This window comes from Suncus etruscus, chromosome 17, assembly GCF_024139225.1.
Source record: "Suncus etruscus isolate mSunEtr1 chromosome 17, mSunEtr1.pri.cur, whole genome shotgun sequence".
Lineage (NCBI taxonomy): Eukaryota > Metazoa > Chordata > Mammalia > Eulipotyphla > Soricidae > Suncus > Suncus etruscus.
In genome coordinates, this window is record NC_064864.1 from 60,210,630 (window position 1) to 60,354,808 (window position 144,179).

The window sequence follows — 144,179 nt, forward strand, 5'->3', positions numbered from 1 at the left end:
ATGCTTATAAAGCAAGTGTTCTCCAAGAAGACTTCTTGGAACAGATGGGGCTTAAATTGGGAGCAGGAGGATGGATGACATTTGGAAAGACAAGCTGGAGAGCAGCTTGAGCAAAGGAAAAAAAAATGGGAGTTTGAAGTGAGCAAAAGAGTGAAATCACTGCACATAAAGATCATGAAAATGACCACTGACATGTTTTATAACAGAAAGTATACCAAGAACAAAGCATAAACCCAGTCTTATAAGTTGAGCTGTTTGATTTGTGTCTATTTAATTGAAGGGAAAATAAGGGTCACTGATGTAAAGAGATTTGCTCAAGGGTCACATAGCAATTAAGTTGTAAAACCAGGAACCAGACAGATAGTACAGGATTGACACTTGCCTTGCATGTAGTCAACCTCAGTTCTCTCCCTAGTATAGCATATGGTCCCCCAAGTACCATTAGTGTGACCCCTAAGCACCACTGAATGTGACCCCAGTTTGCTCTATACACCACCCCCCTGAAGTTGTAGAACCTAGGGACAAAGTCCCTGCTCTTAATTATGTGGGAGAAATGTTAGAAATTTGTGATGGAGTGGAAGGTTGAAAGCCAGGTAGCGGCTGTTGTCACAGGAACTGTCAGTCTATGCCAGTCCAGTTTTCCTTATAATATGTTAAACTATCTTGGGGCCAGAGAGATAGCACAGGCGTTAAGGCTCTTGCCTACACTGGTTGATCCCTGATCTTGTCATACACCTGTAAAATTACTTTACTTTTTTTTTTTCACTTTTTTTTTTGGGGGGGTCACACCCGGCGGTGCTCGGGGGTTACTCCTGTCTGCTCAGAAATAGCTCCTGGCAGGCACGGGGGACCATATGGGACACCAGGATTCGAACCAACCACCTTTGGTCCTGGAATCGGCTGCTTGCAAGGCAAACCTGCTGTGCTATCTATCTCTCCAGGCCCTTTTTTTTTTTTTTTTTTTTACATTTTCTGAGCTAATTAGCAAAAGTACTCTTAATTGTATCAACCCTGACCTTTAGGTTATTTATGTTAAATTCTGGTTAACAAAAGTGTCTGGGAAGCAGCAGAAAAAAGGGTTGGCTGACTCTGTAAAAATCCAAGAAGCTGCTCAATAATCCCTGGACAATATGCACTTTTTCCCATGACTCGGTCTGGTTTCTTGTGCAAAACTTCAAGCTGAAATCCCACACCTGACATCACATCAGCACCTAGAGGAGTGATTTCTGATCACAGAGAAGGGAGCACACTTCTCCCCCACAAAAGTTAAAGTTATTTTAAATATGTCCCTGTAATCCATGACACTGCATAGTCCCCTAGCACTAACAAGTGTCTCTCTCCCCTAAAAAAAAAACAATGGTAATTTCATCAACTCTTAAATCTTGCCTTAACCATTGGTGGAAATACATATGCAATTCACTCCATTTGGTCTTTGTTAAAAGGATATTTATCATATCAGTTCATTTTTGTCAATGTCAAGAGTTCATTTTTATTTTGTTCTACTCTGATGTCAACGTATCATCAAGATGGTTTCCAGGTTCTACTTTTCTTTCCTTTGGGAATTCTCTTTTCTTCCCCTTTTAAAATGAATATCAAATAACCCTTTTCACTTAATAATTTATCTACTATTCCCTGTTGAAAGAACAATCATGAGAGGCTGACTGGTCAATGAATGAGGAGATTTATTTCCTTAATTTGATCTAGAGGATGGCAATTATACAAAGAACTTTAAGAAAAAACATTTCCCTAATCAGGGAAGCAGGAGTCAAGGGCCTCAGTAATGTGGGGGAGTGGTAGAGTTCTAGAACCAAATCAGAGTCAACACACTAAAAACACTAAAACAATCAATCTTTAAAATATGCTGTCAAAGTGGCAGGTTGGGGGTTGGAGTGAGGGTTTAGAATGGAACCTAAGAACATTGGGAGAGGGAAGTTGACACTGGTGGTGGGATTGGTACTAGAACATTGTATGTCTAAAACTTAGCTATCATTGCATTGTAAGTCACAGTTCTTGAATATAATTTAAAAAACGTAAGTAAATCAAAGTTTTAATCAAGAAGACGCATTTCCCAAGGATTTTTTTTAAGAAAATGATAGTTTGGGGCTGGAGTGGTGGCACAGCGGTAGGGTGTTTGTCTTGCACGTGGCTGACCTAGGACAGACCATGGTTTGATTCCCTGGAGTTCCATATGGTCCCCCAAGCCAGGAGCAGTTTCTGAGCTCATAGTCAGGAGTAACCACTGAGTCACCAGGTGTGGCGCCCCCCAAAAAAGATGATGATAGTTTGTCAAGATCTTTGTTTTACAGTTTGATTTTTCGGCATTTCCAACATTTTAGCAGAAAGACCTACTCTAAAGATTATTGCCATTGTTGGAAGAATCCAGCCTATGTTTTGTCATCCACAATATCAGACTCAGCCTACTGCTTTCCAACTTCTTTGCATATAAGAGCCTCCCAGAGTGAAGTGACCAGTGTTCTTTTTAGGTACATTAATTTGGGGCCAGAGAGATAGCATGGAGGTAAGGCATTTGCCTTGTATGCAGAAGGTCATTGGTTCAAATCCCAGCATCCCATATGGTCCCCTGAGCCTGCCAGGAGCGATTTCTGAGCATAGAGCCAGGAGTAATACCTGAGCGTTGCTGGGTGTGACCCAAAAACCAAAAAAAAAAAAACAAAACAAAACAAAACAAAACAAAACAAAAAAACCCACTAATTTGGAGACATGATGACTGTTTCATGTGGTGCTGACTTTGGGGGACTCCCATCACTGAAGGCCAAGACAAAAGCCAGTCAAAACACAAACCTTTCAAATGGAAAAATCTGGGTCCCAAAACCCTTTATAGGAAGATTCTCATTTGGAAAAGAAGCAAATCTGCTTTTGCTAGCAAATCTTTAACAAGGTTTTGCAAATCTACTAACAATGGTGCATTCCCTCAGCACAGATGTGTGAACAGAAGATGCTGTGAGAAGGTGGGGCAGTCCTCTGTGCTGGATCGCCCAGCTTGGTGGAGCCTTCACCAGCAAACTCTGCCAAAATCTGCTCAGCTATGCAAAAGTACACTGGTACGAGAGGCATCAAAGTGACTTTGACCACTTGTGTCCACCTCCCTTATATGGAAAAGGACTTGATATTAAAATTCTTAGCCAAACTATGAATCCATTGTAAAATCACATGGACGATAATGTAGATAACACTTTCTTTGAAAATGAGTGGCAGGAGGAGAAGAATTATGTAGCATTTCCCCATATGTTCACTGCTTTTCATTTCGGGGCTTGAAATAAAACTCAACTTCATCATTGCCATAGGACTGAAATAACAATATGTCTGTGTGTTCAAGCCTTATGTTGGTTCTTACTCAGATTAACATTTGCCAAGAAAAATAGAAAGCTTTGGTTAAAAAACTCAAGCTCAGGGAGAGAGCTCAAAGGTTTCAAAGATCTGGAGTGCACACTTTTCAGGCTGAAAGTAGCCCAATATTTGGGGTCTTCCAGGCATTGCTAGAATCTGTGCCAGTAGTAACCCCTGAGCACAACTGGGTATGTACCCAAAACAAAAAGATAAAACCAACTCAAAAATGTAAGATGAATATTTCATTGCAATGCCAGATACCCTGAAGATATGAAGATGGATAAAATATAACCCTTTCTTTTATCACCATTTCTGGAATTGCAAGTAAGCATGGGACTGCATATGCTTGGTCTGAAGATTTGGAAGACACAAAGCAATAGCAAAGTCCAAGTCTTTTACTTATCTCCAATTTAATAAAACTTCTTGAGAGCCGGCAAAAGATTCATATAAAATAAGCTTTAATCTGGGAAAGTGTCCCTATTTTTAGTCTCAGTTACCTTCTATCCAGTATAAATCTATTTAAGAAAAGTCACTGATTAAAAAAATATTTTCAGACCTCTTATTGTACAAGTAGCGGAACCATAGTCCACAATAGATGCCCTCATGTTGCTAAAAAATCTTCTTCTCTAGCATAAAAATGGTAATGACTGATAGAAAATATGAATTGTTAGGAATATTTTTGCTGATTGACATCTAGACTGAAAATCAACCTTTCTTTCTTTTTTTTTTTTTTTTTTTTGGTTTTTGGGCCACACCCGGTAACGCTCAGGGGTTACTCCTGGCTATGTGCTCAGAAGTTGCTCCTGGCTTGGGGGACCATATGGGACACCGGGGGATCGAACCGTGGTCCGTCCAAGGCTAGCGCAGGCAAGGCAGGCACCTTACCTTTAGCGCCACCGCCCGGCCCCGAAAATCAACCTTTCTAAAGCATAGCCATTTTGATCGCTATTTAATTATGCTCCTATTTAAAATGGAATTGTACACGGGCTAAAAGTAAGCCTCATTGTGCTGCTAGAGAAATACATATACCTTAAATCTATCATCTAAAAACTTAAAGGCACATTCAGGAATGTACAGTTTGACATCTCAGGTTCTGTGGGATTATGACTCTTTTTTTTTTTTTTTTTTTGGGCCACACCCAGCAGTGCTCAGGGGTTACTCCTGGCTGTCTGCTCAGAAATAGCTCCTGGCAGGCACGGGGGACCATATGGGACACCAGGATTCGAACCAACCACCTTTGGTCCTGGATCTGCTGCTTGCAAGGCAAACACCGCTGTGCTATCTCTCCGGGCCCGGGGATTATGACTCTTGAGCTGCCTGTGCACTCCCAATCTTCCCCTTCCAATAAGTATCATCTCTTTCAGACAGAATTTATTTCTGTCCTGATAAATAGTGGCCCCACAGAGTATCCTGGCAGAGATCTTAATTATTTTTCACTTTATAATTTTTTTCCTCATTTCTGCAAAGACATTCATTAGGGTGGAATAGGGATTTTCTAGAAATGGCTTGTAGGTATAAAAACCTTAGGGGCAAAAAGTCAAGAAAATGGTGTTGGAGGATATGGGAGGCCCCTCTGGTGCTCAGGGGTTACTCCTGGCCCTACTCTTAGGGATTATTCCTAGAGGGCTCAGAGGACCATATAGGATGCTGGGAGTGAATCTGGATTCGTTGTATGAAAAGCAAATACCCTATCTGCTGTGCAATTGTTTTGATCCCAAGAAAAAAATCTATAGGTTTTCACTTAGCAAACAATAGAGAGATTGTACAGGGTGTTTGCTGTATAAACTGCTGAACCCATCACTCCATACAGTTCCTAGCCACTGAACACCACTGGGTCACTCATAGATGAGGTCTAACCCCATAGAAAAAAATACTAAAAAAGGACAATGCCACCAGAGGTGCAATGGTGGTTTCTCAAGTGTTAAAATGTTGGTAAATAGTACAGCATCTGGATTTGGTCTGGTTTGACCTTCATCATTTATTTTCTGCATGTCTTCCGATTTTTGTTTATTTGTTAAGGGGACCACACCCAGCAGTGGATAGGGATTACTCCTGGCTCTGTGTTCAGAAATCATTCCTGGTGCAGCAAGGATTGAACTTGGGTCAGTGAGCCACATGCAAGGCAAATGCACTACCCTGTTCTATCTCTCCAATTTCTCTGCACAGCTATAGACCAAAAACAAGTTTCCTAGTTCCCACCTCTTCCTGCTTTTGTTTGTTTGTTTGTTTTGGGTCACACCAGGCATCGCTCAGGGATTACTCCTGGTTCAGCACTCAGAAATTGCCCCTGGCAGCCTCAGGGGACCTTATGGGATGCCCGGATTTGAACCACCTATGTGCAAGGCAAATGCCCTACCACTGTGTTATCTCTCCAACCCCATCCTCCCCCTGTTTTAAATCTACAACTGGCTAGTCCCAAATAAACCCTTCTAAAAGGTTCAAAATTAGCCTTCTCTCCCAAATTTATGGTACTTCAATAAAATACACTAAAATCCTGTGAGTAATTCAAGCTGGTTTAAAATAAAGCCAGGTGGGAAAACTCATTTTAGTGATAACATTTTAATGCTGACACTAATCTCAGAAATTTGGGTTGGTTGTGTATTTTCATAATCAAGGGTACTGAAATATGCACAATGATTTTAACAGAAAATTTTAAATCACATTACACTACTTGCCCTAAAATGTTCTGAAGAGGGTTTTAATATTGTTACTGAAGGGGGAGTATCATATTATGACTTTTCTTTCCTTCAGTACTCAGTTCCTGTCCAGGGTAATCATTTCCATTGTCATAGTGGTCCCTTCTCTAACTGCACTCACCCCTCTTCATGGAAAAAACTTTCTACCATGGGTCAGTCCTCCTGGCCTTGTCTCTACTGCCTTGGGATACATATTATCAGAGACTAAAAGGGAGAGGGGAAGGGGAGAGAAAGGAGAAAGGAAGAGAGAAAGGAGACAGAGAAAGAGAGAGAGAAGGGAGAGAGAGAAAGATGTTTGTCATAGAGGCAGGCTGGGAGTGGGTGGCAATAGGAAAACAGGAGATTGGTGGCAGGAAATGTGCACTGGTGAAGGGGCAAGTTTTGAAACATATGACTGAAACTCAGTCATGAACAACTCTGTAACTGTGTTTTATGGCAATTCAATTTTAAAAATGTATTAATAAAAATAAAACAAAAACTTGATAAGTAAATGAATTATAGTGATATAAAGTAAATAATGACCTGAATAATCAGAATTAGAATTCTAATTGACCCTATTGGAAACTTCACAGAATAATCTTCTAATCCTCTAGATAAAATACAGGTGAAGAAACTGTGTGAGTTGTTTTCAAAGTATTTCCATGGTTTTAGAATTTATTTCTTCAACCATGAAGATAAATAATTGTACAATATTTTGAGAACTTGAATCAAGTTGAAATCAGGCAATAAAACAAAAAGCAACTGGTTTTACTATGCCTCTTTCACACTTGCTTCTTTTTGGTAAGGCTACATGTATTGGAACTCTACAGTTTAGTAAAAGTTTAGACTCATCTTGCTAAGAAATGGTGTTTATTCTAGTATATAAAAATATTTTTCAGGGCCAAAGAGATGGTACAGGGGTTAAGGCCCTTGCCTGGCATTCTTCTGACCACATTTGAATCTCTGTACCACATATGATTCAATGAGCCTCTCTGAGAGTCACTCCTGAGCACAAAGTCAAGATAATCCTGAGCCTCTGAGTACCTCTGAGTGTGACTTAAAATAATTTTTTAGAATAAATTATATTGAGACTAATAAAGTATAGTGATTTTCCCCATTCAACTGGAAAGATACTCCTTATCATGACTTTGAATTTTGTCAGAGTTCTTCAACTCTTTTTATCTAAGAAAAGGCCTAAGAGCCAGATATTAGATGAGTGTTTTGGTTTGGTTTTGATATTTTCCCCCTAGAAAGCTCACACAATGAAGCATAAAATAATACAGCAGTTTCAGTACCAGGGAGTTCAGTGGGGCCAGCGGCATCATTCAACGATGGAAAATCATTGGCAGTCAGGGTAGAGGAACACATTTCTCAAATATGTTTGGTCCCGAATTTCACTTCATGCACTGCTTATCTCCCAAGTACAGCCAAGAGTGATTTTGGCCCTGTCATTGAGCCCCTTCATATGTGGTCCACAACAACAAAACAGATTTGGACTTTCTGCCCCTAAAGATATGCAGCACCCCAGCAGGAAGGACAGTGTCTAGCATAATCACACATAATCACACACATAATCATTTTCCTTTAGGCTATTTGAAATGGAAAATCTATGGAATATCTCCTCTGAACACAGAATAAAACATTTACTCATTCTCATAGGTGTGCTTTGGATCAGTTTTGTTAAGTTGACTTCTATGACAAGTGACCTATGCCCACTAATTTGCAATTTGTGATACTAAATAGCATCTATCCAAAAAGTGGTATAAGCCCTTGAAAATATTCTTTTTTTCTTTTTGTTTGATTGTTATTTTTGGGCCACACCCAGCAAAATTTAGGGCTTACTCTTGGCTCTGCATTCAGGAATTGCTCCTGACAGGGTTCTGAGAAACCATATGGAGTGCTGGGTATAAACCCAGGGACAGCAAGGCAAGCATAATTCCAGCTGTACAATAGCTCCAGCCCCAAAGCTCTTAATTTTCTCATGCAAACATTGTTTTTTTCCTGATGAAACAAAAATTAAATCTCAAGTAAACTGCCTTTACAATCTGTCTGCTTAAAATAGTAAGAAAGCTTTTGATTCCTTAGTCTAATATGGAGCTCATGTGATATAGGAATGCTAAGTCTATATTATGCTGAATGAAATAAGTCAGAGGGAGAGAGAAATACAGAATAGTCTCACATCTATTTAAAAAAATTAAAAAAAAAGACAGTATAGTAATAAAACCCAGAGACAATAGAGAAGGAACAGCCCATTATATAAAGCTCACCACAAAGAATGGTAAGCACATTTAGAGTAATAACTACACAAACAACTACCATGACAATGATAGAGAGATAAATACAATGTCTGTCTCAAAGACAGGCAGGGGGTGGGGCAGGGACATCAGAGGCGGGAAATTTGCACTGGTGAATGGGGGTGTAGAATTACATTAATTTTGGAGTGCTGGATGGGGTTGGATGATGGTGAGATGGATGGAGGGTGAGGCCTTTCTCCTCCAGCTTTGACCACATGCCTGCAACTCCCTCCAGCCGGTGGGTCTGAGAGTTCAGGAAATCTGCAAGGAAATGATCCACAGACAGTCATGTTTCAGGAGACATCAGTTTTATTCAGGCCCTGGCCAACATGTGTGGCCTAGCATAACCTTTCAAGCCAGCTCCATTATAAACTCTGCATTCAACCTCTTTCAGTCATCTCCTCTCCTGCTGCTTCTTCCTTGCAGAATCTCTCTCCATCTCCCAATCCATCCTCTAAATTCTCTTCCTGCCCCTGAGGCAAACCTTTTGATACCTCCCAAAGACCCCTCTCAGAAATGGACAGGTGTTACTATCAGGTAAGGTTATGTAGAAGATGGGGGTGGGGTGACATGGGGGTGTGCATTTTATGGCTGAATCCCAATTACAAACATGTTTGTAACTGTGCTGCTTAAATAAATTATTAAAGGTAAAATAAAATGAAAATGAAAAAAGAAAAAAGAAATGCTAAGAACATTGGTAGGAAAGCCAGGCAGACTTCTTTCTGAATTACACATTTTTCAAAATCCATTTTGGTTTTAGTTTTTGTTTGTATCATAGGTTATTATATGAAATGTGATAATGTGATAAATATGAGCTATTTTAGGTTGGATTTCTATTAAGCCATGAGGAAACTCCAGAATGTTGGCAGAGAAAATAATTGATTTTAATTTTTCTTAATACATACAAATCATAGTGTTTTGAAATGTGATGGGGAAAAAAAGAAGTAGGAAGTAAACTGGAAAGCGGTTTAGATGACAAAATTTCCTGCATTTTTATGGTTATATTAACCAGCCAATTAACTAATGGAATTTGATTGATTAGTTCAGAAGGTTCTCAATCCTAGCTGAAACTTAGAATTCAGTTCTTTTGTGTGCTTTTCAAAAAGCATAAACTGCTCCCCAGACAAAAGTTGACAAGAATCTCTAGGGATGCAGTTTGGACATGAATATGCTTGGAAATCTCTAGTCTGATTCTAATAAGCATCCAGAGTTGATCGTCACAGGTACATGTTGCAGAGTTTGTTTTTTTTTTTTTCTTTTTGGATGCTTAAGGGTTACTCCTGGCTGTGCACTCAGAAATTGCTCCTGGCTTGGGGGACCATATGGGACGTTGGGGGATTGAACCATGTTCCATCCTATGTTAGCGCATGCAAGGCAAAGCCCTACCGCTTATGCCACCGTTCCGACGCCGAGAATATGGCTTTTGACTGGGAGGGTCACATTCAGCAGTGCTCACGGATCACCCCAGACAGGGTCTGGAAGACCAAAGGTGATACCAGGATTTGAACTAGGGTTTCGGTGGCCACAGCCACAAGCTAAGAAGCACCTTATCACCTGTACTATTTCTCCAGCCCACCACTGCCGCACAGAATTTGATACTAAAAACCTGCATAATCCTGTGTCCAAATTCTGGATGATGCCAATGTGTAACTACTACCAGTAGGGGGCAGTAGTGAAAAATTAAAACCAGGCTAGCTAGCAATCCTTGTTAAGAAGCCCAATGTCCATTAAGCATCAAAGGGACTTTTATAAGATAGGTTTTCTTGAACAGTATTTTTGGGGCTGGAGAGAGAATAGTGGGCAAGGTACCTGCTTTGCACATAGCCGATTAAGGTTTGATCCTCGGCACACTATATAGTCCTCCAAATCCTCCAGGTGTGCTACCTGAGTACTGCCAGTGTGGCTCCAAAACAAAATAGAACAAAAAGAAAAAATTATTCTACACTTTACATATTTGGGTATTTCTGGACCTTATATTTGGGTCTGATATTTGGAAGACAACACATTTAATCAAGTATATAAGAAAATATACTTGTCTGGAAAATAAGGGTAATGGGTTGGAAAAAGAAATCCCAAAATGTAAGCACTTCATTTATCAAGGAAATAATAACTTTGATTCTTCAAAATAAAAAGTTATCAGAAAAAATAAACCTGTCATCATTTGTCTATCTATCCACTTGTCTGTCTGTCTGTCTGTCTGTCTATCTATCTATCTATCTATCTATCTATCTATCCATTCATCTATCTATCATTCTATCTATTATCTATCCTTGTATCTATGCTTCTATGCATTATCATTTAGAAAAGAACCATAAAATTTATGTATTATTCATTTTTTAGATTTTGGGCCATGTGTAGCTGTGCTCAGAACTGGTTCCTGGCACCTCATGTGGTATCCCAAACTCTACCAAGATTGATCCCTGATTACAGAGCCAGGGAAGTGTCCTACCCACTGTACTACCTAATCCCAAGAGCCACCAATTAATTAGTTTATTTATTATTTTGTTTGGGTTCTAGTTGGGTGATGCTCAGTGGTTTCCCTTGGCTCTGCACTCAGAATTACTTCTAGAAGTGCCCAGGTAATTATATGAGATGCTAGGGATAGAACTAAGTTGGATATGTGCAACTCAAGTGCCTTGCCTGCTGTATTATCCTCTGACCCCAAGAATCATAGAGTTTTGAATAAAAAGTGGAAGAGTCTTAATGCTAATAATGTGATCTTGAGAATATTTATCTCTCTAAATCTCAGTTTTTCATTTATAAGGTGGGATTTAAATGGGGGGTACCAAAATATAACTGCTTAACATTTTTCAAGTATACATACACTCATTACTTTTTTAAAAGTTGGTTTTAGGGGATATTAAAATTTAAATTTAGGGCCGGAGAGCTAGCATGGAAGCAAGGTGTCTGCTTTGCATGCAGAAGGATGGTGGTTTGAATCCCGGCATCCCATATGATCCCCCGAGCCTGCCAGGAGCAATTTCTGATCATTGAGCCAGGAGTGACCCTTGAGCACTGCTGGGTGTGATCCAAAAACAAACAAAAAAATATAAGTTTAACTCTGTAGCAATCCTTTAACTGTGTGTAAGGGGGAAGGGTACACTTGAACAATCCATTTTTAATCCCCATCCCAATTTTTTGGTTTTTGAGCCACACAAGTGTTCAGAGCTTACTCCGGCTCTGAGCTAGGGACCCCTCTTGTTGGGCTTGGGAAACCATATGGGGTGTCAGAGATAGAACCCAGGTAGATTACATGCAAGACAAACATTGTGCCTAACGTTTATCTCTTCAGCCCACATCCGATTTTAAACCTAGGACCTCTACAAAGTCTTCTGCTATGGACTGTGGTCTAACAAAGATCCTAAGCATTACCAGCACTCGTGTGAGAATAGATACCCACATGTCTTCAGTGTTCCAATTGCCTATATGTACTTTATTTAAAAGAGGGGTGGTCTTTTAAGCACAAGCTAATAGTTAATCATTCAATTAAAAGTTATTTATATGTGACTAAAACACAGTTTCTTCTTAACAACCAGAAAGAAAGTTCTGTGTTTTAGGCTTGTGGAGAATTGCTGAGTTTTTAAATGTTTATTTTCTCATATCCTCTTGCCCCCAAAGATTTGTTAAAAATTTTGGCTGCAGCTTCTGACCTGTGTGACCTGGGGACCCCTGACCATAATCTCTTAAGGATGTGTCAAGGGTACAGGCTTTAGAGGAAAAAAAGCAACAATAAAATATAATTCTGGTTGGAATTTAATCTACAATATGGTGACTGGCCATTTCTAAGAGTATTGTTATTCATCTATGTAAATATCTTCAATTTGCAGATGGCTGTCCTGACTCCAACAAATTGCAAAAGACTCTGGATGATATCTGGTCTCCTGAGAACTAACAGTTTTGTTTACAAACCCTATTTAGTATTATTTTCTAGCATTTTAAGCAACCTCTGAGCCTCAGCAATCATTTGCTTGGGTGTTTCATATCAAATAGCCTTCATCAGATCAAACTTGCCTCAGGCTGTACAGTGTTGTCACCCCACCATCCCCCATAGCATTACAGTGTGTGATGGGAAGACACCAAGGCTGTTGTCTCTGCTCCTTCTCATTCTTTCTTTCAGAGCAGTCACTGGAAAATTCTGCATAATTCATAAAGGGCTGAAGTTCAGAACATCTATATAGAAAGAATTCAAAGGAAGTCAAAAGACTTGTACAAACTTAATCAGTAGCAAATCAAGAACTTTAATCTTGGTTGTGGAACACCCAAATGGTTTAGGTGAATAAATAAGAGGTTTTGAAAGGTCACAGAAGTCCCAATGGATCTGAAAGACTGCATCTGAACAACAGGTCCACTAGGATGGAAGAACCCTGAGTTATGTGTCAAGTTCATCTCAGGAAAGAAGTAATGGCATAGGGAACAAGTAGAGAGACAAACAAAGTAGGTTTTGCAAAAGAAATGGAAGGAATCTTCTATGTCTTACTATCACTTATCTTCAAGAACTTTCCTAGCTTGTCCAGACCAGGTTGAAACAAAAAAAATTGATTTACCAAATCTAAGTGTATTCAGGATTTCTGGACTTTGAAATACACCACTGGTTGGTCTGGTTGGAGTAAGTGAGATGAATGGAATTGAGGATTGGTAAAGAATGAAATTCTAGACAAGTACAAGGGAGATTATAGCTCATCATTGATTTCAGTCTGAGAAAGTCTGGTCTTTTGTTTGTACTTTCAGAATTTGGAGTCAGAACCACACTGAGCCATGTGCTTGGAAATTCAAGTGAGGCTTCTAAATGCAGATCATTCTCTTTCATTGAAGGAAGGACCCCATTTGCTCTATCTATAAAAACACTATTTCTTCATTCAAAGGGATAAAGAAAAAAAACTCTTTTACTGCTCTTTTACTCTTTTACTGCCAAATTCATACCTGGCTAGTGATGTCAAGACTTCCCAAGTCCTAAGAAGACCAGGCCCAAGAACAGTGGGACAGTTTTGTAAGTAAAGCCTAATGAAAGCTCCTGATTTCAGGCATCTGGAACTTGAAGTTCTCCAAGTTAAATATCCATCTTAGATATATTATGTGGTTCAAGACCAGTAATATCAGGTAGTAAAGACATTTAGGCAAAATGGCAATACTGTTCTTAGAATTAAAAACCTCGCACAAGTGTGCTGGCACCAGGTCCAGCTGAGAACAGCAGAACCGCTAAAATATTCTTGGAGGTCAAAGAAGGTTGTTTCTTCAACTTGGGAATAATGTTCTCTCTCAATAATCGGTTCTCAGGAGCCAAAAGTTACTTATACGAAAAGCCAAATTTCATACATAGATGCAGCATACATCTACAACCAGCATACAAAGAAACTCAGACCATAATGCTAAAATAAGATAAATGCAGATCAGAAGAAAAACTGGGAATTCTATTAAAGATTATAAAAGATTATAAAAATATTATAAAGGGGTGATTCTTCACTGAATGGATTTAATAGTAATGATCTCTGAGGCACCTGTCCTAGAATGAAGTCTTAACATTTTAGTTTAGTTTAGTTTAGTTTATTATTGGAAGGGGTGGTGGTGCTGGGGCTTGGACTTAGGGCTTTGTGCATACTGGAGCATAAGTCTACCACTGAACCTCCACAACCAATCCTAAATCAGTGCAAATGATCTGGAATTGAAATAGTCTAGTTTGAACATTATGCCAATTGTTTCCAGAGAATTGTTTTCTATTCAATTCATTATTCCATATAGAACGTCACTCAATGCACTAAAGTGGATTAGTGGCCACTAAAAAACTTACTCTGGCTACCAACAATGAGCTTTGTGTGTTGATAGAAGAAAGTTTATATGTAAAAGAAAGATTCTTATCTGGCAGTGCTTGGAGAACCATATGGTGCATGCACTCCAGGTTTTTGAGCTGCCAACTCTTCATCCTCACCAAAGAAATTCCTGTTTTTTTGGGCGGGGGCAAACCTAGTGGTGCAAGGGAAGTACTCCAACCTCTGCATTTGGGAGTGCTTGGATGTCTGTTTAGAGGCACATGTGGTGCTGGTTGCTGGGTATCAAACTATGTTTGGCCATATGAAAGGCAAGTGTTAAATTCTTAGTTCACTCCACTCACCCACCCAAGCACAAGCACTTATTGACTGCTTTTTTCTTAGAATTTTCTGTTCTTTACTCTAATGACGTTGAGGATTTTATTTTAAATGATCCTTTTTGGGGGTTGTTTTTTTTTAAATTTAGTTTTAAGTTTAATATATATAGAAATGTCTTTATTTTGTGCCTCTCTATGGAAAAGGCAGCTTCACAGATGGGTCATTAGAGGATGTAAATGTATGTGTCGGAGGATCGGGGGTGGTTGCTTTAGTTATTGCTTGTTTAGTTGTATTGGTCGGCTATTCTCAGGTACCAGTTATACCCCACATTTTCTCTATCATTCTTTGGTACTTAGATGGTCTCCTTTTGGCCCACCTCTTTGTCACTATGCCAGTCCTTATGTCCACCTCTGGAGGCTCTGGCATGCATGCAGAGAAGACCTAGTGGGAAGGTTGGCATTACAGTGATAAGCCAGTATTTTCTGTCTTTGAGTATAGCTCTCTGAGAAGTTATTTGCATTTCTGGATGCAGGACATATATACATATGTATATGTGTGTGACACAGTGTACTATAAACTCTGAGTTTATAGTATAGTGGGAAGTGAAATCCACGCAAGAACTCCCCCTGTGTATTTGCTAAGGGACGAACCAAAGGCCTTCAGTATTCAAAGGAAGGATTTGAAAAAGAATTTTAGGATTTCCCTCTTCTCCCTATTGCTTTCTTAAATTCTTCCACTACCAGCAGATGAGGTGTCTAACTCTTGGTCTTTAGGGACCTACTGAGCTGGTATCTTTTGGGATCTTTGACTATGTGTCATAGCAATGCAACAACTGTTTCCTCTTTCAATATTTGTACACACATATTTCTGTAATGTTTCAGGATGCTTGGAACATAGCAACACCCACATTCCTTGGCCGATGATTCAAGTGCTAAAAAAACTGTTATATTGGATTGGATTTTTTTTATAGGGAGAAAAACAGAGCTCCATGTTCTATGGTTTAAAGGAGTGATGCATGAATTCTTGTGTGGAGGCTCCTCTGGGGACCTTCCTGCCTAAAATACAAAAACAAAGCCTATAGATAGCAAATTATTTTTTCTGGATAGGCCTTATCACATCCATCACCAAAGTTCCAGGATGAAAAAAGTTCCACCACCAAAAGACCCCTCACACCCACCCACCCCTTTCCCTTTGATAATCCCCATAGTTGTCACTACATGTAGGAATTGGTTCTGCTTTTGTATTGCTAGTTTGCTGTGATTCTTTTTTTATAATGTTAATTGGGACCTTTGTTCATTCTGAGAGAGGCCTTCAGTTTTGTCTATGCTCAGAAAGGAGCCTAGCAGGAGTTCAAAAGTCCTGTGAGTGAACTGAACATTCTGCAGTAGAAAGTTCTAGGTGCCTGGGGAGAGATAAATCAAAGATTTTGTTTCAAACACTGATTCTTTTCCTCATCTCCTTACTCTTCTCTTCCTTCTTTCTCTTCCTATTTCCTTTTCTCTTTTCTTTTTTTCCCACCTGTTTCTTCTTTCTTTTCCCTGCCTCCCTTCTTCATTCTCTTCTCATCCTCCTCTTTATGATTTATCACTATATCGTTTTTCTCCTCTTATAATTCAATCTCTCTTTTCAGAGGCAGATATGAAATCTATGGGTAAGTATTTTTAGAAGATAGAATTAGTTAAGCACCACCTGCTAGCAGAACTCAAATGAGAGTCAGGATCAGAAAAGCAAAAAGTCTTTCCAGAGTCTTGGCATGGGTTCGGAGTCCTGGCATTTCCATTTTTACTTTCAAGATGACTTATGATAAGCAAGATTTGTAAAGCAGAGAGAAAGATCAGTAACAGACCATGGCTCAGTTCCATCCCATTCCAACAGCCTCCCCCCAGCTCCCATTGAAATAGTCCACAAAGAACCCCCCCCCATATAAAAAAAATAGTCCACAAAGTCTTTGTTCCAGCAAACTCAGTCATCTCATGTGGCTAAGATGCTGGGGGTGGTGGGTGGAGACCTCTGAGGGTTGGTTATCAAGCGAAGTCCCCAGAGTAACTCATAGCCTAGAAATGGAGCAGAGATTTTAAGTTGGGGAATGTGAGGGTAGTGAAACTAATTTAAGAGAGTGCTAACATGGATGAAGATTTTTACAAGCAAGATCTTTCATTCCTTTATCATGAAGTCAACCAGCTGCCCCATTAGACTTGATGCTGTAATCTAACAAGTAACATGGCAGTTGGTTAATAACATTCTCTCTCAGCAAGCCAGGAAATGAGGAAAATGTCTCCACAGACTACTTTGGGATAGAGAAAAATGCATATTATCATTATCATAACACTCAATGATTGGGATGGGAAAAGAGAGTTGCAAAAACCAGTGGATGTTTACAAGTGGGATTTGAATCTTGGCAGCTTCCTTCAATCCTCCTTACTGTCTCCAGAGCTAATCCTGAGAAAGGAAAGAGAATGGCTGCTTTTTCCTTCTTTTTCCCCAAAGTAGCCTTTCATTTTGCACACTACTAGGATCCAGATCTATCTTGCCTTATCTAATAGCAAATAAAATTTCTCCTCATGATGGCAGGAACAGTGACTTTCACAGAACTCACCACGCACCCTCTAATTGTCTGCCTAAGGATTTAAGAGATCTTGTCCACTTGGCAGATTTTACCATGTTTAACTGGAGCTGGAAAATCCTCTTCCTTTGGGTGGTGGCTACTCCAGTCAAAAGCCTTCCATCTAGGGAGCCATGCTGGGGAGCAAATGTGCTTTGGCCACTCATGCTCTTTGCCACAAAGTGATCAGAGCTGCCACCCAACACCTGATATTCCCCTACCTGGGCTGCTACAGCAGAGACCACCAGTCCACTGTGCCACAGGTTCTCTGCAGGCTGTCCCAAGTATGTGGTTGAATCTCAGGTCTCTCCTCCACTGCAGAATATTGACTCGCTGACTAGGGCCCATGTTTTCTGTTGGAATCAGTGGTATAGACCTGACAGCCAGAGGGGCTCAGTAAAGTGACTTCTGAAGGGATGTTTTGACAATAAAACCAGTGACCTGTGGTCAGAGACATTTTGCTTGCACACAGCATGTCCTGCCAGAAGAGAGAGCTTTCCCTAACAGTACACTATTAATAAATTGCCAAATCCTTTATTGCTTTCCAGAGTTATCATAAAGAAAAGCTCATAAAAGGCAAAATGGGAAAGATAATATTGAAAGATCTCATGTTAAAGATGCAGCAAGACCTGAGGCTAGTTCATTGTAATGTGAAAATATTAATATTATAGAACTATGAGGAAGAAAGGAAACAAAAAAGGAAGGTGGGAAGGAAGAAAAAGGGGAAAGATGGAATGATTAAGAATAGAAAGAAGAAAAGGGAAAAGCTATATTCAAGGAATAAACATGTGCAGAGAATATCCTTAGCCAAGGAGAAAAAAAAAACGCAATCCAAATGTTAATCAACATTAAAGACCAGAATGGCAGCATTATTTTTTAACTTATAAAATCCATAATCATTCTCTGAAGTGTGTGTGTGTGTGTGTGTGTGAGAGAGAGAGAGAGAGAGAGAGAGAGAGAGAGAGAGAGAGAGAGAGAGAGAGAGAGAGAGAGAGAGAGAGAGAGAGAGAGAAAAGAAAACATGGTAGCTTGAGGGGGAATCAACAGCAAAAGGAACCAAGTATCTGGAGGGCAGGTAGTGCAGGAGCCTCATTCAGATCCGGTACAATCAAGTCCCTGGCAGCACCTGCTGGGGCACTGCTTGCAAATGTGACCAAGTGGAAAAACCTGCCTGCTGCCAAGTTGCTCACTGGAACCCTGATAAGAAGGTGACAGTTTAGTCTCAGGTCCAAGTTCAGGGAGGCAGTGAGACAGAAAGAGAAAGAGGAGGGAGGCCAAGAAAATGGGAGCCAGCCTATTTCAGTGCTGTAGTTTCCATCACAGGGATGGTTGGGCCCCACCCAGTCACCCTGGATGGCTCATTACTCCCAAAGATCTTCCCTAACAATCCAGAGCCCCCTGGCTTTTCCAACTATTGGAGACTGGTGGTTTTTTCAGAATGAATCTTAAAAACTCTATTGGCAGCCTTTGTGACACCAGATTTCTCCCTCCTGCCTCTCTCATTGCTCCTTTTATTATTTTCCCCAGCAGCCAGCTGTCCTTTAATGTGAGAGCTACTTAGAGGCTCTATCATCTCTTACCACCAAACTCTGAACAGACTCAGTATCCCTCTGCTACTCACATTACCACCTTTACATGGGGGACTCTGAAACCTAAGGGATCCAAGACCTTGGCCCTGGAGGGTACCTAGTGGACTAAATGCCTGAAAGTGTGCAAGAACCTAGTCTCTCTAACCCAATAGGTGCCCTCCTGATTGCTCAGAAAAAATCCACCCTGTCTCCACATTGCCTGGCCACACTTCTAAACCCCAGCCTTAATTTCAATATCTTCTATAAATCACAGAGATTTTTGACAAGCAGCATATACCAGAAACTCTCCTTGTTGGATCTCAGTAAGAATAAATTTTGTTTTTTATTGAAAAAACATTAATAAAATCAAATTCAGGACAAAGTCAAGTAATAATCATTGGCATGCTTAAATCTAAAAGGAATCAACTATGGGTCATTCCCTACTTGGGGATCTTTGTCCTTCATCACTTTTTATGCAATTGATGCTTTAGTCAGAGAACCTGATGGTCCTATAATCAAGATACCCATTAGTTCTCTTCACAGTAATAGAAATTTATTTCTGTGCTTGATCACTCAGGAAAGAAATATTTCAAGTTTTTCTTTACATTATGACCAATGTCTGGCTGAGAGTCCGTGAGCAGAAGAGAAGGGACTCTACTTAGCCACAGGACAGTTCTAAGCAGGTAATAGATTTGCCTGTTCTCTCACACCTCCCTTCAGTCATAGGAGTCTATCACTTGGTTTCCCTTACCCATTTCATTAACCCTAACACAAGCATGTAAATGTGGCTGACTTTAGAATCAAGTCATGTTCTCAGGTACATTTTTTGTTTGTATAGCTGAGTTTGCCTCAAATTAGTAGCTTATTTTTTTCATTCATATCAATTTGGGGTGTTTTTTACTTGGCCAAACCCTATGGTCCTCAGGGGTTACTCTGTGCTCTGCTCTCAGAAATCACTCCTGGAAATCTTGGGAAACCATATGGGATGCTGGAGATTGAACCCATGTCAGCTGCATGCAAGGCAAACACTAGCCACTGCACTATCGCTTCAGCCTTCTTAAATCATTATTGACAAACATATTTACAAGCACATTCAATTTAGTCTAGATCCTCCATCATCTCATCCATCAAATTATCTATTTAGTGCACCATACCTTTTTCTGTCTCCCAGAAGTCTTCTGTTGAAATATCTTATTCACTGATAACTGAGCTTTTAGAAACCTGTTCCGTTTTAAAATATTGAGAAAGAGAAGAGGAAAAATAGGCATGATCACTCTGATTAAACTGAAGTTGCCTGAACATTATAGCTAAAGTCTTCTCTCCCTTGTGACAATTTCCCTTGGTAGTACACTTAAGAAATTAGACAGCCCTTTGACATTTTTGTGAGAGTGCAGTAGAAATTTGATGACTTCCTATTTATCTTTATCACCTTACATTCCCTGGCATGGGACTGAGTGCCAAAGAGGCAGTCTGAGCTGGCGAGCTTTTCATGGTCTTGTCTTCCTTATCCTTCACCTCTAGGTTGGATGTTGGCCTGCCACACCAGCCTATCTCCTCATTTTGGATTACATTTCTTACTTACTGTACATTCCACTGGCCCACCAAAGGCCAGGATGCCATTGGAGACTTTTCTATTTATTTCATGAATGACTTTTGTGGACACCAAATGTTTTCTGAATATATGGATTGTACCTATCCAATTTTTCTTCGTTAGGAAACTATGATTTACAATCAGTTTTGTCTTTGTTTTTTGTTTGTTTATTTGGACCCATACCCAGCAATGCTCAGTAATTACTTCTGTTTGGTGTTTGAAGGCACAAATTCTGGATGGTGCTCAAGGGACCTTGTGGTGCGAGAATGGAATAAGGTTTCTCACACACACAGCATGTACTCAGCCCATTAAACCATCTCACTGGGCCCATTTAATAAAATTTTAGATATAATCACTACTTAACTTTTATCTTTCCTATCACTGTTCCAAATGTTCCAGGGGCCGGAGAGATAGCATGGAGGTAAGGTGTTTGCCTTTCATGCAGAAGGTCATTGGTTCGAATTCCGGCACCCATATGGTCCCCAGAGCCTGCCAGGAACGATTTCTGAGCGTGGAGCCAGGAGTGGCCCCTGAGTGCTGCCGGGGGTGACCCAAAAACCAAAAACCAAAACAAAAAAAAAAAAAAAAAAAGAAAGAAAGAAATCCAAGCCCTTCATCTGTCCAGCACAGCCACTCTCTCAGGCATGGTTGTTGTCCTGTCAATGTCTCCTAGTGAATATAGTAAGTTATCCATTGGGAATTCAAATCCACTTCTCCAGCTCTATTTTAAAAATCTTAAGCTTTTCTCATGAGCATCTGGAACAAGTTAGCACTAATCACATCACCCACAGTCCCAAGCTAAAAGCAGACATACAGTAAAGAGCACTGCATGTTAGGTAGAACAGGGAAAATGGAACTAAAACCTTCTGTTTCCTCTTGTTCAGGGATTTCAAACAGGGACAAAAAAGAATTTTATGCTTCTCTGACTTATTTTTTGTCATAAACTTGATAGAAATATTAATTTCTATTCAGAGTGACGGTACAGCAGGTAGACTGCTTGCTTGCCTTGCATGCTGCCAACCTAAATTCAATCCTTGGCATTCATTATGGTCTCCCAAAACTCACCAGGAGTGAGTGATCCCTGAGCACTGGTGGTTGTGGCCCCCAAACAAAACCAACCAACCAAACAATAAGGCCAAGTTAATGCCTAGGAATGAATTACTAGAACACAGTCTAAAATAACTATGAAGTTTTTAGATAAATGGCCAAAGGCTAAAGCTTAGTTTATTAGATACTTAATTCACATGACATGTGGAATGAGTGAGGTATTTAAAACCCCTTGCTTTTATGATGTAATTTTACAAAACAAGAATACACTTAGGGTTAAAAGCTTTTCAAATAATTTGTTTCACTTTATGATTTGACTTTCAGAGAAGACCATAAATAGCATGCTGCAAGTTCAAATTTAAAAGCTGGTTAAAGATTTGCATTCATAGCTTCACATCAATATTGTGGGCTGTTTTTATAAATGGCAGTGCTTATTCAAGATCAGCCAGTTTAGCTCCCCTGATATTTAAAGCCCTCTTATCTCCAGCCTTCCTTCCTAACTCATAATTACCACCATGAATTTGCTTCCTTTCTACAAGCTGGAGTTGAATCTGTCTTACCTGCCTGGTGTACAACACTTCATGACACTTGGAGAACTGCTTTATTTTAAATTTATCCTTTTGTTGACTCAAATCATTCCTGTCAGAGCAAAATTGTAGTATGTCATTGTGAAGCATATCTTCTAGCAATGTGAAGCCAAAGTCTATAAATCAACTATTTTCCCTAAATAATACAGCTTGGCACACCCATTTGATGGAATGTTCCTCACAGTGTCTTCTTATAAGAGTTAGTAAAAAGATATTCAACATAATTAGTCATGACAGAAATAAAAATATAGATCACAATTAGATACATGCCACTCCTCCCAAGATGGCTGTATGCTAGATGGTGGGTAAGAAGCACCAGAGCTGAGGATACAGAAGGCTGATGGGACTGTAAACTGTGCAGCACTGGAGAAAATGCTTTGGTGTTATTCAAAATGCTTCAATAGACCTAGAACCTAGCAATTCTACCTCTAGGTACTTGTGAGAAGAAAAAAAAAAAAAAAAAGAACATGCTGTAGGTTTACTTGCAGTTTGGTTCCACTCAAAACAAAGATCATCCCTGGTTTCTTTGTGTCTGTTTGTTTACAACTTGGTTATAACCATAACTTATTTTACATGTCTCAAGCAAATCTGGGTGGGACTGGCTCAGGATAGGCTTCTGTCCTTACTCTCTCAATAAAAATTGGCAGGTAGCTCTCTCTTGCTCTCTCTATCTCCCTCTTTTTCTCTCCCCTCCATTTCTTTTTCTCCCCCCTTCACAGCTTGATGAGACAGATTGCTACTCGGCCATGTATATTTCACTCTCAGCCTTGTTTGGATTATTTCCTGCTACAACCCTTGCTCCAGACCCACTTTCCCTGGGTGGAAATACAGTTATTGGAGCCATTACAAAAATGCCCATACAAAAGCTGATACAAGTCTGAACACCATTATTCATAACAGCTAGTCAAATGCAAACAACCCATATTTACCTACAGGTGAAAAGGCATGATTGATGCCTGCTACATCATGAATAAAGACATTACAGTCTCAAAAGACCAGATACTATATTTTGTGATTGCAAAGTATGTAGAATATGTAAATTTATAAAAATAGGAGTTTGGAGACAAGGGATACAGATTATAGAGACAAAGGATAAGGTGCTATCTTGCATGTGATTGAAGATCAGCCAGTTTAGCTCCCCTGATATTTAAAGCCCTCCTATCTCCAGCCTTCCTTTCTAACTCATAATTTCCACCATCAATTTGCTTCCTTTTTGAAAGCTGCAGTTAAATCTATCTTACTTGCCTGGAATACAATGAATGCAATCAGAACCCTTCAAAGTAATATCTGAACACAGAGCCAGGAGTAAGCCCTGAACACTGCTAGGTGTGCTCCCCCCAATAAAAATAATAAATCCCAAATAAATTTAGAGACAGATTCATTGTTGCCTAGGATGTGGGGGGGGGTGGGGATGGGGAGGTAAGGACTGGGAAATAACTGCTAACGGGTATAGGATTTCTTATTGGGTGATAAAATCTAAAATTATCGTAGTGATGGCTGTACGTGGCTGTACAACCAATGATTAATACACTTAACAGTTAACTTTTTTAAAATATATATATGAACTCTTTTAATGTTTGGAAAAGGGAACACCTCTAAAATATACACTATCCAGTCTCCCAGAGTTTTCCATGCATCTAACATCAGTTATCCATGGTGATTACTTGTATATCAAAACATCATACATGGGGCTGGAGCAAGTAAGGTGTTTACTTTGCATGCTGCTGACTCTGGTTTGACTGGGATCCCATATGGTTCTCTGAGCCTGCCAGAAGTGATTTCTGAGCACTAAGCCAAGAGTAACACCTGAGCACCATCAGGGTGTCCCAACTGTTAACTTTTTGTTTGTGATGCTGGAGATTGAATCTGGTTCCCATGTCCTGAAATGCACTTTCAATGAGTGAATTACATAGTACAGGAACTAAATCTCGCTCAATAAAGCCAACAAACAAATAAAGAAACAACAACAAAAACAACAAGAAAAAAAACCTAAACATAAGACCCTGGCACTCTTTTCAGAGATTAAAAAAAATCTAATTAAATAAATGGGCTGATTTAGAAAAACAAAGACATTTGGTTTTTATCCTTTTTCCAGACACTGTTGCTTTAGTTCACTTACTATTTTATCTGCTTATCCATGTGATATGTAATCAGAGCTCTGAGCCTCACAGGAAGTCCACAACAGTTCTTTCAAACAAACTTTGTAAAAACAGTTTAATAACATTATCTAATAGTGCATTAGAGCCTTGTTTTGATGCCATTTTATGATCTTACACTCTTGTTTTTCATTTTGAAATAACGGAAGGGCTTATACAGATAATGAATTTGAATTTACCAAATCCTTTTGAGCAAAAAAAGAAAAAAGTATTCAGTAATTAACACACCCAAACAGAGCAAAGTAGCCTTCACAGATATTGTTAAACCCCAAAGTTAGATTGTAAAGATTTCAACTGCAAAATATAATCCAAACACATAAGAACAGCATGTACAAAAGAGTGACTTAAATTCTTTTTTGGGGGCAGGGGGTTGGCCCACACTCAGCGGTGCTCAAGGGTTACTCCTGGCTCTGCACTCAGAAGTCTTGGCATTCTCGGGGGACCATATAAGATGCTGGGATTTGAACTGGGTTCTGTCCTGTGTTGGCTGTGAGCAAGGCAAATGCCTTACCACTGTGCTATCACTTTGGCCCCTTAAATTAATTTTTTAAAGACCAGTTCGATCACTTGTGAATTGTTTGTCTACTGTTTTGTTTCTAAATCCACTTCACCAACTCATGAAGCTCCACCTACCCTATTAGATTTACTTAGTCCTTAGAGAAATGTGGAGTTCCTCTAAGCACTGTTCCCTAAAGTTTGAAATACTGTCCCCCAGAAGGCACTGAAAGATTGAGGTGAGGAGATAATAGTGTCAGGTACCAGAGTGTGGGAGTCTTAAGTGTTTGTTTTCTTAAGGTAGATTTCCAGAGGGGGCACTAATTATTTTTAACTTGAAAAGGGGGTGGTAGGCCAAATAAGGGAAACTTTCTCTTAGGCATGGTCCTTTTCTGAAATATTAATTCCTTACAAATTCCACAGGAGAACGTGTTTCTCAGGATTCAAGACTTGGTCCAGTTTTTTAGTCATACTACAATACATAAAGCACATGTGAATATATGTGAGTACAGGTATCTTTCTACCACCTACCCCACTACTACTTTATTCCCAATTTATAAAGGTATGATGACTTGCCTCAAATCTTAAAACCTTACAGGGTAAGGCACTTGACTTGCATACAACCAACCAACCCTCATTCCATCTCCAGAAGGTCCACATGTGGGTTCCAGAGCACCACTAGAGGTCACTCCTGAGTACACAGCCAGGAATAGCTCCTGAGTACTGCTGCAATAGCTCCCATGCCCTACCCGCAAAGTGTTCTCAAGAGTCTGAAGGTCCATAGAGTGGTTAGAGGACATGCCCGGCAAACACTAGACTCAGGTTTGATTTCCAGCATCATAGGTACCTGGAGCCTGGCTAGGGAAGCCAAGGGCATTGAACCATCAACTTGGCTAACTAAGAATTGCCAGTGGGGCCCAGGCTTCCTGAGCACAGCTGTGAGGAAGCCTACACCCCTTAAAAAAAAAAAGGGAAAAAATGTTCCCAACTACTTAGTATTCATGTCAGAGCTCTTTGACCTCTACCTCATTTGCCTCTGACCTGGGCACCAATGCAGACCAGCACTAAAAGGATAAATAATAAATGTTTAGACATCAGAATTTTCCTTTTAAAATCTCATTTCCCATCCCCAGTGCCAAAAGTAGTCTGGGACACTTAGCAGTCAACAAACAACATTGCTTTGTAAAATTGGAGTTACTGAAGAGAGGATTCTGAAATTAGTGAGAAACACACATGACAGTTCTGCACACACAGCAAAGCTCAACTTTCCAGTGGCTCCTGTTCTGAAGTGGACTTCAGCAACATGATTTTAACACAACCAAACAATTGTTGGGAGGAGCTTCCGTGTGTTTCTCTGTTCAGTGGTTCTTCTAGAATCAAATTACTTTCACCAGAGAAATCATGAAATATAATTTTGGAAGTCAAATTCTCAGATTCATTTGGATATATCCCATTAATTAGAACTGTCTCTTGACCAGAAATGGAAAAAGGTACAAATAAAGTGAGTAAAATGGAGATCCTACCTAAAAGACATTTATGGTACATGGGGCAAGGATATCAAGAGAATATGGGTTTGGTTGTATTATTGGGTACTAATTATCTCTGTGTTATTCCATGTGGAAGTTATTTAAATAGTATTTCTCAATCTTTTTCTGATTGTTCTTCTCTGATCTTATTTCTTTCTAGGGCTCTCCTCTGTATCGGTTGGCCTCAAGTCTTAATGTACCACATTACTGTGGTTTTTGCTTGTTGCCCTGATGGAAAAATTCTGGGGATCTACAGGGCCAAAATGGCCCCTAAAAGAGCAATTCAGGTTTAAATGCCTTCTTCAGGAACCTAAAAGACTCCAACAAAAATGCCAGAATGCATGTGGCCTACAGGTATGTAACTCAAGAATGGAACATAAATATTCATTGAAATCAGTTCTTCTGAAGGCTGGCTTCCTATTCAAATAGGTTGGAAAAGAGAGAATGTGTAATAAATGACTTGTACTTAAAAAACATTGGCAAGAAGTAGAAAAGATTTCCCTTTTATATCCAAGTCAAGAATACATGAGCCAGAATGACAGCTCAATGGGCTGAATGTAAGGTCAGGGTTCAATGCCTGGCACCCATGGGCCCCAAGTACCACCAGGGACAACCCTTGAGCACCATCAAGTGATCCTTAAATTTTGGGGGTGGGTGTCACACCCAGCCTACTCAGGGGTTACTTCTGGCTCTGCACTCAAAAATCACCCCGGCAGGCCTGGGGGACCATTTGGGATGGCTGGATTTGAACCACTGTCTGTCCTGAATTGGCTGTGTGCAAGACAAATGCCCTACCACTGTGTAATCTCTCCAGCCCCTGTCCTCAAATTTCTAAAAATCCAAAACAGAGTGAAGAGAATATGAAGTCAGTCTGTGAAGTCTTAAGCTATCTGGTAATTCAATGTAAAATAAAGAAACCCGAACTAGTTTTAAATAAACAATGAAGTCATACGTTTTCCCCAACTGGATTGGTTCTGCTTCTCCATCTTTACAGTTTGTTTAAGATGTTCAAGACCTCACCTTTATTTATTTTGGGTTAATGGCAAATTCCTTCATTTTGCTTTAAATTGAAACATTTTTACCTGCTAAAATATTAGGTATTGGACCTGCAAACATCATATGCAACTCTCAACAAAGCATAGCAAAGTTTGTTGGTAATTCTGATTTAATTATAAAACTATTTGGGATGGTCTCTAACTGAAGTTACTGCATATCATAGCAATGAAACCATTCCAAGCTGTCATAAGTGGTGGTACTTATGTGAAGATAAGAAAAAGGCAGAGACTTATTTTAAACAACATACCCAGATTTTCAAAGTAAGATATTCAAGGCCATAAAAATATATTCACTGATGATGGGACCAGAGCAATAGCGCAGTGGGGAGGGCATGCTTTGCATGTGGCTGCCCTGGGTTCGATCCATGGCATCCCATATAGTCTCCTGAGCCTGCCAGGAGTAATTTCTGAGCACAGAGCCAGAAGTAACCCTTGAGCATAATCAGGTATGGCCCAATCCCCCAAAGTATATTTACTAATGAAAATAATTTTTTAATTAACTTTCTTTAATCACCAAGCTTACAAAAATTTTCATACTTGGGTTTCACAGTGTGTTCTTTGGAGGACACTGGTGACAGAAAGTGATAATTGTTGAAATAAACTATTATTTGAATAAAAAAACTGACTCTAGAGGGGTCAGGATTAGGCAGAACCATCAGGGAAAGCAGTGATTCTGGGTGATGGAGGTAGCAGAATTGTTTTGGTAGGGTGAGGGCTAGGCTCATCCTCTTCTAGTGAGATGGCCAGCTTTCTGCTGTGTTGGCTGGTGTACCCATAGCTCAGTCTCATAACTGACCTTCTATGATTCCCTGCGAGGACACCAGTCTGACCACATTTCAGGTGGTTTGGGCACTGATATCATCAGGGCTTTTTGGAGTGAGTGCGGGCACCCTCCCCTGTACCTTCCTTCTTCCAGTAATCCTACCAGATGAGTACATGCCCCTAAAAGTCATAATACCAGTAATAGTGTTTTGAATTTGGACAACTTCATTTGTTTGATGCTGTCATCCCTAGAAGAACACAGTTTAACAGGATGAAAAGCTAACAAGAGCTTACTTCTGCCATTGTATTGACTTGATTGGAGATACAAAAATTTTCACAAATGTGCTTGCTATTTTTTTTCTTCTTTTTTGGGTCACACCCGGCAACGCTCAGGAGTTACTCTGGCTCTATACTCAGAAATCACTCCTGGCAGGCTTGGGGGACCATATGGGATGCTGGAATTTGAACCACCATCCTTCTGCATGCAAGGAAAATGCCTTACCTTAATGCTCTCTCTCTGGCCCCTCTTCTCTTCCATTTTCTTTTTCTATTTTTTCCAATAACTTTGCTTTCACTTATCTGGAAACAAATATATTATGATTATCTGCTACACTGAAAATACCTACAGGCATCAGGGATGTGGCTCACTGGTACGTTAGCAGGCACTAGGCATGTGTGCTCCTTTCAAGCTTAGGTAACACATCTGCATTTCTAGAATTTTTCAACTTAATAACTGATAAAGTTTAAAACACCAATCCCAAATGAGTTGAAATATTTAAAATGTGTAATGGTATTCAATAGAGCATAATTAAAACTAGGCTAATCATTACACCTGAAAAGTAGTTTTATTGGGGCCAGAGTTATAGTGCTGCAGGTAAAGCACTTGCCTTGTACATAGCCAATCTGGATTTGATCCCTGGCATACTATATGGTCCCCAAAGTATCCCTAGGAGTTACTCCTGAATGCAGAGCCTGGAGTAATCACTGAGCCCTGCCAGGTGTAGCCAAAAAAACAACAAAAAATTTTAAAGTCCTAAAGCTTTATTTAACTCCCCTAAATGTGAGCCCTGCCTTAACACAACAAATTCAAATTTATGAAAATTCTATTCTTCTGGTGATTCAAATTGTTATGACAAATAATTTGCCTAAAATATTAAGATATTCCCATGTTAATTTCATCATGAGAGTTAATACATATTACCTTCATTATACTATCTACTTTCTTATTCAAACCTACAAAATATTTTAAAATGCACAGATTCACAATTTTAATACTGGGTTAGTTTCTTGATCTATTACAGAGATCAAGAGTCATAAATAGAATAGCCTTACTTTAGGAAAAAAAAACACTGCAATCTACACTTTCAGTTATCTGATATCCTGAATCAACAATCTAAATAAAAATATTTCTGGAAAACTTTTTTCTATTTATTATTGGGCGAGAGTAGAGATTCTCTGAATACTTTTTGATTTGTTTTTGGGTCACACATTGTGATACCCAGTGCTGACTATGCACAGAGCCAGTCAGCACTGGGTATCACAGTGTGTGACCCACTGTACTCAGGGGTCAGTCCTGATGGTGCAGGGGAAGAAGGACCATATGAGATGCTGGGAACCTGATTAGCTGCAAGAAAAAACTGCATTAATCCCAGGATGATCTCTCTGGCCACTCTCTGAATCATATTTCTCAAAGTCAAATACTGAATTATTTTCATTGAAATAAAAAATATTCATGTATAAATACATAAATCTTTCCTAAAACTGAAAGAATGCACGGCAGCAAGTTAAAAACGGATTTTTATTTTAAGTGTACATATTATAAAATTTTGATTGCATGAAATTATTTCCCATGTAAAATTACTTGAAAAGATTCACAAGTACTTACATATATTTATATGATGCATTCCATCTCATTTAGTTAATACTATGGATACTTTTGGTCCTAGAGCTCTCTTTGTTTCCTCTCCTAACACTGAAAGGCAGAGCTTATGTGCCCTATGGGAGGACAAAGAAACTGTCTCTCCTTGGGGAGACCAGCTTGGTAGCGCTGTGACTACAGCCCTCAAATGTGAGTGAGAACCACCCAATGAGAACTTCCTGAGGATTTTTCTCTGTTACCTATCAACACAGGTTTAACTGCTAAAAAGCTATACCAATGTTACTTAATCATTTCTAAAGCCAATCAGGTGACATTAATATCCAGCTTCCAATTTCCATTCTTTGAAATATTTCTCCATGGTGCTCCTAGATTTGAAAGTGCCCACATTCACTGTTGGTATGATTTTCTTTGGCTGGAGCCACTGAACAAAACGCTTCATTTCCACGTAGCTGCTGTGCTCACTGTAAGGAATTCCTACAATCCAAGAGAAAAGGTATTGCCTATTAAATATCAAATTGACTTTTTTGAAAAAGGCACATGCCCAAAATAAAATTGCAAAGGAAAGCAACCTGGAAAATTTTTGACAGACTCCCTAGTGCTTTATTTCTCATGAGAAAAAAATGTTAATACCTTTTACAGTGAACAAAGACTAAAACCATTAAAATGATACAAAAGCTTTCTATTACTTTTCTATGTAGATACTTAATAACATGTATTTTAAAAGATTCTTATTTATAACTAGGTTTTATTCTTCTTAAAATAACTCTTCCCTATAAGCATCTGACATGCCTATGGATTTGAAAAACAATTCTAAATATGTTGAACTCATTTTTAGAAGCAGGAGACTCATTTTTAAAAGAGGAAAACAGAACTCCAGTCCTCAAATACTGGGCCATCAAAAGGAAGTGGAAGGAAAGAGGGGCCAGGGAAATAGTTCAAGAGATGGGCCACAGGATTTCTGGGTTGGAGGCATTCATGGTCCACCAAGTGAAAGTAACCCCTGAGGAAAGATCTGGGAGTAGCCTCTGAGCACTAGTCATTTTCTAAAACAAAACTGAGCAAACACAAAACAAAATCAAGAGCATTAAAATCCATTTATCTACTTGACTGCATATTAAGTACTGCAGGGAGAGGTTCTGTTCTGAGTAACCTAGGTTCTTTAGAGGTAGAAGACCAGGCACAAAATAAGGCAGATTCTAAAGCCTATGGCAAACCTCCTCCAGGAGAGAGAATGCCACCAAGTCTGCCACTCTTGCCATCACTGGTGACCCAAGGTCACCTTGCTTTCAAGTGCAGGGCTCAATGGAATATTCCACTTCCAGTTATAGGCCACATGACCCTTCACGAAGACCTCCAGTGTCCTTTGCAGGCCACTGATTCAACAAATGAAAGCCCTGAATAGCTGATGTCTATTCTGTGCCACTAGTCTCCTTTATATCACTTTACAAGGTACTAGAGATACAATTTCAGAACACTCACAGCAATTTGAAACTCTTGAATTGTTAAGGATTCTTTGTCACCTTTCTTGGATCTTAATTTTACAAAACTCTTTTCTCTTATTTTTTTAAAAGTAAAATAATTAGAAGCATGACAAGTAATCATTATACCATATATTGAAATGTTTCCTTTGGTCTGAGGAGTAACATCGGCTATACTAGTTAACTTATTAGAATGTGTCCATCCCGTAGGTCGAAAAGCCAAAATCTGATCATATTTGCCATTAAACTTCCTCAAATGATTCTGTAAGCCCTGTTAAATAAAAGCAGAATATTTACTTCATGTTTGGTGAAGACAGATTATATGAATACACAGAATGATTAAAGATCAGCATCGTCAGAGGGGATTTTCATTTGGAACACATTAGCCTGCAACTAACCTAGTGCTATGACTTCAAATCCATAGTTATACAAACTTATGTTCTGTCTTAAGGAAAGATGAGGCATCCAGGTAGATCCCCAGTACCCATTGTGGTCCCCCAAGCCCCACAGGAATGAACCCTGAACACAGAGCCAGAAGTAAACCCTGAGTACTGCTGGGTGTGCCCCCACAAAGGGGGCAGGAGTGATAGAACAGAGTGTAGGACACTTGCTTTGTATGGATCTGAACCAGGATCAATTCTTGGTATTTTGTATCACTCCTCAAGTACTGCCAGGGGTAATTCCTGAGTGCAGAGCCAGGAATAAACCCCAAAATCCTAAACTGCAGATGATTATATAATTTAATGAATGCAACTGTGTGTGTGTGTGTGTGTGTGTGTGTGTGTGTGTGTGTGTATACCTAAATCATTAGCAATGGCTATAAGGCAAAAAAGAGGTTTAAAATAATAAGACTACAAGTTATACATTTTTTTAATTGCAGCTTAATCAGTTGTGTACACACACACATACACACACACACACACACACACACACACACACAGAGTAAACATTCCCCTGGAAAAGTATTTGAGGGCTAAGTTCACTCTTGGTAAGTGACTCTACTACAACTACATTTCAAATGCAGGTAAAATGGGACTCCAGTTTATAATCATCATATTTCTGGTTCAACCTCAAAAGATCTAGTCTTAACAATTACCTTAAAATTAATTTGCATCATTGGGAGAAGGTGAACCAGGGAACTGTTCAGATCAGTTGTGATGAGAGAATTCATTTCTGGTATGTCGAGGCATTGTAATGTTTTGTATTTTTCTTGGGACATTCCCACCTTTGAACCTAAAACATCAGCAATGGCTATAAGGCAAAAAAGAGGTTTAAAATAGTAAGACTACAGGTTATACATATTTTTTTAATTGCAGCTTAATCAGTTGTTAAATAAGAATTTACCAAAGAGAAAGCATTTTTGACTCTTGTTATCTCAAAAAAGCTGAAAAACTCTGTGTGGATTGCATTTTGAAAAATAAAAATATTTTTAAAAGATAAAGGTCAGAAGATGTATTAAAGATGTATAGAATGGGGTGAAAGATCTGGAACTTAATTTGGAAGTATTGAACCCTTTTTGCTTCAGATCTTTGTTACTATTGCTTTGACATGGTCACATCTGTTGGTGCCGGTGTGAGCTCTACAGCTCTCCTGGATCTGGGTCACTTCCTATCTTTTTCTTAGGGTGGGGGTTTGGTTTGCTTTTGGAGCTACACCCTTTGGTGCTCAGGACTTACTCCCAGCTTTGTGCTCAGGGATCACTCCTTGCAGGGCCCCAGGGACCATATGGGATTCTGGGGGCTTGAACCTGGGTTGGCCTCATGCAAGGCAACTGCCTTCCCCACTGTGCTATCATTCTGGTGATCACATCTTATCTTTAAAGTTTGATAATATGTGACTATAGTGAGGAACAAATAGAAAAGTATTTTGCAAAACAGCAAAAAAACTATTTACAGGGCCTGAGAGATAGCATGGAGGTAAGGCCTTTGCCTTGCATGCAGAAGGTGTCGGTGGTTCAAATCCCAGCATCCCATATGGTCCCCTGAACCTGCCAGGAGCGATTTCTGAACATAGAGCCAGGAGTAAGCCCTGAGCGCTGCCGGATGTTGACCCAAAAACCAAAAAACAAAGCAAAACAAAACAAAAAAACCAGCAAAAAACTATTTAGATAAACTAAGTTTTAAAATTTTAACTATTCTTAAAAATAATCAGTTGGTGATTATTATCAAGAATGCAGTGATATGAGATGACCAGCCTTCAAATATTGTTAAAATATTGCTCTATAAACAAATGTAATTTTATTCTAAAATGATTTAATTATTAAAATATCTACCATAAACATCCTTCTCAAATGTCTCCATGAATTGAAGCCTTTCAAAATTTATGTGAGCCAAACTCTATGAAATCTCAATCCAATTTCAGAGGTAATAGTCAACCGTTTCAGGAAATAATTATCAAGTGTAAGAACAAAACCTGGGAGGGCTTTATGCAAGAAGAATCTGATCTTTATAAAATATGAATGTGAATTAGATCCAGCTACCACCTACCTAGGAAGACTTTCTCTTTTCCAATAGAGTAAGTGCCACAGACAACCAGCACCCGTGGGTTTAGAGTTACTGACTCAAAGGCAGTGTTGATGGCAAACTGGATAACCTCTTGCTGAGATGGAAAGGTGTACTCTGGGCTGCAGTAGCTGCCATGTGGAAATATGAAAAGAACAAACACATCATAGCATTAAGTCAGGATCTCTTAGGCAAAAACTTAGCAAAACTGCACACAATGGCAGACAGATATACAAATAGCACTGTTGTTATCTCCTGGGCTATGCTTATTATGTTCTTTGTTACCAGTTACTAGTGATTTCTGATAGAATTATGTTCTTTTCAATATACCTTTTCCATTCTATTGCTTTTATCACCTGAAGAAATAGACTATTTTTTTCTTAGGATCATATCTAGCCAGTCAGGTGGATTAGCTATAAAATAATGCTGCCACTTTGTATGAAAGTCATTATGAAAGAAAATACCATTGATGATTATTTTTGGAATAAAGAACTGGCTTGGTGGAGGGAGGTAGACATTGGTGGTAGGATTGGCTCGATTCATTATATGTCTGAAACACAACTATGAAGGACTTAGTAAATCAAAATGGTTCCAATAAAATAAAATTTAAAAAAAGAACTGGCTTAGTAAATTTTTTTTCTAAAAATAGTGATGAACAAGAATCTAGTAAAGTTGGGGCCAGAGAGATAGCATGGAGGTAAAGTGTTTGCCTTGCATGCAGAAGGTTGGTGGTTCAAATTCTGGCATCCCATATGGTCCCCCAAGCCTGCCAGGAGCGATTTCTGAGCGTAGAGCCAGGAGTAACCTCTGAGCGCTGCCGGGTGTGACCCAACCCCCTACCCCCCAAAATCTAGTAAAGTTGTTTTAAATGAAAAGCTAAAGCTGGGCCCGGAGAGATAGCACAGCGGCGTTTGCCTTGCAAGCAGCTGATCCAGGACCAAAGGTGGTTGGTTTGAATCCCGGTGTCCCATATGGTCCCCCGTGCCTGCCAGGAGCTATTTCTGAGCAGACAGCCAGGAGTAACCCCTGAGCACTGCCGGGTATGGCCCAAAAACAAACAAACAAACAAACAAACAAACAAACAAAAAGAAAAGCTAAAGCTAATCCATCTTTTCTCCCAAAAAGTTAATTATATATTTTAAAAATAGTAGTATAAGAAGGAAACAAAACCAATTTAATCTACTCAAATAAAAACGTGCAAAGAAAAATTGAAATAAACTATTTTAATTAAAAAGACCATTAAAGCCATTAAAATAGTCTTACTATTAATTATACATATATGAAACAAAAAACTAAGTAGATTTTACTAAAAATGCTGCAAGGTACAAACACTAAAAATACATTTCTCCCCAATTTTCAAAATTGTTTTTGATGGTTACCCAATAGAACAGAAAAAAACTTAGTTTTTTCTCCTATAAATCCACAGATATTCAGAACTGTATATAAAATAGATCTAAATAACAACAACTAATTAAACATTCTTAATTTATTAAAATTTAGGATTTAAAGTACCATAAAAAATTTGGCTATAGTGTTTGAACTGAATAAGATCATCTTTTGATAAAATATGCCAAACTGATTTCCTGAAACGGGCTGAAAAGTTAACAGGATCTCTGGAAATTCATTAAGTATTTTTTACATTTATAATTAAAAAATAAAGGCTTATACTATTGTATTTTTAGTATTGAGGAATTCAAGATTGTCACTTATAAATGGCTTTTCAAGAAAAGAACAGAGTAGGTTTAAGTACTAAGCATAGAAAACACTTTCATAATTGCACTTAATCGCTAAAAGAGTAACCTAAAATGGTGTCTTCCTAAACTCTGTCCCCCAACTTTTATTCCTTTCTTTCAATAACAAGAATTTTACATAAATCCTATTTTCAAAGGAAAATCACAACAAAGATCATTTTGAGTCAGTCAGTGAAGACCTGGGTTCCCAATTCTGTTCTTAAAATTCCTTCTTCTTTGACAGGAAATTCTTTGACAGCATCCAGATGGTCTAATCCCAGGTGATTTCTAACACACAGAAAAAATTCCTAACACCATGTGGAGAGGAAGTAAACAAACCAAGCCCTTCTTACTTACGTGGTATCTAAATAAAGTGTGTGGATTCTCTGGTCTGCAAGCAGAGAGCGTTCCATGGTGGGGTCAGCTCGGAAGTCACCCGTGTGCAAGATGACGTGGCCATTGGAAAGATGAAAAAGGATCATGACAGCACCTGGACAGCTGAACACACACAATTCAAGAGGGATTTTTGAAGGCATGGCGCCTTACAGGTTTAAAATATTGTGCTACACAACTGTAAAATACTGCTAATGATAGGACCCGTGAATACAACATTGAACCACCACAACCCACACCAGTGTGACCATCTTCCCTCCATCACTATCCCCAGATTCCCTTCCCCCCATCTTCTCCCATCCCACCAATAAACAAAACCTAGTTTAATTTAACATCAAGACATGGGATTATCTGACCACAAAGCTCAGTTCCAGAGGTGAGGTCTAACATGAGGACATTTATATCATTTAAGAGAGAAAAAAAAAAGTCAGCAGGGCTGGGGCTCACACTGGTCATGTTCCCAGGACAGGCCTCTCCTTAGGCCTAGCCCATGATTGGCTTTTGGGGGATCAGTTCTGAGTCATCCCACAGCTCCTGATAAGAGTATAAGGTGATGAGCTTGCAGGCAGTTACTAGAGTGAAAGTTTGTGTTACCAGTGTGATCTGTGGGGAAAGTCCTGGAGTTTGAGCCATGGAGGTCAGTCAGGTGGTGCTTCCTGTGCCAACAACTGACCCACAGTCAAAAACTGACACCAAAGCTCCATGGAGCAGTGCCCATGGGAACACTTCCCATGTGCTGCTGGGAGAATCTAGAATCTAGCACATCTCTGAAACACCACAAGCTGAGCAGGCCTGGACATTTGTCCCAGGGCTCTCCTTTTGCCATTGCCCCCAATTACCTCTGCCCTTTGCTGACTTGAATATATTCTTTTATTGAGATAATCTACCACACCATGAGGACCACAGCTTTTGTGGGTCTTCTAAGTCCTGCTAGAGAACCACTGCCTAAAGGTGGCCCTGGGTGACTGTTTGTTTACAACAGTTTGGTTTCACCCAAAACAAAGATTATCCCTGATTCCTTTGTTTGTTTACAATTTGGTTTTACCCCAAAGCAGAGATTGTCTTACATGTAAACCTGGGCAGGACTGACACTGACACAGGATAACCTGAACTATCTGCCCTTACTCTATTCTTACTCCCCAACCTGGGGTGGTCTCAATACTCAATAAAAAAAAAAATGACAGTTATGGGAAGCAACTAGCTCTTGATAAGAGGTAGACTGCCAGACTAGATGTATTTCACCCTCAGCCCAGGGTTGAAAATACAGTGTGTAAGGTGATTTTACAGGTAACGATGTGGCCACAGGGTTTGGAAACGATTGCCAGACACACAACGCATTTACTATGAATCTGAAAAAAGCCTGAGAGGCAAGTGCATTTGACATTTAAAACCTTTCCCTTAACTCCCTGCTTCAAACCTTTAAACCTCAATTGTTTTCCCAGGAAATTATATCAAAATTTCATCCTCCACAACCTCTTTCAGAAAAGGGGAAGGGAAAGAATACATGATGAGATCAACCTTTCATTGATTTGTTGATATCGAAATCCGACAAAAGCATTACAAAACACTCCAGAACAATACCCATCATGAAAACACACTAGATCTAGATGTTGTTCTGATAAGAAGGTTCTTTTTTTTTTTTTTTTTTTTGGGCCACACCCGGCGGTGCTCATGGGTTACTCCTGGCTGTCTGCTCAGAAATAGCTCCTGGCAGGCACAGGGGACCATATGGGACACCGGGATTCGAACCAACCACCTTTGGTCCTGGATCGGCTGCTTGCAAGGCAAACGCTGCTGTGCTATCTCTCCGGGCCCGATAAGAAGGTTCTTAAGTAACCATTCCCAGACATTTTTCTTCGAAATGTTTGTAATAGGCTTTTAGTAAAGTGACTTACTGATTAGCGTCAAGTAGAACAACACTGACACCATTCACTATACATTTTGTGTTCATTGGCAACGCATGGATATATTGTTCTTGCACATGAAGTTTGCTCTTCAACAAATTGCCAGTTATCTGAAAAGCAGAATGTGCTTATTGCTGACACAGAAACTAAAGGCTTCTACTGTATCTAGTTTAGAACCCAGGCAACTTAATGCCTCCCCAATTCTCTCACTTATATTTCTGCAAACCTTTCGGAACTTCCTGAACTGATGGTCACCATTCTACTTAAATACTGTCACTGGAACCTCACCTGAGATGTTCTTCACTCTAGCTTGACCAGCACATGCTAGAGTTCCCTAGCATGAACACCCTAATGACCAGCCTCTGTCATTTCTGCAAAAATCAGAAAAAAGATTCTGACAGAATCTATTGCCATTTCTCATCTTGTGGTGAGCAATTCTGAATTCTCTAGAGTCTAGAGTGGCCATGTCACCTGTGCCTCTTATACAAATGTTCCATCCACTGAAATGCTTTCCTCCTTTTTCTCTCTGCTTGCTTTCAGAATAAGGTAGATTGCATTTCCATTCGGGCCCAGCCAATAATTTACTCCAAACCTCAATTACTTCATTGACACAAAGAGGATTATACAAGAATGCTGTGAGAATGAAATGGAATTGTTGCCTTGATAGGGGTATATTTTTTTTATTTTTAGCACTTAATTCAAGATATCTCTTTCATGACATTTCCCCTGACTTTCTCCTAGACACAGCAAAACATTCCCTTCTCAATCTCCAGTATACAAGTATACCATCATGATGTTTTTTATTTATTTTTGTTTTTTGGGCCACACCTGGTGATGCTCAGGAGTTACTCCTGGCTATGCACTCAGAAATTGCTCCTGGCTTGGGGACCATTTGGGATGCCGGGGATCGAATCAAGGTCCATCCTGGGTCAGCCATGTGCAAGGCAAGTGCCCTACGTTGGGCTACAGCTCTGGCCCCAGTCACTGTGCTGCTATTGATGAAGATTTTCCCTTAAGTTTCTTAGCTCCTTGGAGTTAGGTATTCTGTTTCAAGTGTCTTTTAAGACACTGAATAAATATTTATTAGGAGAAACTTAGGTTCAGTACACTCAGAAGCAATTTCCACATAAAAAAGCCTTTCTCAAAAACCTATAGTAACTACTGACAGTGGCACATTTACTTTTAATTCCAAGTATCTGACCTCTTTTATCTTATCTAGCAGAACGACTGCTCTTACTATCACTGAAATTAAGTTTTCAAAACCAGTTGCTTAAAGTGTGTTCAGAATGTAGAGCCTAACTACTTACCTGGCTGCAATAAATTGGAAAGGTGAAGGTTCTGGACAAGCCAGCATAGTGGTCGGAATGGAAGTGTGTGAGGAAATAGGCCGTGCAGCCTTCAATCGGTCCATACTGAAATGCATCCACTGAAAAGCCAGTTCCTGCAAAGACAGTAACATCCTAGCTGCTTGAGCAACAGCCAACAAAGCATGGGGAAAAATCGGGACTCCCTCCCCTCATTTTCAACTTAACCCTATTTGTTGTTGTATTGTTTTTGGAGGGGCACATCAACTGTACCTGCCAGGGCTCGGAGAACAGAACACAATTTGTCAATTGGGAGTGAGGAAGAAAATAGTGTCACACCTCCAATGGGACAAAAATGGTTAAAGAATGGTTAAATCATTTAAATATTACTCCAGGTCTATAGCCTGCTAACAGGCCCCAATAGAATAGTAGATAAAAAGTTTGCAACATTTTGTATTTCATTGGAGAGCTAAAGGCAAGGATGTAGGCAAGGGAGGGAAACAAGCAAAATAAAGTATCTCAAAAAATTTCTAGAAAAGTAGTAAGGAGAGGGTGCTGAACAGTAGTAAGGGGAAGTTTGAAAATTATTTATGACAGAAAAACCCAAATGTGCCATTAGTAATATGCAACAAAGTAAGCAAAGGTTCACAACTTAAGAGTCTTATTAGCACAGAGAATTCTACTTCTAGGCCCACATAAAGTGCAAAATGTAAAAATAAAATTACTCAAAGCAAACTTAGTGTTATGATACATATATTATTCTCTACATGAATATTTTGAACAAGCCATAGAAAACCACTTAAAAACTTTGAAGTCAAGTGTATTTTGGCAGTGTTAGTCCTTTCATAAGAGTAAATGGCTTTTTTATATTAGATTCATTTCATAAGTATTTTCTTGAGAAATCATAACATAGAGCAAACCACTTACTATTTAATATGGGTAAAATATGGGGTATCCCAAGCCAAGTGTTACCCTGTGGTCCCAGAACCTGCCTAATCTTACTGGGAGTGGCCACGTCCTTTAGTCTGTGAACAAATATAAAAAATAAGGGCCTAAAAGACCTAATAGGAGTTGAGGCACCAGTCTTGCATGCGTCCCACCCTATATAAAGTCCACATCTAGTTCCTGACTCACCGGAGTGATCTCTGAGCCTGGCTGGTTGTGGCCCAAATACTGCACCCCCCTCAATTACTTGGCGTAGATTAGGACAAATGCAATCTGTGGTACTTTCCCTGTCTGAAGCTACTCAGTGCATTTCTTTAAAGTCATCAGAGAAAGCCTTTGATTAAAGTCCTACCTGCTTCCGGATTATGCTGCTCTTTACTAATCTGTCAGATTTGTAACCTACCTAACTAGTATAATGTCTTTCAGACAGAAATTTTAGTCAGTTTCCTGAATAAAATGAAGAAAAAATATAGGGAAAGGAAAACAAAAACAAAAAACAAACCCTGTACTACAGGTTAATAAGTATCATGAAGAGCATCATGAAGAGCAGAGGGAACCCAAATTTTTTGTGTATGAGCAACAGGGGTAATAGCTAATACAGTTTAAAAACTGGGCCCTGTTGATGTATTAATACTTCAACTTACCAGGTATTTTCTTATAGAAAGGACATGTCCTTTTTCTTAATTCTCCCGCATTATATGACTCTGGAGCTTTCATGTTTCTTCTCTGCATTCTGCCACCAGTTGATTTTATCAGGGCTTTGTCTTGGCTTAAATGGACAGCTTCCAACTCTGTCTCGTTCATTAGGTCTGTCTTCTGAGAATCTCTTCCTTGGACTGAATCTGATTTTTTCCGTCTCTTTCTTTGATGCTGTGACCTCTGACTAGGTAATTCCAGGCAACTTCCATTTAAAGTCTTTCCTTCAGATTCTACATCACTCAATGATTTTTCTGCTTTCCTCTTGTGTTGCTGAGATCCCTTTTTCCTAGGACTCACAACTGGGTTTGAGTTCTTCCCCTCAAAGACACTGTCCCCTGGCACTTGCTCTTCCTTTTTTTTGGGTGGTAACCCAAAATATACACCGATATCCATTTGCTTCATTGCCTTGGTAGATGAGTTGGTTACTGCCTTACACTTGGAACCAGAGTACACTGTTTGCAGAGACTTAGAGGCAGTAGGTGTGTTGGGAAATGTCTCTCTATTTAAGGCTGGGCCGTTCTTGCTCTGAACACTGTCTGGTGCCTTTCTGCAGGAACATGTTGAGGCTGTAGTATTATTCCTAACATTAAAGGGCTGACTTGGAATCTCCCTAACTCTGCTTTGGGTGAGAGGGAAAACTAGACCCCCTCCTCTCTGGCTATCAGATCCTTTTAACATTTCACCCTTAAGTAAGGGAAGAGAAAGCTGATTGTCGTCAGCTGATACTTCAGTTAGCTGTTTCTGTTTATTTGATTGAGATGACTGAAATTCTGGTTCAGCAAATTTTTCTTGAGTGTCTTGATAATAAGAACTAAGACCCTGAACTAAGGCCGCTGGTAATGACAGAAAATCCTCCTCCATATCTGCTGGATCATGACATGAAGAAAGACTCTCACTTTGGAAAAGTAGTGGAGAAGAGTCCCTGTGAGTGCTGTACTCAGGCAAGCCTTTACTGCATTCATTCTGAATGAACAAGCTATTCACTTCTGGATGGTTCTCCTCCTGGCTCAGTATTAAGGGACAAGGACAATTTTTAACCAAAGAAGAACGGTCATCTTCTCCTAGGCTGTCATCTTTAGAACTCTGCGTAAAAATCAGTTCCTGCTGGGAATCATCCACAACAGTGATCCCATCACTTTCCTCATCACTTAGAAGAGGTGAATAGGAGATTCCATCATTGCTCTCATCATTTTCTGGCAAAGACACATGTATTCGTTCTGAGCTGTGTTGGCTGTCTAATTCCTCAGCAAGAAACAAACTCTCTCCTCCTCCCAGTTTGTCATTATTAACATGTTCTGTAAGTGGTGGGACTTCTTGGGACGTTGTGTTGTTCATCAAAGTGGAAATCTCCGTGGAAGGCAGACCTTTTCTTAGGCATGCTGGGGCTACCTGTGAAGGAGTAGCTAGGAAATTTTTGAGATCTTCGGTTGGTTTCTGACACGGGGACCATTTTTCCTCGGGGCTACAAGGCAAGCCCGAGTCAGTCTGACTGAAAGTACCAGCAGCTGGGCGCCAGGGGCTGCCGGGAGGACTACGACTTGCTCTACTCTGAGCGAGCAGGAAATGAGTGTATCTCTTGTAATGAGAAGGAATTGTTGAGGTACATAGAAGACCATCTGGGCACTCTGAAAATGAAAGATATTCCAAATTGTTAGGGATTGAAAATGCAGACTATGCTCCACAATACTACCCAACTACCCATTTTAAATAATAAGTCAGACTGCAAAGGCATTAGTCCTACTTTGAAGCATTAAATAAATTAGTTTTGCAATCCCTTTTGCCCAACAAATGTAACATGGGAGGGGTGGGGTTGGTGAATGAGCTCAGTATGCATTTCTTGGATTTGTTATGAAACTTATTTTGAATTAATTTTTATTCATTGTGGCTCACAAACCTTTCCTAGTGGTTAATTTTTTTTTTGCGACCTTTACATTCAGTTACATGACTCCATGTGGCCCTTTGACCCCCTTGACTAGTCAACAGTTATAGGACTACCAAAGGTCAACATAAAATAAAGTCAACCAGTATAAGTTTGCAAAGTGTAATTATTATTTCTAACTCAATCCAATTTCTTTTCTTAAAAGAAAACTTTTAAAGATTAACAGAAGTCCCAAGTTTGATCCTCAGTAACAGCTAGTCAAAAATAACTTCATTTTCCCTCAAATGATTCTTACAAATATAAGTTCCTTTAAAATGCATATCTAGCTTGGAATATCCTTATTAAAAGCTAGGAACTGACACAATCAATTTCAGCAGCTGGTCAGTTTCAACAGCCAGACTATATAGAATCAAGACTGGTACTGCTGTCAAAAAAACTTTCTGTAATCATCTCAGTATATATTTTTGGAAGTTAACATCCCAACTTTTCAAAGAATGATTGCCCATCCCCACAAAAAAAGATTTACATTACAGAAATACTTTGCTTAAAACCACTTAAAACTGCTTAACAGAGTCTCTTATTGAATGGAGTTCAAGAGCCAGTCCAAATTCTGCTCAGTTCAGTCATCGGAAAACCAAAAGAAAAATCTCTCCGAGATGGATTCACCTAAAATAACATTTACCGTGAAATGCTCACAATGGGATTCCCAATGCGTTTTATTTCTTAAGCTACTTTAAAGCAGATCAATAGTATGTCAAGGGCATTCAGTTTCACACTGTTACAAGAGGCAAATGCACTTTTTAAAAAGTTAGTTTGCATCTTCATATATAGTATTTAAAAGAAGACCTGAGGATGAGGGAGATTGCTTTAAGGGCTGGTGGGCACCCTTTGCTTGCCAGGAAAACCTGAGTTTAATTCCTAGCACTTAAGATGCTCTGAACACAGCAGGAAGTAACCCGCCCCATCCCACCAGCATCACACTGGGAATCCTCTGAGCACCAGAGTGTACCTCTGGTGCCCCTAAAGCCCATCTAGGAATAACTTTGTAAATCATGGTGCTTTAATAAAATAACATTTAAAAATAAAGACTTAAATGGTTTGAAAAAACAAAATGAGAACCACATAGCAAAATGTCTTCTGAATTAAAGTTACCATGAAAAGCAAATATATATTTTTCTCCCATTTTTAAATTTTTCCTATGAAACTGTAGGGTCTACTTTTCTTTCTGTTGTTTGAAGCATGGTGATTTATGATCCTGTTAATGATAAGGTGTTGAATTAATTCATTTAATTGATACTTCAATAGGGTTTCAGATCAATGTGTATTTGTCACCTTACCTATTTCAGAGGTGGGTGGAGAATCCAAACACTCAAAAGTGTGCCATCGAGGAGTCTGACCTAGCAATGAGGAAAAGGGCATTTGGCAGTTGGGACAGTATCCGTCATAAACTGGACGACATTTTGGTAATCTCTGCTTGTTCCTGGGTGTACGAAGGCGTTTTCCTGGGGTGGTCACCTCATCCTGAGACTGTGGGATGCTGTCTTCACCACTACAGTTCTGACCAGAAGCTATTGAATTCTGACTAGCCGTTTTTTCCAGGCACATTTCGGGGACCACTAAAGTCTCTTGGACATCAACTCTGCTTTTTTTATTTCTCTTTCTTTTTGATTGGTTTGGCCCATCTCTTGTCTTTGTCACAGATTTTGGAATATTCCCAGAATAGTTGTTTGAGTGCACTGGTTTTGGTTTTCTTTTGGATTTATATTCCCAGAGGTCTTCCTCCAAAGTAGTGTCTTCCAACATGGCAAAATGACTTTTGTCATTTGAGATGCACCAATTGTCTTGAGTCCAGTTCTTGTTATAGTTTTTTTTAAGTGAATTATTTTGTTAAAAACAGACAGTAACCCCAAAGTGCCGCTAATAAGATGGGGTCAAAAGTCCTAGATATGACCATATTGGCAAACTACAAGTTCGATGCCTGAGAATACTTGCTGTTCCATTTAAACAACAAAATTAAGAGGACCCACCACAGGGGTAGCATTTGAGTTTTCCATTGTGACTGTTATCTCACTCAGCTGATCCTGGCCTTTTCCAGGATTTGGTTCATAAAAATATGAAACAGTTAATATTTTGAAAATCAAGTCCACTTAGGAAGTATGGGCTTAAAAGCTTAGTCTTTGAACAAACACTGAAAATCGGTTTATAAAGTGCATGTTAATTGGATAATTGTGCAAATAATTCACAAACCAGCAGTCCCTGGGCAACTGGCTGTTCAGGGGGTCCTTCCAAATACTAAAAGAAAACCTGTTAGTTCCACCATAATCAGAGGTTCGGGATTTGTAACAAACTTAACCACTTTTTGTCGTTGGCTTCTTCCTGGATATTCCACAACTTTAGTTTCTTGCATGAATCCAACCTCTTCCTCCAGCAGCAGTGAAGCAACTGCACGGTGAGCAAACACAATATAAATCATGGGAATTGGTGCTAGCACTGGCGCCACTAGGGGTCCTGTCTAGATGCACCCGGACTTCTCTTATCCAGCCCCCAAACCTACTTACTCTCTGATACCTGCCCCTGTCATTTCCCTACTGATTGTACCTTTGGAGGGGGGGGGGCTTAGAGGGGGCCTCAAATGGTTTCAGAGCAGGCACAGCAAGGGAGCAACTGGCACAACGTGGCCCCTGCCATCCCTCCCAATTAAAGCCTCGGTGCTCCTCACCCCTAGCACCCGCGCCCCGGCTGGCTCAGATGAGCAACATGCAGCTGCTTCTGTTCCCGGGACCAGTCCCCTGCACACCCCATCCCGCAGCCGAAACATTCGCGGCCGCACTTTCAGCACGCGGGGTGGTAGGGTGGGCCACGCCGCGCTGGCTCGGGACAGCCACAGGCCGAAACTCTGAGTATCCAAAGCTATTTTTGAGCACAACATCCCTTCCACTTTTTTTTCTTTTTACCTTCCTCTTCTTGGCGGGAACAGCTAGCTTCCTGCTCGCGCGCCCCACCTCCCCGAAACTAGCCTGTGTCGAATCTTGCGAGACGGTTGCACAGCGACACATGCCAAACAGCTGCAAACTCCACGCGTGCCGCGCGGATTTGGGGCATTCTTTTATTTTATTTTGTTTTTTTGCTTTTTGGTTCTCCAACCCGCCAAATTCGAAAGTCTTGGAATTTGGGGGATGTGTGTGTCTTGGAGACGAGGGTCCCTCTTGGACCTCCAGGAAGTCTGGAATCCAGAGAATTGCTTTTGAGCCTGTGGAATCTGCCGTCCCGAATGCCCAGGCTGGGTGGCGCGTGCGGAGTGCGGAGGGGCGGAGTGGCCGGGCCCGAGGGCTTAATTAGGCGCCGGCCTGGGCGCCCGGGCGGGACTCGGTTGGACCGTAGAGCGCGCGGGCTGCCCAAAGGGGTGTGTGTGTGTGTGTTTGCAGTGCAGGCGTCGCCGGCTGGAGCGCTGCAGCCGGGAGAGCCCGCCCAGGCAGGGCCGCGCTCGCCTCCCCGCAACCCCGTGTCCCAGCCCAGACGCTAAGGGTCAGGCCGGGCCGGGGACCATGGCGGCGCCCGGGCCGCGGAGCTGCAGCCTGGCGGGCCTGCTCCCCGCGCAAACCTCGCTGGAGTACGCGCTGCTCGACGCCGTCACGCAGGAGGAGAAGGACCGCCTGGTCTACCAGTACCTGCAGAAGGTGGACGGCTGGGAGCAGGACCTGGCCTTGCCCGAGTTTCCCGAAGGTGAGAGAGAGGGGCTGGCCGTGGGGTGGACCTTCCTGGGCACCTCCCCTTGCCTTGCCTTGCGTTCCCTTCCCTTCCTCTGCTGGCCTAATTGGGGCGCGCTGGCCTGGAGCAACATTCCGAGCCCTGCGGGGTGCGGTGCTTCGGTTCCTGGAATGTTTAGTGACCCATTTGACCGCGCACGCCCTGATCCTTTGGAGTGCGGGGAGCCCCGCAACCTGGTTGCGTGTTTGCATACACTGATCACTTCCTAGATGCTCCCCACGGTCCTCAGACACTTGAGGGAAAAGTCACTGTCACTTGGACTTCCCATTGGGTGCCCATTGGGGTGCCTTTTCTGGTTCCCTTTTTTAAGGCCAGGAGACTGAGTTTCCCCCAAAGGGTTGATTGAGTCCGTGTCCCCAGAGCCCCATTTTGGCCCGTGTCTAGCTCTGCCCCCCTCATCTCTCCATTCCAAGCCATAGGCCAGCCTGTCACTTGGAGATTCTTGATCCTTCTCCAGAGTTGGAACTCCGGGCGCTGTGATGGATTAGAGCACCAGGGAACTGATATTCCCAGTGCTGTTTGTGTCGTTTTGTGAAGCACAACTTGCTGTGATAAACGAGCCCACTTTGCCTTGTTTGGTTGAGACTGGTATCCTTCTGCCCCACGGTGTTGGTTGGCATAGCTCCTGGCGCAGGACATTGGAACCACGTGTATTAGTTGGATGTGGCCAGGCTCAGTGTCTCGAGGGAAGGTGTATCAGAACCTTGCCCCTGACATCAGAACCTGGTGTATCTTTCCAGCCTTTTGCTTCTCCTGACTTGAAAAGGGCTTTTTATCTCTTGTTGTTAATCCTGGGTGGCTTTTGCTATATTGTGGAATTCTTGCAAAAACAATTGGGTGCCTGAGTGAAAGAAACTAAGGACCAAAAAAAAAAAGGTGCTTGAATACTGAAGATATAAGAAACTACACTTACATTTTTAGAAACAAATTTACCAGCTTATGATATAGTGTACAGGGTTTCCTATTTTCTAATTCTATTTGTATTTACAGTGAATGTATTTTATCCCCGGGAGATTTTGAACTTAGTGACCTGTAGAAAGTAAAATAACTCAGTTTTAGTATTTGAGATACTCATATTTTCTGCTAGACCTGATTATTAATGGGGAGAGTGGGGTAAGGAGCAAAACCAAACATACTTGGGATTAAATCTGTTTTCCCATTGGTTAGCTGCATGGTTTTGAGTGAGTTACTTTCCAAACCTTACTTTTCTCAGTTATAAAAAGGAAACAGTATTTATCTTTTAGGGTTAGTATGTTGATATGCAACATTCTTAATAAATGAACTCATTAAGTATTATCAGTTTTTAAAATTGTAACCATAGGGACTGGAGTTATAGTCTAATGGGTAAGATGCTTACCTCTCGTGCAGCCTAACCAAGCTCTATCTTGGTATCCGATATATAGGAGTGATTCCTGAGTTCAGGAATAAGTCTTGAGCACCTCTGGCTGTGGCTCCCAAACCAATAAATACATAAATAAATAAAAGCCATATTATTACTTTAAAATTTACTTTTGTTCTTATTGAACCTGTTAGCACCTAGCACAGTAATTGATTTGTTATTGTGTTTTCTCTGTTAATTCCCCCACTACCCATCAAAGTCACTCTGGACTACTGAATATAAACTTAAACGACTGATTCAGACCTACTTCGCTATTACAAAATATGTGTAAAATAGTTTGAAGTTTAGGGGGAAACAAGGGAGGATACCAGGACCAAACAGATATATGATCACTAATAGTAAGCTAGACAAAGAGGGGATCATCTACTCTAGCAGCCTGGGGGGTGATGGTGGGGGATATGGATTGCAGAATGGGGATGGGGGGAGGACAAATTTGTTGATGGGTATTCCCCTGATTCAATGTTAATATGTACCTAAAATACTACTGTGAAAGATATGTAAGCCATTATGATCAACATAAAAATTAAAAAAATAGTTTGAAGTTTTATATGAGTGCTGGATTTGATGTAAAATTAACCCTTTACTTAAAATTAAAACTCCTTACTCAAAGCCCACTCATAACTTCATTAGGTTGAGTAATTGGCAAAAATCATTTTTAGGGTTTTTTCTTTTAGAATTTTGATTTATTTTGTGTAGCTTTAGTTGCAGTTTTTGCCATTTATTGTTATTTGTTCCAACCAAATTTGTTTTCAGTGTATATAAAGTAATTCCAAATAACTGCTTTAAGACATATTAGTTTTGTAACTGTAGTCACCTGTAAGCAACGAATTCAGTATCTTCATGGTGCTGTACTCCACGCCTCCCCTGCACTTTTACTGAGGAAATAGGACATTGAAGGGAGATCAGAGAACCCCAGAAAGTCAGAGAAAGGAATTATGCATCCCAAGTTGGGATGAGGCAGTAAGAAAAGAATGTGCTGAGGTGCCATACTTCTTTGTGCATCGTGCTAGCTAGGTGGAGGTCTGAGTTTGCTTTTTTGCATGTGGCAAAATTTTTTGATCATTTTGAAGTAGATTTACTAGTTGTTCTAATATTTCGTTTAAGACTATCTTTCCTGGAGTTGGAGAAATAGCATGACAGGAAAGGCACTTACTTGCCTTGCATGTGATTTACCCAGGTTTGATCCCCAGTACTACATAGTGTACTCTTGAGTGATTCCTGAGTACAGAGCCAGGGGTAAGTCTGTTTTTTTTTTTTTGTTTTTTTTTTTCAGGAGTAAGTCTTGAGCACTGCTGGGTGAAGTTCATCCAGAAAAAAGAAAATCTTTGTAATGCAATAGTTAAAATCATAAATTATGATCAAATTAATTATCGCGAAGGTACAGATGAATGAAATTCTCTTTATTATTTATTTTTGTTTTTTGGGCCACACCCAGTGGCACTCAGGGGTTACTCCTGGCTCTGAGCTTAGAAATCATTCCTGACAGGCATGGGGGTCCATATGGGATGCTGGGGATCAAATCCAGATTCTTTCTCCTGGTAGGGCCAACGCCCTAACTCTATCACTCCTGCCCGAGATTCTTTTTTTTTTTTTAAAGGGAACACTAATAATAATGTAGTTCCAGAAAATTAGCTATTTTGCTTAACTTTGCTGTTTAGTTCTTTATCCTTTGAAGTTGACTGAGGCATTTTTTAAATTTCTCGTTGCTCTTTTTTGTGTTTCATTTTGCCATAAAACCTACCCTTATTCAGTGGCCCCTGTACTGAATTGTGTACTTAATAATTTACATTTTCTTTTCTTTTATATTTTGTGTTACTTTATTTTTAATGTATTGCTTCATTTTGTATAATGTCATTTTATTTTTCTTTTGCTTGTAGTTTATTTGTGTGTGTATATATATAATTTGCCCATACCCAGCAGCACTCAGGAGTTACTCCTGGCTCTGTGCTCAGAATCACTCCTGACAGGCTTAGGGGACCATATAGGATGCTGGAGATTGAATCTGGTTTGGCTGTATACAAGGCAAACACCCTACCTGCTGTTCTATCGCTCCAGCCTGCATGTAGATTCTTGCCTGATTTCTGAAAGTTTGGTAAATTTTTCTTCCAATTTCAAAGACTTTTGCTTGGTTTTAGAGTTATTCTTTGCTCTGAGCTCAGAAATTATTCCTGTCAGGGTGCAAAGAACCATATGGGATGCCAGGGATTGAACCCAGGTAGGCCACATGCAAGGCAAGCACCTTTCTGCTCTGGCCCTAAGGAGTATGTCTTAAAAGATCACTTTTCTATTCTTTTCCTCCTGACCTCCTTAGAAATAATGATGGCCAGAGCTGGAGAGATAGCATGGAGGTAAGGCATTTGGCTTGCATGCAGAAGGTCGATGGTTAGAATCCTGGCATCCCATATGGTCCCCCGAGCCTGCCAGGAGCGATTTCTGAGCACAGAGCCAGGAGAAACCCCTGAGTGCTGCTGGGTGTGACACCGCCCCCCCCCCCAAAAAAAAAAGAAAGAAAGAATGATGGCCATATTTTATTAGAAAGTTTTAGATAAATTATTGTTTTTGTCTTTCCTTTAATTGTGAGCATATGTTTTGTACCAATTTCAGGTCTAGAATGGCTGAACACAGAAGAGCCCATTTCTGTCTACAAGGATTTATGTGGAAAAGTGGTCGTGCTCGACTTCTTCACATATTGCTGCATAAACTGTATTCACCTGTTGCCTGATCTCCATGCATTAGAGCAGACTTACTCTGATACAGGTATCTGTCTTTTCTTTGGTTTCCTAACTAACTGCTAATAAGGACAAAAGAAGTGCTCAGAACAAGACTGGCAAGACTTGAATGATTCTCAAATTTCTAATCTATGACTTAAAGACTCCATATACCTTTCATTGAGAAAGTAACTTTAATGCTGATGGTTTGGTTCCTTAAGAACCAACACTCCTGTGTTTCTGGATTTTGCTTTATTTTTGTTGTTTTGGGGTCACAGTTGGCTGTGCTCAGGATTAGCTCCTGGCTTTGTGCTCAGAAATTACTCTTGGCAGTTTTGAGGTTGAAAGGGGGGTCAGCTACATGCAAGGCAGCACTTTATCCACTATAGGATCTTTCCTACCCTCAAAACCAACATTTAGTTCTTCTCTGAGAATAAAGACACATATATTTTATAATCAACTGTTTGTTTCTGGGTTTGAGAGTCATACCCTGTGATGATCAGGGTTTACGCCTAATTCTGTGCTCCAGGATCATTGATCTTGGGGATGCTCTGAGGACCATATGTGGCGATGGGGATAGAACCAGTGGCTCACATGCAAATACTATTACCCTGTTCTCTCTCTCTCTCTCTCTCTCTCTCTCTCTCTCTCTCTCTCTCTCTCTCTCTCTCCCTCCCTCTCTCTCCCTCTCCCCCCCTCTCTCCTCTCTCTCCTTTATGATCAAATTGTTTTATGTGTTCCTGAAGTTAGTTACATTTGTTCATATTAACTACTGTATTTTCCGACGTATAAGACGACTTTTGAAACGAAAAAAAGTCAGCCAAAAATCGGGGTTGTCTTATACACCGAGTATATCCTGAAAAATGTTTCCATATGCCGCTAAATGAAAATCGTCTGGATATTGTCACGAAACGAATTTTCCAACTCCATCCTGCACCAACCACTGCAAGGCTGCTCAGACCGCCTCTCTAACTCAGCCAATCCAAGCAGGCTTTTATGCATGCAAATTATACAATGTTCTGTACCGGAATCTACACTGTAAAAAGCCTGCTCAGATTGGCCAGGGTCAGAGAGGAAGTCTATTACAGTATAACCTTTGAACCTTTGCTTGTTGTGATTGGCTCACTGTGGTACATACAGTTTCAGAACAGGAACATTCTGTCTTATACAGCAAATATAGGCCTAAACTTATGTTTTAACTGTAAAATTAGGGGGACATATTATACGCCCAGTTATCTTATACAGAAAATACGGTATGTCCCTACATGCAGGCCATTTTGTAAGGGCTAAGGAGATATGTGGTAAAGTCAAATTAAAAAAGCATATGAATACTTAACCTGGCAGGGGAGATACCATGATCATGAAGGTGGTTTTCCCAGGGTGAGGCTTATCCATTGCACTCCAGATGTGCTGACCCCTGCGATTTCCCCAAATGTGGGAAACTCGACTGCATAATTTGTGGTAGTGGGGGACTGTATTCGCGCTCTCCCCTGAAAAAGAAAAAAACAAAAGCATATGAAACCTGAGGAAAGTTTCGAGGAAAACATTCCTCGGAAAAGGAATTTGAAAAATTATCATTGTGGCTGAAAGAGGGGTGGGGTGATATAAGAAGGTGAGGAAGTGAGTCAGGGTGGGTCTCTTGAAAGTAACCTGTAGGGATGGATCTTCAAAAGAGTGAAAGGAAGGGATTTTAGGTTTGTGAGGGTTTTGGCCTTCATTGTAAAGGACTTTATATAAAATTCTTTATTTTGGTCTTTGGGCCATACACAGCGGTACTCCGGGGTTACTTCTGGCTCTTCCCTCAGAATTCGCTCCTGGCAGGCTCGGGGGACCATATGAAATGCCAGATATTGAACCTCAGTCCACCCAGGTTGACCCCATGCAGGCAAAAGCCCTACTGCTGTGTTATCGCTTTGACCAAAATTCTATTTTTTTTTTTTTTTTTTTTGGTTTTTGGGCCACACCCGTTTGACGCTCAGGGGTTACTCCTGGCTATTCGCTCAGAAATTGCCCCTGGCTTGGGGGGACCATATGGGACGCCGGGGGATCGAACTGTGGTCCTTCCTTGGCTAGCGCTTGCAAGGCAGACACCTTACCTCTAGCACCACCTTCCTGGCCCCAAAGCTACTTTTTTTTTGGGGGGGGGGCACACCGGGCGTTGCTCAGGGGTTACTCCTGGCTGTCTGCTCAGAAATAGCTCCTGGCAGGCACAGGGGACCATATGGGACACCGGGATTCGAACCAACCACCTTTGGTCCTGGATCGGCTGCTTGCAAGGCAAACGCCGCTGTGCTATCTCTCCGGGCCTGACCAAAATTCTTAATCTTTCTGACTTTTTTCCTTCCACTGAAAATAATGATATTTCAAGTCATTTTTTATTTTTTAATAGAAAGATGAAATAATATTTGTGTTTTAGGAAAACACTGCAGAGGGTCAGAGAAATAGTATAGTGAGTAGGGCCACATGCCATGGCTAATCTGGGATTGATCTCCAGTACCTGATAGGGCCCTCTTAGGCCACCAAGAGTATTCTCTCAGCACATTGCTAGGAGTAAGGTCTGAGCATTATCAAGGGTAAGTCAAGGAGCCAGAGTGGTGGTATAGCAGTAGGGCATTTGCCTTGCATGCAGCTGATCTAGGACAGACCGTGGTTCGATCCCCCCAGTGTCCCATATAGTTCCCCGAGCCAGGAGCAATTTCTCAGCGCACAGCCAGGAGTAGTAACCCCTGAGCATCACCAGTATGGCCTAAAAACCAGAAAACAAACAAAAGGTGACCCAAAAAACAAAGAGAAAAGAAAAAAGCAAAACAAAATACTACAGGGGTCAGAAAGATAGTACAGTGGGTAAGTTGCTTGCATGGGTATGATCCCCAGCTTCTTATACAGTTTCCTGAATACCATCAGGAGTGATTCCTGAGTGTACGGCCAGGAGTAACCCTTGAGCATTGCCCCAAAATAAAAAAAAGTAGGGATATGCACTACAGATTGGGTTAAGAATTCTGGAGTTAGGACCTGGTGGAGGATGGTTCAGTGGTTTGGAGCCTGGCCCTCAAACCACACTGCCAAACCAAGCATTCATGAAGTCTTGATTTTATTCTTGGACCAGACCACCCCTGCTCCCAGGTGACCTTGGTGCCCTCGACCTGAGACCTCAAAAGGGAAACATTTTTTAAATGAGAGTCCTAAATTTACCTATCTTAAAAGATGAAATTTTGGAAGAGATAGTATGCTATATACTATTTTGAGGAAATAGTAAAGCAGGTAGGGCACTTGCCTTTTATGCTGCTAAGCTTGGTTTGATGCCCACCATCCCTTATGGTCCCCAAACACTGCCAGGAACAAATCTGAGTGCAGAGCCAGGAGTAACCCTGAGCATCACCAGGTATGGTTCAAAAGTCAAAAAAACAAAACAAAACAAAACAAAAACCTAAAGATGAAATTTGGTTAATGTTATACCTTAAACTAATTTGTGATTTTTTTTTTTAAGAAAGACTCCTTTAATTGTTTACCATTTTACTGGCTGTGTTTTTAATAGTATATGTGACAGAAAAGAAAAACTATTATCACATTTAGATGTATTAGTGACAGGTAAAATGCTTTGTAAGTGGATTTCAGCATTGTAATTTCTAAGAAACATCACTCTCGGCAGTATGCCACTATTTGAAAATACTGGTAATTTTGAAATAATCAATTTTTTTTTTTTTTTTTTTTTTTTTTTTTTTTTTTTTTTTTTTTTTTTTTTGTTTTTGGGCCACACCCGTTTGACGCTCAGGGGTTACTCCTGGCTATGTGCTCAGAAATCGCCCCTGGCTTGGGGGGACCATATGGGACGCCGGGGGATCGAACCGCGGTCAATTTTTATGTTGCTTGGAAGATTCGTTCAAGTTATGTTCCCCACAGCAGGCATACCCAGGACTGTCACATATAAGTTCAATAAGCTGTCACTAAATTAATTTGCTTTCCCCATGCTCAGTGTCTTGTCTCCTTACTGTTTGACATGTTTCTGAACATACTTCCAGCAATGCAATTTGCATTCTTTAAGTGACTCTTGACAGCCTGTTTAAAATTCTGCGGAATATTCTGCTCCTTTTATCATTGAGTCTGAATTGTTCCCAAAGTGAGGAAGTGCATATTAATTAACTCAGAAACATCCTGGAAGAGACCCACTTTCAAACTCATTCTCTTTTCTCTGCTAAGCAAGTCTTAATGTCAGATTTGTAATGGTGATCAGTAATGTTCTCACATTCAGTAGCAAAAGGGAAATTTAAATGCCAGAGTCTAAAGCAAAAAGTAGCAAGATAATAGTAACAAATGATCTGATAGTCAAAAGTTTGAAAAGAAGGTGGCTGTGTTTGTAGTTTTTATTAATTCATTACATTATTACATTGTGTTCATTTATGTTGATTTAACAGCTATCTTAGTGAATGTTGTTGTTGTTTTTTGGTTTTTGGGCCACACCTGGTGACTATGTTCAGGGGTTACTCCAGACTATGCACTCAAAAATCGCTCCTGGCTTTGGAGACCATATGGGAATCGAATTGCAGTCCATCTTAGATTAGTGCATGGTCCATCCTAGATTAGTGCGTGCAAGGCAAAATGCCCTACCACTTGTTCCATTGCTCTGGCCCCGTGAATTCTTTTTTTCCCCCAGCTGTTATCTTTACCTCTTTTTGCTGTATGTATTCATGGTCTATTTTAATACTCAAATTTTAATTATTTTTAGTTTGGGGATCACATCTGACTATGCTCAGGGCTTCTTCCTGGCTCTGTGCTTAGGGACCACTCCTAATGGGGTTTGGGGGACTATGTGATGCCAAGGATCAGGCCTGGGCAACTGCATACAAAGTAAGCTTTCTGTTGGCAGTACTGTCACTTCTGGCCCATACTCAGATTTTTCTTTCTTTTTTCAAATACTGGTGATACCTGTTTGTTTATTTACTTATGGTTTTGGGGCTATACCCAGCTGCACTCAGGGGTTACACCCAGCTCTGCACTCAGAAATCGTGCCTGGCAGGCTGGGGACCATACGGGATGCCAGGAATTAAACCCGGGTCAGTCCTGGGTTGGCCACATGCAAGGCAAATACCCTACCAATGTGGTATCTCTCTGGCCCCCATACTCAGATTTTTCAAAACCACTTGTTTCAAAAGAAAACCTTCATTAGGAAAACTTGACATATTTTAAAGCTCAGTGAGATATATATTAATGCAAGTTTAAATGAGGCTTTTATCAATGCTCTAATACTACTGGGTTAATGCCAGGATTCCCATTATGTATGATATGCTAGTTTTCTGTTTCATACTTCATTCAAAATGATTGGAATGTAGTATCTCTAATTTATAGTGAAAATAAACAATTCAATGAGTTCTTGTGTAATTGTGCTTTGTGTGAGGGTTTCTAAAGCTCTCCCAGGGTTAGGAATTCATTAGGACTCAAGGGAGAGTTGTCTCAGGATTGGTATGTTCTAGCCAGGGAATACAGGGAAGCCAGAATCAGGCAGGGAGAGACAGCCCAGCTTCTTGGCTCCTACTACAGAAGCAGTTGGTCCACAGCTGCATCATTTCCCCAAAAGGAGGAGAGGTTACCGTCTACACATTTGAATTGGAGTCTTCCAGTTTCCTCATTAGACTCTATGGCCAAGGTTTTGATTGGGGGTATCTGCCTAGCATCAGCAGCCTGGAGCATCACATATGTGGTTTTAGGCAGGGCCCGGCCAGGCACCTCATCTTGTTCAGGAGGGCTGAATGCTGCTAAGTGTCAGGTTCTCCCTTCAAGTCCTCCAGGCACCTGGATCCTAGCACAGTGCTCAGACCTCTGTGTGAATAACTCCACTCCATGTGTTTTATATTTGTTTTGTCAGCATTCTCTGTGTTAGACTGTGTCTTTACTCAGTTTTTATAGCAAACTTGCATTGTGCTTACTGTGGATATGGAGTAGTGACAGTTCTTGAAATGAGAAGGGTTTCCAATTTGCTTCTGGTCTCCAGTTTACTGTTCAGTGATTTTGATCCTTTCATGTCTCTGCTGACCATAGTAAAAAAACCTGAAATTCTCCTAACTTCTTTTCCTTTTCCTAGCTGTCTTTGACTCCTAGCTGACTTCACTTGCTCAGTATCACTGTTCTTTTATAGGCCTGGGTGTGTTCCCTCTGCCCTGAATGACCTTCTCAGGCTTTTCTTGTCCAGAAATGTCATTCCTGACTTTCAGATCTCAAAATGTGTCAGGCTATAGTCTTTAGTAACATCCAAAGCACAAATATTTTCAGTCCTTTCATTTAGCCTGGGATCATATTCTATATTTATATGTAGAATTATAGTATACCAACACCTCACTAGTCTGGATTAGTGACAGAAATACTTGATCAGTTTGCAGAATTTTTTTTTTTAGTTTTTGTGTCACACCCAGCGGTGCTCAGGGTTTACTCCTGGCTGTCTGCTCAGAATAGCTCCTGGCAGGCACGGGGGATCATATGGGACACCGGGATTCGAACCAACCACCTTTGGTCCTGGATCGGCTGCTTGCAAGACAAATGCCGCTGTGCTATCTCTCCGAGCCCAGTTTGCAGAATTTTTAAAATTAGAATTTTCTTATCCTTGAGAGACTTTAGTTACTATTGTTAATCATCATTGTTTATACTCACTTTTCCCACCCAACTTTGGTTCTCAGATTTTACAAAATATTCCTGGGCCTGGAGATAGTACAGTGGTCCCCAGTTCTATCCTTCAGGACTATAAAATCCCCCAAGCATTGCCCAGTGTGTCTCTTGGGGTCCCCAGCACCTGCAGGTGTCACAGAGAGTCCACATCAGCACAGGACCAGAGCAGCAGGCCCCCCCCCCCCAGGCCTTTACATTGAGTAACTGGCAGGATTAGATCAAAATCCAGGTGGGATTCTCCCCCCACCCTGGCTCCTTTCTGCTGAGCACTGCTTAAGAGACCACCCTCCCTGCAAATATAATAAAGTATTTTCACTGGCCTGCTTTAAGCTTCTTTCCCTATGCAAATATTAATAGCTTGAACTAATCAGATCAACAAAACGTACTGATATAGTAATCATGGATGAAATGTGGGCCACGAGAAGAGGCAAGTTATTTATTACAGAAAGCTTGCAGGTGGTTTCCTGGCTTGGGTAATCATGATATCATATGTTGTATAAATATTAATCCAAAATGATTCATGATTTTACATATAATGGTGATACGGCCATTCCTTGACAAGAGTATAGGAAGGGCAGGTTTTCAGGGAAAGACCAGGCCAGGAGTCCAGTTTGGAAAACCTTTAAGACTTGCTATTAATGCTGTGATATATCAAGATATGAATCCTTAATGTGGCTGGCCTGCTGACCCTCTCTGGGGTTTCTCTTCATTCTGTTTAATTGTTAGCATCTGATATCTGAAAGATTTCACAAATCAGTGAGCTTTGTATTAAAAGATTTTATTATGTACAAATCACAAATCTAACAAGCATTGAGTCCTGAAGCTGATTATCCCCTTTAGGAGATGAGTGACCCCAGCCTTGGGTAGAGGCTTCCTTTTATACTATGAAACTGCAATCCCACAATTTTCTTATGCTTTGAACAATAATTGGTTAGATCGATTTGGAGGGTACATTGTTCATATTTTCTTGGGAATTGTCAGACCACCAGTTTTCTTCTGCTTATCTGATACATTGACGCTTTGTTCAAGACATGGTTGGGAAGTTTGAGTGCATGACTGGGAGTAACAGAGAGGTCAGTTCATCCTATCTGCTTGCACAAAACCTCATTCTAAAGAGGGGAGGGTTTCAGGATATTAAAGAGGGTGACTAAGGGATTAACCAGCTGATGTCTTTAAGATGGAAGAATTTATGCTAAGTCTTCATTTGGGGTGGTCTTACAAAATGAGTCTCCTGTTTCTCTGTCACTAACCTTCTCAGTCCCTTATGTCTTGATTATGATGTTCCTTCTCTCTGTGTATTCCCCTTTAAGCCCCTTCCCTGTTCTCTTCTCTTTAACTTCATCTGGTTCAGGTTTCCCCTTCACTTTTTCAAAGTATTTCAAAGTATTGAAAGGGCTATATAGTCCTGACAGTCTTACCTACTTTATGATGTATGCTTTGAGTACTAGAAAATTTATCATTTAAATTTTATCATTACACCAACACATTTACTTGATGTTGGTTTACAAAATCATTCACAATACAATCTTTTCAAGCATTTAGTCCTCTAATACCAATTCCATCACCAGTATGACCCTCTCTTTAATTTTCTCAGTTTCCCATTCCCACTTCCAGGCCTGACTCCTTAGCAGACACAACAAATTTACTTAGTTTTGCTTGTTACAACACAAAGGCAATAGAATTATTAAAAAAAATCAATGAAAGCCGATTTGTGATCGTTATTATACTTTATAGTGGTGTTACTAAAGTCATTGTCTGAGGTTTTACAGGGCCGGTTGTTGCTGGTTGAGCTTTCTCTGTTACTGTTTTCACTCATTAAACTTGGTGGACTGCTACACAACTTTGCTATCAAATTTGCAGTAAACCCACTGGGCTGTTGATACTATTACTTTTGGAGGTGTCCAGGATTTATGGAGCTAGGATGATTGGGTGTCTTGGCAGTTTGATAAGGTTCATTTGTGAAGCTGCATTGTTTCTATGTTGGAGGGTTTAAGGGCAGTTATGGCTCACCTTTTTGAGCCCAAGTGCCCAAACTGCCACACAAAACCAAAGAATTTCCTCAAAGTGCCAGCATGTTCTCCCAATGGCCAGTCCAGCCCTGTTGCCAGGTGAGCTGCAAAGCAGACACTGGCACTCTCGCCTCCAGCCGTGCCGCATATCTTAATTGCAGACCTTCCCACGTGCCACAGCTTCGCCATCACTGGTATAGGGTGTAGCTTCGGGCTGCTGTGTCTTCAGGCAGAAGACACCCCTTATTCCAAGAAGGCCCCACAGTTTGGATTGGCCTGCCAGGGAGAGCAGTGGCATCATTCTCTTTCAAAGATGCATTGTAAGGCTGGGCCATTTTTTTTCCAGGAGATGCCAGGTGTTTGGAGATAGTAAACCAAAAGTTACTGGGTTCTTCTAGTTCCTCATAATTAAAAACCAGCTAAAGGCAATTCTATCTCCCCTCATAAGCTTTTGTTCACTCATTTGTTTCGGGGTGTATTTTTTAGGTAATCCCCATTTTTTTTTCTCTTTTATCTGTTTTAATCTGAACCATGTAGAAAGGTATTTTCACTCCTCTCTCTGGAACCTTGAAGTGGTCCTAGATTCTAAGTCCTGTAGCAATCAGAACAGGATGGGTTTTTATCTTTCTTTAATTTCCCTTGTTTTCTTTTTTTCTCCTCTCAAAAGATAACAAACTTTAATTTCTATGCACTTTACTTTTCTTAAAAGAACGATTTATCTTGGTAGTCACTCCTTGTCAATTCATAAAGAATTTCTGATTGCTTTTAATAACTGCATGAAAATACTGTGTGTGAGAGAAGGGGAAAAATAGAGAGGCTTAATTATTTTCTCCTGTATATTGTTCTGTCAGATTGTCCTAATATTTCTGTTACAGGCAATAACTAATCTTGTAGATACCTATTTTTTGTTACAGTAGCACATAGTCTTAGTAAATGTTTGAATAGGTTCGCTGGGTCAGAGATAAAAGTAGTTGTTGTTTTGTAGCATGTTTCCAAGTTCCACCCCAGGAGGGCTGCCAAGTGGCATCTGACTAGCAGGCTGCACTGAGCCTTTTTCCTTGAGGCTGCTCCCATAAAATTGGTGCTTTTAAATTCTCACCAATGGAAACAGATAAACTAGAGAAATAAACTTAAAGTGCCCAAGAAAGAGACATACAAGGTCAGAGGACTGGAGATCCAATTGAACTGCTGTGGTCTTTGCACCTATAGGCAGTTTCCTTTTGTGCTATCTTAGTGTTTCACAGGGATCCATAATAATTCAGAGCAGGCCAGGGATTAATATTGAAAGCAATCCCACCTTAACTACATTGGCAGAATATAAAGCCAACACCTATAGGCCACAGAATAATATAAAGTCATCTAGTCTTATGAAAGTAGAGAGAATGCCAGTAGATGGGAAGTATAGAAAGGGCCAGAAAAAAGGGAGCCACATGGACCACACTGGTTCCCAGAGCCTGGGTGTGCGACCATCACCCAGTGACACAGTTGCTAACCATACATCTCTAGGGATGCATCTCTCATCTTTTAAGGGATATGTGTGCCAAGGCTATCCTGCAGAAGTTTAATGATGCCATTGAAAAATGATAGCCAGAGCAGAGAGATAGTGCAGGGCTGGGGGTGGGGGTCTCATTGTATGCAGCAGACTCCAGTTTAAGCACTGCTTATGACCCCTTGAATACAGAGCCAGGAGTAATAGAAAGTATATGCATTCGTCTCTGCCCCAATTTCTGCTGTCATGTCCTAAATGGTAAGAGTGCTCAGTTTGCAAACTTCTTTCCAGACTGCCCCTCTGAATTTTGGGGGTGATAGCCAGAGTGTTTTTTTTTTTTTTTTCTGTGATTGGAAGCTTGGATTCTGCAGCCCCAGAGCCTGGTCTTCAGAGAGGACACAAGGCTGTTTGTGCATGGTAAGGGTGTGGAAATCCCCATGGCAGGGCAGGGGCTTTAGAAGGCTGCCACACTGGAGAGTGTGTGGAGGTGCTGGGAGAAGCCCACTGGGCAAGCAGAGGAAGCCCCCTTTCCACCTGCCTTGTCCTCTGCAGCTCTTCCCTTGATGTCCTTACCCCGTGTCCTCTTAGAGCAAACCACTCATGTTCAGTGGCAGTAGGAGGCTTGTGGGAAGCTCCAACTTGGACAGAAGTTTTGGGTAAGCTTAGGAGCTAAAGTGGGGGAGTTTTATCAGCTCAACTCAAAGGTTTGCTTCATTTTGGTGGCATTTCTTTCTGGTACTAGATCTGCTTAACTTATCCTGTGAGCAGTAAGTAATTTTGAATTGTGTTCTAGACTTGAACTGTCACAGCATGGGTTCTGTAGTAGATACACCAGGGTCTAGGAAATCTGCTGGTAGCTTTGTTTTAGTACATAGTTGTTCTGCCCCCAAGGATCCCCCCCAACATTTCATCTCAGTCTTCTTTTGAGTTCCCTCCTTCATTTATCACAGTAATTCCTTTGTTTGTTCTTGAGGCATTTACTGGACATGTCTGAGTCTGTCACACACAATGTGTGGTGTAGCTGTGTCACTGAGGTGTGTGTTTCCCTACTGGGGCATCATCTTCTCTTTCTTCCCTTTAGGGTTTTCCCATGCTTTTGCTTCTCCGTTTGCTGTGTTCATCGAGCCAAAAAAAGGCAGGAACATTTCTGTTGGACTCTCACCTCTTGTGCTCCAAATAGGAACACACAGTTGCTCGTGTGTGTGTGTGTGTGTGTGTGTGTGTGTGTGTGTGTGTAGGGAACAGTTGCGTGTGTGTGTGTGTGTGTGTGTGTGCGCACGCGTGTGTGCTCCAAATAGGGAACAGTTTCTCGTGTGTGTGTGTGTGTGTGTGTGTGTGTGTGTGTGTGTGTGATTATACTGGTTTATATAATTTTGGATGAGTGTTGAAAAGGTCATGGTCTTAGTGATTTCCCCCCACTCTGACTCTTGCCTATATTGTTCTATATTAACTTCTTGACACACTTTAAAATATGTTTTGATTTTAGTTTTTATTTCTCAGTGCTCCTGCCAGCTACAGTAAGAGTTATTGTAAGAACTACAAAAGAGAATTCTAGATAAATTAAGAAGGCCTTTTATTCTAGGAGATGATTATATTCTTACATCCTTAAATTTAGTTACTGTGTTAGGTCAGGTAAGGGTAAAACGATGATGTGACATTGAATCCCACCAAAAGCAGTTTCTGCATCTCATTCTGAGTACAAAGCAGATGGGAAAATGCGACAGCATTTCAGCAGGTTCCTAAGGTGCATTTTGGAGTTTTATCTAGAAAAAAGGACAGAAAAGAGTTTAATCCTAAAATAGCTGCATGCTTTTCATCATGTTCAATTAGATGTAGTCTAATGATTAGTCTAACCAAGATTTTCATGAGATTTATATATTTACATTTTAAATTGTGTTTGAAAGTTCTAATTTAGTTCCACGCTTTTGTATCACTGGACTGTTTATATCACTGGGCAGTGGATATTATTCAAACCTTAGTACTTCGCAATGTCTAACTTCCGAATTCCCCCCCTTTAGATGGTCTTCTGATCATTGGCGTCCACTCAGCGAAGTTTCCAAATGAGAAGGTCCTGGAGAACATCAAGAGCGCAGTTCTTCGCTACGACATCACACACCCTGTGGTCAATGATGCGGATGCCACCCTCTGGCAAGAGCTCGAAGTGTCCTGCTGGCCAACTCTGGTCATTCTTGGACCCCGTGGGAACATGTTATTTTCTTTAGTTGGAGAAGGGCACAAAGACAAATTACTCTTATATACTTCAACTGCTTTAAAGTATTACAAAGACCGGGGACAGGTCAGAGATCATAAAATCGGAATAAAACTGTACAAAGATTCTTTGCCACCGTCACCCCTGTTGTTTCCTGGCAAAGTGACTGTAGATCCTGTTTCTAATAGACTGGTCATAGCAGACACCGGGCATCATAGAATTTTGGTGGTCTGGAAGAATGGACAAATTCAGTACAGCATTGGAGGTAACATTTGTTTCTCGGTATGAGATATAATATGTCTGATACTAAAAGTGCAGTTCAAGGAAATAGATTATAATTGAAATGATTGTTGATCTTTAATGTTATCAAATTATTATTTGTTAATGTATGTTTTTTATTTGGGGGGGCACACCATGCAACACTCAGGCATTATTCCTGACACTGCTCAGAAATCACCCCTGGCAAGCTCTGGGGACCATATGGGATGCTGGGGATTGAACCTGGGTTGGCACATGCAAGGCAAATGCCCTACCTGCTGTGCTATTGCTCTTGTCCCTGTTTTTAATTTTTTTTAATATAGGGGTTTGGGATTAATATCTTTGCACTATTTATTCTCCCCCTCAAAAAAATACCTAAAATAGGACATCTTAAAATTGTAAATTTTTGATGTATAGTTCATAAATTACATATAATTTGTATGTAAATTATAGTTGTTTATTCAATCTTGGGTTATTTGTTTTAAAAAAACTACTGTACTTACAACATATTCATATAAAATGTACAATGTCCCACTGTCTATACAAAATATAGACAGATCTTTTTGAAGACCAGGACATTGTCCTGGAAAAGTACAGTTTAGATGACATAAAAACAAATGACCTATGATCTGCTCATTCTTTTACTTTCCTTCTGTGAGGGTTTGAGGATTTGGTTTGGCAAATGAGCCACAGTGCCACAGACATGTGTTCCCTTAGATTCTGAAAGTGCTGCTTTCTGGATCCTGGGGGAGATCAGGGCTTAGAAGGTGGCTCCAAAGCACCAAGCTTCTGCCTGGAGCCACCTCATGCCACAAGGCAGTCCTGACAACCCTATGGAATTATGTCCCCTGCAAGGGGAAAAAGAGAAGCAAAATGACTGTCCTTCTGCATTGGTTTCTTTTGGGTAGAACATAAAAATGTAGCTTATTTTTTCCTATCTCTCTGGTCTTATTGCCATAATAAAACCTATGAAGTGCGCTTTTGTTTATCCTGCTTGTTCACTGAACGCACATCTGAATTAGTCAAAGAGCAAAGTTAATTTATCTCGACAGTTCTTCATTAGTAACCCATGCTGCCATGGTAAATAATGCAGGGATAGCTGCATTCTTAATGCAAATAAATTAATCATATTCCACAGCCCTGGTGCTATCCTCAATGTGCCAAGATATTTTCTTTGCTCTTGAATTTTTTTATCATTCCTGAGTATTGTTTTGTTATAGTATATGTATATGTGCTTGTTTTGTTTTGGCTACTTGGTATTTGGGTTAGAATAGAGAGATCTGAGAGCTTATGAAGTTGAATTTAAATGGTTAGATATTTTAATATTTAAATATTCACTCTGGATATTATGTGAATAGAATTTTTTTTTTTTTTGGGCCACACCCTGTGACGCTCAGGGGTTACTCCTGGCTATGCGCTCAGAAGTTGCTCCTGGCTTCTTGGGGGACCATATGGGACGCCGGGGGATCGAACCGCGGTCCATCCTAGGCTAGCGCAGGCAAGGCAGGCACCTTACCTCCAGCGCCACCGCCCGGCCCCCGTGAATAGAATTTTTTTAATAAAGTACTCACTCTGTTAATATTCTGTTCAACCAGCAGCAAATTACCCTGGCAAATACATTTCTTAATCCTTTTATCTCATGACATACTTCCTAGTCATCCTACAATTTAAACAATTATTTCTGTGGCTCCATACACTCATGAGACCGCTGTAGTGTGGTTTAGCAGATTTCTGGTGGGGCTGTGGCTGTTCTTCAGGTGTGCTGCTGTGCACCTCTCATGGATCTGCTGGAAAGAATTAGAATTTCCAATGCACTGGGTTTTCCAATGGGAAATGACCCCACTCTTCCTTTAAGGGAACGTTGTCACCAACACTAATAGAAATAGGATAAGAAAAATAAAAGAAGTGCATGGATCACTGGCATTATTCTGAGCACTGGAACTGTTGTAATTTATTTAGTTGTCACAGTGCTACGAGCTAGGTGTCCACTTAGTTCCCTTTTGCAGAAGTAAAGCTGAGATAAGAAGAAAGAGCCTGATCATCCGGCCCAGTGAGAAGAGATCGAGTGTGATTTAAGCTGAGTGTGGCAGGCTCTGAAGTTAACATTACCGTTCTCTCATTAATATTGGGGACCAATTCCTTCAAAACATGCTTTGAGCATGTGTAGGCTTGTTCTCTGATCATAGAACCAATTGGAACTGCACATGTGTTAGAAAAGCCAAGGCCATCACTCCTGGGTCACTCTTTTTCTCACTTCAAGTCTGCATGAGATATTGCAGAACTTGGTCTCCTGGTGAAATTTTATATATAATGTGTTATATAGATATATAGTAAGTATAATACGACTATATATACATCTATGCAATCTTTAATCTGGGACTCATGATTACTAAGAAATGCACCAGTGGCCTTCCTTGGGGACTCCTTGAAGTTAGTTGTTGGCTGCATTTTGTGAGCATGTGTATTTTTCTAAGGAAAGGCTTTGTAGTGTATATTGTGTTGTATACAATAAAACAGAAGTAAAGCTTAAGAAATTGTGAGAAATTCTAGATGTTAAAAGACTGAAATTGCTATGAACAATAGAGGCGGATAGAGCCTCTCGATGTCTGTGTGCTAGTGATCTGATAAAGTCCTGTCAAAAACAACTCACTTTTAAGAAAAATAGATCTTGTTTTTAAATTAGAAGTATTTTGTTATTTACACTCATACCTCAACTTAAAATTCACATCATCATCATTATTATTATTATTATTATTATTATTGTTGTTGTTATTATTTGGATTTACTTTGAGATACTTTCTTAAGGATAAAACTTGTCTTATTATGTCTGCCTTGTATTTTAGGGCCCAACCCTGGAAGAAAAGATGGACTATTTTCTGAGTCAACATTTAATTCACCACAGGGTGTAGCCATAATGAATAATGTCATCTATGTGGCAGATACTGAAAACCACCTTATCAGAAAGGTAATTTCTATTTTAAGAAATGTTTGAGTAGTCTGAGTGAAGAAAACTAGTATTTATTTGCAACATTAAATATTTAAAATGAGAACAAATACTTAAATAATTCTTTTTTTTTTTTTCTCATTCTGAGGCATACCAGTGCCCCCAAATGTTTTTTTTCCCCCTTGGGCCACACCTGTTTAATGCTCAGGGGTTACTCCTGGCTAAGCGCTCAGAAATTGCCCCTGGCTTGGGGGAACCATATGGAATGCTGGGATATTGAACCGCGATTCTGCCTTGGCTAGCACTTGCAAGGCAGACACCTTACCTCTAGTGCCACCTCACCGGCCCCAGAATTCTTATTCAGATTTGTTTTCAGGAGTTTCTTTATCTGGGTATCTTGTTTTTTCCGTCAGCCTGTATTTGTTGCAGAAAATATACTCTAAGACTTTGTAGCTAGAGTGCTGGGGCAATCTGGGAATGCTGTTGGGCTACTCCTGGTACTGCTCAGGGGTCACTCACTCCTCATAGTGTTAGGGGCAGCATGTGGTGCCTAATATTGAACCAAAGATGGCTGTGTGCAAAGTAGCCTGAACCCCTGTTCTATCTTTATAGCTATAACTTGTTTTTCTTTTCCCAAGTCTTTGTTTCAAGAACTATTTTAGAATTAAAAAAATAGATAAAATATAATCATACTTTATATATATATAATCTTTTGTGTTTTTAAGTCAACTTTTTTATATTTATCACATATATGTCTGCATAGTATTAAATTATAGAAGTACCTGATGGCTTTAAGCATTTCTTTTTGATTAATATATTATCAGGTATAATCACTGGTCTTTAAGTAACCTTCTCTTTTGAAAGTTCATCTAATGCATCCTACTTAAATAATAACTGTTGCAGATATATATTTTTTTCCTCACTGTTTGTTTATTTGATATTTATTTTCTCAGACATATAAGGGGAAAAAAAGCACAGATCGTATCATAATTTAAGCTTAGAATACCCTGAGAACATAACACAGGGCGTGGCCCATTGTATGTGTTCACTTGTATGAATTATATGTGAATAATTTCTGCTTAATGAAGCATTTTTGAATATGCATATTTTGCTAACATGAAAATGATATTTTTGAGGAGTTTTGTAAATTACAGCAAACTTATTCTTTGACAGTCTGGGAGGTTTTCTTCATGGATACAAATGTGCTAATCTAATGTGACTTCATTAACAATTTCCCTACTGTAGACAGAGCTCTTCTAGTTTATAGATAGAAATTAGGATTTCTTGACATATTGTTTGTAAAAATTTGATCTCTTTTAATTATTTTTCTATTTACACAGTATTTACTTTTCAGTGGCATAAATCCTTGAGGGACACAGCCTTGCATGAATTCTGTGTCCAAAGGTTTTAGCAAGAAGTTTGCTTTGGAATTCACTTCAGCCATTAGAAGAATTCAGTTTCATTTTGAACTTATTTTTTCAGTTTTGTATTTTGTTGGTTTTTGTGTGTTTACTTGCTACCTAGAAACAGGTCATTGTTTCTTGTATGTTCTCTTTCTGTTCTCTAGGCCTCTATAATTTGTCATGGTATCAGAAACCTTAACAAGATATTGAAGTAATGAGATCTGCAGCCTGCAGGCATTTAGGAAGCCCTTTAAAATTCATTATTTCTCTTGCTTTAGAATTTAATCTACTTTGGAATATTGGCTGCATTTCAAATACCTTTTAAATAGAATAATGACAAAAATTTTAGGTTACCTTAGCTTATTTATATGCTGTTTAATAGTTTAGTATCTTAAAAAATAGAAAGAAGGCTGATTTACCATTTCTTTCTCTTATAACATATGCATTCTTCTTTATCCCTACTCGTGTTTTCTGTCATTCCCTCTCCATAAATATATAACCATACTGACATGTTTAATTCATGTCTTTTTATTTGTAGATGACCTTGTAAAGCATATGTTTTTGTGTGTTTCAAATATTATTATGATATATTTTGCATAACATAGTTCACACATTTCAAATATATAAGTTCAGAAATTCCTAGTAAACTTAGCAAGTTGTACAACCATAACCATAGATCTTTTTTAGAACCTTTCCCTCTCTTCCCAGTAAAAACCCTCTTGCCTAGTTCTAGCCACTCGCTGGACCCATAGTGCTCTATCACTTAAGCCTCTTTTGAACTACAAAGGTGATAATCTAATGGCTGGTCATTTGTGGCTCACTTCTTTTTTTATATAATTGTTCCAGTGTCTCCTTCCGCTGGTGGTGGTAGAGTTGTGATGACCCAAGGTGGCAGGGCCTGTAGGGGCATGCTCAGTGCATGGATGATCAGGAAACAAAGGATGGAGTTCCCAGGTCTGCAGGGTCTGTGTCTCACCACTGAGCTGCTCCTGTGCCCCCCTGCAGGATAGTTCATCTGGGATGTAGCCTATCAACTGCCCTATTACTACTTTGTACTATATGCCTATGTCTTGCTGTGTTGCAATGTGTTGTACGGATATAGGACACATTTTGTTTCTCCAGTTTTTTTGTTTCCCAGGTTTTTTCCCCACATTTTGTTTCCCAGTTAACAGGCAATTAGGACATTTTCAATTTAGGGCTGTTATGATTCATTCAAATACAAGTTTTATGTTTGACATCACAATTTTATACCTAATATCTACTCCATAATATCTTTTGAATAGGTATTATTGAGCTAGTGTTCAATATTTTGTGTTTAACTCTTTTAGGAACTAATACATGATTTTCCACAGCACATACACATTTATACTTTTCTATGTGAGTTTCAGTTTTCCCTTATCACTGTTATTTGTTGTTTCCAATTTTAAAAAGGTTAGTATTGATTTATTTGTGTTTTTATTTGTGTTTGTTTGTTTGGGGGAGATTCCTTTCCAAGCAGTTTTCAGGGGGTGTGGAATCCATTGGTGAGTATCAGCTAATAGGACTTCCGAGCACAATGCCTTGGGGTGTTGGGGATGGAACCCTAGCACATGACCTACCTTTATACTTTCTCCCAGCCCCCTAGTTTCAGTTTTTAAGTCCGAGCAATCTGCCTAAGTGCCAAGTGGCCTCCTTTTATGACTTTGCTATTTCCCTAATGAGATCAAGTAAAGCATCTTTTTTCCTGTACAACTTCCTTTTAGAATGATCTATTCAAATTCCTGGGCCCGGAGAGATAGCACAGCGGCGTTTGCCTTGCAAGCAGCCGACCCAGGACCAAAGGTGGTTGGTTCGAATCCCGGTGTCCCATATGGTCCCCCGTGCCTACCAGGAGCTATTTCTGAGCAGACAGCCAGGAGTAACTCTTGAGCATCGCCGGGTGTGGCCCAAAACCCAAAACAAAACAAAACAAAACAAATTCCTTACCCCAAATTATTTTGTTTTTTCTTTGGTTGACATGCTTCCAATTTAGGACTCATACTTCTGTCAATGACCTCTATTTCCAACCCATCTCTTTAGGGGGGGATTAGCCATATCTTGTGGGACTCAGGGCTTACTTTTCACTTTGTGCTCAGGGAATCTTCTGGGGTGTCTTGGATCAAACCCCGGCCAGCCACTTGAAAGCAAATACCTGCCGGCTTTGCTATTCTCTTTCTCTATTTCTCTCTCTCTCTCTCTCTCTCTCTCTCTCTCTCTCTCTCTCTCTCTCTCTCTCTCTCTCTCTCTCTCTCTCTATTTCTCTCTCTCTATTTCTCTCTCTCTCTCCTCTCTCTCTCCTCTCTCCTCTCTCTCTCCTCTCTCTCTCCTCTCTCTCTCCTCTCTCCCCTCTCTCCTCTCTCCCCTCTCTCCTCTCTCCCCTCTCTCCCCTCTCTCCCCCCTCCCTCCCTCTCTTCCTTTCCCCCCTTTCCCCCCCTTTTTATTTATTTATTTTTTGGGTTTTTTGGGCCACACTCAGTTACGCTCAGGGGTTACTCCTAGCTATGCGTTCAGAAGTCACTCCTGGCTTGGGGGACCATATGGGACGCCGGGGGGATCGAACCGCGGTCCGTCCTAGGCTAGCGCAGGCAAGGCAGGCACCTAACCTCTAGGGCCACCTCTCCGGCCCCGATCTACCCCCCCCCCCCCTTTTTAAGTTGGGTTTATATTTTTCAATGTTAAGTTGGTTGGTAGAGTTCTATGTATATTCTCGGCATAAATGTCTTGCCCAGTGTATGATTTTCAGATACTTTCTCACATTCTGTTGGCTGTCCTTTCACTTTCTTAGTCATGTCTTTTAATGCACAAAAGTTTTAAACTTTGATGTTTCCCAATTTATCTTTTTTCTCATTGCTTATGTTTTTGGTGTCATGTAAGAGTTTATTGCCAAATCCAGATGTATTCCTGTGTTGAGTTTTATAGTTCTTGTTCTTAAGGAGAGGTCAATGTCTATCTTGGTTGATTCTTCCATGCGATATTAGGAAGAGGTGACTAACTTGATTCTTTAGCATATGGAAATTCAGTTTTCTCAGAGGCACTTATTAAAGACTTTTGTGTCCATTGAATAGTCCTGAAAACCTTACTAATTTATTAGGTAACATTGTTTATTGCTAGACTTCTTCAGTTTCATTGATATCTGTATATCCCTTATGCCATTACCACACTTTTTTTTTTTTTTTTTGGTGGGTTTTGGGTCACACTCAGCAGTGCTCAGGGGAAACTCCTGGCTCCATGCTCAGAAATTGCTCTTGGCAGGCACGGGGGGCCATATGGGACGCCGGGATTTGAACCGATGATCTTCTGCATGAAAGGCAAACGCCTTACCTCCATGCTATTTCTCCGGCCCCCATTACCACACTCTTGATTACCATAAAATCTCAATAAGTTTTATAATCAAGAAGTATAAATTACTACCACTTTCTTACTTTTTCAGTATTGTTTTGGCTCTTCTGGATTCCTTGCAATTCTGTATTTTAGGTTCACTATCTATTTCTACAAAAACTATGTATATATGTCAATTAAACCAAATGACAATTTTATCATTTTCTTTCCTATTTTTATACTTAATGCTGGTCAGAATCTCAGTTGCCCTTAAGCATTAGTTGTAATGGCATCTTATCATGCTCATAATCTTAAAGGTAAATATATTTTACCTCTTGGCTAAATAAATTTGGGGTAATAAATTTTTTTCAAATGTTAATATTTTTAGTTTTTGGGGAATAAGTGAATATGAAGAAGCATTCTGTTTATTATTATTTTGTTGTTATTTGAGGCCCCCGGTGATGCTGAGAGAATATCCTGGCTATGCTCTCAGAAATTGCTCCTGAATTAGGGGACCATATGGAACCCCGGGAGGAGGGGGAGTCAAACTGTGGTTTGTCCTAGGTTAGCTCATGCAAAGCAGATGCCCTACTGCTTGTGCCACCACTCTGGCCCCTCTATTATTAGTGAGAATTATTTCATTATAATTTTGTTAATAATTTTATTAGAAATTTGTTATATAAACTACCTATAGATCTAGAGTTATTGATATAATTTTTACCTCAGTGGGTTGATTTGTGATACAGTAATTGTTTTATGTTTAGTCATTTTTTAATATCTGGAATAAACCTTCCCTAATGGTTAAGTTTTCTTAAAAGTGACATTGGATTTAATTTTTCAAAATTATGTTTACTATTCACATCACATAAAAGGTAGTTTTGTATGTACAAGGGGTAATAGAAAAATGAACATAGGTTAGTTCAGAAACAGAAAACACATAGGTATATGTTGTTAAATACATAAGGTAAAATTTATACTTTGTATTTATTTTATATAAGTACTTAATAATCACATAAATAGTGTCCTTAAATATTAGTAGTTAAACTTACTTTTCAAAAAGCAGGGAGTGATTAGAAGAATCAAAGCAAACAAAAAACCCCACCTCTCTCCTGTTTCTAGGAGACCCATTTAAGCTCCAAAGATAAACATAGGCTCAAAGAAATATTATAATCAAAGGGAACCTAAAAGTGACAGGGACAGCTATATTTGTATCAGGTGAAATAGACCTCAAGCTAAAAAAAGAGGGTAAGAGGATAGATTCAGAATGAGTATTCAGAAAGAATCCTCATATGTTACATATCTACATCAGATGAAGAGTCATCAAAATACTTTAAAAATAATTATCAGTAGATTTACATATTAATAGCCACAATGAAAAACATTTTACAAAATGAGCAGAAGAGATGGCTAGATACTTCACCAAAGATTAAAAGGGCAAGTAAGCATGAAAAAAATGCTGTTTGATGAGATGGGTTTTGTGGAGCAGGGGAGCCCACATCTGTTGGTTCTAGGGCGACTATGCGTGCCAGGGATCCACATCAGAACTTCTACATCTAACACATATGCTCCAGGTTTTGAGCCATCTATCTCTCTAGTCTTCAAAAGTTTTCATTCTTATTTTTTTTCTCTTTGGTTTTTGGGTCACACCTAGCAGCGCTCAGGAGTTACTCCTGGCTCTGCACTCAGAAATCATTCCTGCCAGGCTTCCGGATCATATGGGATGCTGGGATTCGAACCACTGTCCTTCTGCATGCAAGGCAAATGCCCTACCTCCATGCTATCTCTCCGGCCCCAAGTTTTAATTCTTTTTTTTTTAATTGGTTTTTTTTTGGAGGGGGGGTCACACCCAGTGGCACTCAGAGGGTTACTCCTGGCTCTGCACTCGGAAATCACTCCTGGCAGGCACGAGGGACCATATGAGATGCCGGGATTCGAACCACTGTCTGTCCCAGATCAGCTGCTTGCAAGGCAAACACCCTACTGCTGTGCTCTCTCTCTGGCCCCAAAAGTTTTCATTCTTTAAATCATGAAAATGCAAATCAAACTGTAGTAAGATACTACCTTACACTTTTACAAATAGCCTCTATTTAAAAAGAACAAAAACAACAAATGCTGATGGGGATATGGAGAAAAAGGAACTGGAGTCATAGCTAAGGGTAATGGAAATGTATTCAGCCTCCATGGTGATAAATTTTAAAAATAGATTCTATCCTATGATCTATCTACCACTAATCAAAAATAGATATATCACTCACTGCAATTTTATTTACAATTTTATTTATGTAATAATTGGTAACAGTTCAAATGCCCAACAACATGTAAATATCTAGAGAAGATGTGATAAATACACAATGGTATGGTATTTAGTTATAGTAAAGGATTAAATTTTGTCATTTGCAACATAAAATATTGAATACTGAATGCAGCTGTAAGGACCATGTCTAACAAAATAATGGAAGCGAAAGAAAAGTACTGAATGATTTCACTTATTTGTGGGATATAATGATGAAATTGAACTCTAGAATACATAGCTGAGTGTTGCTAATTGGTTCAACACTTGGCTTGCATGAAAAGCCCTGGGTTTGACACCTGGCACTACAAAAACAAAAAGGGAATAAAGAACAAAACAATGTGACAAACAACCTAAAATAAATCCATAGATCGTGACAGCACAACTGAAGTTGCCTGAAGGAAAGAAGGAAGGGATGCATGGGTTGTTGTGGAGTGATCTTAGTACTTGGCAGGTGTGTCTGCTTTGTAGCATCCATTTGAAGAGGTATTAAAAGTTCTCTTAAAAAAGGTGTCACAAAATATTATCCTAGTAAAATAATAAATTCTAAAACATTTTCATTAATTAAAATAGTCTTATTTTCTTGTGCTCTTTTCATTAATTTTATAATCAAGTCTACCCTAACTTCATCATGTGAGCTAGTTAGTTTTCATTCTTGTGTGTGGGGGGGTGTTAAATAATTTGTCTAATGTAGGAATGAATCTTTTTAACTTTTTATTAAAACTCCCTGGTGATGTCTTTTTGCAAATAGAGTTTTCTATCATAACAACTTCTGCAGTACATATTTTAGTTGGCTATTTGATTAGTTAGTATTTTGGCTTGGGGCCACACCCAGCAGTGCTCAAGACTTATTCCTGGCTGTGTACTCAAGCAATCCTCCAGTTTTTTGGTTGTTGTTGTTGCTGCTGTTGTTGTTTTTGGTTTTGGGCCATACTTAAAGGTACTCAGGGCTTACTTCTGGCTCTGTACTCAAGAGTCACTCCTGGTGGGATTGGAGGACCAATATAGGATGCTGTGTATAAGGCAAGTATCTAACTTGTAGAGCACCGTGGTTACAAAAATGTTCATAATGGGGTTTCAGCCATAAAATGCACACTTTCCTGCAGGACTCATCTTTAGAACAATCTTTAGAGCAATAATAGCATTTGTTCCTTGCAGACTGAGTTTAATAAAAATAAGGGCCCAAATATATAGTTCAATGGTAAAGCTCACGCCTTATTTACATGAGTCCCCATGGTTTGATCCTTCATCCATAAAACTAAGGAAAAATATGAAGCAGAAGACATAGTAAATTCGCATTGTGCCCTGGCTCCCAGACTATGCAACAAAAATTAGAAATAATAGCATGAGGGCAGGTTACATTGATGAATGTTCTTCACAATATCAGCCAAAATTGAGTTTTTAAAAAAAAAATGCAAAGAGGATATTGCTAAAAATCAATGTAATCCATCATAGTACCAATAAAAGATAATACCTATATATCTTGCACAAGATCCAGAGAAACATCTAAAAATATTAATAGCTATTCCTGATAAAATGAGCAGTCCTGAAATGGAAGCAAATGTCTTCAGTATAACAAAGGATAGCTGTAGAATGTCTGTGGCTACACTTAATGCAAGATATTGACTCTTTTGTGAAGACTAGGAACAAACTAGGATCCTCACTTGTACTAGGCTTGTTCACCCGAGCCTCAACTATTGTAATTAAGGCAAGAACAAGAAATGGGTGTCATGCAGACTGAAAGAAAGAGGATTATACAGGCTTTTTTTCCAATGCTATGTCACATGCATAGAACATATAGAAATCTATGAAAAAAGCTTCTTAAGACCTATGAATGAATTTAAGAAGGTTATAGCATACAAGGTTAATAGTTTAAAAACTAGCTGTATTAGTAGCAGTCAGTTTGAAATTGGAATTTTCATTGCAATTAGAATTTAGTTTACAACAGCAAAAGACATAAAATTCTTAGAATAAATTTAGCAAAATACACAGGAGACCTGTATACTTCAAATGTAAAGATAAAATGGTTCCAGTGTTGAGTTGAATAATATTGATATTATGCTGTATCAGTTTTCTCCACATTAATTTCTTGACTCAGTGCAGTTTCATTAGGCTTTCTTTGTTAAATGTTGGCAAGCAGAATCTAAAATCTAATTATAATGTTTTAAGAAACTCCATGCGGTTTCCATTTATCTTGTTGCAAAACAAAGCATTGAAAACAGCTTAAAAACAAAATTAAAAGACTTAACTGATTTTAAAACTTAATATAGTGTTATATTGTTCAAGCAAGTGATATTTTTAATAAATTATATATTTATAAATATTTATATTTATATAAAATACACAGGATTCACCAGACACCAGAAAAATCAAAACCTGTCTTGTTCGGGGGAGGGAGGGTGAGGATACCATTTCCCACTGAGGGCAGTAATAATTGGGAAGAGGTGTGTGGGAATTTCATGGAATGGAAGTTTCTGTGCTTTAATCCCAGATGGGGCTACACAGGTTTGTTACATTTGTGAGGGTTTTGTGATGAAGATGAGTTCAGCACCGGTTGTAGTAGAGCCATAAGAGGAATGGGGAAGAAGAGACAGGTGGGAAATGAAGCTCCTGAGTTGTGTGCACATAAATAGGGTCACGCAGTATTTATGCTGAAGATACTTCCTATATCTGGCTAAAAGTTTTGATGTTCCAAAAGGACATAAACAGTGACATTGCGTAAACCACGGCTTTCCACAGATCGACTTAGACACGGAGATGGTGAGCACTGTAGCTGGCATTGGAGTTCAAGGGACTGATAAAGAGGGTGGAGCCAGTGGAGTACTGCAGCCTATTAGCTCCCCTTGGGATCTGGTTTTGGGAACATCAGGTATGTAACATGTTATTTTATTTTTACATACAGTTACTAATTTTAAGTACCCCCTCCCCATGACTGAGAGAGTCTATAGCTGAAACTTTTTATTTTAACACTTTCCCCTCCCCTACACACACACACACACACACACACACCTTTCTTTTATTTCGACTCCTTTCCCTGCTCTGGGAACCCTCTGACTGTATTCTCCCATCATAATCGGCTTAATGCTTTTGTGGGGTGGGGCAGAGGTTAAATTTTTTTTTTAATCTTCCAGATATAAGAAGAGCACTTGTCTTAATCTGACCTCACTTAGCTTGATGTGTCAAGGTCTATTCAGGAAGTTACAGAAGACTAGATTTTGCTTTACGTGGATGGATAATGTTTTGTTATAGCCACATAATCCACTACATTTTCTTTATTCATTTTTCCACTCAGGACACTTAGGGGACTTCACTTCTGTGTGTGTGTGTCTCAACTTGATACTGAGATTCAAACCCAGGGCTGAACTCACCACCTGCAAAGCATTCCCAGCCCCTGTATTAGACTTTTTGAGGAATTATCAGCTTTTCCATAGTGGCTGCACTAGGAATGTAGAAAAGAATTTATTTTTCTTCATATCCTTGCCCATACTTAGTATTCCTTATCTTTTTGACAGAATGACATGCCTGACAGGCATGAGGTGATCTCTCATAGGAATTTGATCTGCATTTGCCTTTAGCACCTGTTCTTGTATCTCTGAGCGAGCTGTGTGAAAAAATGTTTATTCAGACCTTCTGTTTATTAATCAGGTTGTTTGGATTTTGCTATTGAATTATCTAAGTAAATATATTTTTTATATTATCCCCTTACCAGATAGGTAATTTGCAAATATTTTCCTCCCAGTTGTTAAGTGGCTGCTTCTTCTTCTTCTTCTTCTTCTTCTTCTTCTTCTTCTTCTTCTTCTTCTTCTTCTTCTTCTTCTTCTTCTTCTTCTTCTTCTTCTTCTTCTTCTTCTTCTTCTTCTTCTTCTTCTTCTTCTTCTTCTTCTTCTTCTTCTTCTTCTTCTTCTTCTTCTTCTTCTTCTTCTTTTTTTGTTGTTGTTTGTTTGTTTGGTTTTTGGGCCATACCCTGTGATGCTCAGGGGTTTCTCCTGGCTATGTGCTTCGAAATTGCTCCTGGCTTGGGGGACCATATGGGACATCGGGGGATCGAACCAGGGTTCGTCCTAGGTCAGACGCGTGCAAGGCAAACACCTTACCATTGTGCCACCGCTCCAGCCCCCTGCCTTTTCTTATTGATGTTCCCTTTGCTGGGCAGAATTTTTTCAGTTTGAAGTAATTCCACTTTTTAATTTTTGCTTTGGGGACTTTAGCTTTTTTGGTGTAAAGTACAACTTTTAGAAGTTGTGTGAACAAGGTTTACGTTAAAATCTTTTATCTGGGGCCACAGCAATCTCACAGCTGGAAGGGTGCTTGCTTTGCAAGCCAGGAATAAGCCCTGAGCATTGCTGTGTGTGACCTCCCCAAAATATAATAAATATGAAAATAGAGTCTTTGATCTACTTTACTTTTATATGGCATAAATAATAAGGTAAAATTTACTTTAAATAAAAGTAAACTTTGTTAAATAAAAGTAAGTTTTTAAAATATGCTGAGACAGGCACTTAGATTTTTCCAGTTTTATTTTACTTGTTTACCTTTGGCTTAAGGTTTGTTAATTATATAAAGAGAAAGGCAGCAATAATATATACCAGAAGGAACCTTCAATATCATTTGTCACATTGTAATGTATGCATACTGCATTTTATAAGCAAAGTAGCTATACACATTTCATCTTGATGGCAGCTTCCAGTCAATGTAATTCTGAATATTTAATTGGAATAAATATAGCTTTAGTATTAATATGAATGTTTTAGAGATACGGCATTACTGCATTGTACATACCACCAAAGTTAGTGTCTCATCACTGTCCCTGGGCCTTGTCCGACCCACAACAGAATCAGAATCAGAGTTACAGAGCTTCAGAAGAACATTCATGAACATAGTAGTAGAAAAGACCCTTTGTATATACTGTAACTTGAAAAAGAAATCTAATAGCAGCTGATATACATACATATATATATCTGTGTGTGTGTATATATATATCTATTGGGCCACACCCCGTGATGCTCATGGGTTACTCCTGACTTATGCGCTTAGAAATTGTTCCTGGCTTGGGGGGACCATATGAGATGCTGGGGGATCGAACCAGGTCCGTCCTAGATTGGCTGTGTGCAAAGCAAATGCCCTACCACTGTGCTATCACTCTGGTCCCAATATATTTTTTAAGATTATTAAACTTTATCTTGAAATATGGCAGCTTCTTTTGAGCAGTTGGGAAAAGAAACAATAAAACTTTCATCTCCTTTACATTTTTACTACCTAAAATGATTGATTAAATGATAACCCAGGAGCATTTGTCCTCTTATTTTCAATTGATTCTCTGGGGTTTGAGATGGTTATCTGTATTGCTGATAAATAAAAGACAAATAATAAAATAGATTAAAAATGGAATCTGGGACTTGATGAGTTTTTATAGAATCAACTTAGTTGAAAAGCTTTCTATTTGTGCTAATTTTCTATTATGAAGTCATTTTGGTTATAATTCAAAGATGTTAGTTTTTTTCTATTGCAATTAACTTTTGATAAAACTTGTGATATTCACAAGTTAACTTAATGAACTTCTGCCTATATTATTAATGCATGTATGCTATGTATAAATAAGCTTGTCTATTTTGTGTGAGTTATTTTCGAGAACTCCATTTTTGGAATTCCTTGTCCCGATAATCCTAAGTTATTTTGGTGGCTCACAAGGGGATGGGATAGAGAAAGAGAAGGAGACTGTGTCTTCTCTTCCAGTCACCAGGGGATAGATTCCATGCCGAGAATTTAAAAGTAACAATAAAGCCAACTACAGCTCAGTTTTTCTTTTTATCACCTTGTAGCAGCAATTCTAAATAATTTAAGTTAAAAATAAGCCACCAGGATTTCACACTTCTGCTTCTTGGCTTTTGGTAAATAATTTTTGGTAAACTACTTATATATAAACTTTAGATAGAAAAACAGTCTAGAATGATATTTCTCAACCTTTTCCTGAATCTGGCACCCTTCTTACCTTATCTTCTTCCTGTGTGCCTCCCATCCTACCAATTGGACCTCCAGTCTATTTCTGCAGGTCTCCATCATTTATACAGTTTTCCCCTTGAAATATCCTGGGGGACCCCAAAGGAGCAATAGGACCCCCAGTAGAGAAATGGCTGGTCTAAACATTACCAATAAAATAGAACAGAAGAAAAACATTTGTGCCCATAGTATGTAAGTCCTAGTGATGATCAGTTGTTGGCGTTTATATGAGTAACTTCTAACCTCTGCTCACTGTACATGGCCATAATAACATGGTTATCTGTATCGCCACAATGTGTCCTTAGAAGTCATCTCCAGCCAATTACAGATCTAAACCTTTATCTCTCACTCACATGTAGAGTTGGGGTTCAGGTCATGAAGGCTGAGCCTTGGGTTCTGTGTTCCACTAGGGGCTAACATTTGCCCTCAGTTGTTTCCCATCCTTCTTAAACCTATATCTTTCTGAGTAATATTCGTTTTTCTTTTCTTCATGAATTTGCATGTCATCCTTGCGCAGGGGCCATGCTAATCTTCTCTATCATTCCAATTTTAGTATATGTGCTGCCAAAGCGAACACTTTCTGAGTAATATTCTTTTGGCAAAAGGCAGGAACACTAAGGAGTTAGCATTTACACACATTTTGAACTTTTGTTAGGATTGCAATGACTTACTTGTTACTATTGATGAAGCAGATCACATAACTAAACACATAAGTCCTGGGCCAGATGCATAGACTTTGCCTCCATTTAGGTCATAGTATCTATCTATCTATCTATCTATCTATCTATCTATCTATCTATCTATCTATCTATCTATCTATCTATCTATCATCTATCATCTATACATATATATGTATATGTATATATACATACACATATATAGATATAGATATATATACCTATACGTAGGTATATATATTTTATATATATCTACATCCATAGGGGTGTGGATGTAAACTGCTATTACATAAGCATAACGGATTGAGAATAGTATGTACTTCAATCTGTCACATATGTCACCATTTACATTCGTTTAAAACAGCATGCACTTAGCTGTTTTATATATTTTAAAATGATCGAAAATATTTAGGTCTAGAATACTTAAATATTGTTCTAGGCCTAAATATTTTCTATCATTTTCATGTCAGAAATTCTGGTTATTTCATAGCACAAATGCATCCAAATTACACTTCAAGGGAATCCTGTGGACAAATGAGATTTCAACTCCCATTTGGCTGGTTTGTTTGCTACTTGACACTTATTTGTGGTTCTGGTTTTTTGTTTTGGGATCACACCCAGCAATGCTCAAGGTTTTTTTTCTGGCTCTGTTCATAGGAGTCTCCCTCCTGGTGGTGCTCATGGAAGCATATGAATGGGAATCAAATTTGGGCCGGCCATGTGCAAGGCAAACATCCGCCCACTGTAATATCGCTGTAACCCCTTGATTGGGTTTTTATTAAGCACAATTTTTAGGAAAGGATGAGTCCTCCTTTAGCTCAGCAAGATCACTTTGAGTTTACGAATTTGCATTTAACTTGTGTTAAAAATAACTCCCCTCCAGGTATTTGGCCCAAGGAGTAATCTTGAGTGCACTTAAGCATAACACCTTTCAAGTGCTGGCTAAGAGAAATAGTTTACAAAGAGTGGATAAAGGGCCTATAATGACAATGATGACTTTAGCCTAAGAATTTTTAATCCTTTCAAAATTTTTTTTCCTTTTACACAGTGTGATATACAAAATTGTTTTGGTATGGTCATGCATAAAAATTCCAGCAGTACACTCCCTGCCTGAGAACCTATCTCCCTCTACCATAGGTCTAAAGCATTCTTTAAATTTTTTATATTATAATATTTGTATAATAATGATTTACCAAGTTGTTCATAATGCAGATGTTAAAGGTATTAAATATTCAAACACCAATCCCACCATCTATGAAAACCTTCCCTTTTTCAGTGTCCCACTTTCCTACTCACCATCCTAGCCTGCCCTTTTGCAGACACAAATTTACTTCATAATATTTGTTACAGTGCAAAGGCAGATGGAACTATCAAAACTTCGACCAACAAAGATCAACTTGAATTAATTTTTATCTCTCTCCATGGTGTTACTAAAGTCAGTGTCTAAGGTTTTATAGGGCGGTGATTGGTGCTAGCTGAGCTTTTTTTTTTATTATTACTGTATAGGCTCACTGAGTTTGAACTATGTAAATGTTCATCATATTTCCTGTGATCTACTTGGCTGGCACTAATGAAATTTTTAGGTGTCACATGGTTGCAGTGATGTGGTCCAGGATCTATAAAATCTGAAACAAAGTTGGTGGCTTGGCAATTTGATACAGTTATGTTGTGAAGCTGGGCCATTCCTGTCAGAGGCTGTAGGCTATATATATACCCTAAAAATGTGAATGCTCTGTTTGTTTGGGGGCTAAACTGGTGGCACTCAAGCGTTACTCCTGGCTCTGCACTCAAATCACTCCTGGCAGGCTCTGGGGATCATATGGAATGTCAGGGATTGAACCAGGGTCAGCTGCATGCAAAGCAAACTCCACTGTGTTATTGCTCTGGCCTCTGAATGTACTTTTTTTTGTTTGTTTGTTTTTTGGGCCACACCCGGTGGTGCTCAGGGGTTACTCCTGGCTGTCTGCTCAGAAATAGCTCCTGGCAGGCACGGGGGACCATATGGGACACCGGGATTCGAACCAACCATCTTTGGTCCTGGATAGGCTGCTTGCAAGGCAAACACCGCTGTGCTATCTCTCCGGGCCCTGAATGTACGTTTTTAAGACATCCATAACTGGGCTGCTGTGGTTTCATGCAGAAAGGGAACTGAACTGCCACCATTCTGAGATTGTCCAAGACATTCTTGGTTCAGTTGTATGATGTACTTATTTAGAGTTGGCAGAAATTCTATTTAAGATTTGATAAAATTGGTCAGATTCCCATTAGTGGTACTTGTTGCTGTATCACTACATGATTGATTGGTAATTTCCTATCTTCATATTAATTTATTTTTATTAAGTATCAGGTTTTATTAAGTGTCTTTAACACAAATTGTAGCTCTGGTGTCAATGCATTAAGCCTTTTAATAAATTGAGTATCATACTGGATTGTGCTCGCATTGATTGCTTGAAAATTTAGAGACAAGTTATCTTCATTTTAAAAGTAAAATAGATTAATTTACTTATTTATTGCTTGTGGGGTAGTTATCTCTGGCTGTGCTTCAAGTTTATCTCTTGGCTCTGCTCAAGGATCACTCCTGTAGGAGTTGGGGGAATATATGGGATGCTGATGATCAAACTCATATAATAGACATCTAAGACAAGCCCCTTACTTTCTGTATTATATTTCCAGCCCCAGTATGAATTTCCTTTCTTCTTTCTTTCCTTCCTTCTTTCTTTCTTTCTTTCTTTCTTTCTTTCTTTCTTTCTTTCTTTCTTTCTTTCTTTCTTTCTTTCTTTCTTTCTTTCTTTCTTTCTTTCTTTCTTTCTTTCTTTCTTTCTTTCTTTCTTTCTTTCTTTCTCTCTTTCTTTCTCTCTCTCTCTCTCTCTCCCTCCCTCCCTCCCTCCCTCCCTCCCTCCCTCCCTCCCTCCCTCCCTCCCTCCCTCCCTCCCTCCCTCCTTCCTTCCTTCCTTCCTTCCTTCCTTCCTTCCTTCCTTCCTTCCTTCCTTCCTTCCTTCCTTCCTTCCTTCCTTCCTTCCTTCCTTCCTTCCTTCCTTCCTTTCTTTCTTTCGGAGAGATAGCACAGCGGTGTTTGCCTTGCAAGCAGCCGATCCAAAGGTGGTTGGTTCGAATCCCGATGTCCCATATGGTCCCCCATGCCTGCCAGGAGCTATTTCTGAGCAGACAGCCAGGAATAACCCCTGAGCACCGCCGGGTGTGGCCCAAAAACCAAAAAGAAAAAAAAAAGAAAAGAAAAGAAAGAATGGGACCAGAGTGCTAATACAGGCTGGTAAGATGCTTCCCTTGCATGCAGACAAAGTTCTCCTGAGAACCACCAGGGGTCGCTACTGAGCACAGAGCCAAGAATAGCTCCTGAGAACTTTGAAGTGTGGCCCAAAACTTAGAACAGCTCTATCTTTTTTACCCTGTTTACCTATTGCTTTCATGTTATTATTTTAAATGAATAGTATTAGGGTTTTGTTTCTTTGTAAGCCCTCTCAATTCTTTGTAATAACAGTTGAAGAAAATGAATACAGTAGAATCCTTCACTCATGTGACTGGATATAATTGGTCCATATTTTAAAAAATGATTAAATATGGGGTTCTTCAGTAGTGTCTTTATTATTTTAATTTGAAATATGAGTATGAGGAGCAGGGACAGCCTACAAAGTATTAGCATTCATGATGGTATGTATCTAAAACATTAATATTAATGGCATCAAAATATCATGATACCTTCTATTTTCAAAACACAAAAACATTAAAAGGATATATATATATATGTATGCCTATGCTAATTGCTGCACTTCATACAATAGCCAAAATATGGAAGCAATCCACATACCCAAATACGATGAATCAATCAAGAGGTTATGGCCTATCTACACAATGGAATACAGTGCAGCTCTTAAAAAGAACAAAACCAGGCAATGTGAGCAACATGGATAGAGTTAGAGGAGATCATGCTGAGTAAAGTTAGTCGGAGGACAGGGATAGATAGATATACAATGATCTATGTCATACGTGGACGTTCAAGATACACAGTAAGATAGCAACAAAGAACCAAAGGCGACACAATGGAAGAACTGAGCCACAAACTGGAGCTGGTGGCCAGGGACGGAGTGAAAGGGAGGAGCATTGAGGTCCTCTGGTGTCACCACTAGTGATAGATATGGTGCTGGCTTATGTGCAGGATAAACCATTATTGACAATAATGTGAGGCACAGACTCAATTTTTTTTTTAAATCATGATACCCTAAAAAAGTGAATGTACTTTTTGTTGGTTTGTATTGAGGCTAAACCAGCAGTGCTCAGGGGTTACTCCAGGCTCTGCACTCAGAAATCACTCTTGGAAGGCTCTGGGGCCTTTTGTAATGCCAGGGATTGAACCAGGGTCAGCTGCATGCAAAGCAGACACCTTACCTGCTGTGTTATCGCTCCAGCCTCTGAATGTACTTTTTTGTTTGTTTTTTTTTAATCGAGTGATAAAGCTCTCTAAAAATTAGCTGTGTACTAAGGCCTGGAGCTTCTGAATGTACGTTTTTAAACCAGACTTTTGGTGTGAAACTAGTCATTCTCTTCAAGTGGTTCTTGGTTATCTTTGTGCTACTCAAAATAGGGCGTTTCAATTTCCCTAAACTGCAATGAGAATTTTAAAACACCTGCAGAGAAACCTAAGACTAAAAATTTTTAGGCTCATCTTTCCATGCTGTGTCAGAGATCTTTCACAGACATATTCAACTTTGTTTTCCTAGAAGCAGTTTCCTTTTTGGTTTCATTTTGAACTGATATATATATATAAATTACATCAAATGCAAAACTTGTTTAAACATATGTGGAAATATATACAACTTGAAGGGAAATGAAGCTGGGGGGGGGGATACTTCTTTCAGATACATTTTTGAACACTAAATATTTCAGAGAATATCTGAGTCTATCTCTGAAATCCCACCAGGATTAGGAAGTTGCTATAGGACAAGGTTATATGAAGGGAAATACAAAAAATAGGGAAGTGTGTGACATCCTTTTACATTAGGCTCTTCTGCAAGGTAAGTAATAGACCTTCGGATTCCTATGGCTGTGGGGATGGGAATTCAGCTGGAGGAGTTTGTTGACTGAGAAAGGAAGTTGCAAGAGAGACAGACCTGCAGCACGATTTTTAAATAGCAAGTTCAGTAGCAAGCAAGATGAATTATACAGTGGGATGTCACTCAGAAATGGTAACGATTAACAAGAAAAGAAAAGAAAAACAAACCAAGTTTTTAGACTGGTGGCTCCTTCCAGAGGAAAGGGATTATGATCATAGGATAGGGGTACATGAGTTTTTCAACTAATGTTCTCTTTCATGGCTTGGGTAGTGTGCATATGGAATCTTTAAATTTTTTAAGCTTATATAACGTGTATATTTGTTTAATTAAAATTAAACCTTCAGGGCTGGAGACATAGCATGGAGTAAGGCATTTGCCTTGCATGCAGAAGGACGGTGGTTCGAATCCTGGCATCTCATATGGTCCCCTGAGCCTGCTAGGAGCGATTTCTGAGCGGAGAGCCAGAAATAACCCCTGAGCGCTGCTGGGTATGACCCAACAACCCCCCCCCCCCCGAAAATTAAACCCTCAAAAGAAAATAGATCAGATAAAGAGAAGGAAAAACAATGACAGGCTGTCTCATCCAGAGACCTGATTAAGAAACAGCCTACTTCAAGGGAAGTAGACTTGAAATAGCTCTAATTGTTTTCATTATACATGTAATATGCAAAAGCATGTATCACATTTAATTAACGAGTAGTCTGATTATGTCACACAGTCCATGAAAGCATAAAAATAAAGCAATTTGTACAAAAATGATTGTTCCCTGTTGGTTCATTTCTGATGATCATTCTAAATATGGTCAGCCTTTGGCGAGGTACTAAAAACAGTTCCTAACTACAATAAATTCATTCTTTTAAGCAGAAACACAGCTTTGTTTTTAAGATTTGAATTAAATCTGTTAACAGATTCCATTTATGCTAGAAAGTGGCTTGAGAGGTTTTCTATCACAGTGGTTAAAAACACACACACACAATAATTTTTCAAAGTACCTTAGGCTTGACTTTATTCAGAGTCATTAAAAAAACATTTAAAATATTTTTAAGCTGGGCTGGTGCAATAGCACAGCGGTAGGATGTTTGCCTTACATGCAGCCAACCCAGAACCAACCTGGGTTCAATTCCCAACATCCCATATGGTCTCCCTGAACCTGCCAGGAGCGATTTCTGAGCACAGAGCCAGGAGTAATCCTTAAGCACTACCAGGTGTGGCCCAAAACCAAAAAAAATTTTAAGGGATAATGTACTTAAATTCTTGACCACATTCTATGACCAAATGTACTTTAACAGATTACCTTCTTTGGCCAGCATTTTATTTAGATAGGAATTTAGCTGTTCTTATACTACTTTTAATGATTGAAATGTAGGCTAGACTGAAAGCTGGTACTTATGTGCTTAGGTAATAAGCTTCTGTGACTTCCATTACTAGGCTCTAAAATAGCATGGGATATTTTAACTTCCAATAACAATACCAAATTTTATACACCATGACTTAAAAAGATGTTTTTCATAATTTACAAAATCGACCTTCCATTTTATTAGTGTCCAACGAGTTGAAATAAGCAAAACAAAGTCTTGTAACCCTTTCTACATTCAGGGCATAAAAAGTTTAGTCACGGGGCCGGAGAGATAGCATGGAGGTAAGGCGTTTGCCTTTCATGCAGAAGGTTATCGGTTCGAATCCCGGCGTCCCATATGGTCCCCCGTGCCTGCCAGGAGCAATTTCTGAGCATGGAGCCAGGAATAACCCCTGAGCACTGCCGGGTGTGACCCAAAAACCACCAAAAAAAAAAAGTTTAGTCACTCCCCCAGATTCTCCCAACCCTTTGTTAGTGCCTCTCCCACAATTGGCCATAGGATCTATTTGTTATCCCTTGAGTCCAGTTATAGTATGGACTCTTGGGTCTAAATGCTTTACTTCAGCTTACAGATTCATTCTGTGGCCTGCATGGGGACTTTGTTTTTATTGTCAGGTAGCATTCCATTGTATGGTACAGCAAAATTGACTTAGTCACCAGTTGACTAACATTGAGGGTATCTTTTGTTTAAAGCAGCTATGATTGAAAGTGCAAACATTGCTATATAGATATTTTCCTATGGACATAGAGATTTCTTTTACCGGAGGCAGATGGGGGAACCTAGGATTGAAATTGCTGAACATCTGCTTAGTATGTATGTAATTTCACAAGAAGCTGTCAGATGGTTTCCCAAGTGTCTCTTCCTTAGAGTTCTAAGTGTCTGTCTGAGATGACAATGCTTTACACGTTGTTTTGTTTTGTTTTTGGGCCACACCGGTGGCACTCAAGAGTTACTCCTGTCTCTGCTCTCTGAAATCACTCCTGGCAAACTCGGGGGACCATATGGGATGCCAGGAATGGTCGACTGCATGCAGAGCAAATGCCCTACCCAGTTTGTTATTGCTCAGGCCACACGTTCAATTTCTTTTCTGCGAATGATGATTTCTCTTGCCTGTTTGGGAGAGTGGGATTGAAAAAGATGTTTATTTTCCTCTCTTATGTAATTCTTATCCATCTTTTTTTTTTTTTTTTAATACTTTCAAGGTGTCTCCCCCTTGGTCTTCCCTAGCTCTCTGTTCACGTAGTATGCACTCCCTCCAAGATGTTCTCCTTGATTTTCATCTGGAGGGTAATTTGGTTTTTGTTTTTGCTTTCCTTTATGCATATTTTCTCATTTTTTTGTCATATGTAAGTCATTTTATGGAGAACTCTAGCCACTAAAGTAAATAGTATTTATGCCCGTATTATTGGAGGTGGAGTTTGTTTGTCAAGAATTGTTCTGGGTCTGAATTTTACTGTCTTTGTTTATTTGCTTGCTTTTGGTTGGGGACTGCTATGTGCTCAGGGTTCAATCCTGGCAATATTCGGAGGACCAGAATATGGTGTCAGGGGATCAAACTTGGGTGGCCACAAGCAAGGCAAATGTCTGAACCCTGGGAGTAAAAGACTGCTTTTGAGCTTTAGAAACTGCATACGAAAAAGAAAGAAGGAAACTACTTAGACTAATGGAAAATTCACCGATGCTCTTAAGAGTCAGTGGGTTCTATTTTGATCAGAGTAGCTTTAAGTCAGATATTTCAAAGCTGGATTGCAGGTAATTTTCTTTTCATTTTTAGATTTCATTTGCTGGCTATTATTCCTGTCTTCTGAAACCATTTCACTAATCCTCACTGATAATTGTGAGGATTTGGCTTTTAAAAATGCTCCCAAAACCTTTTGCGCTTTTGGCACAGCTCTCCTTTTCCTTTTTCATTTGTGACTATTGAGACTCAATGATACTAAGTGCACTTCTAATTTAAAATGTTTGTGATTGCCTCATTCTTGTTAGAAGGAAACGGTGATCATCCTCAGGGACAGAAATGTGCACTTTCAATTTAGAAGTGAGCACAAAATCCAGGAGGCACAGTATAAATTATCACTCCATTTGATAGACATTGTATGTGCCAGACTTGCTTTTCTCAAAACCTCTTATCCGCATGAACAATTCCTCATTCCCCCAGTGAAAGAAATAGAGCAGTGTCAGAGCCTGGTGGGAGATGGTGGGGACTGACTGGCAGTTAGAGATAATATACAGCAAGACCATTTGGGTTTCAGTTAGCTTTACATCTTAGTGATTGTGGGACCTCGGACAGCTACGTAGTCTTTCTTTTTTCTTTTCTGTTTTGTTTGTTTGTTTGTTTGTTTGTTTTGGGGCCTGGCTATGCACTCAGAAATCGCTCCTGACATGCGGGACCATATGGGATCCTGGGGATTGAACTGAGGTCCATCCTGGATCGGCCTCATGAAAGGCAAATGCCCTACTGCTGTGCTATCACTTCAGCCCAGCTGTGTAGTCTTTCTGTGCCTCTGTTTTCTCGCCTAAGTTGAATATGCAATTAGGAGCTACCTCAAAGATGTCAGAGAATTATGGGAATTAATAGATGTAAGGCCCTCAGAACCAGTGAATGGGACTATAAAAAGTATTTGCTGTTTGAAAAAAGTCTTCACATAAAAGTTACAATGAGAAGTGGATGAGCTGAACCAAACCAAAAATGGAAATGCAAGGGACTATTAAAAAATAGCTGTAAGGAGTTAGTTAGCCATGATTTGGAGGCTCCAGGGAAGGGCCAAAGGAGTGACCACAGTAGCTTCATCACCTGTCATAGACAGGCATAGTTACTTCTGGTGGCAGAGGCAGAGGGGAGGGAGGGAGAGTTGGCCAGCAGGACACATGCTATCTGCTGCGATTCTTCTTCACTCAGGTCCAGACATTTCCCATCTAAGCTTGTGAATTCCAACGTGGGCTTGGCTGTGTACAATTCAGTAAAGGATTTCTCCTCTTTGTGTTTCAGGTTCTTTATAAAATAGGGGTGATACTCAGGCCATGAAAAGGAATCATCGAGTGCTTCTTAGCTGAGGGCCTTGAGCGTGGCAAATGCGTGCTTGAGGGTTCTCTGCTTGTTACCAGCCAGCCCTGCCACACACTCTTTCTCCACTTTTGCTGCTTCCTCAGCTTCTGAGGGAAAGGACTGCAGCTTTATGGAGCCAACTCGAGGGGAACTGGCTTGGCTACTTCAGGGAACAAGATTAGGAAATGCTGACATAGTCTGTTACTCAGATAAATTCTAACACCACTCTCCTTTGGCAAAGTAGAGGCCTCAAAAAATGTCATTTTCTAACCATTTCCTTTTATTTCTATTCCTTATACTTACGGTGCCAGGTAAAAGTTTTGATGGCAGAGTTTTTGAGGCAAAACTGTCCTTGCCCTGTTGCCTCTCCTAGGAGCTCTAGCTGTGTCCAAGCTGCCTTAACAGGAGTGCGATGTGTGGCTCTCCCCAGGAGTCGCCTCCTGCGAGATGTGGAAGCCTCAGGTATTGCATCCAGCTGCCTTCTAAGGGTGATTTCTGTGAGAAGCCCCTCGCTCTGTTTTTTATAGCTGTGTCCTAGACTGAGCCCTCACATGGCGGGCTGAAACCAAAGCAGACTTATTAGGGGACATTTCTGATGGAACTTTAAGGTGACTTTTGAGAGACCATGACTCCTGAATACTTGGATGCCTGTGACTTTTGTAGTATAATCTATGTTCACCAATGTGGGAGCCGGAAGATGGGATGGTTCCAGGTTAGTGTGCTTGGGAAGCAAAAAGAAAAGAAGTGACGCACATGTTCTATGTCACTGTTGGGTGAGAGGGGTCGGGCAGGGCCCTGAGCCTTTGTGTCCTGCTTCAGTGATCCTGTAGAATAGATCTGATCAAGAAGAAAACGTGCTTTGGAACTGCTTGAAGTTTGTTTCAGACATGCAAGGAAAAGGGCTGGAGCAATAAAACAGTGGGTAGGGCATTTGCCTTGCATGCAGCCGACCCAGGTTCGATCCTCGGCATCCCAGATGGTGTCCCCCCTCTCCAGCATGCCAGGAGTAATCCCTGGGCACTGCTGGATATGGCCCCTCCCAAGAAAATACAAAGAAAACTCCTTTACCAAGGATATGCCTGACTCAAGTATTATAGTTAATCTTAGAATAGCTTAAATTAGAATAATTCACCATCTTTTAAAGTTCATCTGAGATGTACCACTGTTACTTTGTAATAGTTTGCAACATTCTTCTAAAAAAAATTGTCATTGATTTTAGTAAACTGCTAACTTATGTTATATCGTTCTCAGCCCCCCTCTTTTTTGTCATCTATAATTTTTTGGAGAGAGTAAAGATTTGCTGTATGTGATCTAAAAGCAAATACTTGTTGAACTACACATTTCCAAACCAGTCAAAGATCCTGGGGTTGCATGAAAAACGGTTCAAAGAATCCACTTCTGAAGCACATAGTTTAGGTGGTTGGTGTGAGGTATTTAAATGACAAGGTTTAATTTTAATTTGGAAATTGTGCCCACTTCTTTTCTGTGTCACATGTGTCCATAGATTCTAATGGACATATGCTCTCTGTCCTTTAGACTTCTCTAGAATCATTGCAGGTGTGTGTCTAAGTCTATAAAGGGTAATCCTTCACAGAGAAAATGGAAACATTTTCAAAAACAGGCTTAGACATGATATTTTCTTCTCTAGTGTGATCCATTAACTTGTTGCCTTCTTCCCTATATAGCAGTTTCTGAAACCATCCAAATACTTCTGTCAGCCAGTATATTCACAATAACTATTTTTTGTTTTGTTTTGTTTTTTAAATCACAAAGGTTCTGATCCCCAGAAAAATGATGTTCTGTGGATAGCTATGGCCGGGACTCATCAGATTTGGGCTCTCCTGCTGGACAGTGGCCGCCTCCCTAAGAAGAAGTAAGTAGTGATCTCTCTCTCTCTCTCTCTGGGCAAATACACATCCAGAGATGGCAGAATTCCCTACCCTGTATCACCCTTATGATGGTAAAGTCAGGGTCTTTTGGTCTCTATAACTATAACAAGCAAACTGGATTCTCAGTGACTTAGAACAAAACTGTTTCTTGCTCACTCACATAGGTTAATCAGGGCACACAGCTCCGATACCCAGGCTAATGATGCAACCACACCCCCACCTCCACCTCCAGTCTGGAGCTTCTCCAGCAACCCTGACAGAGAGAGAAGGGGGTGGTTGTGAGTCGCTCACTGGCTCTTAAAGCACTTACCCCCAAGTGACTCATAATCTCTGCTATGTCTCCTTTTTGTTGTTGTTGTTGTTATTTTTTGTTCATTTGTTTTTGAGTCACCGGGCAGCACTCAGGGATTACTCCTGGCTCTACGCTCAGAAATCGCTCCTGGCAGGCTCAGGGGACCTAATGGGATGCTGGGATTTGAACCACCAACCTCTGCATGAAAGGCAAACACCTTACCTCCATGCTATCTCTCCAGCCCCTGCTATGTCTCCTGATCACACCTCCCGTCAAGGAATCAGGGCATCTAGAAAAGAATGGGAGATTGAGAGGTCGCTTGTCTCCCAGCACATTATGCATCTGTCCTTAGTCACTCTTGGAAGAGTTCAGTTTTGTAGTGAGCCTGATACTGTCTCCACCACTTGAGCTGCAGAGATTCATTGTCACCTTCTTTTTTTTTTTTTTTTTTTGGGCCACACCCGGTGACGCTCAGGGGTTACTCCTGGCCATGCGCTCAGAAGTCGCTCCTGGCTTGGGGGACCATATGGGACGCCGGGGGATCGAACCGCGGTCCGTCCTACGCTAGCGCAGGCAAGGCAGGCACCTTACCTCTAGCGCCACCGCCCGGCCCCTCATTGTCACCTTCTAAGCCTGTTTTCTTATTATCTTCCTTCCTCTTAGATTCAATCTTGTATGTGAAGAACATAACCTGGGTCTGCATATATGGTCACGGTCAGCAGATTTGCTGTCACTGGTGGACAGATGAAAATATTTTTCTCCACCAACCTTTATAAATCTCTACAGTGGTTCCAGAGTTATTTCACCTCACTGCTCTGCTCCCTTTACAGGAAAATACAAATCACAGTTACTCCCTAGAAATTTACTGTCTCTAAGCCAACCAACAACCCGGCCATCATCTCCACAATTGAACTCAGAGCTACTCCACCCCCTCTATTATTCCAGCACCCTAAAGGGGGCAGGATTGTCCACTCTTAGAAACTCAGCCAGGGACCTTCCTCCTTCCTGATCCTCCAGGTAGAACTGGCAGCTCTGTGCAGAGGCCTCGCTGGGTTCCATCTGGAGTTAGTACTGCACTGGTTGGTTCTTTGTCTCCCTTTCTATCCCTCCTTTCTTCCTCCATCCTCTCTTCATGCTCTGTTTTTCCTATGCCCTTGTGCCTGGCACAGTGTCCAGCAAATATGCAGAGTTCAACAAGAGTTTGCAGAAGTCATAGACCGAAAGTCAATAGTAACTGTAAATGGTTAGTACCCATCCCCTCTGTTAGGCTATACTGTTGAGCGGAGTGGTTATGTAGATGGTACCCATTATCAAAAATTCCAGATTCCGTCTGCATTCCTTTGGATGATATCTTGTGACATTTAGTCAGTCATCTCACAAATACTTATTAAATATGCTTTATACTGGGAGTGAGATGATAAGCCTTCTGGATCCAGAGTAAAACAAAGAGATGATAGTTTCTGCCTTCAGTGGGCTTACAGAGGAAGCCTTTGCTCAGCCACCAGAATTTTGGGGTTATAGGTGCCGTGTGTGAAAGGATCCCAGCAGCAGTTGGTCCTCACATGGAAATTTCCTCAGGATAATAAGAGGATGGCTCAGTGTCATTAGGTTTGAGGGATAAGAAGAGCTTCCAGGAAGATGCACATGAACCTCAAAGCTGGTCGAGGAACCAGTGGAAGAGAGCAAAGGTTTGGCAGCAAGAACGTGCGCTCACGTCCTCATGGAAATCAGATCACAGAGTGCCCCACGAGTCATTTGAACAGATCTGAGCATTGTTCTAGAAAGTTGCATGCTAAGGTTTGTGTTTTGAAAGAATCTCGGCTGTATTTGCAGTGGGACAAGACCAGAGAGACACCAGGGAGGAGGTGGGTGCTAGGAAGTAGGCGAGGAAGGGCAGAGGGCTGAGCAGTGAGGCCTGTCTCTAAGCAACAAGAATCCTCCAGAGCTAGATCATTTGCTGATTCCCTTTCAGAACCTAATACTGGAGTGAAAAGGAGTTAAAGTGGGTGTGGGATGCAACCGTACTCCTGTCTTTCCATCAGAAAATGTAAAAGCTCTCCCATCAATGGTAGGAGCAGTGCTCTGACAATCCTGACCTTTTCCTGGCCATTGAGAATAGTTTCAGTTCTTCATATGCATCATCCACCCACACTCCTCCCCCAACACACACACATCCCACCCTTGCAAAAGTATAGAAAGGTGTTGGGACCAGAGATCTAGTACAGCAGAAAGGGCCCTTACCTTGTAAAGGTTGACCCAGGTTCAATCCCCAGCATCTCTTATGGTTCCCTGAGCACTGCCAGGAATAGCCCTCAAATAAGCAAGCAAAAAAAAAAAAAAAAAGTAGTGAGGTTTCTACTTAGTGAATAAATTTATTCACAAGAAAGCCACAGAGAAACTGACTAGCCCGATTTAGCTGTCAAGATCATTAAATATTTTTTCCTTTAATGACGCTCATCAACTTTGAGTTTCTCATTTAGGTTCATTCATATAATAACTAAACTAGGCAAATACTAAAGCTGATGCTTCCTTAGCCATTCAGTTCCCTGCGGCCTTACCAGGACATGGTGTATACCAGCATTGACTCCATCTGTGAATTTGTCTTTTCAGTGAGTTAAAGAAAGGAACCTGTCTTCGGTTTGCTGGAAGCGGGAATGAAGAGAACCGAAATAATGCCTATCCTCACAAGGCAGGTTTCGCCCAGCCTTCTGGCCTTTCTCTGGCCTCCGAGGACTCCTGGAACTGCCTGTTTGTGGCTGACAGTGAGAGCAGCACAGTGAGAACTGTCTCTCTGCTGGACGGGGCTGTCAAGCACCTCGTGGGTGGAGAGCGTGATCCTATGGTAATGAGACGAGACTCCCTTGGCCGGTGGCCCTCAGCCCACTGCTGAGGGCTGCATCTGACTTTCAGCAGAGAGGGATCCTTGGCATTTCCCAGTAAATCCAACCAGAGGGGATGGGAGTATAAAGAAACCCATCTGATGAATGTAAACTTATTCCACTTAGTTCTCTCTCAAGGTTAAGATTTCTGGGCGGAAGAGGGGTAGAAATACTGATGACCAAAAGAAAGGAAAAATATTAGTTTGGTATTTGCTTTAAGATTTGAGTTGGGGGGCCTGAGAGATAACATAGAGGTGGGGTGTTTGCCTTGCATGCGACTGACCCAGAATGAACCTCAGTTCGATTCTCGGCATCCCATATGGTAGTCCGAGACTACCAGGAACAATTTCTGAGCACAGAGCCAGAAATAACCCCTGAGCGCCACCGGGTGTGGCCCAAAAAACAAAAAAAAAAGATTTGAGTTGGCCTGTTTCTGAGCAGATGTAGGATTATTGCGAATATAACTGCCCAGTCAAAATCAGGTTCAAAACAGTCTTTTATATTATTATTATTTGAATCAACTGCCCTGCCCTATTTTTAAGAGAGTAGGCCTCTTTCCCCTTTAAGCATGTATGTGTGTATATCTTAATTTTTATTTTCTACCTTAATCTAACACTGTAAAATTTCTAATACCTGCTATTTCTTTTCTTTTTTTAAGAATCTATTTGCTTTTGGTGATGTTGATGGCATAGGGATCGCAGCCAAGCTCCAGCACCCACTTGGAGTAACTTGGGATCAAAAAAGGAAATTGCTTTATGTGGCTGACTCGTATAATCACAAGGTGAGGCTTGCTTGGGATTATGTGACACCCTGCTTTTCATTTGTGCATTTAAAACAGCCTATGAGCCTCCTCCAGCTGCCACTCGGAAATAGGGAGGGAATAACAGACTTTGACAGATCTTTCATAAAGCCTACTCTATTCTTTTCTCACTCTTTTCTTTACAAAATGGGTATGACAGTGGCACCCTCAGTTGGACAAAAGATTTAGATATTCCCAGTCACTGTACAGATGGTGATTTATAACCCATCAAAGCTGTTTTAGCAACTCAGAAAACAAAGAAGGTAAAGGAAGGTAGCCGGAAAATTAGTATGTAACCAGCAGATGAACATTCTTGATTATTATAATGATTGTTAGCAAATCCATTTTAGAAGAGGTTTCCATTTTGTGGGTTTTATAAGAGGTTTTCCATTTAGTGCATTGACTAAAGCTTTCCATTTTATTGAATTTTTCTTTAAAAAAAAATAGGGGAGAAAAACATTAATGCTTTGTGCTGAGAGATCATAAAGTTGGTGTGATGGAGACACCATGAATCATTAGGCTTCAAGCAGCAAATTCTCAGTCCGTGTTAGAAGCTCTTAAAGGAAAATTCAGCTATGAAAATGTGTCGCATCTTGAAGGGAAAAAATGTTTTTGTAATTACAAAAGTAATGTCATGAAAGAAAAGGTGTTAACAGGATTTTACATAATTTTTAGCCCTCAAAATGGATTATTCCCCCCCTTGAACTGTAAATTGAATTTGTTTCTTCAAGAAAATACCAAAATGCCTAATTTTATGAGATTTCTAAAGAAGGTAAAATTCTCTAGCTTGCTTGATGTTATACTTTTCTTTCCACAAACCTGAAATTGATCTTCAAATATATGCATTTTTGTTTTTCCCCTTTAGATTAAAGTTGTGGATCCAAAAGCAAAAAACTGTATAACATTAGCAGGAACAGGTGAGGCCAGTAACGTTGTCCACTCCAGTTTCACCGAGTCAACTTTTAATGAGCCTGGAGGCCTGTGTATTGAAGAGAATGGTCAGCTACTCTATGTAGCAGACACCAACAATCACCAGATTAAAGTGATGGATCTAGAAACAAAAACTCTGTCTGTGGTGAGTAATCTTCAAGACCCAGCGCAGGGTGTCGGCTTAAGAGGGATGCTGACAGCCTCCCGGCACTGGCTGCAGCAGTGAGTCACAGGCCCCCTTCCAGGCTGTCTTATTTGTACATTAAAACATTTTACCAGTGTCAAGAACTTGAAGAAGATGCTGGAAGCCGCAGAGAATCTGCACTTTGGGAAAAAGGAATGTCTTTAAAGTTCTCACAAATCCACGCATACTGCAGACCCATGATATGTGGGTAGTTGGTTTTGTCAGGAAACCCCCCTAACCCTGCAAATGCAGCCTTTGTTCCCTCTGTCAAAGTTGCTACCTGATAATAGTCCCAAAGACACTTTAGAAGCCGCAATTCTCTGGACATTGTAAATAAGGTTGAAAGAAGCTTTCAAAAAAAAAAAAGAAGCTTTTATTGGCATTTAAAGGCAAGAGTATGTCTTTTAACATTTTCAAAACACCTCTTGATATATCTATCACATTTTTCTGATAAATATAAAATCTTTATAAAAAACTAAAAAATTGGCTCGGGACATTATGGGATGCCAGGATCAAAACTGGGTTGGCTGCTTACAAGGCAAACACCCTAACCACTATGCTATCACTCCAGCTTTTGTGCTGTTTTCTTTTTTGGTGGAGGAGTTGATTGGTTTGGGTTACCTAATTTTTTGTTTATAATTTTTTCTCTTTTTTAAGTCTATATATGGCAGAGCTCAGAACTTACTCCTGGCTCAGGAATCATTCTGGTTTGGGGGGATAGGGATTATTACATAGGTTGCTGGAGATCAAACCTGGGTTGGCCACATGCAAGGCAAGCACCCTACCCACTGTATTACTTCTCTGGACCCCCAAGCTTTAAGATGTGAAACACAGATTGTCATCACAGCTCATTTCTTCTGACATAGATCTCTGATACAGGACAAATATCTTCTAGTTAAAATAAGCATTATAATAGGTATATATAATGCCTATTATTTTTAGATTGATAAAGATTGGTTTTCTACTTTCTTTTTTTGGGTCACACCCTGCAGTGTTCAGGGGTTATTCCTGGCTCTACGCTCAGAAATCACTCTTAGCAGGCTCAGGGGACCTTGTGGGATGCCAGGATTCGAACCACCATTCTTCTGCATGCAAGGCAAATGCCCTACCTCCATGCTATCTCTCTGGCCCTTGTTTTCTACTTTCTATAAATATTATCGGATAGTTGTTTCATCTTTAAGTATTTTTTTTCTTTCATCCAGCTGGTAATCTTTTTTGACTAAGATGAAGTATTTCACTGAATCCAAAATAATCATAAGGACATTTTCATGGGTTTCCATCAGCATCTTTTAGTTTGGGGTTTTGTTTGTTTGCTTTTAATTTGTTTTGATTTGGTTTTTGGATCACACCTGGGGGCTCAGAGATTATTCCTGGTTTTGCACTCAGGAATCACTCCTGGCAGGCTCAAGAGACCATAGAAAATACCAGGAATTGAACTGGCTTGACTGTATGCCTGGCAGATGCTTTACCTACTATACTATCTCTCTGGCCCTTCCATGTAGTTTGATTCAAGCTGAGATGACATCCAAGTTTCATTGACATGAGCTTCATTTTTGTATTAATGCCTGAAAAACTCTCTACTATAAAGAAAGCTCTCTACTTGCTTATATTTTTATAAACTTTTTTTTTAATTTCCTAGCTTCCAGTTTTCAAGTTCGAAAATGCCATGGTCGATGGCCTGTTGCCAGTAACCAAGCCAAAGACTTTGCCTAAACTACCTAAATCTGCTCCAAGCATTACGCTTTCCCCAGTGGCTGCATCTCCAGGCCAGACCCTTCAATTCAAACTGAGCCTCGATCTCCCGTCTGGGGCAAAACTAACGCAAGGAGCTCCAAGTTGCTGGTATCTAAGTGCTGAAGGTATGAATTCTACAAGTGCAATATTCAATAAGTTCTTGATATTTAGTCTAGTAATTTTTCTCATTTGTTACATGATGACTTTACTCTGTAGCTTGACAGGATTTTAGGGAAGCTAAGTGGGAAAAAAATTATACAGGTTTAGCCCCAGTTTAGCACTTTTTTTTAACTCTTTGAAATTCTTTTACGTTTTATTAAAGACCAGTGTAAGTCACCCAGTGTTCCATAACATGTGCAGAATGCTGTTTTTAATTAGTGCTCCCTGAATAAGACCCTGTCTAAATGTCTTATTCTATGAGGAAACTAGTGACTCACAGAGATTGGGATTTACCCAGACACATATTTTGAATTCAGTAAAAATGGAATTTGAATTCATTTTTTTCTGCTAGTTCTTGTTTTAGTGAATTTTCCATACTACTCTTCTATCCCAAACCATCACTAACCTTGTATTAGCCCTAAAAATTAAATTATTTTTAATGTCATATAAAATATAAAGCTAGTGGTTATACCTTGGGATAGTTTCTAAACTTCTTGAATAGTTTCTGTGTTTACATCATCTATCTACAGATTGTACTGTAATGTATCATAGATCACTCCAAGTAGAGAGAGCAAGAAGAGGACACAGCAAAGAAACCAAGAGAATATAAGTACACAAGAAGGAGCAAAACCAAGAAAGTCTGGTTTCTTAGATATAGGTGTTTATGGAGAGTGCTGGTAGATCAGGATACAGAAGAACCAACTATCTGTCGATTTTAATGGCAGACTGTTGATGTGCTCAACCAGAGCTGGTTCAACAGAATAGAGGAAATACCCATTTAATGTTTGAATTTGGTGCTGGTTTTTAAATAAAGAATGTTAAGGAGCAGAACTAAAGAAAGCAAGCAGAGACAACACTTTCAGGAGTTTAGCTAAAAACAGAAAATAGAGCAGTTGTTAAAAGTGGGAAATGGAGTTGAGAGACCAGCATATGGGTGACTTTGATGGCTAAGACCCAGTAGAGAAAAGTATTGATGGTAGATGTAGAGGCAAGTACCTATTAGAACACAAGAAGATGTGAAAGGCTAGTTTCTGTTGGGAATGTGGGCAGCATTTGCACCCACAAAGGTGTGTCATTCAGAGGTCCAGGCATGGAGGAGTGGGCAGGCTTTATTCTGAATGCCTGTTTTTCCCTTTAGCCGGAAACAGCTGAGAGGGAGTGAAAGAAAGCCAAAGTCTGAAGAGAGAAAACTGGGTCAGGAACTTAGCCCAGGGTAGAGTAATTTCTAACATCCCTAACATCTGCAAAGTAAAGGTTGTAGTAAAGAATAAAAAGGGGGCGGGGTGGTGGTGAAATGCCTCCTTCAGAAGCAGAGGGGGAAGTGGGGAGGTGAGGTGAGTAGAGGTGGTATGGAAACTGGGGACATTGGTGGTGGTAAAAGTATACTTGGTAAAGGGTGGTGTACATCTTATGACTGAAACTCAGTTATGAACAATTTTGTAACTATGGTGCTTAAATAAAGCAATTAAATATAAAAATGTTTCTATAAATGAGGTCCCAAATATTGATCAGTTTCCTCTTCGTTTTTCAATTAAAATGATGCTGAGATTTTTGTTTGTTTTGTTTTGGGGGCCACACCCATTTGATGCTCAGGGGTTACTCCTGGCTAAGCGCTCAAAAATTGCCCCTGGCTTGGGGGGACCATATGGAACTCGGGGGGATCGAACAGCGGTCCTTCCTTGGCTATTGCTTGCAAGGCAGACACCTTATCTCAAACGCCACCTCGCCAGCCCCGATGCTGAGATTTTTATTCCTTCTACATTGTTTCACTTGGAGTATCATAGTTTATAGTAGCATTAATGTTTTGGTGCTTCTACACCGTGCCCAGCCTCAGAATGTCAGGGTCTCTCCTTTTAAGGACTCTCCCTCTACCCCTTCATTTCATCTTCTTCGTTCCCATTTCTTTTGATTTGAGTCACAGAATTTATTCCCCCTGGGACTTCTCTAATCCTCTGCTGTGTTTCTTTATACTCCACATATAAGTGGTATCATCTGATACTTGTTTATTTTTTCCTTTTGGATTCACTACACTTAGCATGACTTTTCAGTTTTACCCAAGTTGTAGAAAACTGCAAAAGTTCATCTTTTCTCATAGCTGAGTAGTATTCTATGGCCACAGTTTCTTAATCCACTCACCTGTTGTTTCCAGATGTAGGTTGTTTCCAGATGTAGGTTATTGTAAAAATGCCACAGTGAACATAGTATCCACATGGTATCCACATGTCCTTCCAAATGAATGTTTTTTGTTCTTGGGGTAGATGCCCAGAAGTGGCATCTCAGGGTCATGTGGAAGCTCTAGTCTTAATTATTTGAGGCATCTTCAAACTGTCTTCCAAAGAGTGAACCATACCACTGTGCCACCAGTAGTGAAAGACAGACAGTTCCTTTCACCACATCCCTGCCAGCACTAGCTGCTTCCTGGTCTAGTTGTAAATTGTGTTCACCACTGTACCTTCTGAAATGGCATAAACTTCATAGATTCTCTGAAAGATAGTGATTTTTCCCTTTCAGTATATATTTAGAAAAGAAAAACAAAAACACCATTTTCTTTTTACCTGAGAAACTTGACATTGACTCCAATTCAATTCTTTGGGCCTTTTAAAATTTTGTTTGGTTTTGGTTTTGGTTTTTGGGCCACACCCAGTGATGCTCAGGGGTTACTCCTGGCTTTGCACTCAGAAATCACTCTTGATTGGGAGCTATGGGACGCCGGGGAATCGAACCATGGTCTGTTCTAGGTCAGCCGTGTGCAAGGCAAATGCCCTACCTCTGCACCACCGTTCAGGCCCCTGGACTTTTTTTTTTTTTTTATCACACCTGGCAGTGCTCAGGCTTACTCCTGGCTCTATGCTCAGAAATCGCTCCTGGCAGACTCAGGGGAGGGATCATATGGGATGCCGGGTTTCGAACCACTGTCCTTCTGCATGCAAGGCAAACGCCTTACCTCAATGCTATCTCTCCGGCCCCTGGACATTTTTTAAATAGAAATTTGTAATTGAATCACTGTGAGATACAGTTACAAAGTTGTTGATAATTGAATTTCAATTTCAGCCATAAAATGTACAACACCCTTCACCAGTGCATGTTTCCCTCCTACTGTCTCCCCTGCATAGTTTCTTTATCTCTTCTCAAGCACTTGGGTTGTTTCCAGATTCTGGCTATTGTGAATAGTGCTGCGATGAATTCACCTCAGAGTATAAGTGCCTTTTCTTCATTGTTTTGGGCCCCCTAGAGACATATTCTCAAAAGCAATGTTACTGGGTCATATGGGAGCTCAATTTCTCATTTTTTGAGAAATACTGTTTTCCCAAAAGGCTGGACCAGTCGACATTCCCACCATCCGTGAATGAGAGTCCATCTCTCCCTGCATTAACACCAGCACTGGTTGTTCTTGTTCTTTTTTTTTTTTTTGATTTTTTGGGCCACACCCGGTGACGCTCAGGGGTTACTCCTGGCTATGCGCTCAGAAGTCGCTCCTGGCTTGGGGGACCATATGGGACGCCGGGGATCGAACCGAGGTCCATCCTAGGATAGCGCAGGCAAGGCAGGCACCTTACTGCTAGCGCCACCGCCCGGCCCCTCTTGTTCTTTTTGATATGTGGTTTAGAGCTTTTTTTTTCTTTTCTTCTGTTTTTGGGTCACACCCAGCAGTGCTCAGGGATTACTCCTGGCTCTACGCTCAAAAATCACTCCTGGCAGGCTCTGGGGACATATGGGGTGTCAGGATTCGAGGAAGCATGAAAGGCAAACGCCTTACCTCCATGCTATCTCTCTGGCCCCGGTTTAGAGCTTTTATATTTTTAAATACTATTTCACTTTTTTCCTATGGCATTTATGTTATAAATTCCATAGACCTTTCTATTTCAGTTTGTTTTATTTCAATGGTATCATTAAGACTTGGTTTACCAGTTACTAAGCCTGGAGCTGTATTTTCTTCTTTAGCGATGCCAGACATAGAATTTCAGCTCATTTACTCACTTGCTGCAAGAAAATGGGTGCCAAACCATATCTTAAAAGTTTGCCATTGAACCAGAAGAATAAAGCATTGTTGAAGGATATGTAATTGAATACAAATGAGTCGCCATGGGCTGACTCCAGGCTGCGCCTTTACCCTCCCTCCTGCACTAATTTGCCATCTTTTAATCTGAAAGTACTTCCTGTTGAGGCTGTTCTCCAAAGTATTCAGTTACTGTAAATTATGTAAAGGTTTAAGTGTGTGTTTTAATCCCAGTTGTGAACTAGCTCATTTATTATTTTTTTAAAAAGGAATGGGTTTGCTGCTTGCCCTAGAGCAGAGCTTTTGAATCCCACTAATGAAGTGGACAACAGTGTTAAATTATGGCATCTGTGGCCGGACCATCATCTGATTCCTTCTCTCTCGTGATCTTCTCTCCCAGTCTCCCACGCTCTTTAACATATTCTCACTCAATCTCCTGCTTCCTCCCTGAGCTCTCCTTTCCCCTCTCACACACTGGCCTCCGCATCATTCCCCAGGCCCTGCTCAGCTGCCTCCTTACCTTAGCATGTTCTCACGGCAGCACCTCCATCCACTCCTGCAGGCTCCTCTCTCAGTATCCAAGTCAGGATCAGTGTGGTCTTGGTCCAGGCTAGTCCTGGGTTGACTGAGCTTGTGGGAAAACCAGACCCTAGGACTCCCTACAAGGAAGAGGGTTGAGCCGCAATATCCTCAGCAGATGGCTGGAGCTGTCTGTATGGCCAGAAGTCTCAGATCCTGATAGACCTTGGCCCCACTTGGCTCGGCCCATGTCCTCGACTGCGGTTTAAGTGCAGTGCCCAAGTCTTATCTAGACCCCACAACAACTCCTGACTCCATTACCTGTGATCACAGGGATTTTTAGAACTGGGTAGTGACAAACTACTTAACTTTCAAACACTGAAGTCTGTTGAATCTTTGGGCTCTAAAATGCAGATAGTATTAAAGAAAAGTGACATAGTCATTAAAGAAAATGCCTACCTGATTTATCTTTGTTTAGGCTAGCAGGTCCCCTTTCTTATATGACAATAAACTTTTTGGGGAAAATCCTAATAGTTCAAGGTTTTTGACAGCTATTTTATTGGAACAGTTTGTACACCTATGGTTAAAGGTCTTTGTTTTTTGTTTTTTGTTTTTTTTTTTTTTCTCCTTAGCTGGTTTATTAGAGACAGAAACACTTATTTTAACTAAATTATGTTTTTAAATCTTAGAGTAGTCTACATGTAAAGGTTTATGCCAAAGAAGTAACAAACAGATGTCTCATTGGCATGCATGATGAATCTGAACTATATCTAAAGAAACATTTTTTACACATGGAATTGAGCATTGATGTATATTTTTTATTTTCCTTTTTTTTTTGAGTTAAAATATAAAAAGTTCTCTGATAAATGTGGCCTACTAAAAACAATATATTTTATTAATAAAATATGCTCCTGTTCTTAGAAATAAGCAAAGAAGGCCAAATTTGAAGAAAATTAAAGTACTGCTGCAAGTTCCACACTTTGACTCTTTAGAGGCTTACTTTCTACCTTCTTACTCTTATTTCACTTGTTTTCCAAAATTTAACTTTTCTTAAACCTACAGAGTATGAGGAGAGGAGGGTTAGGCCAGTAGAGGAAGCTATTCTGAGTAGGTTGACAGGTTGACTTGTCCAGAGAAAAACAGGGCTTGATTATTTCAAGAATGTAATAGGTTTCATTGTATCCTTAGGAATGAGGGATTAAGAGATGGGTAGGGAAAGGAAAGAGAATGCAGAAAAAGGAAGGAGAGGGAGGGAAGGAGGGAGGGAGTTAAGAAGGGAGGGAGGGAGGGAGGGAGGGAGGGAGGAAGGAAGGAAGGAAGGAAGGAAGGAAGGAAGGAAGGAAGGAAGGAAGGAAGGAAGGAAGGAAGGAAGGAAGGAAGGAAGGAAGGAAGGAAGGGAGGGAGGGATAGGGGATAGAGAAAAGAGAGCTCAAGGGGAGGGAGAGGGAGAGAGAGAGAGGAAGGAAGGAAGGAAGGAAGGAAGGAAGGAAGGAAGGAAGGAAGGAAGGAAGGAAGGAAGGAAGGAAGGAAGGAAGGAAGGAGGAAAGGAAGGAAGGAAGGAAGGAAGGAAGGAAGGAAGGAAGGAAGGAAGGAAGGAAGGAAGGAAGGAAGGAAGGAAGGAAGGAGGAAGGAAGAAGGAAGGAAGGAAGCTCAAGGATTCAGTGGGCCGAGTACTTATTTTTTATGCTGGAAGCCCAGGTTCTATACACAGCACCACATGGACCCTCTCTCGCCCTAAAATTCCCAGGAGAAACATCCAAATACCAAATCAGAACTAGCCTAGAACATTGCTGGATACGCTCCACCCACCCACCACCACACCACAATTATAGATATCCTGATTTAATATTCAGCTCGATTGCTGAATAAAACAGTTACACATTTTAGAATATTCTAACAAAGGAGAGTTATAGTGGTTTGCTTTCTCAGCATCAGTAGACTAGGAGCTTCTTTGGTTGGTCATGTTATAAATGTAGCTTCTTTGCACAAGCCCTGGCATTTAGGGGCACTCGGTAGATATTTGGGGGTGAATGGAGATCATCTTCATATTTTTCTTCACCTTCTCTTTATTCCATATAGTCATAATACATGTTTACTTTCTAGACAATGAGTGGCTTCTTCAAGGACAGACAACTTCCGGGGAAATCGAGGACATTTCCAATCAGCCAACCATCTCATTGGATCTTCCTGGAACCTGCTCCCCCCTCGAAGCTGCTCTGTCTGTCCACGTGTTCCTCTATTACTGCAGCGCAGACAGCAATGCTTGCATGATGAAGGGAATCTTGTTCCATCAGCCTCTGCGCATCACTGACTCTCAGCAGGGTTGCCCAGATCTGGCGGAGCTCAGGTATACATTTTAGCCTCGCTGGCATCCCCGGATCCCACCACACCTGCCTCCATCCTCACTCGCCATCTCTGTGACTTATGGGAAGAAAGAGCACTTTGCTTCTGCCTACCAAGGAAGTGTGTTGCTGCACTCTGGCAGCAGTGGGTTCTAATAAAGCTGTGCTCCTCCTTGACTTATTTATTATAAACAGACTCCTTCACCTGGCCCTGTGCCACGTAAGTCAGTCATTGCCCATCATTGGCACCATGCTAATGTAATCTACTGCTATTGGCACAAGACTTAAAAACCCCACTATGAAGTATATTAATTACCTTGAGGTGATTTACAGCTAATACTGAACAAAAGTGATACCAAATATTTTACCTCACCTTTTCTACTTTTATTAATAGCAAGCATCATCACACTTCAGTGTATAAATTTCACAATAATTTTAGCCTAAGATTCACTCCATATGTTGCTAGGACACTTGTATTCAAGGTCTTTTTTTAAGCCAAAAGAAAAAAAAAGTTTAAAACATGTTAAGTATATTTAAAAGAGAATCTCAGTCTATTTTTATGATAAGTTATTTGCTATTTTAACATACCGTTAGTAATGCCTTATGACTCAATACAGAAAAAAAATGAAAGATTGAGTCTAGGATGTAGAGACTCACTCTTTAATATTTTTCTGAATGAACGTTAATCTAATCAGCTTCTGTATGAGTCCCCAGAGATATCGTGCCTTTCAAGGACAAAGGGACTCAGGGACACATCACTGTGATGCTCGTAAGTGATAGGTTCTTTGCGACCTTTGAATATGATGTAAGTGAGCATGTATGTGCTAGAAATTTACTTTTCACTTAAAATTCTGTGTAAATGTGTTAGATTTTGATTTCTTTTTGAGGTCATTCCTGTATATAGAATCTAAATTACGATCACTTACTGTGATTTTTTTTTTAAAGTTCTCTTTTAAGGGGTCAGGGTATCACCTGAGGCCTCTTAAGTTTGTGTATCCTCTGTCTGTCACTCCCCATTTCTATCCCATTTTCTCCTGGCACAGCACTGCAGGGTGGGGCAAGGCAAAGCCAGCACTGTCGCCAGCGCAGCACTAAACCCACAAGCCCGAACAACCAGGCAAAATATAGGCTGGGGGGATCCTGGGCAGCAGATTCTTTTCAATCACCTCTAAGCCTTAATCCTTCAAAGTGGACATTTGGGGGGACGCACACACATTTTTTTACTGTTGGTGATAGGTGAAACTTATCTTGGTATATGATTCTTTGAAATATTAAGACTGAAATATTAAATGACTTGATGATACTGTTTGTGGGGGATGAGTGAGGGGTATTTACCCCCACCCCAAAAGTCACTAGAAGATAATGATGGCCTTTGTTATTTCATAATTTCTCTTAATAGCCATTTAAAAGCCTCTTCATGATTTGAATAGAACTAATTTCATCATGTTTGTCATTTAGTCAGCTTAAAGATTTTAAAAACATCAGGTGAACCATATTTATCTTGTCAATATTTATAGACAGTCTGGCATAATACGCTATTCTCCATACAGTGTTAAATTTGAAGCATTATCTTTCAGACACCATCGTCTAGACCATTTCTTTATAGAGAATATACTATTCTCTCTTACTTTAAATTAGCTAAATGTGTGAAGAAAGAAAATTCATACATAGATTATGACTGATTTCATTTGTGTCCTGATAAACCTACCTTTAAAGAGATGTGCTAACATAAAGTGGAAAGAATTTCTATTTAAAATTAGTAGGTAATTACCTCATAAGCCTTTCTCTCAGTAGAAAGTATGTTCCAGGAAAGATGCATACCATTAATATTCTCTTTGAGGGAGAAACATGCTGTAGTTATCTTTAAATCTCATTTGATTTGTTATACTTCTTATTTCCAGTTGGACAGAATGAGAATATTTCAGTTTTATCTTATAAGGTCCTAAATACTTAATATAACATGTAGATTCAGAAATAACGAAATAATTTGTTAATATATAAACTCACAGAGAAACATTGTGTGTATATATATATATGTCATACGTATTTTTTTAGAATTAAATGATATTCCCTTTGAGTTTTAGGATACTATGCCCCTTGTACTTTTCTTGACTATATTAAAGTAGTTCTTTTAACATTCTTATTCTTACCCGACCACCAGTCTATCACTTTTACATTAAAAGTATTTATATGGATTAGAGTTTAATTTTTTTTTTTGTAAATCATACTATATAGGTTCCTAGACGTTGACTTTAACAAAAGAGAAAGCACTAGGAAGTGTTATTTAAATCTTTTTTTATATAAATCTTTATTTAAGCACCATGATTACAAGCATGTTCATAGTTGGGTTTCAGTCATAAAACGAATAATACCCCCCTTCACCAGTGCAACTGGTGAATTCACACCACCAATGCCTCCCTCCTCCCCCACCTCTGCCTGCATCTCTACAGGCATTCTACCTCTCTTACTCTTTAACATTGTCTTGCTAGTTGTTAGTGTAGTTATTTCCTTAACAGCATTCACCACCTTGTGGTGAGCTTCAAATTGTGGTTCGGCCCTTCTGAGCCTTCCAACTCTTAATTCTATTGTCTCTGGGCCTTATTACAGTAATGACTTTAATTTTTCTTAAAACCCATAGATGAGTGATACTATTCTGTTCATCTCTCTCCATCAGACTTATTTCACTCAGGATAATAGATTCCATGTACACCCATGTATAGGAACATTTCATGACTTCATCTTTCTTGACGGCTGCATAATATTCCATTATGTATATGTACCACAGTTTCTTTAGTCATTCATCTTTTGAAGGGCACCTTGGTTGTTTCTAGAGTCTGGCTATTGTAAATAGCACTGTAATGAATATAGGTGTGAGGAAGGGATTTTTGTATTGTATTTTTGTGTTCCTAGGGTATATCACTAGGACTGGAATAGCTGGATCAAATGGGAGCTCAATTTCCAGTTTTTTGAGGAATCTCCATATTGTTTTCCATAAAGGCTGGACTAGATGGCATTTCCACCAGTAGTAAATAAGAGTTCCTTCCTCTTCACATCCCCATCAGCACTGATTGTTCTTGTTCTTTGTGATGAGTGTCAGTCTCTGTGGTGTGAGATGGTACCTCATTGTAGTTTTGATTTGCATCTCCCTGATGATTCGTGATATGGAGCATTTTTTCATGTGTCTTTTGGCTATTTGTATTTCTTTTTTGAGGAATTGTCTATTCATTTCTTCTCCCCATTTTTTGATGGGGTTATATGATTTTTTCTTATTAAGTTCTGTCAGCACCTTGTATATTTTTGATATTAGTCCCTTATCTGATGGATATTGGGTGAATAGTTTCTTTCATTCTGTGGGAGGCTTTTGTATCTTAGGCACTATTTCCTTTGAGGTGCAGAAGCTTCTCAGCTTAATATAGTCCCATCTATTTATCTTTGCTTCCATTTGTTTGGAAAGTGCTATTTCCTCCTTGAAGATGCCTTTAGTCTCAATGTCATATAGTGTTTTACCTGCGTGTTGTTCTATATACCTTATGGTTTCAGACCTGATATCAAGGTCTTTAATCCATCTGAATTTGATCTCTGTGCATGGTGTTAGATAGGGGTGTGAGTTCACTTTTTTGCAAGTGGTTAACGAGTTGTGCCAACACCACTTGTTGAAGAGGCTTTCCTTACTTCATTTTGGATTTCTTGCCCCTTTATCAAAGATTAGTTGATTGCATGTCTGGGGACATACAATGTATATCTGAGTATTCTCTGAATACTCAACTCTATTCCACTGATCTGAGGATCTGTCTTTATTCCAATACCATGCTGTTTTGATAACTATTCCTTTGTAGTACAGTTTACAATTGGGGAAAGTAATGCCTCCCATATTCTTTTTCCTAAGTATTGCTTTAGCTATTCATGAGTGTTTATTGTTCCAAATGAATTTTAGGAGTGTTTGATCCACTATTTTGAAAAATGTCATGGGTATCTTTAGAGGGATTGCATTAATCTGCAGAATGCTTTGGAGTATTGCCATTTTAATGATATTAATCCTGCCAATCCATAAGCAGGGTATGTGTCTCCATTTCCTTGTGTGCTCTCTTATTTCTTGAAGCAGGCTTCTGTAGTTTTCTTTGTATAGGTCCTTCACCTGTTTAGTTAGGTTGACCCCAAGATATTTGAGTTTGTGGGGCACTAAGGTGAATAGGATTGTTTTTTTAATGTCCATTTCTTCTCTATTATTATTAGTGTCTAAGAAAGCCACTGACTTTTCCATGTTAATTTTGTAGCCTGCCACTTTGTTTTATGAATCTATTGTTTCTAGAAGCTTTCTAACAGAGTCTTTAGGGTTTTCTAAATATCATGTCATCTGCAAACAGAGCTTGACTTCATCCTTACCTATCTGGATGCCCTTGATATCTTTGTCTTGCCTAATCGCTATGGCAAGTACTTCCAGCACTATGTTGAATAGGAATGGTGAGAGAGGGCAGCCTTGTCTTGTACCAGATTTTAGGGGAAAGGCTTTTAGTATCAAGGTGATGTTCATCACCAATGAATTCTTTCAAATCTTTTAAGAGGAACTTCTGCCAATCCTCCTTAGGCTCTTTCATGAAATTGAAGAATCAGGAACACTCCTAAATAGTTTTTACAAAGCTAACATCACCTTGATACCAAAACCAGACAGAGATGCTACAGAAAAAGAAAACTACAGACCAATATCCCAATGAACACAGATACAAAGATCCTCAACAAAATTCTGGCAAACAGGATCCAATGCCTCATCAAGAAAGTCATTCACCATGACCAAGTAGGTTTCATCCCAGGAATGCAAGGATGGTTTAACATCTGTCTTTCCAGAAATCACCCATTAGATTCCTGCCTTCAAAAGAATTGGAGGCGAATCCAAGAAAATGCAGTCTTTGGATGCTTACATTTGTCAGGTCCTGGTATTTGGTCTTCAGCTTTTTAGAACAAAGGAAGATATGGATGCCTTAAGCAATTCCCAATGTCTTTAGTTTTAGCTCCAAATAGAGAATTGGCTATACAAATTTATGAGGAAGCAAAACCTATGCATTTTGGAATCTTCATTTTTCTGGCTTTGGCAGGCTTGATATGCAACTTTTCTCAAAGCTACCTCACCTCGGAAAGGGAAAGGGAGCCGTCCTTCCAGGGCAACAGTCACTCAATGAACAATATTAGAAGTGTTACTTAAATCTTGATCTTTGTCTGCATTTTGTTTTCTATATTAGTTCTGCAATGTTAGTTTGACTTTCGCTTGTCTTACAGAAATTATGTCCCTTGGTAGCTTAAGAAAGATTTTAATCACTGTAGCCAAATTAGTTGTGCTGTCATACTCACTTTGACATAATAACTACAGTCTTTGCTTTAAATTAGCCTCTGGCTTGACTGTCCTTGTTTTCCCACCTCAAGTTGCGATATTGTTGTCACAAATGATAGAGGATTTTTTTTTTCTGAATCTATACTCAAATTGATTTCTTCCTGAAAGTACTTTACTTATCTTGAATGTGCTGTCATAAGCAAATATTTAACCTACTCATAAGGGAAGATTTAATTACTCTTTATTATACCTTTGGCTAAGTTCAATAACTAAAGCACAATTCTCTATCTGTTTTATTAGTATAGTTAGAATGTGATTAATATAATTAGACTATTACCTGCAGAAAACTAGCAGTCTTAATACAAATGCTCCAAAGTTTAATTTATGTGGATGAGTGTATATATAGACATCTACTCATCTGTACATGCACAGATGCAAAGACGAACCCAGAACTTTCTCAGATAAGTGTCTCTTATGGCCAATATACTTTTGACTGGCAATATTGCTGAGGCAAGTTGCTCTTTGCTTATTTTTCTGTAGTTGGAAAAATAAATGTTTCAAGCATAATTACAGATATTCTTATTTTTTAGTTGAACTTCTCAGTGTTTTTTTCCATGAACATTGTGTTGTTTTCAAAATAAATACACCCCGCCCTCTAAAACTGATAATGATAAAATGAACTGGAAGACCTACCAGATAATAATTTTTTTGTTTGTTTGTTTGGTTTTTGGTTTTTGGGTCCCACCCGGCAGCACTCAGGGGTTACTCCTGGCTCTATGCTCAGAAATCACCGCTGGCAGGCACGGGGGACCAGATGGGATGCCGGAATTCAAACCACCGTCCTTCTGCATGAAAGGCCTTAGCCTCCATGCTATCTCTTTGGCCCCAAGATAATAATTTTTTAAGTCACTTTATTACCAAAGATGAAAACATAGTTTGAAGCCTCTTGGTCTATATTTCTAGGTGTGTGTTTTGATAAAGACAGAAATGATCAGGGTTTGCTTTTGTATTTTACTGCAAAGTTGGGAAGAAAAGCTTAGACTTTGTAGTTGTAGTCACTCTCCAAAATGGTGTTAATGTGCCCTTCAAATGGGGTCTGCTCTAAAGCTTCAGACAAAAGGGTTGTAAAGCATTTAGTAATAATACCTATAGAAAGAATTTATAACCTTTCATAAACACATGGCATTTTCTTTGCAATCCCAATTTCTAGATCTGCGCTCCCTAGGGTTGGGGGATTCAAGGAGGTTTTATAGTAAAACATTACTATTATGAATTTTATAAGTTTTATATCTACAGTTTTATATACATATTTGTGGGTTGTTCTTTTTTAAATGGAAAGACCTTCTGGAATGTTGACTTATAAGCCTCCTTCAAAAACATCCAGAATTACATACCCAGAACCACATTCTTGAAACATACCCTTCTGGTGCTTTACAAAATCTTTAGCATGGCTTTATGCATTTCACCTTAGTAGGATGTCAGAGAAATCAGTAAATCACAAAAGTAGATGTTAGATGCACCTTGCAACTGAGAAAACATCTTTAGAATGTTGATGTCTTATCTCCAGGTCAGAATTGTTCCTGCCTAGCTGAAGCAATACCCGGCCTAACTAGTGAGTCCTTTTTTGTGAACGGAAGTCTCCTTATTCCTAGTTCTTCTCCTAGATGTAGAATGAGAACTGTGGAATTAAAAGTACTTGTTTCTTTTTGAAAAGACTTTCTTAGGCCTTGGCAGTATTTCAATAAAGTAAAGAGTAGACAGACCAGCTAAATTTATCGAATGCTACTGTGTGCCTGGCACTTCCCTATGTGCTTTATATGTATTAACTCCTCTAATCCTCACAACAGCATTAGAGGGAGGTCATATTTCTCTGAGTTCCCTGATGAGGAATATGAGACACACAGAAGTTAGAAGCAGTTGCACCCAGCATTGTCAAGAGCATGCGTTCCTGAAGGGGCAAAGTGCAGAAAAGTCTGCTCCAAGATGTTTTCATATACCCTCTCAAAGCCCTGTATTTTTTTTGACATAATTTTTCAGTTTGGCTAGAATAACTAATCCAAGAAACCCCAAAGTCTTAGTGATAATGACTATGAAAATTTAAAATAAATCCAATCATCTTTTTTGGATTTCTCCTTCATTCACCCTTCAGCAACTGCAACAGCCTGTGTCTTGTATCCCAAAAGATAGGTTTTTTGTTTTGTTTTGTTTTGTTTTATTTTGGGCCACACCTGATGATGCTCAGGGGTTACTCCTGGCTATGCGCTCAGAAATCGCTCCTGGCTTGGAGAACCATACGGGATGCCCGGGATCGAACTATGATCTGTCCTGGGTCAACTGCATGCAAGGCAAACATCCTACTTCTGTGCTATCGCTCTGGCCTCAAAACATAGTATTTTTTTTAAATTCAGATATTACCCAGAGGACTCTCTTGGGAGAGAGATGTATTAAAGTATGAAATCTCATTTTAGTATTCTCTCTAACAATGTTAATATAATTGGTCTTTCAAATGCAATGCCATGGAGGATAGCTGAGTTTCTAGTGCAAAGCTAAAGCAAACTCTAAGAAGCATATTCATAGTTAAGAAAATTGCGGTAATAACCAAAGTGAGTTCTTTTTTTTTTTTTTTTTTTTTGGTTTTTGGGCCACACCCTGTGACGCTCAGGGGTTACTCCTGGCTATGCGCTCAGAAGTTGCTCCTGGCTTCTTGGGGGGACCATACGGGATGCCGGGGGATCGAACCGCGGTCCGTCCTAGGCTAGCGCAGGCAAGGCAGGCACCTTACCTCCAGCGCCACCGCCCGGCCCCCAAAGTGAGTTCTTGAGACGTATACTTGACCAGTCTTTAATATCCATAAAGCCCACCGCTGCCTTGTTCCCTAATTGTGGTGTGTTCACTGCTTCCACAGTATGCAGTGAGTCAGATCTACATGGTTCCAATATAGAAAGGGTTCTACCAGGTCATTTATCCAAGTACCAACTGTCATTAAAAAAGATAAAGTGCTGAGTGTCATCAGTCATAGTAATCAAGGCACAGAATAGTTTTCCCCTTTGCTAATTTCTGTACTAATGTTAGAATTAGTTTGCTTCACCATAAAATTCCACTCTAAACTCCAAAATGCCTCAATGGCATTCTGCTGTAAAAGTAAAATCCACCACAAATCAAGATTTTTCTCCTTTTTCTGCTCCTCGGTCACATAATAGTTTATTTAAGGGATTTGCACTTACCCGAGTCACTCTTTTGTCCTAAATCATTCAAAGTTGCCCCTCCTCCCATTTTCTGGCACCAGGATAACACACAGAGTGACATTAAAATCTGGAGCTTGACTAATGTGTGTCTATGTGACCCATGACCAGCCGAGCGTGGCCCATCATGTGCTGGGCTGCTGCCTGCAGTCACACAGCTGCTCAGGCCATGGAGCATCTGCTTGGTCTTGGCCTCAACCCATCTCGAAGAGAGCTGATGTGGTTTAATTTTTGTTGGGAACTGAAAACTCTCAATACCGGAGCAGTGTTTGCCTCATACTAGTTATTCATTGCTTGGTGTGGCCCCTTCTTGTTGCTCTCAAGTACACCCAAAGGACATTTTGTTCTCTCAGAAGCCCAATGAGCAGAAGAAAGACTCCAGAGCATTTTTGAATCTGTTTCCCTGTCTCCACCAGCAACTGTAGACTGGGGAGCACAAAACAGCCATATGGCCCAAAGCATTTTTCTTATAGTCAGGAAATGGTATGAAATTCTTCCATATTAAGTAACAACTAACTTATACACCTGTGTTCTTCAATCTAGAGTTAAGCAAAATATTTTCTTTTTCCTTTTTAATTTTAAAAACTCAAACCTGTGCATTTGATAGACAAATAGAATTTATTACCTTTGCTTTTAACCTTTGCTTTAAACCTGGTTACATATTTATATTTCAAAGAAAATGAAATTAAACTTCACAATACTGAGAAATAGTAGGGGGAAATCAGCCATAAAATTTAAAGATGCCCAATTAAAGAAGTATTTTTCTACTTCTTTGGATCCTATACTCAATTTTTGTAATGGAGAAAGAAAACAGAGGTGCTTTTCTGAGTAATTAGAGGCTCTCAGTCATAAATTCTTGTCTGTATTTAGTACTTATGCTCATTAACTTTAGTTCCCACCAGAAATATATTCATTCTGTTCATTATTAATTAATCAAAATTAATACATTTTTGGTTGTATGAAATTTAAATGCATTGTTCGTGCTGAGTGTGAGACCCAGCATTCAAACTTATCTAAAGAAATTGCTGCCACTTTCTCACCATATCTTTAAAAACAAATGCCAGGGTCAGAGAGATAATACAGTGGGTAAGGCACTACCTTACATACACCCAAACTGGATTTCAACCCCAGGACCCTATATGGTCCCCTAAACCAGTAATAATAATATCAAAGCAAAAAGTCAAGTGTCAGCCCTGAATACCACCAGGTTTGATCCCAAAACAAAAAAAGACAACTGTAGTTTCTATGGATGTTTCAGAGAGAAATGAAATAGATGGGTAGTGACATAAACAAGATCCAGTAACTGGTTTTGTTGTAATTTCTTTTTTGAATTGTCAATAGTACTTCAGTTTCCAAAGGAAGAGAATAATACCCTGTTTGGCTTTAAAATGGCCTCCCTACTTTGAAGCAAATCTTTTTAGTTCTATGTTATATAGGTTATTATTTTAATATGAAAGTCTCACTATCGGGCTGAATTGAGAACCAGTTTAGAACGGTTTTATTGCTGTTATAAATTTAGATTTGGATTCTGGACAAATCAGTGTTTGTAGTGTGAAAAGTTTGTGTTAAATCTGTATACATCTGTGTCATATATTTATATATGTATATAAAATCACTTTCAAATTGTAACATTTCATGAGATCATATATTAGAGAATAACTCTTTACCATCTTTTTTATGGATGAAATCATGGTTTTATTTTTGAGAATGGAGTTGATCTGTTATACTGATTTCATTATCTGTCATTCCAAAAGTTTGGTCATACTTTTTTCCTAAAGATAAAAACCCAACAAAACCCAATTTACAAGTCCATCTATTAATATTTCAATAAGGTCTGGTTCTTTAGGAATTTTCCCAGTATGCATTTTTAAGTGTTTCATTTAGACAGATTAATATATTTTTATATACTATTTCTACATTTACTTTAAGACTATTTTCAGTATATGTGTTAACAGATCACTTGGAAGAATCGTGCAATGGCCTTCATTCCCAACTCAGCAGAGCTGAGAAGCAAGATGTGTTCATGTTTATACTGTATACTGAAGCCTAATGTCTCTTTTAACAAGCTTTGTACATTGTTTTCAAAAAATAGATTAAATATTTTCTCTCTACAGCCATGCTTCTGTTTTTAACATATTTTCTGTTTGAAATATGCGAGATAATTTTCCAGCTTAGAGAGCCATAATTTATCATTTGAACTTTGGGGGGAGAAGAGGGGCCCTTTATTCAATACCTTCTTTATTAGGTACCTCTTTTATGCACTAAGTCAAGTTCCCTGCTCCTAGAAAACTCCTAAAAAAGAACTTATCCTATATGTTTTAATTGCTTGAAATCTTACAAATAATATAATTTATGGACAATTTTTTTGGTTTTTTTTTTTTGTTTTGGGCCATTCCCGGTGATCCTCCACTCAGGAGTCTTCCTGGCAGGATTGGGGGAACATAATGGAATGCCAGGTATTGAACCCAATCAGTTATGTGCAATGCAAATATCCTACCCACTGTGTTGGGCCCAATTTTTGGACAGATTTAATTGAGCCACCTCATGCTTCCCCTACCCCCCCCCCCCACCAAGCACTCTGCAGCTGTGTGTGCCTCCTACAGAAGGGAAGGAGAGGGTTTGAGGATAAAAACCAGAACTTGTGTAGAATAATTAAATGTTGGCTGGGGACACAGGGCAGCTTCTGCTACTCATCGTAGAGAAAGGACCTCGTGTGAGTTGAGAGGGAATGCAGCTCAACATGGTATGTCTGCACCGCCACTAATATGCACACTGGAGTCTACCTACCACTGAATGACAGAACATCTGATCAATACAGGACTCTGCGTCTAGTTTCATCTGGGAAAGCGGGTGGTAATGCCTCATGGAATGACTTAATGATAGCGCTAGGGAAACACATAGCACAGTGACTAACAGTAAACATTCCCAACTCTGAGTCATTTGGGACATGGAGAGTAGGAGTTCTCTGTCCATGACAGTTTTGAAACAGACTGGAGGAGAGTTGATCCAAGGTCAGGGATGAGCCAGCTGAGACTCAAAGGTTCTGTGATTTGGAATAAAAAGCTCTTTCATTTTGGGGTGCCTCCCCCAAGTGGTGCTCAGGAGGTAAAAGGGGACCCCCTCCTAGAATCTTGCTCAACTTGACCAATGGTCCAGCACCTAAATACCTAGACTACGCTGGTGTTTCTCAGGGGCCTCCTGGGCCACATTGGGCAGTCTTGAGGGACTGTTCAGTGATCATCTACATTATGCAGCAAATGAGGCATGAGCCTAAACACTTGTACTAACTTACTTTCCTTCCTCTCTGTTTAGTTTTACTTCAGACTATAATAATACATTAACACTTCGATGATAGTGCTGCAATTTAGGGTAAGTTGCATTCAAGTGTGAGCCACTAGTGGTGCACACAAGCACCACTAATAATTAGAAAAATAACGTGTTATTTGGGTGTTAAAACTTTTCATTTTTCTAGAATGAAACTCATTGGTGATAGACTCAAACATTGTCATTTAAATATGCATTTTTTATTTGCTCCTTTGTTTTTTGGTCACACTCAGTGGCGGTCAGGAATTACCAGAAATCATGCTGGCAGGCTCTGGGGACCATGTGGGATACCAGGGATCGAATCTGGGTCGGCGGAGTAAAAGGCAAACTCCATATCTGCTGTTCTATCGCTCCAGCACAGAAATATGCATATTTTTAGTGGAACTCAGAAACTTTAAAACACTATTAGCTAACCAAAATACTGGTTATTATAATTTTGTATTACATTAATTTCTAGCTAAGTTAATTTTTATGTTTAAATTCCTAAGCAGATAAGAAGTTTAAAACTTCTGAAAGAATATCTTCCCTTATGTGTATATAGCAAAAAATATTTGAAACATCTTTTATGTACATAAAACAGGATATTTTAAAACACCATTCAAATAAGCTTAAAAAATCATGTACTACCCACCATACTGTACTTATACAATTTTAAACCTTGGTCTTATCAGTTTTTTCAAAGAATAGACTATCTGTTATTACGCGATATTTTTCATAACACATGAAGTATATCTAGACATTGATGATAATTTGTTCTCAATTCTTGTCAACTATTAAGAAGAGATAACAAGGAACATGGATAACTGAAAGGCAAGCGAGTATCTTTATGAACAAACATCTACAATCAGAAATTTGCATTTCAGTGTGTGATGTTAGCCCTCTTTGGCATCAGAAAGTACTTTCCCAAGGACTTCCAAAAACAAATGAAGTGGTTCAAATTCATTATTAAAGAAAACAAAATGAGAATGTGTTCACATCAATGAGTATTGCACATTGCTCTTTTGTTCATCAGACTTTTAAGTTGAATTTCTCTTTATATAAATAGGTTAACTTTTAACTTGAGCCTTTCAATCATTCCATCTTCTATCTTCCACATACAGATATATATGCCTATAAACTTGTATCTCATATGTAGTTAAAAGGCTTAATCTAGGGCCCAGTGAGATAGCACAGTGGTGTTTGCCTTGCAAGTAGCCGATCCAGGACCAAAGGTGGTTGGTTCGAATCCCAGTGTCCCATATGGTCCCCCGTGCCTGCCAGGAGCTATTTCTGAGCAGACAGCCAGGAGTAACCCCTGAGCACCGCCGGGTGTGTCCCAAAAACAAACAAACAAAAAAAGGCTTAATCTATATAGGTTTGAAAGTTACATCTTCTACAATGATATTTGATGTATATTTATGTCTATAATCTTTATATATATAACATTTAAACCTTTATATTTTAGTGATGTGTAGTTGAAATTTAAATAATGTCCTGTCCTGTAAAGTGATATCTTCTATATCACTACATAGTAATGATAAACAGCAGTATGTTTACCCACACATATCGCAGGCTTTACTTAGAAAGAATCGACCATAGACTGTATTTATTTGCCCAGCTGCAGTTTGTCAATCTGAGAGCACAACTAATGAGTAATAACTTCAATCAAAATTTGCAAATTACACTTTCAATCTATGTCCAGCATATCTTAACTGTGTTGCTAAGAGAGCTGATGGCATTGCTCTATTCTGGGCCTGTTGTGACTTCTTCCCCCTTGCTAAGGACATCTCTGAAGCACATTCGAGAAGGGGAAGGGTTCCTAGGAAAGGCCAAGCCCTCCAATCCTACCAGCACATGAGAACATTCATTTCCCTTAACTTTTTTTTTTATGATTTTCATTTGAAAAGAATTGTCTTGTTAAATGTCATCTATCTCTTTAATTGAAAATGGTCTATATTTGGCATTTCCTATGAAATGACACCATAACCAAGTTCCTTATTAGACAAAGCAAGATAAGGAGGATAAATATTTGAAGTCAGGTTTATCTCCCCATCCTGGGAAGGGAATGAAACAATAGCTTCCCCTGTCCCGGAAGTGGGCATGACCAAAGAATGCCACATTGCAAGGGAACTGATGAGCTGTTTACCCTGAGCCCCTGGCATGAGTCAGCAGCACACAAGTCAACCTTCCAGAAAGTTTAGTAGAAAAGACAGCAGCTTTTATTTGTTTAACTTTCTGGAGGAAGAACAAAACAATGATCCGTATGTCCCAGAACTGTATTTGGTTTACTTGCACCTGCTATTAAAAACTTGAAGTTGCTTGTCATTTTGGTTTTTGCCTACTGTTTAGATCTGCAGGGGCTGGAGAGCAGGCTTAGAGTGCTTACCTTGCACGTGACCACTCTCGGCTTGATCTGCAGCATACACATGGTCCCCGGAGCCCCACCAGGACTGTCCCTGAGCTGAGTCAGGAGCATCGTTGCATGTGCCCCCTAAAAAATAGTTGTAGATAAATGATAAAACACTGTTGTTCTTTTAATAATTTGTGTCACTATAGTGCCTTTTTCCTCCTCTGCCTCCTCCTCCACTTCCTTTTCTTCCTCCTCCTCCTCCTTTTCCTTTCTCCTTCATTCTTGTCTTCTTTTTGCCACATCTGACAGTTTTCAGGACTTACTCCAGGCAATGCTCAAGGAACCATGTGTGGTATTTGGGATTGAGTCTGGGTCAATCATGTAAAAGGTAAGCACTCTGTCCACTCTACTATCTCTCTGCCCCATACTATCTCTTTAAAAATTGTACCACAATGAATGAGGTGTTAGAAAAGCAAGATCTGAGTCACTCAAGAGATATCTAAAGATAAGATTGAAGCTATTCTAAAATGGTATTGTGGGAGGTTTCTGGGCAGTACACTCTATTATTTAACTACCTTGCAAAGAGATTGTTTATGTCTAACCTGTGTACCTTTCCCTGCCTTGCCAACACTGCATTTGTTTGGGGTGCAGCAAGTCTGGATACTAACTTTTAATAATCATACCCTCCTTTGTAAAGTTAGCCATTTCATATTTGAGTGCTTTCCTCAAGATTAGTTCCTCGCATGCCTTTCTCCTAGGTTCTCGATCTTCATAGTCTTCTGCTATCTGTCAGCTTCCTGAGCTGTGTAGCTGCCTGAAGTTAGAAAGTCAAGCATTAAGCGAAACTATGGAAAAGAGAAAAAACTGGAGATTATGGCTTCTCTTGGAATGTTACATGTAGAATTCTGATGATCCTCTCTGGCATGAGAATTATTTATAAATAACCACCTAAAATAGCTACAATTGTCCCAAGAGCACTCTGCCCTACTCCCTGGGTCCCAAGCCCCAGAGCAAGCAGTAAGATTGACATGCTCCTCTGAAGATGAGTTGTCATTGAATATTCAGTCTCCTCCCAGAGTTCTCAGTAAAGGGCTATAGAAGTTTCCAGAGAAACAGGCTGTCCATGTTCTCTACCCTTCCCAGCCCCAACTCTGCTGAAAAGCACTTGCAGGCCAATGCTTCTAAGCAGTCTTGCTCCCTCTGGCCCCCTCACAGAAGCATTTCCCCATGCATGATAAATTGAGAATACTGGGTCCCTACACACCCTCACCTCTTGCACAGGAGACATTACAACCCAGAAGATGCCAGCTAAAAACACTTGCTGTTGGGGCCGGAGAGATAGCATGGAGGTAAGGTGTTTGCCTTTCATGCAGGAGGTCATCAGTTCGAATCCCAGCGCCCCATATGGTCCCCTGTGCCTGCCAGGAGCAATTTCTGAGCCTGGAGCCAGAAATAACCCCTGAGCACTGCCGGGTGTGACCCAAAAACCACAAAAAAAAAAAAAAAAAACAAAAAAAAAAAACAACAGAAAAACTTGCTGTCAGTACACCTAGCTTTTAGCTGTAGGAGGCTATAGCTAAAGTGTTGTCCCTTTTAAAAGCAGGGCATTATATGCATACTTTTCTCATTAATAGTGGTACAGGGAAGCAGAAATTAAAATACTACCCTTATGGAAATCAAAGGATTATGCAAGTGAGAATTGCTTAAACAAAAATAGACCAATTTTGGTAAAGACAAAAATGATTGAAACTTACTCATGAGGAAATAAAAAGTCTTCATAGATCTGTGAAAATAAATAGATTAGATTCAGATTTTTTTTTTTTTTTTGGTTTTTGGGTCACAGCTGGCAGTGCTCAGGGTCACTCCTGGTTCTGCACTCAGAAATCTCTCCTGGCAGGCATGGGGGGCCATATGGGATATCAGGATTCAAACCACAGTCCATCCTAGATATGCTGTTTTCAAGGCAAATGCCCTATCACTGTGCTATCTCTCCTGCCCTTCGGATTCCCCCCACCCCATATACACATCCCAGTAACAGATACTGGTAAATGCACCTAAACATTTAAAGAAAAATTAAACACTTCTTTGAAATTTCTTTTACCCAAATAGCAGAATATCATCCAACTCATTCCATGTTCCTGATCTTAAAGCAAGGCAAAGGGACTGGTGTGACAAACAGTACAGAAGGTGGTGGATAATGCCTTTGTTTGCACATGCATCTTGGTCATTGAATCCAGGTTGAATCCTGGTCATACATTTGGTACCCTAGCACTGCCTAGTGATTCCTTCTGGCCTCCAGGGACAGGAGGACCTGGCTCTAGAGAGAGTTCAGTCATATAGCCAATGTTCAATAAATCCTGCCTCTGATGAAGTCTTAAATTCTTTTGGGGGGCCACACCCTGTGATGCTCAGGGGTTACTCCTGGCTATGTGCTCAGAAATCGCTCCTGGCTCGGGAGGATTATATGGGATGCCAGGGGACTGAACTACAGTCCATCCTAGGTCAACCACATGCAAGGCAAACGCCCTACCACTGCGCTACCACTTCAACATCTTAATCAAATTCTTGTACATGATTGGTTAGAATGTCCCAGGTTGGTGAACATTACCAATGAGGAGGGTTAAAAATCCTAGATTGAATGGGGATGGAAAGATAGTATAGCAATTAAGGTGCTTGCCTTGTACACAACTGACATGGTTTGATATCTGGTACCCTTTATAGTCCCCTGAGCCTTATCAAGAGTGATCCCTGAGTGCAGAGCCAGGAGTAGCCCTGAGCACCTCTAGATGTGTCCTCACACACACACACACACACACACACACACACACACACACACACACACACACACATATTCTGTGGATCTATGGAAGAAATTCACAGAAATTGTGTACTCAAATCCTCCCAGACTTACCCTCCATCCCTCTTTAGTTGACAAAAGAGTATTCCCCTGGTTCTGTGCATTATTGAACTCACTTGTCAAACTTCTGAACTTGAAACCAGCTGACTTAATGTAAGCCAGTTTATTGTGGCTGAGGCCCTTAAAATTGTGAGGTACTTACAATGTCCTCACAGTGTATGGTTGAATATTTTGTCCTAAAGAAATTTGAATGTATAATTCTCCAGCTTCTTTTTTATTTAAAAACTTACTTTATTTAATAACCATGGTTACAAATTTTTTATGATTGACTTTCCGTCATATAATGTCCAATATCCGTCACCCAGTGCCACATTTCCCACCATCAATGTCCCCAATTTTCCTCCCACCTTCTCCCTGCCTGCCTTTCTCTCTACTTCTCTCTTTCTCTTCCTTCCCTCCTTTTGATACTGTGATTTGCACTATTGTTAATGAAGGGGTACTGTGCATATTGGTTAATCCTCTGTCAGCACCCAATTCTTGTCCAGAATGACCAGTTTCAACTATCATTGTCCTAGTGGTCCCTTCTCTGCCCTAACCACTACCCACTCTTTGTGACAAACTTTCTCCCATGGATTGGTCTTCCTGGTCCTCATCTCTATTGTCTATGAATATTATTACCATACTCTATTTTGTCTTTTTTTTTTTTTAATTTTTTATTTATTTATTTATTTATTTTGGTTTTTCAGTCACACCTGTTTGATGCTCAGGGGTTACTCCTAGCTAAGCACTCAGAAATTGCCCCTGGCTTGGGGGGACCTTATGGAATGCCAGGGGATCGAACCGCTGTCCTTCCTTGGCTAGTGCTTGCAAGGCAGACACCTTACCTCTAGCGCCACCTCGCTAGCCCCAATTTTTTTATTTTTTAACTGAAACCAAACTACAAACATGTTTATAATCACAGTGCTCAAAGAAACTATTATAAGAAATTAAAAATAAATCTTCAGTCCATTTTCTTTTTCTCTTTTCTTTTTCTTCTTCCTCTTTCTCTTCTTTCTTTTATTCTAACTATTCTTCCTCTTCCTCCTCTTCTTCATTTTCTTCCCCATCTTTCCCTTTTCTTGTCTTCTTTTTTCTTTTTCTTTTTCCTTTCTCTTCTTTTTCATCTTTTTCATCTTCCTCTTCATTTTCTTCCTCTTCTCCTTCTTTTCTTCCTCTTCTTCCTCCTCTTTTCTTCTTTTTCTTCTTCCTCCTTTTCTTCTTCCTCTTCTTTCTCCTCCTCTTCTTTTTTTCTTCCTCTTCTCCTGTTTTCCTTTTTATTCTTTTTTTGGGGGGGTCACACCTGGCAGCGCTCAGGAGTTAATCCTGGCTCTACACTCAGAAATTGCCCCTGGCAGGCACGGGGGACCATATGGGATGCTGAGATTAGAACCACTGTCCTTCTGCATGGAAGGCAAATGTCTTAACTCCATGCTATCTCGCCAACCCCTCCTTTTTATGCTTCTCCTACTTCCTCTTCTTTTTACTCCTCTTTCTCTTCTCACACTTCCTCCAACTATTATTATTATTATTATTATTATTATTATTATTATTATTATTCTCTTCCTGGGTCTCTGGACTTCCTATGTTGTTTCTGTTGAACTTGTCAAAGACTTTTATTTTCATCTGTTCACATTTTTTGAGTTTATTCATTGTCTGATCATTTGCTTCAAGGTTCTTTTTCAATCTCTTCTGCTGTAGGGAGTTGATCTGCATCTCATCTTCAGGCTCACTGACCCTGTCCTTAGCTGCTGTTACTCCGTTGGAGAGGCTTTTCATTGAGATTTTAATATCATCTACCGAGTTCTTCAGACCTTTAATTTTAGTTTGGAGTTTTCTGAGTTCTCCAGCTTCTCATCTTCATTGTTTCTAATAAGAAGTCAGTGGTTGAGTGGTTCCCAGCTGTGAGAAACTGTAAGTGTTGCCTGTGTGTGTTTTTCCACTGTCCTGTCTCCTGAACCTCTTGGGAGTGGACTGAAAAGGGCCCAGAAATTTAGCTCTCCCAGAGGCTCCAGAAGAGCATGGCCGCGAACCCTACCACAACACACAGAAAAACTCACACTACAAGCATGACAATGGGGAAACCTCACAGGCAAACACCATGCACAGAGAATGAAGACGATAGCGCAGATGACCAAAAAAATTCCAACCATCTGATTAACCTCTCGGATAAAGAGTTTAGAATAGAAATATGGAAGATGTTTGTAGAACTCAAAGAAAGAATAGATCGATCTGGACAGAACACAAACACAGAAATCAGAAAACTCCAAACTGAAATAACAGATCTGAAAAACACATTAGCTCAACTGAAAACTTCAGTGGATGGCCTCACCAGCAGGGTAACAGCAGCTGAGGACAGAATCGGTATGCTGGAAGATGAGATGCAAAAAAACTCAACACAGCAGAAGAAATTGGAAAAGAACCTTAAGACAAATGATCGGGCAATGGAAAAAGTACTCAAGGAATGTGAACAGATGAAAATAGAAGTCTTTGATAAACTCAATCCTCAACTCTCTCCGGGAAAGCTTAGAGTCTGCATCTCTTTAGTCTGGATTATTGATTATATCTATGAATAACCTTGAGTACCTTTAGCCACAGTTTTCACTCTTCTTGAGAATGCTTTTCTATTTGAACTTTTCCATCTTCTCTTATAAATAAAACCCTATTTATCGGAGAAGAGACCAGGAGCTATTTAATGGCCTACTTTTCTCCCCCTCTTCCACTTACAAAATACCTGAGCCAAGGCTCTGAAATTGGGAGGGAGTATCTCAATAGCAAACTTCCCTGTAAATGGCTTCTGTATGCTCAGAACTCAAGATAAAATGGAAAATCAGTCACATGAAGTCATCACTTCCAGAATCCAGACTCCTGACTCAGAATTGAAGGCTTGTGAATGAAGGCCACCAGAGCCAGAGCTTCAGAGTCCTCGATACATTTTCTTTCTTTTCTTATCTTTTTTTTTTTTTTTTTTTTTTTTTTTTAGTTTTTGGTTTTTTTGGGCCACACCCAGCTGCACTCAAGGGTTACTCTTGGCTCTGTGCTGAGAAATCACTCCTGGCAGGCTCAGGGGACCATACAGGATGACAGGTATAGAACCCTGGTCTATTCCAGGTTGGCCACATGCAAGGCAAAAGCCCTACTGCTGTGCTACCACTCCAGCTCATTAATACATTCTCTTCATTGGAAAAGCTTTCATTTATTCCACCAGTGGGTCTTAGCACAGGGAAACCCCTGTCTCTTCACCCCTCTTGCAGAGGACTTTGCCTCACTGGTTGGAAATACTACTGTCCAGCTCTTCTCAAAAAGAAATCCCTCTGACTGGCATTAGCAGGAGGGGTGAGGAAGTTGCCTATGTTCATCTCAACAAGCTGCAGCAGTCTGAATAGTCTTTTCACTGAGATGGTCAAGAGAGAAGTCTGGATCAGAAGTCCATCGGCTCTCAACCTTTTTTGCCACACTCTTGCAAATTTTTTTGAATTGATGATTCTTCATTTATTATTTAGCCTAAGGAGTTTTCAAGAAATTTTAAGTGACTGCTTTTCTTTTTTTTAATTATCTTTATTTAAACACCATGATTACAAATATAATTGTACTTGTATGATTACAGTCATGTAAAGAACACCCCCCTTCACCAGTGCAGGATTCCCACCACCAATTTCCCAGATCTACCTACTCCCCACCCCACCCACACCTGTACTCGAGACAGGCTTTCTTTTTCCCTCATTCATTCACATGGTTATGATAGTTTTCAGTGTAGTTATTTCTCTAACTGCACTTATCACTCTATGTGGTGAGCTTCATGTCATTAGCTGCACCTACATGGGAGGATGGGGGGGGGGGGAGTAAGGGTTGGGACTGAGGCAGTAAAATATTATAAATGAGCTTTGTAGGGCAGTATCAAGGTCCCAATACAAGATGGATATTATGGATATATAGAATATATGCACACAATAATATCAATATGAAAAAAAAGAGAAAAAATTTCCACTGACTGTCCCAATATAAACCAGTGCTAGAACAGCCTGCCCTCCTCCCAGAGCACATTCCCATTAGTGTAGGGAGAGATAGGGGGAAAGCCTGTTGACCCCTATAGAGTCCACCTAGACCGGTGCCCAGGGAAAGACTGAAGTCCAGGGGAGAAAAACCCTATACCTGGCAAGAGCTGGTCTCCAGAATCAAGGACGAAATTGGAAGCCAGATGTCTGCCCACCCTCCTCCCCATGCACCTCCCCCCTGTAGTACGGAGGGAGGGGGGGAACCTGAGGACCACTAAGAGTCCACCTGAACCCGCTTCTGGCCATCTGAGCTGGCACCCAGGGAAGGCCTGGAGTCAGGGGAAAAAGACAAGGACGGCTGGGGGCCTGCCACGCCTCCCAGCACTCCCCAGGCTAGGGAGAAAAGCTCTGGTATGGGGCTTCCCCAAATCCTATACCTGGCAAGAGCTGGTCTCCAGAGTCAAAGAGGAAACCGGAAGCCAGATGTCTGCCTGCCCTCCTCCCCATGCACCTTCCCCCTGGAGTACGGAGGGAGGGGGGAACCTAAGGACCACTAAGAGTCCACCTGAACCCACTTCTTAAGTGACTGCTTTTCAAAAATTATTTTTCATTAGTTTCACAGAGAAGCAGATAACCATGCTCTAAACCCTATTATTCTGGAAATCTGTCTCCTTTTCCCGTGATCCAGTGTGCAACAGCCACTGCAACAGCCACCATGCCCTACCTTGTACTCATGCTTGTTTTCCTTCCTTTGTGTCAACTGTAGGCATCTCTAAAGTCATTGCAAAGCTGTGAATTTTGCAAAGAAACCAGGATTTTTATCAGATCATTAATAAAATATGTGAAAGAGCACTTATAATTTCAGACCAACCCTCAGGAAGCCAACAGTGAACTCAACATTTGGCATTAGATGGTTCAAAGCAGTGTGTGTGTGTGTGTGTGTGTGTGTGTGTGTGTGTGTGTTCACGCGCGCGCGCACATACAGGCATGCATGTATTGAAAACAAAATTTCTTTGTACATTTGAACTGCTATAACAAAATATCACAAATGAGGTGGCTTATATACAATATAAATTTATTCCCTAGCTCAGAAGACTGCAAGTCCAAGATCATAGCATCAGTCTTTGTAGATTCTAGGACATCTCTCTTCAGAGTTGCCAGATGTCATTTCCTTTATGTGCCCATATGGAAAGCTGACTCCCTGGGAACTCTTTAGAAGGACATTAATCCCACTAATAAGAACTCTACCCTCATGTCTGAAGCATCTCTCAAAGGTCCCGCCTCCTAAAATGTTGAGATTTTAATGTATGATGGTGGGTACATAAATTTTCAAATTTTAGTTCTTACATTTCTTTATAATAAAATTGATGTTTTCTAAGGTACATTTTATAAAATGCTTGTGTGAAGAGATTATATGAATAAAGCTCTCTTCCTTAATTTTTGTTACATAAAAGTAGTTGCAGGAGAAATTTTGGCTTTTAGTTTTACTAGATGTCATGAGTAAGACAAAAAGAATCTTAGCTGGAGAAATATTAATTTGTCCATTAACCAAAAATGAACAAAAGATAGGATTAATTCCTATTTTATGTCTGGAGAAGATGAGCCAGTGAAATGGAGTCATGACTCAGTTGATATTACTAGCATACTGCAAAATTCATGTCCTCTTGAACATTAAAAAGTTTCAGAAATGAAGTTTTTGCAAATATAACTGGTTGAGAACAAGGAAAGATCAAGATAAATAGAAAAATCTGGGATTCAGAGATACAGCACAATGGGTAGGGCACTTGTCTTGCAGGAAACTGTTCAAGGTTTGATCCCCTGAGAGCCACCAGGAGTGACCTCTTAGCAGAGAACAAGAATTAAGCCCTGAACTTGCGAGTGTGGCCAAAAAAACCAAACCAAACCAACAAACAAACAAAAGGAATTTTTTTTACATGGATGGACATGGAAACTATGCTGTGTGAAATAAGTCAGAGGGAGAGAGATAGACACAGAATAGTCTCACTCATCTATGAGATTTAAGAAAAATAAAAGACATTATAAAGAGACAATAGAGATGAGGGCTGGAAGGACAGACCATAATATGAAGCTTACCACAAAGAGTGGTGAGTTCAGTTAGAGAAATAACTACACTAACAACTATCATGATAATGATAGTGAGTGAGAGAAGTAGAATGCCTGAGAAAAGTAGAATGGCAGGGGGGTGGGGAGGAGGGAGATGGGGTGCATTGGTGGTGGGAATGTTGCACTGGTGAAGGGGGTGTTCGCTTATAACTGAAACCCAACTACTAACATGTTTGTAATCATGGTGCTTAAGTAAAGATATTAATTAAAAATATATAATAAAATAAAAAGTGAAAAAAGTGAATAAAAAAAAAAGACTAAAATCAATCACTGGTGATCGGGTTCCTTATGGAGACAGGAAATTTGGATAGAGTGAGATGGGTCAAGTGAAGACATAGAAATGCAGAGAGAATGTGGCAGCAAAGGAGGCAGAGATCAGAGAGAAGCATCCACAAGATAAAGGACATTGATATTGAGAGTTGCAAGAAGTCATTGGAAACTAGGAGATAATAAAAGAACAGGTCCTTCTTTGGAGCCAATGGTGGAGGAAGCCTAACTGGTCACAGTCCTAAATGAGATGGGATCTCTGATTTGTGAGGCAGAAGCCTAGAGAATGTGTGAGTGAGCATGCCTGTGGTTTGAAGCCACTAAATTGACACCTTAGGAAATTTCAACTGTCTCTTCTAACTGCCAACAGAGAGGCCTTATCCCAGAGGCACTGTGATGTATATTCCCTGCCAACCCTTAACTCTGAGTCTTCATTTCTTGTGGGTTAAATGTTTCTATAGTTGAAGTAAAATCTAAAATCTCTTTCCAGTTCATTTAGTGTGTTAAGTTTTATTAAGAAGTAGAAATTGAGCATTTTGTCAGATGTTTCTGTAATTAAAACTCCCCACCCCTATTTTGGGGCATATTGCCAAGACTAGTCCAGAATGTTCTGAAAATAAGATCCTTTAATTAACTAATCCTTCAGAAACAACACATGGTGAACTAGATTAAAGATTAGAACAGTGACATAAAATCGGTCTTCATCAGAGGACTATTAGCTTGTCTATTCCTAGCTCATACTTTATCAAAATGCACAGAATCTCCTAACCGCCCTTCAAAGTGTCAAGCCCTAGTGGAACTTTTATGAACAGCTGTCCACCCATCTCTTTGTTTTATTCTTTTTGGGGGAATATTTATTTATTGTTTTTTTAATTTATTTTTATTTTTAAATGATGTCTTTACTTAAACACCATGGTTACAAACATGATTGTAGTTGGGTTTCTTTCTTTTCTTCTTCTTCTTTCTTCTTCTTCTTCTTCTTCTTCTTCTTCTTCTTCTTCTTCTTCTTCTTCTTCTTCTTCTTCTTCCTTCTTCTTCTTCTTCTTCTTCTTCTTCTTCTTCTTCTTCTTCTTCTTCTTCTTCTTCTTCTTCTTCTTCTTCTTCTTCTTCTTCTTCTTCTTCTTTTTTGATCACACCTGGCAGCACTTGGAGGTTACTCCTGGCTCTGCACTCATAATTGCTCCTGGCAGGCACAGGAGACTGACCATGACCATATGGGATGCCGGAATTCAAACCACCATCTATTCTGGATAGGCTGCATGCAAGGCAAGCAAACACCTTACCGCTGGGCTAACCTTTCTGGCCAGTGTTTCTTTATTCTTGATTCTTGTTTTCTTTCATATTATTGATTCTTATTTATTTTAAACTTGATTGATTGATTGATTGATTAGTTTTGGGGTCACACCTGGCAATACTCAGGGGTTACTATTGGCTTTGCCTCAGAAATCACCTCTGGCAGGCTGAGGACCATATGGAATGCCAGGAATAGAACTGGGTCCCTCCCTGGTCAGACCCATGCAAGGCAAATGCCCTACCACTATGCTATCTCTCCAGCCTCAATTCTTATTTTATTTTAATAAGGAACACCATCTCCCACAATTCCCAGCTCCCCTTGCATTTATCAAGTCTTACTCCTGGTTCTGTGCTCAGGAAATCATATGCAAAGACAGACATAAGAGTTGGCCACATGCTAGGCAAGTGTCTAAACCGAGGTACTATCTGTACAGCCCAATATTATTTTAATAAGGGCTACATCTAGAAGTGCACTGAGGCATATAGTGCTGAGAATGGAACCCAGGACCTTACATGTGTACTGTATCATTTTCAGTCACATGCACAGCCCAATTGCCTATTTAAAAATATGTTGGAGATAGAGTCATAGCAAATATTTGGACATAGGGTGCAGCAGATAGGCCTGCCTGTGGCAAGCCCAAGTCCAATTCCTGGCATCCCATGTGGTCCCTTGATCTCACCAGAAGTGACTCCTAGGCACAGTGTCCAAACTAAGCCCTAAGCACAGCTAGATGTGACCCCTCCAATAATCAAATAATTTTTCAGAAAGTGTAATGGGAGTGGAAGGACTCTGTTAAAGAGAATTCTAATTCCCCAAGACATTTTGCTTTTAATGCCTGGACTGTCTCAGGGCTCTTCACTGTACCTGAGTGGGGAGAAGCATAGGACCTGCTTTGCTTTGGGGGGGGACTAAAAAGGTCAAACCCAGGTTTTCTTTATTTAGAACAAGGAGTGGAAACAGATGAGGGTAAAAATGGGCTTGAACATCAGCAGAAGTGACCCCTAGGCTCCTTGAGCACTGCTAGGAAAATGCCTTTATACCCCCAAAAGGCAAGTTCTTGTTTTCAATGTCCTGAAGGCAAGTATTCCACCCCCAAGATGTTCTAGGGTTCAGTGATGCTAGATTCAGGGAAACAGCAATCTGAGTGTCCTGCCCCTAGGTCTATGCTTGCCTTTCATTCCATCTGACCATCCTTTCCCCTGCAGGTCCCTGTGCCCGACAGAATCTGTCTCAGGACAGTCCAGGTTTCACAGCTGCTACAAGGGTGGAGATGGGCAGTATGATCAAGGAAACAGGAGTAGGAGCCAAGTCCAGTCTGGACAGCCAGCAGCAGACCCTCTTCTGGGCCTTTGCAGAGTCAAGGCCACATATTCCTGAGTCAGTCCTGGGACTTGGTCCCTGGGTGGAACTAGGACGCTATAGCACTTTCTGGAGTTGCCTGTCCCCTGACCAGTCTCAGTAATGAAAGAGTCACTGTGTGGCCTGGTTCCCTCTAAGAGCAGCTTCCTCCTCTGGAAGTCACAGGCCCATGGCAGGTGTGATTTCTGCACCAAGCAGCAGCATCAGTATCATTATAGGACAGACACTAAAGCCTGGTGCCATGTGTGGCCATGGCCTTGCCATAGGGAGACAAGGACATGAAGGGAGTGTGGGAGCCCCTGGACACCCCCTTCCTGGTGGACCCCTAGGCTCTCGCCACAGGGGGGCAAGTAAGGGATTCTTCAGTCTCTCCATTTCATCACATCAACCCCAGCAAGATGATACTGAGCCAGGAGCCTGAGAAGAACTCAGGGAGCTGCCTGGTGTCATGCTTTAGTATAGTAGGGCTCTCTCCCTGGGAAAGACACACCTGTGAGGTCAGCTGCCCTGGCTGGACCTACTGTCATCATGGAGGGTTTATTCCATAGCAAGACAGCTTTAGAAGCCTTTTCAGTTCTTGCATTGAACCAGGGAAGAGAGAAGTTTCAGGGATTCTGAGGAGTCCCTAGTCCAGTCCTGACAGAACTCATGGCTATCATCACATACCTTCACTGGGAGCTGAGACCTTGGCTGACCTGGGCCCAGGCAGGGCTCTTATCTGGCTGTGAACAACCCTGGGCCTCTAGTAGATCCAGCCAGTTCCTCAACCTGCAGGCCTAGGAAAAAATGGAGAAAGGGGCCTTTGTGGGCTATGCGTAGATTCACAAGTGTGCTAAGATGTTTCCAGAAAAGAACAAAGCAAGCTTCTGTACAAAGCCTGGATCTGGTCAGAGGGGACCCTGTAGGTTTGCAATGGAGAGAAATCGCTGGCACATAGCAGAGGAACCCAACGCTCGGTAGGTACTCTGCCACTGTAGACTAGCCCAGACTGGAAGCCAGCCTGCCCTATGTGGACAAAAGAGTTCTCTTCCTCCCTGGGAGGTCACCTCTGATGGACACATTTGAGATAAAGGATCAGAACTTCTCAGGAGGCAGGGCTAAAATGATGCAAGAATAAATTCAGAACAGGTAAAATCCACACAAAGCCAAATGATTTGTGATACAAACCAGATGCTTTTGGGTCCCACATTAACCTCTCTCCTAAGCAATTGTCTGTTTCTCCTGGGTCTGGGGAAGGATATTGCCTTTTGTTGAAAATAGTCTAACTCTGACTTTGTTGCCTTGCCAGTGATTCCAGATTAACAGGAAAAGAGATTTCAGACACCTGGAAAAGGCCAGGGTCTGAGGCAGCTATGCTGCTTGGAGTCCCCCTAACAGGTCCACCCAGGCTGTCCTGGAGAGAGGGAAGTGTCCAGGGATGTACCAGGTAATGTTCAGGGCATGGAGTGCTGGGACTCAAACTCATACTGGACTATATGCTAGGCACATACCCTAACTGTACCTATCTCCAAAATGACTTTTTAAAATTAAGATACAAAAAATATGTTAAAGAGAAATCAACATGGCCATTGATACACCAGCCCTGGCCAGAAATAAAAGAGGTTTCATAAGGTGACTCATGGGAAGTCAGGAACACAAGCAAGCCAGATCCAGCTCTCATTAAAGGCCCTGATTGCTCCCCCAATCTTCCCTCCCCCCAAAAAACCCTACCAGGCTCCTGAGACAGATGTCCTCAATGTCTGATCCTAGCCTAATGGGCTCTCTTTGATGTCTCTTTCTCTCTCTCTTTTTTTTGCATGTGCAGGTATAAAGTAATTTAATTGGAGGACAGCATGTGTCTGGGTTTTCAAACTTCAATCATATCCCAGCTCTCCATCTACCAGGAGGGTCAGGAAGTTGAAAGGGCTTCCTGTTTCATCGGGAAAATGGCTAGTTGCAGCGCTTACTCATAATCCTTCTTCTTACTGTGATGGGGAATTTAGAAAAGTGGGGTTGCTTTCTCACTTGAGGGAGAGGGTAAGTGGATTTTCACAGCATTCTTCTTCCAGGCAGTGCATGTTGCCTGTCACTGAGCAGAGTCTGCCTGTATGCAAAAGGAAGAGAAGTTTCCAGGGTCACAGAAATTAGACAAGGGAGATAGATAAGCCAGAGAACCAGGACGGTGACTCAGGAATAGAAGTTACCTTAATTGTGTGAGACCCTGGGTTAGGAAGAAAGAAAGAAAGAAAGAAAGGAAGGAAGGAAGGAAGGAAGGAAGGAAGGAAGGAAGGAAGGAAGGAAGGAAGGAAGGAAGGAAGGAAGGAAGGAAGGAAGGAAGGAAGGAAGGAAGGGAGGGAGGGAGGGAGGGAGGGAGGGAGGGAGGGAGGGTGGGAGGGAGGGAGGGAGGGAGGGAGGATAGAAGGGAGGAAGGAAGGAGAGGGAGAAAGTGAAAAGGAAGGAAGGAAGGAAAGAAGGGAGGGAGAAGAAGGATGAAAGGGAGGGATGAGAAAAGAAGGGAGAGAAAGGGAAGGAAAGGGGAAGGGGAAAGAGGAGTACAGGAAGGGAATGAATAGATGAATGAATGCATGCATGCATGTTTAAAGAATGGATGAAAGAAAAATGGATGAATGGATGAATAGAAAGATGGATGGACGAATGCACTTCGTAAGCAGGTAAGGATGAAAGCAAGGGCCCAGCTATAGTACCTCTGACTCTACATCTGTGCTTCTAATTCAGGATCAGGCCAGAAGAAAGTTGTAGAGTGGTGAAAACTTGAACAACACATCCTAATTGAAACCAGGAAGAAGGGAAGTGTCATTGTCGCAATAGGTTTGAGAGTCACTGGAGCACTTGGGGAATCTGAGCACAGAGGTGAAGAGTCAGGCTTTCCTGGAAAGATCTGGCCCAGGGAACCTAAGCTGCAGGCTTTGTAGATCACACTGTGTCTTTCTTAGAGTGTTTCTCTAAGAGAGAGAGACAGAGACAGAGACAGAGAATGTCTGCCCTAGAGGCAGGCAGGGGACAGGGTGGGAGGGAAACTGGGGACTTGGTGCACTGGTGAAGGATGTTACAGGATGTATGACTGAAACTCAATCATGAACAATTTGCAACTGGGGAAAAAAAACTGTATTAAGAATGACCTTATAACCATACTTATACTTTAAATAAAGTAATAAAAAATAAATAATAGAGAGCTTCTCTGCAGGCTGTACAGCATGGGCAAAGTAGGGGGAGGCCAGCCCACTGCATAGTCATGTGAAAGTGAAGGCCCCAAAGCATCCACCCGCCTCCCTAAGAAGCAGAGAAAGCGAGTCTGTCAGCTGGGCCGGCCCCAGTTCCCAGAAGAGCTCCTTTTCCTCCCCTCATATTGAGAAGCAAATCCAAAGGGTTTTCCAGACAAATTTAGGGAATTTTGCAGACTTAAAAAAATCCATAAGCTGTCTGGATGCTTGGGTGGCTGAGTGAGGAGTCATCAGGTAAGGACTGGCTGGAGACCCAGGATGAGCCACGGGCCTCCCTTCAGCTAATGACGATTGAAACCCAGAGGCCTGAAGGTAAGGGCAGAGCTCATCTCACCTGCTTCCACCCTGGAGGAGAATCAAAACCCCATTCCAGAGAAAAAGGACAAGCTATTAGATCAGCAGCTTGGAAGCTCAGTTTTTTTTCTTTCTTTTCTTTTCTTTTTTCTTTTTTTTTTTTTTTGGTTTTTGGTTTTTGGGTCACACCCAGCAGCACTCAGGGGTTACTCCTAGGTCTACACTCAGAAATCGCTCCTGGCAGGCTCGGGGGACCATATGGGATGCTGGGATTCGAACCACCATCCTTCTGCGTCTAAGGCAAATGCCCGACTGCTGTGCTATCTCTCCAGCCCCAGTTTTTTCTTTTTTATTTCCCCAGGAATGCTCTGCATTATTGCTGAAGATAATGTAGATAATAATATGTAGATTGATATGTAGATAATGCTCTACATTACTTACATTATCACTGGTTATGGCTGAACACTATAGCATGAACAGCATCATTTAATCCTTGAGTTTTTCTTCTGTTCCTCTTCAGTAAACTTCCCAAATGTATGTTTTTAAAAAAATTTTTCCTTCAAACGTCTCCCACTTCAGGAAATTCTACTATTTCATGAGACTTCAGCTTTAGTGACAGATCCACATTTATATATAAGCAGAGTTCGCAGGGGAAGGGCACCCCTCACCCCGACTATTTTTGTTTTGCTTTTTTTTCTGGTCTTAAACTCTGACTTTAAGGAGTACAGTGAGCCCCTTGATATTCTATTGAGAACTCTCTGCACTCTATAAAGATGGAATGAGAGACCCACAGATTATCATGGTCCTCACTAATGAATCAAACACACACAAATAAAGAGACCAAATGAGCAGTGTTTCAACACTGATCACACAGCTACTGTCAACTTCCCTCTGCCAGTGTCTCCTGGTTTCCATCCCGCCCCAGCCTACCTCCTTTTTGGATATATCTTCAAGTGTGGTTGATGGAATTTTGGTGCCCCGCTTTACAGCATTGTTGGCCTCGTGATTTAGACCTATCAATACAGAACCTCTACCCCACCCATATGCCTGAATGCCCCTGCTGCCCCTGCCAGTTACTTCCATCTTATTTTCTCCTTTTCTTTCCTTTCCCGTCCTCATTTCTATAATCCAGGGTCAAGGGCAAAATGAGCATTTGCTCCCCCTCTAAAACCTTGCATTCTTTTGTCCAGTTACTAGGCTGATTCTCTCACTCTCTTAAGTCCACATATCTTTTTTTTTTCTTTTGGTTTTTGGGCCACACCCAGCATTGCTCAGGGGTTACTCCTGGCTGTCTGCTCAGAAATAGCTCCTGGCAGGCATGGGGACCATATGGGACACCGGGATTCGAACCAACCACCTTTGGTCCTGAATCCGCTGCTTGCAAGGCAAACACCGCTATGCTATCTCTTTGGGCCCCTAAGTCTACATATCTTGATATCTCTTGGCATCTACAAGGGTTTAGTGCTGGGAACTCTGTCCAGAGAGAAAATGACTGCTATAGTTTTACCTAAATGCTTGAGACATGAGCAAAGAGGGGAAAGAGCCTTTTGAATTCCCAAGAGCATCACTCCCCACTCCTGAGTGGGGGGAAGAGGGAAGTTAAGCAGGACATCTGAAATCCTAATAGCTTTTGCTGGCTCCCTCAGGCCACTCCAGATGACAGGCCACACACATCACTAGATCTCACCTATATACTCCATGAGCTGGAGTTACAGAAGCCCAAAGCAGAAGCATAGTCTTGGAGAGCCCCACTGTGACTCCAGAAGCTCCATGTTGGCGTCTTCCATTCTAACCATTTCTGTGTTCCTTGACTGGGAGAAACCAAACCACTTTCAAAGTCCAGTTTTATCACAAGCAATCAGAGGCCCAGTTCACTGTGAGATTGTCCAGCTGACCACAGTGAAGGCAGCAAAATGCACTCTTGGAGGCTGCAAAGAAGAGCTTGAGGGCCTGGGTGTCAATCACAGGATGGCCAGCAACCAGCACCCACTACCCCACTGGTCCTAGTCTTCAAGCAGTCTCCTGCAGAAGCAGGAGAAAGAAACCTCTTCAATTGTGAGCATAAGCAAAGAAGTGATGCTGACAGTGCTTCCCAATTCCACCAGGCCATGAGTTTGCAGCTTCAGGGAATCAGTGATCTACTTGGGTCTGGACTCTTGACCTGGAAAAAGAGGGCTTTAGGGCCGAGTGATATAGTACAAGAGTTAATTTCTGTGCCTTCTTAGTTTGGTTCACCAGCCCCTTAAAGCCTCTAAGCACCCCTAGAGTCTAGGTAACCCCCAGCACGACAGGATCCAAGCAGCACGGCATCCTCAGCCATCACAATAAATCACTGGATGCATCCTGGTGTCTCTAAACACTGTGGGGGAGCTCCCCATAAAGAAAGAGGGATTTTATACAAATGGGATCTGGAAGACCCTGTCCAACCCAGAAGAGTGTAACTCTATGACCAGATAAAGTAGAGAATGTGTCCGATATAGGAAAGGTCATTCAATGTCTCTGTATCCAGTTCAAGAAAACCCACTTTTTTTTCTTTAGTCCAGAGTCAAGATCAAGGGCTGAGGGAAGATAGGCCCAGCAATCATGGAATCTCACTGCCAGAAAAGCGATCCATTAATGGAGTGACTTTCCATTATGAAATGAAGCTTTTCTGCACTGCACTTCACTTATGATCTTTCCATGAGAGCATGCTCCAGGCTAGGGGGTGCTCAGCCATGGAATTGCAGGCAGCTCCCTGTTAAGTGTGTTAATGACCTGGCTTAGGGTGCAGCTTTTGGGACCAAGGGTTGATTGGAAAAGGCAGAAGCACCTGTTCCTCCCTCCCAGTGGCAGCTGCATTGGACCTCATGCTCTGCCCTTGGCATTTAGTCCCTAATGGGTTTGAAGGAGAGGAGAGGAGATCTTTGGATGAATCAAGAAGCTCAACTGAGGGGCATGTCTATTTACAAAAACATCAATTCTGTAAAGATCACGACCATGTGCATGTTGCATAACCCAGTGGCTGGACCAGATGCTTGTTACCTAACCTTGTAAAATGATCTTGACTAACAGAGTGGGAACACCAGGAAGACAGCTGTAGGAGCACTGGGCCTGAGGCATAGTCAACAGGTCAGATACCTCAAGGCCAATCTCTAACATCCTTCCACATGTCTGGCTGAGTTCATGTAGTGTTGAGTGAACATTTGCCTCTTGGGAAGTCATTTGTCCCCACACATCAAGAAAAGCTGGTTACATGCTTCCAAGAGCAGTGCTGGAAATACACTAGGTCCTCTATCCCTGGGCAGTGAAGGGTCAAGACTGTGAAGTCTTTCTGCTTCTCTTCTGGGGTCTCCAGCTCTTGAGTTCCTGCATACTAGTCAAGTGAGAAGATTATTTAAGATGCCAATCCCCAGGATCTTCTCTAGGATTCTCTCTTCCATGCCTCAGGATCTGTTTCAAGTGCAATAAGCTCTAAGTCTTCTGCTAAATCACTTCTTGGTATTTGTGTTCTCTTTCCCGCTCCTAACTGGATGGCCCATGGCTCCTGAACACTTCTTTTTTATCATGTGTGCAGAGCACCATTGAGTGCAGTTCCAAAGACCGAAGATATAGTGGCTAGAATGAGTAGAATGAGTAGTGGGTATATTGGAAGAAGGCTGAAGTTCTAAGAATAATCTATCTGAGGTGGAACAAGAAAGTGACAGAGAAGATGGATTTGATCTAAGAAAACTTGTCTGCAGAACATCTGGCTTTTCCTGACCTAGAATGGGAATTCATCAATCTAAAAGAGAATAAAGTGAATTAGAGCCAGTTTTTAAAATTCAGGTTGTATAGTTCCACTAACTGTACCAATGATCAGGTTAATAAATGAGTCCTATTTGGATCTAGTTGTGTATTCTAACCACACATTTTTCCCTTTCTACTTCTTAAAATACTTTGCAAAATAGAAAGCTAGTCTGGGGATTGGAGCTATAGCACAGCGAAAGGGCATTTGCCTTCCTCAAGGCTGATTCAGAACGAACCTCAGTTCAATCCCCCAAGCCAGGAACGATTTCTGAGTGCATAGCCAGGAGTAACTTCTGAGGGTCACTGGGTGTGGCCCCCCCCAAAAAAAAGAAAAGAAAAAAGAAAAAAAGAAAGCCAGTCTGTACTTTATGTAGAGTCTAACTGAAAGGGCTAGTTGCATATAAGTTTTCCTCTCTTGATATACTTGATAGAATGGATATTGTGCTAATAATCTTCACTTGCATGTTGCATAGTAGTGGAATCATAGCTATAAGCTAAATAAAAATGGGATGGGGAATGGATGGATAGATAGACAAATGAATGGAAGGATGAGAAGACACACCCTTAAAGAGTTCACTGCTGGACAGACAAGTATGTATCTTAGGGACAGTATAGAGGGAAGTAGGAAAAGAACTGAATAGCAGAGATGACACGTGGAACACCAGTGTACAATGAAGAGATGAGGAAGGTAAAACTAACTAAATAAATAAATGTTTAAATATGAGGAAAGTCCAGGCAGGATGGGAAGAACTCAGTGTCTTTACTTAGCGGTCTACCAAAGGGGTAGGTTTAGCTCAGCTCCCACGTCTCTTCCAGCTTGAGAATGTATCAGACACTGTGATATTACTGTGATACTATTGTGAATTACTAGTTATTGGCACTAGTCAGCCAAGTGGTCCAACTATTTTCACTAGAAGAGCAGCGCAACAGTAGCAGGCATTTCAGAGTATGTTCTTTTTAAGATGATCCTAATTCACACGACGAGCTCTTTGTCCTCACTAAAATCTTACATCTCAAGAACTCTGCTAATCTAAGCAAAACTCATGCATGGCCAAGGTCTGAATCTATAGTGACTCCATTATCCCTCCCACTTGCTCCTCTGCTGAACCTGCCAGCTGAATGCACAGAACCACATGGCCCACAGTATTCCACCACTCCCAGACCCTTCCAGCCAAACCCAGATCTCTGCTTCTGATGATAAGCCAGTGTCATGACATGACAGCAAGACAACCAGAACATCATACACATATGCTGCAAGAAATGGCATTTCAGTCCAAGGGCACCATGGGAGAAGGGTAGCAAAATCTTATCACATGGGAAAAAAAAAGAAAGCATTATGCTCTGCATTATGTCCTGAAATGTCTATTATCAGAGATGGCAATGACTGTGCCGAGTCCCTTTGCCTGCTCCCATTCCTCCTGTTCCCTCACACTCAATCCCTAGACTTCAGCTTAGGGAACAAGCAAAAAACATGGAGCACATGATACAGAAAACTGAACACATCAACAATGTTGGAACAATAACTCTAGAACCTTAAAGACTATCCTAGGCCTTGTCCTAGGACCTGCGCATATACCAAGATTGCTGGCTACAGTGGCCTTATTTTCTCATCCACAACTGAGAGGGAAGGTTCCTGACACCACAAAAGCAAGCAAACAAACAAACAAACAAAAACAAAAAAACCCTGGGATATCACAATGAGAAGGTATGGAGCCAGTGGTTGCTCCCATGACAATATGCTTCAAGAGTGGAGAAACCCTGAATCTCTTAGGCCATGGGAATTTCCTTCCTTCCCCAATACTTACTGTGCCTATACAAAAAAAAAAAAAAAAAAAAAAAAAAAAAAAAAAAAAAAAAAAACCCTGCCACTGCAGCACTTTTTCTGGTTTTGTTTTGCTTTATTTTTTGTTTGTTTTTGATATTATTTTCCTTCTCTTTTTTCTTCCACTTCTTTCTTTTTCACCTTTGTGGATATTATTCGGTGATATTTTTTCATTTTTAGTAGTTGATACCAATTTTTTTCTTCTCTTTTCCTTAACTTTTTATCTCCAACAGAATAGCATAACTTGAATCATTCAGCCTCATAAATTGAGGAGGGAAAAGAATGATACCAGGTCCAGTCATATAAACATGTAGTGTAAATAAAAATTGACCAGAATGGAATACCAAACAGAATAGATACCCAACCTGTAACAAGCTGTAAGGTGGAGACCAGTTACATTAGGATTCTGGGGGGTAAAGGAGGGAGATGTGGGAGACATGCTGGGAACAGGAGTGGAGGGAGGACAACATTGGTGGTGGGAATGCCCTTCATTCATTGTCACTATGTACTGTAAATAATTCTGTGTAATGAACTTCAGTCACAATAAAAAAATGTAAATTCAAAAAAAAATAAGAGTCACCTTCATCAGTGCCCTTCAGCAGGGCCAGGGCTGATACTTAACTGTGTCTTTCCCCCTGTCTCCCATGAGTCTTGACTAGCTCTATTGGCTAATTTCTTCTGAATTTGGCAGAAGGGACAGAATGTTCATTTCTGAGATTGAGCACTAATGAGATTCTGGCTCCTACCTTACTCACCCACTGCTGTCTCAAACCCTTCCTGGGAAATAAGGCAGCTGCCATCATGTAAGGTGCCCTACACTGAAGCCAGCATGCAAGGAACAGAGGAGCTTCTTTGGCCAACTGCCCTCAAGAAGTTGAAGGGGCTGCCAACAAGTCAGTTCCCAAGCAGAGCACCACACGCTGTGAACCCTGCCTACAGATCCTTACAGCCTGGGATAGAAACTCTGCTTGTATTCCAGACCCACAGAAGTTCAGGAGGAATGATTATTTGCTATTTCCAGCATTTGGGGAAATTTGTTACATGGCCATAGGTAACAAATTACCATAAACAGAGTGTATGAGTTTCTACTTCCTGTGGAGAAGCCCACTTCCAGTACAGACCTGGGAGCCTGTGGGACATGGTTGGGTCTTGAGAATGAACCATGAAAAAAAGGGATTGGGCCCTAGCAAAGACCCCACACAAAATGCCCTCATTCCATCCACCAAGAACAGGAAATGTATATGGACAGACCAGTGAGCCCTCATCAGGCATCTGCCTCATCTGCCAGCACTTTGATTTGAACGTCTTGGTCTCTGCCATGGTGAGAAATTTATTCCTGCTGTTTATAAACCATCTAGTCTGTGGAATTATGACAACCAGAACTAGTGGAGAAGGGAGAACAGAGTGGTAATCTGCAATAATCTGACATCAGCATTACTCCCTCACCATTTTTTCTTAGGAGTCTCTCTTCTTCATGTTTTGGCCTGCCCCGTTATTTTTGCCTCGTCAACAGAAAACAATAAATCATCTAAGTGTTTGGTTCTAAAATTTTCTGGGAATCCCACTCCAAATTAAGACATATCTTTGCATATTAAAAAATTACAATAAAGGGACCCAAGCCATAGCACTGTGGGGAGGGCGTTTGCCTTGAATGGGGCCAAAACAGATTCATTCCTCGGCATCCTATATGGTTCCCTGAGCCTGTGAGGTGTGATTTCTAGGTGCAGAGTCAAGAGTAATGCCTGAGTGCCACTGGGTGAGCCCCAAAAATGAACAAAAAAAATAACAATAAAAATATTTAAAAAGTGGGGTTATGGGGCCAGAGTGATAGCACAATGAATAGGGTATGTATTGTTTTGCATGTAGCTGACCTGGGTTAGATCCCCATCCCTTATGGTCACCCCCAAACTTCCAGGAGTAACCCCTGAGCACCACTGGGTGTGGCCTAAAAATGGGAGTAGAAAGGAAAATCTCTCAACATAACAAAGGGCATGGGTGACAAGCCTACAGATAGCATCAAACTCAGCAGTGAAAAGTTGAAAGCTTTTCCTTTAAAATCAGGACCAAGGAAGCATGTTTTCTCTCTCTTTGTCCTACAGCTTTAGATGTCCTAGTCAAAGAAATCAGGCAAGAAAAATAATGTAAAAGGCATCAAAATCAGAAAGGATGAAAAGAAAATTATTTTAATATAAGTTATGCTATACAGAAAACCCTAATGAGTCTGAGGATGAGGTACAGCAGCAGAGTATATATGCCTTGCAATCCTGAGACTTCAAATTTGACCCACAGTACCATCATAACCACTGTGATCCATGTACCACCAAATATAATCTTTAACACTACAACCAATGGAACTCTGACACATCACAACAAAATGTGCAGTTTGGGACATGAAAACTGTATCCACAAAAGTCCTGGTAGGTCAAATAAACTAAGTTAATAAAATAATAGGATAAAAAAAATTTACTGAACACTTGTCTTTTTTAATCAGCCTGTCTCCTTAACACTTCATATGAATCTTTACTAAAGCTTCTGACCACACTCTTCCCAATGAACACTTTCGCAGAGGATACTTAGTAAGTAGCTGAGCAGCAGTTAAATCTGTACTTGGCAAAAAAAGGAGGAAAGTGCCTTTTATGTACAATTGGTGAAGTTGTGTAGCATATTAAAAACAATATTATGATATTATGGGGCTCGAGCAATAGCACAATAGGTAGGGCATTTGCCTTGCATATGGTCAACCAGGGTTCTGTCCCCAGCATCCCATATAATCCCTGGAGCCTGCCAAGAGTGATTTTGAATGCAGAGTCAGGAGTAACTCTTGAGCGCTGCTGGGTGTGGCTCCAAAGCCATACACAAAGAAAAGAATGTGATATTAAAATTGAAATGACGGACTGTAATGATAACTTAAATGGATAGAGCATCCATCTTGCATGTGCAAGGCCTCAAGTTTCAGCTACCCTACGTGTGGCCATGGTGCCCACAGCACTACTGGGCCTGAGGTGTTGCATTACCAGGTTGAGCCCTAAACCACCTGGCCAGGGAGACAAAAAGGGTGAAATTGTCATTCAGTGGCTCTAGAGTTTCCATTTTTCAGACGATGACAAAGTTCTGAACATCTGTTACATAACAATAGGCATTGAACTAAAATACCAAAATACAAAGAACAACTACAGTTAACATTTTTAAGCAGATCAAGATCTCTGTGCTTGTTTATTTTTTAATCACAATTCTATTTGAAGGGAGCAGACTGTCTCCCACTCTAATAATAATTTTAATTTCAAATTAACGTCAAATGACTTGGGTCAAGATGCCCCCATTCATGCAGAAAACCATGCATTTTTAGAACCAGAAAGAGCCCAGTTGATCCCTCTTGCCTCCAATAGATGAGAAAACTGAAGGGCAGTGAGTTGAAGGGTCATCAGAGGATACCTGCTGGTTGGTAACAATGGAGATCAGCTCCCCACTCCAGCCAGGCCTCGTTTCCAGATAATCAAAACATTGACAAGACCTACCAACTTCAGTCAATATTTGCTCGGTGAAATTCCCGCAGAACCTAGAGATCTTGCCATTTATATTCCTGTGATTTGATGTGTTGGGTTGGAAAATGGGAATTTGGACTTTTCTGCAAGCCATCTGTTTGTTGAGCTCACTCTCGTTGAGTGTTTTGTATTCCTTTCCCAGATCATGCTTAGGAAATGTTCCGCAAACACCAGGCCTGCTTCTGTTTCTGCATCACCCAGGAAAAGACCCACATAATCATATGACCACAGGCACTCTGGGTCCTTGAGGCAGGTTGAGGGGGTAGTTGGTTGAGCAGGGGGTTTCTGGAACTTGGTTAAGAAGACTCTTTCAAATGGAACCACCAAACCATAGTTGATCCGAGCAACTGGATTTATATTTGGGTCCACTTAATCCCTCTCTGCATCTTTCCAAAAGTCTCTTCTCTTTGCATTGAGCTGCTGTTCTGGTGGGTGGAGAATAGACACAGGGAAGAGGACTATGGGGGTGGGCATAAGGGATTCCTGAACACCACTTGGTAGTTTATCTCTCTCCCCCAAATAAAAAACAACTTTCCATCCCCCAAAAGG

General features: G+C 40.4%; 2 protein-coding genes and 2 non-coding genes across 4 annotated transcripts; 2 read left to right on the forward strand and 2 right to left on the reverse strand.

Annotated features, from left to right (window-relative positions):
- Nucleotides 1-29,570: 29,570 nt before the first annotated feature.
- On the reverse strand, nucleotides 29,571-44,341 carry DCLRE1A (DNA cross-link repair 1A). Its single transcript, XM_049764414.1, has 9 exons — nucleotides 43,836-44,341; nucleotides 40,565-42,244; nucleotides 38,979-39,112; nucleotides 37,663-37,781; nucleotides 35,732-35,872; nucleotides 33,630-33,775; nucleotides 32,240-32,394; nucleotides 31,273-31,414; nucleotides 29,571-30,139 (listed from the first exon to the last, which is right to left on the reverse strand). Exons 1-9 carry the CDS (start codon nucleotides 44,299-44,301, stop codon nucleotides 29,979-29,981), a joined length of 3,144 nt encoding a protein of 1,047 aa, XP_049620371.1. The 5' UTR covers nucleotides 44,302-44,341; the 3' UTR covers nucleotides 29,571-29,978.
- Nucleotides 44,342-46,043: 1,702 nt separating this feature from the next.
- NHLRC2 (NHL repeat containing 2) lies at nucleotides 46,044-104,925 on the forward strand. The gene is made up of 11 exons (XM_049764442.1): nucleotides 46,044-46,221; nucleotides 50,270-50,422; nucleotides 62,544-62,999; nucleotides 65,836-65,957; nucleotides 75,705-75,834; nucleotides 90,886-90,985; nucleotides 93,904-94,135; nucleotides 94,831-94,953; nucleotides 95,837-96,046; nucleotides 97,725-97,944; nucleotides 104,598-104,925. Exons 1-11 carry the CDS (start codon nucleotides 46,044-46,046, stop codon nucleotides 104,852-104,854), a joined length of 2,181 nt encoding a protein of 726 aa, XP_049620399.1. The 3' UTR covers nucleotides 104,855-104,925.
- On the forward strand, nucleotides 51,702-51,866 carry LOC125995508 (U1 spliceosomal RNA). The gene has a single exon (XR_007491017.1). It is a non-coding gene; the product is annotated as a U1 spliceosomal RNA (small nuclear RNA).
- LOC125995426 (U6 spliceosomal RNA) lies at nucleotides 79,432-79,539 on the reverse strand. The gene has a single exon (XR_007490959.1). It is a non-coding gene; the product is annotated as a U6 spliceosomal RNA (small nuclear RNA).
- Nucleotides 104,926-144,179: the final 39,254 nt, after the last annotated feature.

Bases quoted from the DNA above. Each gene is read 5' to 3' on its own strand.
- DCLRE1A (XM_049764414.1), bottom strand. From the start codon at position 44,301: ATGTTGGAAGACACTACTTTGGAGGAAGACCTCTGGGAATATAAATCC. The intron at 35,873-37,662 runs GTAAGTCACTTT...GTGTGTGTTCAG, and splicing joins GTTCTACTTGACGCTAATCA to CTGTCCAGGTGCTGTCATGA. The intron at 31,415-32,239 runs GTAATTGTTAAG...TTTATTTAACAG, and splicing joins TGATGCAAATTAATTTTAAG to GGCTTACAGAATCATTTGAG.
- NHLRC2 (XM_049764442.1), top strand. From the start codon at position 46,044: ATGGCGGCGCCCGGGCCGCGGAGCTGCAGCCTGGCGGGCCTGCTCCCC. The intron at 65,958-75,704 runs GTAATTTCTATT...GGCTTTCCACAG, and splicing joins AAAACCACCTTATCAGAAAG to ATCGACTTAGACACGGAGAT. The intron at 96,047-97,724 runs GTGAGTAATCTT...TTAATTTCCTAG, and splicing joins AAACAAAAACTCTGTCTGTG to CTTCCAGTTTTCAAGTTCGA.